General features: G+C 45.8%; 4 protein-coding genes and 2 non-coding genes across 17 annotated transcripts in view; all 6 read left to right on the forward strand.

Moving 5' to 3' along the window:
• The window catches only part of Inpp5d (inositol polyphosphate-5-phosphatase D), a 125,196-nt gene extending 119,762 nt beyond the window's left edge, over nucleotides 1-5,434 (forward strand). For all 9 annotated transcript variants that reach the window (XM_050123067.1, XM_050123074.1, XM_050123072.1 and 6 more), the window contains 2 exons: nucleotides 2,340-2,934; nucleotides 4,296-5,434. In XM_050123067.1, the coding sequence (XP_049979024.1) occupies nucleotides 2,340-2,934; nucleotides 4,296-4,298 (598 nt within the window). In that variant the 3' untranslated portion in view covers nucleotides 4,299-5,434. The remainder of the gene's footprint in view (nucleotides 1-2,339; nucleotides 2,935-4,295) is intronic.
• A 27,870-nt stretch (nucleotides 5,435-33,304) lies between these two features.
• Nucleotides 33,305-68,880, forward strand: Atg16l1 (autophagy related 16 like 1). Of its 3 annotated transcripts, none has more exons than XM_050123077.1 (18): nucleotides 33,305-33,588; nucleotides 38,083-38,176; nucleotides 42,938-43,043; nucleotides 43,684-43,757; nucleotides 44,471-44,722; nucleotides 47,156-47,221; nucleotides 49,456-49,542; nucleotides 50,126-50,182; nucleotides 51,072-51,174; nucleotides 54,894-54,999; nucleotides 56,368-56,438; nucleotides 58,315-58,386; nucleotides 63,078-63,198; nucleotides 63,504-63,609; nucleotides 65,562-65,711; nucleotides 65,798-65,845; nucleotides 66,875-66,976; nucleotides 67,681-68,880. In XM_050123077.1, exons 1-18 carry the CDS (start codon nucleotides 33,474-33,476, stop codon nucleotides 67,772-67,774), a joined length of 1,824 nt encoding a protein of 607 aa, XP_049979034.1. In that variant the 5' UTR covers nucleotides 33,305-33,473; the 3' UTR covers nucleotides 67,775-68,880. The 3 variants fall into 3 exon arrangements, with proteins under 3 accessions (XP_049979034.1, XP_049979035.1, XP_049979036.1); XM_050123079.1 differs by lacking the exon at nucleotides 33,305-33,588 and adding an exon at nucleotides 37,597-37,615; XM_050123078.1 differs by lacking the exon at nucleotides 50,126-50,182.
• Nucleotides 52,265-52,536, forward strand: LOC126489123 (small Cajal body-specific RNA 6). Its single transcript, XR_007588862.1, has one exon. It is a non-coding gene; the product is annotated as a small Cajal body-specific RNA 6 (non-coding RNA).
• Nucleotides 61,723-61,986, forward strand: LOC126489122 (small Cajal body-specific RNA 6). Its single transcript, XR_007588861.1, has one exon. It is a non-coding gene; the product is annotated as a small Cajal body-specific RNA 6 (non-coding RNA).
• An 11,828-nt stretch (nucleotides 68,881-80,708) lies between the features above and the next one.
• On the forward strand, nucleotides 80,709-117,862 carry Sag (S-antigen visual arrestin). Its single transcript, XM_050123081.1, has 15 exons — nucleotides 80,709-80,774; nucleotides 85,791-85,851; nucleotides 89,056-89,100; nucleotides 90,764-90,957; nucleotides 93,596-93,655; nucleotides 96,754-96,830; nucleotides 98,123-98,258; nucleotides 99,378-99,462; nucleotides 104,188-104,260; nucleotides 107,384-107,521; nucleotides 109,834-109,911; nucleotides 111,408-111,431; nucleotides 114,578-114,633; nucleotides 116,711-116,720; nucleotides 117,637-117,862. Exons 1-15 carry the CDS (start codon nucleotides 80,709-80,711, stop codon nucleotides 117,743-117,745), a joined length of 1,212 nt encoding a protein of 403 aa, XP_049979038.1. The 3' UTR covers nucleotides 117,746-117,862.
• A 6,665-nt stretch (nucleotides 117,863-124,527) lies between these two features.
• Dgkd (diacylglycerol kinase delta) overlaps nucleotides 124,528-137,021 on the forward strand; it is a 98,646-nt gene continuing 86,152 nt past the window's right edge. For both annotated transcript variants that reach the window (XM_050123065.1, XM_050123066.1), the window contains exon 1: nucleotides 124,528-124,701. In XM_050123065.1, the coding sequence (XP_049979022.1) occupies nucleotides 124,549-124,701 (153 nt within the window). In that variant the 5' untranslated portion in view covers nucleotides 124,528-124,548. The remainder of the gene's footprint in view (nucleotides 124,702-137,021) is intronic.

The following is a 137,021-nucleotide window of genomic DNA, read 5'->3' on the forward strand; positions in this document are numbered from 1 at the left end:
GAGAACATGTTCCCTCCAACCCTGGGTGGCAGCATCCTTCAGGGCCCCATAGGATGAGGTTCTAAGCTCACCTCTCACCAAGGAGAGAATTAAAAGCAAAAAACGCTTGAAGGCCCCATACCTGCTGCTCCAAGTACCCAGCTCAGCCTGAATAAAGGCAGTGGGGTACTCCAGGGTCCTCCCACCACACCTGCAAGGCTAGGGGACAATGGCCACCCATCCCAGGTAGACCCAGGCTTCCCCAATGTTAGCACTTAAGTCCCATCTCCTGGGAAACACTCCTGGCAAAGGAGGCTGGCTGCTGTCCAAGGTCAAGGCTGCGTGATGAGAAAGATGCCTCTGTTGGGACCCTGGCCGACATCCAGAGTCTGCTGCATGAGAACAGACTGTCCCCTGGTTCTCAGTTACCTGTACTCAGGAGACTAAAACTCTTAACTCTAATCTGTTCTTGCTAACCTCCCCCTAAGGATGGCAGAAGTACCCTGAGCACCCTGCTGGAGGAAACACATTTTAAGCTCCATCTCATTGGCTCTGTCTCCTCTCCTGCCCCCTCAGTGTCTATAGCTGAATAATCAGGTGCCAAACCTTGTGGGGTTTTTCTTAGTACACACACACACACACACACACACACACACATTGTGTATAGGTGTTTTACCTGCTTCAGTCTACCACATGTAGTGCCTTCAGAAGCCAGAAGAGGACACTGAATATTTGAAAACTGCACATACAGTTGTGAGCCACTATGTAGATGCTGGAATTCGAACAGGGTTCTTAACCACTGAGCTGTCTCTCCAGCCCCTGGCCTTGTGTTCTCGCTTTCTATCCAGCATTCTGTTTCATCTGTGAGCAGGTTGCCCCTCCCCCACCTCTTCCGAGACCTACCCATAGTAGAGGTCTTGCTTAGAGGGTCCAGGACTGGTTCAAAACAGGGTTAGAGACAAGGGCTGGCTTTTGTCTTCTGTCAAGGTCTCAGCGTTTCTGGGTATGTAGTGATGTCTAGTTTTTCCAAAACGTAAAATGTGGGCTGCTGAGTTGGCTCAGTGGGTAAGGTGCTTGCCACCAAGCCTGACAGCCTGAGTTCAACCCCTGGGATCGATGGAGTGGGAGAGGAGAGTTGTCCTCTATAAGCTGTCCTCTGACCTCCACACATGTGCCTGGCTTTCTCTTTTTTGTTTTTTGTTGTTGTTATTGTTTTGTTTTTTGTTTTCATTTTTTTTCCTGTCTAGAACTCCAACCTGTGGAATGGTGCCGCCCACAATGGTCAAGTTTTCCCCCATAATTATCATGATAATCTCCTAGAGGCTGTCTCCCAGGACCTTCTAGACCTTATCAAGTTGACAACTGAGATTGTCACAGAAACCAGGCTTCCCAGAGCCTCTCAGAGAGAAAGCTTATGCCCCTGGGAAGAATACTAAGACTATTCCCTGGGCCCAGGATTTGTTTTGTGGGGCACGGCAGCTCTGCTTTGTCACAGCAGGGTCATGCATGGTGGCTTCTTACATGTCACCCTTTCTACAAAATATCTCCAGGGATAGCCCACTTGTTCACAGATGCTGGGGTTCAAAGGAAATTAAGGATGCCTCTGAGAACATGGAAAAACTTGAAATATCATAGTACCGTCCTCTCTCCCTGTCCCATTCCCCCAACACACACTTCTCTCTCCTTTCTCTCTCTCTCTCTCTCTCTCTCTCTCTCTCTCTCTCTCTCTCTCTCTCTCTCTCAGATAGGGTCTCTCTATTATGTACCTCTGGATGTGTTAGAACTCACCATGTAGATCAGGCTGGCCTCAAACTCACAGAGATCTGCCTGCCTCTGCCTCCCGGGTGCTGGGGTTAGAGTGCTGGGGTTAGAGGCGTGTGTCACTGCCACACCCAGCTCCACCCATCTCTTGTTTATGTATAAATTTTAAAAAGTTGTCATCAGTTGTGGTGACACATGCAAGTAAAATATGCTGAAGGGGTGGAGGCAGGAGGACCGTGAGGCTACTACCCTGGACTACTTTTAGCCTAGCACGGTATTACATGTCTGCAATCTCAATGTTTGGCAGATAAAGAATCAGGTGGATCTCTGAGTTCTACGTCAGCCAGAGATACATAGTGAGACTCTGTGGGTTTTGTTTGTTTTTTTTTAATTAAGGTTAAGTTCAAGTAAAATTATTCCCTGGAAAAATGAACAATTTGGTGGCATTTGGTATAGTACATATTATATCATCACTACTATATTCGGTTCCAGAACATGTTTATATTCCCTAAATGAAAGCCCAGAGGCATGAAGCATCTACTTCCCAGGTCCTGACTGATCGTGCTTCCTCCCCATTCTTCTCTTCCCCATGGTTCTAGATCTGGTGACCTGGGCAAAGTAGAGGCTCTGTTACAGGAAGACCTCCAGCTGACGAAGCCAGAGATGTTTGAGAACCCACTGTACGGGTCCGTGAGTTCCTTCCCTAAGGTGGTGCCCAGGAAAGAGCAGGAGTCCCCCAAGATGCTGCGGAAGGAGCCCCCACCCTGTCCAGACCCAGGAATCTCATCACCCAGCATCCTACTCCCCAAAGTTCAAGAGGTGGAGGGTGTCAAGGGGACAAGCAAGCAGGTCCCCGTGCCTGTCTTTGGCCCCACACCCCGGATGCGATCCTTTACCTGTTCCTCCTCTGCTGAGGGAAAAGTGCCCAGTGGGGACAAGAACCAAGGGAAGCCCAAGACCTCAGCCAGTACCCAAGCCCCGGTGCCAGCCAAGAGGCCTATCAAGCCTTCCAGGTCTGAAATGAGCCAACAGACGACTCCCATCCCAGCTCCACGGCCACCCCTGCCAGTCAAGAGCCCTGCGGTCCTGCAGCTACAGCATTCCAAAAGCCGAGACTACCGCGACAACACGGAACTCCCCCACCATGGCAAGCACCGCCACGAGGAGGGGCTGCTTGGCAGGACTGCCATGCAGGTGTGTTGAGCCATATGTACATGTGTGCATACATGTGTCCGTGTGTGTGTCCGTGTGTGTGTCCTGAGAAGTGCTCTATGAGAAAGGGCTGAACTTGGGGTTTGAACCTGGCACCACTGTGGGTGTCCCTGATTGGTCCTAAATAATTCTTCTTTTTCTTTTTTTGTTTTTGTTTTTCGAGACGGTTTCTCTGTAGCTTTGAAGCCTGTCCTGGAACTTGCTCTGTAGACCAGGCTGGCCTCGAACTCACAGAGATCCTCCTGTCTCTGCCTCCCAAATACTGGGATTAAAGGCATGTCCCACCACCACCACCTCCCTGCAAATAATTCTTGAGAGGGACAGAGAAGGAGCTATGGATAAACCCCTAGCCCTGTAAAGTAAGGGAATCTGGGTCATTTATATTTTAGTTTTATCATCCTTAATATATGCACTTAAAACATTCCTGGTATTTTAGAAACTTAAATATTTATCCCCTTCCAATAGAGTGTATTTATTCTAGAACAAAACTAAAAAAGATTAAAAACACAGTTGAGACTGGACATGGTCGTACACCCCTATAATCCCAGCACCCTGAAAGTCTAAGGCAGGAGGATCGGGTGTCCAAGGTCAGCCTGGGCTATATGGCAAGACGCTATCTTAAGAACACATGGCAGCAGTCGGGGAACAGAGGTTGTAGCTCAGTAGTAGCATACACATGAAGCCTCCCTGAAGCTTTCTCCTGAATCCCCAGTACCACAGGAGAAAGGAACAGACTCTACAACCAGACTGCTGGCTGTTCTGTTATTGTATTATAATAATAATTGTTGTTTGAGACAGGATTTCTCTGTGTGGTCCTACCTGTCCTAGAACTTGCTATGTTGACCTGGCTGGCCTTGAACAAGATCCACTTGCCTTGCCTCCTGAATGCCAGGATTAATGGCTTTTACCAACACACCTGGCCCATTATTGTACTTTATTGCAGTACTGAGAGCCAAACTCAGGGTCTTATACGTTAGACAAAAGCCCTGTGTCCACTTTAAATCCCAAGTCTCCACTGCCCAGCTCTATGCCTTCTTAATCTGTCAAAAGAGGATACTAATGGTATCTGCTGTATAGATTTACAGGGAGAAATAGATTATGCCATATGCTGTTACTTTATGTTATCATTTTTATAGTTATCACTCATGTTTCATGTATTATATATAACACGTATCTATTTCATATATAGTCTATGCATATGGCATGTGAATTAGCGTCTAAGGCACTGAGGAGTGTGTCCTAAGTGTACTTTCATGTCAGCCTGATCTAGCTCACAGCACTAGGGGTCAAGTGTGGCCCGGAGATAGCAAGGCCCTGATAGCCCTTCTGTTCTCATCCTACAGTGAAGTCTTGGTGAGCTGCTGGTGATGGGAGCCTGGAGAATCAGCACAAAGCAGGTCGAAGCCTCTCTCAGGATGCCTCTCCCAGGACCTCCTGCTAGCTCCTCTTGCCCAGCTTCGAGTCCAAGGCTGTGTATTTTTCAGGAAAGGGCCTCACTTTTCTGTGGTCCCAAGAGTGTGCTGGCTGCAACGCTGGGCACAGATGCTGAAGCTGGATGGAAAACACTTAACCGCATGGACAGCAGACAGCCGCACCTGGGTCCTTCTTCCAGTCGTTGTTTTAAAGAAAGGAACTGAGACTCTCATCTGGGTGAAGATATAAATAATAATAATATTAATAATAATAATGGTCAGGTGCCATGTGCTGTGTTAAGTGCTCCACGGACATTTGTCAGGCTGGCCTCCAGAGCCGAGGTTCCAGTCACCCTGAACCCTGGGCCCGGACCCAAATGGTAGGTCCTGAGAAGTTTAAACAAAGCATTAAGAAAGCCAACAACCCCTAGAATGAGCCAGACTCCACTGCAGGGACCTGAAGACTCTGCATAGCTAACTTAAGGGTACAAGGAGCCCAGCCCTGTCCAACTTCAGAGATGCAAGCTGCTTTAGCTAAGGCTGGGGTCCTGTTAGTCCCAGACCAGATCTGCCTGGTTTCTGTTAGTTTTTCAGTCTGCCAGAGTCGGAGGTCAGCTCCAACTCACCAATGAAGAGATCCGGCCTCAACCTAAGCCAGCCATGGCAGACTCTTGCTGAGTCTATGGCTCAGTCCCCACTCTGCCACTATAGGTAGGCAGCTACCGCCATACCCTAGGTTGAGCCAAGCACACCCCTCCCCATATCCCCACAGCACTTCTGATGTACTGAGAAAGAATCTCTACCACTGTGCCCAATGGCTGAGCTCTTCAGCCTGCTGTCAGGGAAAGTGAGCCTTGGTCCCAGGCTCTCCTAACAGTTCAGCCTCTTCCCAAGTCGTGTGACTCTTCCTTGGTTACATCAGGAGAATAGGTTGGTGATGTCTTTTCTTGTCTTGCTTTTTAATATATCAGGATTAATGTAAGAAACCAGATCCAGAGTGTGCAGAAAAGCAAGTATATCCCCTATGTTTCCCAGTCTGCGTGACCAATAAATTGTGCCTTTATAACGAGGTTCTTGACTGTGTGGCATCTTCCTGATACCCAAGGCCACAATTCTTGCCTGTGCTGTAACTACTGCAGAGACTTTGGAGCAGGAGGAGGCAATTGAGGGTTCCTGATGGCTAGAAAGTTGGTATCCTCACCATGGAGACAATCTGAAGTTGGACGTGGACATAAATGAGGGTAGACATTAGAACTGCTTTTATACATATAGCTGCAGCCGCCCAACTTCCACAAGTGGCCTCTGACACTGGCTGACCATCAGCCCACAAGTTCTTCCCAACTGTTACCAGCGTTATTATTTCAGAGACAATAGGCCCATTCAAACCATCCCTAGGATTTGGATTCACAGATTAGGGAATAGCCTTTGGCCAGAGAACCAGAATGGATACTACTTGGTACCACTTGCAAGGTGCCCTGGCTCATGTCACCATTTCTTTCATTTTGAGATATTCAGCATCTCTCCTGCTCACAGACCCCAGGCCTGGGCTCTTAATAGAGCTCCAGGGAGCAGCATCCTTGGGAGGCACTGAGCAAACCGTTCACTGCCTGCTTTCATGGTCCTGGTGAACTGGTAGAGCCAAGGCTAAGAATATTCCAGAATAGCTCCTTACCTCTACTTCGGCAAATGTCTCGCTACAGATTCATTACTTGGTCCCCACAAAGAACTTTACCCCCATCTCCAGGTTCCAGCATTCGGACCCAGTAGATGAGTAAACCAAGCCCCCCACCCCAGCATTCTGACCCAGTAGACCAAGAGACACGACTGGAGATACCTTGATATTCTAGAGGGAGGACACGGGAAGTGCAGGGATGCTCCACCCAGCTCATTTTTCCTGGGAATCCACCCTGGGTCGTACTCCCTTGTGACCCCAGAGCTGAGGGCCAGTACCCTATTGCCTTTGGCCCATGGGACGCCTTCTGTTACTATAATGGGCTTGGCTTGCTATGTGGGATGCCTGTAGCTGCCCATCCATGCTGTAGCAAATGGCTCCTTCCCGTAGATGTCCAGGCCGCAGCAAGGTAGGACCTATATCTACTTCCTGTCCCTTCAGTCTGAGCTCTAGTCACCTGTGCAGACTCTAGCCCCCTCTTCCTCTTCTGCCACTGTCCAGCACAACTGTCTTAAGAACCTAGCTTTGCATGTTAGCTGGGGCCCCCTGATGCTCAAAACTGGAAACACCGCAACTGAATTTTCACTCTTGTCCTCCCAGCCCTCCTCAGCCCTGTGTACACCCATGAGCTCCCTGTCCACCTTCTACGGGCTCTGGGCCACCACTGTCCCCCAGAACCCACTCGAGCTGCTTCATTTGCTAGCAATTCTGCCCTACCCCCACCCTCCAACGCTCAGTTCGCCCTTCTGTGGCAGAGGAATGGAAAGCCAGATATTGGCCCCTGTCTCCTCGGTTTTCTTCACTGAACTAACAGTGAACAAGTTTCACTCACAAACTGCCCCACCCCTAAGATGACCCATCACCCCTAAAATCTTAGCTCAACAGTCAGTTTGTCTTTCAAGAAGCAAATCTGCTCTTCTTCGCATGGCTATATGGAGTTGGCCAAAGCCCAGATTTCCTGTTACCATAATAATGGTCTCTGGCATGAATGTATCTGCCTCTAACCAACATGCACCAGATTCTGAGGGTGGCTGCTGCCCTGCCAGGCCTCCTGTGGGTCTAGATGGGCAGCCACTTCACTCCTCCTCCATCCAGCATTTCTGTGGCTTTCCTATGGCTTTCTTAGCAGCGATAAGAGGGAAACGGGTGAGTCACTGAGAAAAGCTCTCTCCCACAGATACCTTCCCTAACCCCAGCCTACCAGGTCTGTCTTTGCTTGTCCTTAAAATAGCTCCTTTCTGCAAACTAATTTCCATGGAGACCCAGCTTTGGAAAGACCCAGAAGCTTTCTATGAGGCAGTTAGCTCACTGACAGCCTTTACTCCAACAGAGAGACCCTTTATGATGCAAATATCTGGTCTCACCCTCCCATTTACCCTCCAAGGTCCCATTCTGGAAAAACCTCTGCTCCGCTTTGCACAATGGCATGTGGAGTCCCGGTACTGGTCCTGCTGTGACTGGTGACTGCTCCAAGCCTATCATTTCTCTCTGCCTCACAGATGACCTACCCACTGGTCCTGCATTCAAGTGATCTTAGACTTGATATGTATAGTTCTTTCATCATCCATTCAATCCCAGTTGTGCTGGGCCTGAGGAGACCATGGGGCAGTCCATGGCCATGGCTGTGGGTCAGACAGAATGGAGTTTAAATAGCTTAGTTTGTGTTTCCTGAGAATAGTCTTAAGCAAGTCCTACAACCTGAGCTGGATCCCCAGAACTCATGTAAAAAGCTGGAAGCATAACCTGCAATGGTGGCACATGCCTATAATCCCAGTACTCAGGAGGCAGAAGCAGGTGGGTCTCTGAGTTCCAGGACAGCCGGGGCTACACAGGGAAACCCTGTCTCAAAAAAATAAAAACAAAACAAAAACAACAACAAGAAACTGGATGAAGTTAAACATCTGTAATCCCAGCACTACTACTGAGAGGCAGAAGAAAGACACAGGAGAACTGCCTAGAAACTCATGGGCCAGAGAGCGGAATGTTTGCATCATAGCAGCAGAAACAAGCCATGCCTCAACTAAGTCGAAGATGAGAAGCAACTCCCAAAAGTTGTCCACTCACCTCCATACATGCTCTGTGACATGCATATGTCCATAACCACATATACATACATGCAACACACATGTACACACAAGAGCACTCAATTATGCACACACACACAAGAAGAAGAGGAGGGGCCAGAGGAAGTAATTACAGTTGTCTGGGCTGCCAGTTTGAGGCCAGGAAATCTGTACTTGCCTCATTGGTTTGGGTTCAGACAGTAGAGCAGATTCAAGGGCAAGGAGGCATTCAGTAGAAGGCTGAGACCTGAGGCAAGAAAGGAAAGAATGCCCTCATGAGTAGGTGACCGCTAGGGACAGTTGGGCTTGTCTGGTGGACATCAGGATGGGGCAGATACCTATTACCCCACTCAGAGTCATGTGAATTGGTGCCTCTGGGAGTTGATTAACCCTCGGCTCTCCTGGTCTAAGCAGAAAGCTACTCCAAAAGCCAGGCAAGAGCCCTCCAGCCTGAAGGGCAGCACATGGGAAACCCATGTGTGGTATGTGTGAGGCACCCGTGTTTCTGCTCCAGAGGACGGGGTTTCAGTACTAAACCTGCCCACAGAACACTGGCCCCTCCTGCTTCTATACTGTGTATCTACAAGCTGAGATTTCTGGATGCTCAGACATACATCTCTGAAGAGGGCCACTCCCTTTGGATATGTTCTGTCTCTTGAGAAAAGCCAGCATGGAAGACCCAGAAAAGAGCTGGATGGGAAGAGGTGCACAGGCCCTAAGGTATCACAGAGAGCGGTGAGTGAGAAGATGGAATGGGTGGCAGGAGGTGGTGGGGCCGGAAGTCCTACAGGAACCAGTGTCCAGTTGTGCAGAGAGCCATAGGATCTGTGCGGTCATGAGAGAGGCCCATTACTAGAGGAGCTCTAAACCAGGATGCTGGTTGGCAGCCGAAAGAGGGAAGAGGGTATCTGTGAGAGGGAATTGTAGGAAGTAGTGACAGGAAAGAAGAGGGGAGACCACGGGACTGGAGAGATGGCTCAGCAGTTAAGATCACTGACTGTTCTTCCAGAAGTCCTGAGTTCAATTCCCAGCAAGCACATGGTGGCTCACAACCACCTGTAATGAGATCTGGTGCCCTCTTCTGACCTACAGGCAGGATACTGTATAAATAAATAAATCTTTAAAAAAAGAAAAGAGAAAAAAAGAAGAGGGGAGACCACAGGAACCTACACAAGTGTCTTCTCACCCTGTCCCTGGCACGTGACCTGGGACAGGCATCCTGGGACCTTTGCTAAAGCTTCTGGGAAGAGCACAGACATAGTGGCCCAAACAGCTCTACACTACAGGGCTCCGTGGTCAAAAGGTCAGCAAGTTTAGCAAACAATGGTATAAGAAGCCAATTCAATTTGATAATCTAAACAATGAACAATTTTTAGTGAAAGTATCTCACTGAAGTGTAGGTTTGTGGTTTTCTGTCTGGATTTTGATAGAGATCTTGTATTTTTCCTCAGTAACCTTGCCCTGGTCCCTCTTACCTGAGGACTCACCTCCTGAAGTTGGGGATGAGGGGGTGCCATGCTTTCAAAGCTGGAATGAGGTACTACCACCTTGAATCCATAAGACATAAAGTCCAAAGCAAGCAAAGAGAGAGAATAGTAAATCAAATCCATCACAGATTGAGCTCCAGGAAAAAGGAAATATTAAGAAGTCAACCCCCCCCCAAAAAAGAAGTCAACCCAGAATTCTCCAGAGACAAAGGTGAAGTAAAAACATTTTTATAAGAAAATAGATTCGTTGCTATCAGATCAACCATCAAAAATGGTACAGGAGCCAGGTGTGATGGCACATGACTTTAAGTCTAGCACTTAAAAAGCAGAGGCAGTTGGATCTCTATAGAGTTCAAGTCAGGCTGGTCTACATTGCTAGTTCTAGGACAACCAGGGCTACATAGAGAGACATGTCACATTAAAAACAAAACAAGAGGAACATGGGCCTTAGGATACGACAATGGGTGGAAACTCAGACAGGAATGAAGAACGCTGAAAAAGGGAAGAGATGGACAGATAGAAATAACTTCTTACACCAGAAAATGGAAGGATCTCCCTTGCTCTTGGATTCGGAAGATCAACATAGTAAAAATGGCAATTCTACCAAAAGCAATCTATAGATTCAATGCAATCCCCATCAAAATCCCATCAAAATTCTTCACAGATCTGGAGAAGACAATAATCAACTTTATATGGAAAAACAAAAAACCCAGGATAGCCAAAACAATCTTATACAATAAAGGATCGCCTGGGGGCATTACCATCCCTGACTTCAAACTCTATCACAGAGCTACAGTATTGAAAACAGCTTGGTATTGGCATAAACACAGAGAAGTCAACCAATGGAATCGTATAGAAGACCCGGACTTTAACCCACAAACCTATGAACACCTGATTTTTGATAAAGGAGCTAAAAGTATACAATGGAAAAAAGAGAGCATCTTCAACAAATTGTGTTGGCAAAACTGGATGTCAATCTGTAGAAGAATGAAAATAGATCCATATCTATCACCATGCACAAAACTCAAGTCCAAATGGATTAGAGACCTCAATATCAGTCTGAACACACTGAACCTGATAGAAGAGAAAGTGGGAAGTACTCTACAACACATGGGCACAGGAGACCACTTCCTACGTATAACCCCAGCAGCACAGACATTAAGGGCATCATTGAATAAATGGGACCTCCTGAGACTGAGAAGCTTCTGTAAAGCAAAGGACACTGTCACTAAGACAAAAAGGCAACCCACTGACTGGGAGAAGATCTTCACCAACCCCGCAACTGACAAAGGTCTGATCTCCAAAATATATAAAGAACTCAAGAAACTAGACCGTAAAAGGCTAATCAACCCAATTATGAAATGGGGCACTGAGCTGAACAGAGATCTCTCAACAGAAGTTCAAATGGCCAAAAGACACTTAAGGTCATGCTCAACTTCCTTAGCGATCAGGGAAATGCAAATCAAGACAACTTTAAGATACCATCTTTCACCTGTCAGAATGGCTAAAATAAAAAACACCAACGATAGCCTTTGCTGGAGAGGTTGTAGAGAAAGGGGTACACTCATCCATTGCTGGTGGAAATGCAAACTTGTGCAACCACTTTGGAAAGCAGTGTGGCAGTTTCTCAGGAAATTCGGGATCAACCTACCCCTGGACCCAGCAATACTACTCTTGGGAATATACCCAAGAGATGCACTATCATACAACAAAAGTATATGCTCAACTATGTTCATAGCAGCATTGTTTGTAATAGCCAGAACCTGGAAACAACCTAGATGCCCTTCAATGGAAGAATGGATGAAGAAAGTATGAAATATATACATATTAGAGTACTACTCAGCAGTAAAAATCAATGACTTCTTGAATTTTGCATGCAAATGGACGGAAATAGAAAACACTATTCTGAGTGAGGTAAGCCAGACCCAAAAAGAGGAACATGGGATGTACTCACTCATATTTGGTTTCTAGCCATAAATAAAGGACATTGAGCCTATAATTGGTGATCCTAGAGAAGCTAAATAAGAAGGTGAACCCAAAGAAAAACATAGGCATCCTCCTGAATATTAACCTTCATCAGGCGATGAAAGGAAACAGAGACAGAGACCCACATTGAAGCACCGGACTGAAATCTCAAGGTCCAAATCAGGAGCAGAAGGAACTTAGGACCACGAGGGGTGCACCCACACACTGAGACAATGGGGATGTTCTATAAGGAACTCACCAAGGCCAGCTGGCCTGGGTCTGAAAAAGCATGGGATAAAACCGGACTCACTGAACATAGCGGACATTGAGGACTACTGAGAACTCAAGATCAATGGCAATGGGTTTTTGATCCTACAACACGTACTGGCTTTGTGGGAGTCTAGGCAGTTTGGGTGCTCACCTTACTAGACCTGGATGGAGGTGGGTGGTCCTTGGACTTCCCACAGGGCAAGGAACCCTGATTGCTCTTTGGGCTGACAAGGGTGGGGGACTTGATTGGGGGAGGGAGAGAGAAATGGGAGGCGGTGGCAGGGAGGAGGCAGAAATCTTTAATAAATAAATAAATAAATAAAAGAAATAACTTTTTCTCAGAATTTCCCTCAAATATGATGAGATTGAGCAACCATTGCACAGGATTTATAACGCAGACTCAATACTTCAATAGCCATAGGGTGAAGGACAAGGAGGGTCATGAATGGAGTTAGAGAATTGGGATGGTAACTCTTCATGGCCAACCGGACTCCATTTAGAATTCCCTAGAATTTACCTGTGAGGTGTTCCCAGAGAGGTTTAACTGAAGAGGGAAGTCCTATGTGGAATATGGGAGGTACCATCCCCTAGGCTGGAGTCCTGGACCGAATGAAAACACAGGAAAGAAGAGAGATGAGTCCTCACACTCCTTTCTCCCCGCTTCCTGACTGTGGAGGCAATGTCATCTGTGTCACCCCACACTCCTGCCACTGCACCTCCCCAATATGGTGGACAGTGACCCTCAAAACACGAGCCAACATAAGCCTTCTTTCAAGGTGCTTTTGTCAGACTCATCATCCCAGCAAGAGAAAAGGAACTAAGTTTATGTGTCTCTCATAGAGTAAGACAATACTCACTGTGAATAGGCTGTGGTGTATATTTTTGTCTCTAGGGCAACCACTTAGAAGTGGGGGTTCTTGAGCTGGTGGCAAAGCTCCGTGGTAGAGTACTCACTCACATGTGGGTTCAGTGATGAGACGTGGGGGCCCTTGAGGCATTGTACTTCTGCTAGTTTTCAATTTCACCTCCACAGCTCTTCCCTAACTCTGGTCTTCTGACCCTTTTCTGCCACATGCCAGACCCTGTCCATTTCCTTTGCTCCCCATATGCCACCAGCAGGAAGCCACATTGTAGAGCAGACTTCACTGAGGGTTTTGGGCAAGGAGTGATGGCTAGATCCCAAATGACACAGCCAACTATGTACAAACAACTGCCACCCGACCAGAAATCTTGCTCCAGCCCCCTGCCCTGCATCCCCAATCTACCCAAAGCCATCCTTGCCATATGTTAGGGCTGTCATTTCACAACTGCTATGGTCCTTAAGTGGTCCTGTTACAAGAAGACAGCACTCTCTCTCTGTAAAACTGTCGCTACCAGCTTTTAAACCCAGTTTTTCTCCCTCCTGGTTATAGATACACTATTAAGCTATCTCTTGGCCCCATTTGCAATTAAACAGATCAACAGAGCTCAGATCCAAAGAAGCAACATCCACTTATCCAGGCTTCGAACCCATTCAGAGACTTAAAGGCATCAATCCACCCCTTTCTTGTGATTATTCTTACTAATGTCTACTCCTTGCCATCCCAATAAGATTTTGGGTCAAAATATTACATTCTTAACTTTCCACAGGAGAAATCTTTCCACTGTCTCCAAATCCCCTCCCTGGTGCTGACATGCAAGGTACCTGCAGGCCATTTCCGAAGATGCAAATCTGGCTATACAGCTTTCGTTGCAGTCATCTGGTGCCGCTAATAAACTTCCCACAGCTTGGTAGTTTTTAATAATAATTCATTTTGCTCATCCTATTCAGCTTCACTCTCCTCTGGGAGAGTGGGACTGCAGACACTAGCATGGTCAGATCACTATCTACAAGATACCAAAATCTCGCGGGATGATGATGATGTCTGTCAGCTGAGACCTGGGGTGACCTGGGTTGTGACTACAGCACTGAGGAATCATTTCCCCATAGGACTTTCTTTCTCACTATGTAGCTGCAGGAAAGGGGAAGAGAGAAGGGAAGAGAGAGAGGGAAAGAAGAAGAGGGAAAAGCAGCAGGCAGAATTGAAGACCCAGCCATGGATGCTAAGGCACTTGGAGATAACAGGGCACAAAGCCCTTGCTTTTCTTGCATCTGATGGGTATGTGTTACCCAGTTAGCTGAAGTTCAGGAAGATCTACAGTACTAATGGAAATCAAAACCTCCAGGGAGGCAGAAAAGATATGGGTTGAAGTTACGTCGGCCTCTCTTCTTCTATCCTCTTACCCCTCTCTGATTCTCCTCATTGTTCATAGACAGAATTAAGAGGGCTAGGGAGTCTGGTTGGTGAGAGCGCCCTTGAGAGCTAGCCTGCAACCCAGAGCTCATTGAGAAGTGCAGAGAATTCACAGAGGGGAAGAGTTTTGTAAGCGGAGAAAAGCAAACACAACCTGTTACAAAGATGAGTAAGACCATCTTTGACTACAACTCTCAAACCATACATCTATTGAGAGGGAGGGGGTGGAGAGGACAAGTGTCCAAACAGTTGAGGGAAATAGACATTGCCAGCCATTGGCATGACAGTCACTTGTAATTACATGAGCTAACAAAGCAGAATTCCTGGCATGCCTCACCCCCGAATCGCTTAGAATTGGCTTAGAAAGCAGAATGGTTTTTATAACAGATTTTTCTAATTATGTTTTGCTTATGTTAATACGAAGATTTTATTCCTCAAGTAAATACCACCTGATCACAAAGCAGCCAGGCCCGAAAGTACACTGAACGCCAGGTGGAAGCCAGGCTGTGGTTTCACAATTCGCTGCCTTGCGAAGGTTCGCATTTGTTCTGTGTGGGCTGATCTCTCCAGCTCATCTGTGAAGCGCTGAGGGCAGCTACTCTATCTTCTGGGCTTCCTCTGAATTCCTTCAAAGTAACCACACTTAACTGGGTGTGGCAGCATGTGGCTGCTAGGAGGCTGAGGCAGGAGGATGCAAATTCAAGGCCTGCCTGGGCTACAACAGAGGAAGTTCAAAGGCAACCTGGGTAACCTAGTGAGACCCTGCATCAAAACAAAAAGGACTTAAAGGGGTCTAGTGCAGCTCTTGCTTGTATAAACTGGGTTAAATCCCAGTGCTAAGACAGATTACTCCAACTTGGCTTTACATAAAATTAACCTGTGGAAACTGTTTAAGTGCAGGTTTCTAGGCCCTGCCAGAATGATTGACAGATAGTTCAGATAGTTGATTGTCTTGGTCTAGGTGGTACCTGGGAAGCTGAATTTCAGCAATATTCTAGATCCTTCTGAGATACCTAGACATGTCACTTCACTGTATTTTTTAAAAGCTTCTCAAAGGATTAGGTGCACGATTCATACGTGAGGTAAAGCAAGTTCGCTGGTATAGCGAGGAAACGAAAGTCAGATATGGGATCAGATCCCCCTCGGTATTAACGAAGCATGCTTCCTTCTCCGACTGCCGTTTGTGAGAAGGGTAATAAATACATAAGCCTCAGAGTCCTGCATGGGAAGACTGGAGGAAATAATCCCTAAGTTAAAAAATCATAGCACTACAGAGTAGCTCTCAGTTTTGTGTCTAGAAGGTTCCAGAGGCTTTCTCTTGTGATTCGTGCCTTCAAAGCCTCATGGGGTCCACACCTGGAAGCACTGGCCTTATCTCAATGTGCCACTGAGCCACTTTGTAATTCTGTGTTTCAGAGTTCAGACTGTGTGTGTGCGTGCGTGCGTGCGTGCGTGCGTGCGTGTGTGTGTGTGTGTGTGTGTGTACTCGATCTCCTATGTGTCCACATGGGGAGGCAAGAGGTCAACTTTTGAGCGTCTTTCTCTACTTTCAATCCACTATATTTTTGGAGACAGGGTCTCTGCATCTGAACCTCACTGTTTCTGCTAGATTCAGTGGTCATTGAGCACAGGGGATCAGCCTGCTCCCCTCCCACCCCCAGCACTGGCGTTACAGGCACATGCTCACATCCAGCTCTCATATGTGTTCCGCAGATCCTAATTCACACTGCGTCACCAGTCCTCTCCCCACTGAACCAGCCCCCCAGCGAAGAGCACAGACCTTTGGGCTCCTCGGTCTCTTGTTTCCACTCATGCTGTCTTTATTCGTCCTACAGCATATGGACAGCGGGCTTGGCGTCCGCTCTCCCTTGCTGTTGGCACTGGCACCATTCAACAATATGGTGTTAACAAAAAATATTAAAACTAGCTGTCTTACATTTTTGGTTCTTGTTCATAATGTTGCATAATGAAGAGGAGAATCTTTCCCACAGTCCCAGTGGCGCAGAAACATTTAGAGATGACTCTAAATATAGCCTCCCAGATGACAGAGAGGTTGTTTTATGTCATTCTGTGATTTCTTTTTCACAGCATGTTCTATGTGCCAGAATAATAAAAAAAATTTTTTAATGAAGTCAGAATGCTATATTTAAAGGCACCTTTGCTTTTTGCTGGTTGCAAAACACATTTTGTTGCCATTTAGTTTGCTGTGCATCTTGGCATCGGGCTCTAAGCAATAACAAAACAAAAGGCAGAAAGCAGCAGCCCTGACCAAGTACACCAGCTCCTATCCTCCACCATGTCTCTCCCTCCTAGCCTGTTAGCTCTGGACTCCCAGTGACCGCATGTACAAAGAGTCGCAATGGTTCCTCTTAATTATCTGATTGGGCTTGGATATATGATAAGAGAAGACTGCAGGGCTCCAGTATTTTACACAGTGTATTACTAATCCCTGGTGACATAGTATAAGCTCCCAAGTAGCACCAGAACACTGGTTGTTAAGGAGAGTAAGTTGAAACTGCAAAAACTTCTAGCTCAGGTACAACTCTGTGGCAGCCTATTTGTGGCTATAAAACTTCGGTCACATCCGATACAGTTGCAACAAGCTTAGGAGTTCTGCATATGAATCAGGAAGGAACATGACTCAATCCATAAGACATAGATAGGTTCGGTTAATTCCCAGGAACGCAGCTTTGGGGAGATGCATATGGATAGTTTTCCTTAACTGGAAAGAGAAAATTCCATCTGAGAAGAAGAAACCTTTCAAACCTCTTTGTCGTCTGTGGTGAGGTAGGTGGTTTGTCAGGAAGTCAACATGGCCCTTCGCTGGGGGAATCTGGAGACTGCTGAACTGGGTCCCAGAGTGACTCGGGTCAAACTTTATGCAAAGAGCTGTGTGGGTGGGTGTGAACGCTTCCTGTGTCCGGCGTGCTTGCTTCCTGGGGAGGTGTGCTCAAGGCAAGGCTTCCTTGGTGTTTCTACAAGATCGTAGGGCTGAAGTTTTGGTCCTTGTAATTGTTAACATTATCAACTTGATTGTTAATAATATGGGCACACCTGTGAGGAATTATCTTTTTTTTAAGATTTATTTATTTATTACGTATACAACATTCCGCCTCCATGTATGCCCGCACGCCAGAGGAGGACGCCAGATCTCATTACAGATGGTTGTGAGCCACCATGTGGTTGCTGGGAATTGAACTCAGGACCTCTGGAAGAGCAGCCAGTGCTCTTAACCACTGAGCCATCTCTCAGGGCTTCCTCATGAGGGTTTGCTTCCATTCAGCTAATGGAAATGGGAAGACCCACCCTGAATGTGGTCAATACCATTCCCTGGGCACAAATCTAGTTTGAGGTAGACACATCATCATCTAAGCTCACCTGCAGCTTAGAAAGTCTCTCTGCTTTAGTCGGCGAGTGTGGCTTCTCTGGCCATGATCTCTGGGGCTGGAGAACCCACTCGGGAGTTGCTTTGCTCAAATAAACCTGTTGTACTTTTTCAATTCAGCCTGATCTGGCTGGCTTACAGTCGGTGGAGATGGTAAGGGGTAGGGGACAGAAGACCTATTAGTGCTCAGGTTGCTTTCTCCCTTTTAGGCTGTCCCAGAGATTGAGGCTAGAGAAGCTGACACTCCCCCACACCCCAGCAATGAGTGATGACGTGTCCACCACAGCTGGGTTTGTGTCCAAGTGTGGTCAAAAGCTGAGGGCTTTAGGTGGGGACTTGGACAGCTGGCAACTTCATTTTTTTGTCTGTTTGTGCATGCACATGCATATGCTTATATGTACACACAAGCACCACAACATGTGTGTAGAGATCAGAAGACAGCTCGTGGGGGCGGAGGTCAGTTCCTTCCTTCCGTTCCTTCTACGGGATCAAACTCGTCCTCAGGCTTAGTGGTGAATGTATTTACCCACCGAGCCATCTAACCAGTATCTGGAAAGACAAGCCATCTTCACCCCAGTCATCTCTCAGAATAAGTAGGTTCATCCCTATGCTGGAAAAAAAAGATCAGACTCTAAAAAAAATATGAAATGTTTATACCCAAAGGATCTAGTCTGCACAGTCATCAGCTACACTGTGGGGTCTCTGTGCACTCTCTCCAAAGTGCACGGGGAACTCAATTGGTAGCCTACACAGTGGTGGTCTCTTTCCTCCCTGAGAGAACCTCATTTTTGTTTGGATAGCACCCCAAAGCACAAACCCACAATTTGTTACTCTCACACCTCTGTAGCTGACCGGGCTCAGCTGAGTGCTCTTATCTGGAGATCTCATGAAGTTACAGGTGGTTGGCTGCTAGGGCTGGGTCATCCAAAGCTTCCTTCAGCTTCTTCATTTACAAATCCGAGACCTCAGCTGTCATGGCTGCAATTGAAGACCACTGACCAAGCATTCCTGTTCCCTCTTATCAGTTCCAGCATGAGTCTGTCTTGGGCTTCCTTATAGTCAGCTGTGTGGCAGATGGCTTCTTATAGGATGCACCAGCAGAATTCTAAGTCTTCTATCACGAAGCCCCAAAAGCTTTACAGTACCACATCTTGTCAGTGATCCAGCGGCAGTCCAGACAGTCCAGGAAGAAACCACCGGTTGCCACGGGGAGGAAGCAGTTCCTTTAGACCATTTGATTTTTTTTCTGGGCTGGAGGGGAAATTGGGCTCTCCATAAAGTGAATGTGGAGGACTAGGTACCATGGTAGGTTCCCTCTTCACCTCTAGGGAACCTACCTACCAGGTGAGGTCTGGGGTTGAACTCAGGTGGTCAAGCTTGGCAGGCACCTTTACCTGCTAAGTCGGCTTGACAGTTCAGAAATACATTTTATTATTATTGTTGTAGTTGTTATTATTGTTGTTAATTTTTTCATTTAGCTGGGCAGTAATTGTTAGAATTATGCCCGCCTGCCCTGTCACCTGGGTACCCTGTCCCTTTAAGAGATAAACTCTGCCCACTCCCAATCAGTATCCCCCACAGCTGTTTTCTGTCAGCTCTTCTTCTATAGATGCAGCTCTCTGCCTCCATCCTCCCTTCCTCTCCCCACTCTCTCTGTCCCTCTATTTCTTTCTCCCCCTCATAACCCCCCTACCCTCCCATACTCTCCCAATACCCACTAAATAAACTCTCCATAACCCAAGTTCTCTCTGCATGGTGTATCTGTCTGCCCCTTACCTGCCGTGGTCCTGCAAACGCTGTGGGATCCACCAAGGTCTCACTTTGCCATAAATCATAACAGTGGTGGCACACGCCTTTAATCCTAGTACTCAGGAGGCAGAGACAGGCGGGTCTCTGTGAGTTTAAGGCCAGCCTGGTCTACAGAGTGAATTCCAGGAAGGCTCCAAAGCTACAGAAAAACCTTGTCTCGAAAAATATTTTTTTCCTCTCCCTGTCCCCTCTCCCCACCTCCCGTCTACCCCATCCATCCTCAATTCCACGGAAGACAACAAAGCCTGGCATATCAAGTTGAGGCAGGACCAAGCTCCTCCCCTGATGGAGGAAGGTTAAATAAAGAAACTGCCTTGGCCCTGATAGGACATAAAATTAGGTAGGTGGAGTAAACAGAACAGAATGCTGGGAAGAAGGGGAGTGAACTGAGATGCCATGCCGGTGCTCCCCAGGGCAGACGCGATGAAGCTCCGACCCAGAATGGACGTAGGCTAGAATCTTCCTGGTAAGCGCACCTCGTGGTGCTACACACATTAATAGAAATGGGCCAAGTAGTGTTTATATGAATACAGTTTGTGTGTCGTTATTTTGGGGCATAAGCTAGCCAGGTGGCCGGGAGCCAGGTGGCCGGGAGCCAGGTGGCAGGAACGCAGCCCGCAACTCCTTCTACACTCCCCCTGCATCAAGGCTCCAGCATGGGGAAAAGGTTCCAAGAAGCCAGCTCATGCACCAGGCACAGGTCCTGATCCCATTGCTAGTAGCCCCACAAACAGACCAAGCTACACGACTATCATCCACATACAGAGCGTGACATGCAGTTTCCCACACTGTGATTCAGTCTCCTTCCTCCAGTGAGCTCCCTCTAGCTTAAGGCCCCACCAGCAGCTTCTTATCCAGACCATAAAGGCCACTTCTTCTTCTTTTCTTTTTTTCTTCTTCCTTTTTTAAAACCTGGCTTTTTGAGACAGGGTTTCTGACTCTGTAGCTCTGACTATCTTGAAACTCGCTTTGTAGACCAGGCTGGCCTTGAACTCACAGAGATCTGCCTGCCTCTGCCTCCTCAATTCTGGAATTAAAGTCATACGCCTGGCTTTCTTCTCCTTTCTAAACAGTTCCCTAAGTGAGGAAGTGGCTAGAATGGAGAATGATGGACAACCTTAACCTTCACAAGCTGGGATCACATTGGATCAAAGAGGTGAGGCCCTGGAAATTTAAGAAAATGGGAGGAGGGAGAGAGTGGGGAGAAAGGAGAGGGAGAAAAAGAAGGATGTATAGTTGAGAGGATATGGTTACTCCACCTAGCTGAGAGTGAACCAGGAGTTTATCTCCAAGGTCTAGGGCACAGTCAGGCCCTTGATGGAGGTCAAAGGTAGATTGCAAGGACCAGAGACTCCACTCCTTAGTCTCTACCTCAGTTCGGACTTTGTAAGGGCAGGGCTAGGCTGCTTGAGCCTGAAGGACAGTACAGTTAAATTTTTCCGCCATCCTTTTGTGCTTCCCCAGTGTTATGGTTTGGATGTCTCCCAGAACCCATGTGTTGGACCCTTTATCCCCAGTATAGCAGTGGGAAGAGGAAGCTGCCATTATTGAATGGGTTGATGCTGTTATTGAGGGAGTGGGCCCCTAGGAAGGGATGAGTCCCCTCTTCCCTCCCTCCCGCTGCTCTCCCTCCACATGGTTCCTTGGCTGTACTGTGGTGCGAGCACAAGACCCTTGGCAGACACTGTCCTTCCATCTTGGATGGTTCAGCCTGCAAAACCGTAAGCCAAATAATCTCTCTTCATTATTTACTTCCCCACCTCAAATGTTCTGTTAGAGAGGAATATGCTGGTACAACATGCCAGGCCGCCCTTCTGCCCTGAGCTGAACTGCCTGTGTTTTCAGGAAAACAAGGTCTGTATTTCCCTTTAGTTACTGGAGAAGCTACTTGTCCTATATACATTGATAAAATTAAGAAAGACGTAGAGAAAATTCAAAGGAATCTTTAGCTATGGGAAGGTTGACAAGAAATTAAGGAGTGTGCAGGGGCATAAAGTGTCTCTTACTGGGAAGAAGTTTGGGACCAAAGCAGACGAAGTGGTGTTGTAGAGTAGGGCTTTACTCAGCTCTCATCAGAGGCTTCTCCTGGCAGCTGATGCTACGAATGGATCCACAACTGAACACTGTACAGGGAGTGAGAGACTTTGGAGCGCCCTAAACAGATACCACTATCAAAGCCTCCCCTCAGGGCTCAGGAGTCTATGTAGAAGAAGAAGAGGAAAGATTCAAAAGCCAGGGTGGGGGATGACTCTAAGGAAACAGCATCTTCTGGACACAGCAGGGCTGACAGACACATGAACTCACAGAGATCTTTTGAAGGGAGGTTGCTTGTTGGTTCCCGGTTGCCCTGCTAGCTTAGACCCAAAATAATCTCACAGAAACTGTACTAATTAAATCACTGCTTGGCCCATTAGCTCTAGCTTCTTATTGGATAACTCTTACATATTAATTTAACCCATTTCTATTAATCTGTATATCACCATGAGGTTGTAGTCTACCAGCAAAATTTCAGCAAGTCTATCTCAGGCTGTGGCTCCATGGCATCTCCCTGAATCCACCCCTCTTTCTCCCAGCATTCAGCCTAGCTTTCCCTGCCTACCTAAATTCTGCCAAAGAATTGGGTCCAAAGCAGTTTCTTTATTCATTAATGGTAATCACAGCACACAGAGGGGACTCCCACATCAGAGGTCTTGGCAGCGCGAATGCACATGTGCCCAGGTTCAAACCAGACAAAATTCCAGCATGGAGCACAGGAAGTAGATCCACAGTTCTACCCCTAAACAAGAAGCCGTTTGCAATTAGATACTTGCTGGGAAAGAAACTATCAGTGTCGCAGGGAATATCAACCATACTTCACGGCAGGTCACATGCTCTGGAGTAGTTGGACAACACAAATGGACTCCGTGCTTTTTTATGTGCTTTTTGTGTTTTGTTTTATTTTGATATTGTTTCTCTTATTTGATTTTCTTTCTCTCTCTGTTAGTTTGACTTGATTTGGGGGGATTTTTTGAAAGAGAAAGAGCATGAAGTTGGGTAAGGAGGTGGGGAAGTCCTGGGAATAGTTAGAGAGGGGAAAGAATATGATTAAAATATATTGTATGAAAAAGACTGTTTTAATTTGAAAAAAAAATGTTTTTTTTCCAAAGACAGGATTTCTCTATGTAGCCCTGACTGTCCTAGAACTTGCTCTGCAGACCTGGCTGGCCTCGAACTCAGAGATCAGCCTGCCTTTGTCTCCTGAGTGCTGAGAGGGATTAAAGGCATGTGCCACCATACCCAGCTAAATTAAAATTTTAAAAAAAATGATCAGGACTGGGGACTGGAGAGATGGCTGGCTGTTCTATTTTCCTTTCTTCCTTCCTTTCTTTTTATTTTTTCTAGACAAGGTTTCTCTATGTAACAGCCCTGGCTGTCCTGGAACTCACTTTCTAAACCAGACTGACCTTGAATTCACAGAGATCTGCCTGCCTCTGCCTCCTGAGTACTGGAGTTAAAGGTGTGCACCACCACCAGCAGTTTGGCTGTTCCTCTAGAGAAGTTAGGTTCAATTCCCAGCACCCACATAGCAGCTCACAAGTGTCTGTAATGCCACCTCCAGGGGATCCTACATTCTACACAGACATATATGCAAACGCAGGCAAACCATCAATGCATATAAAATAGAAATAAATCATATTTTAAGGTTTTTTTTAATGGTAAGGACATGAGTCACACTGCCAGGTGGAGTAACCATCGTTGGCCTCAGCCCTGAGGGAATCTGTGTCCCTGGATGTCTCTTTGTACTTGGGTGTTGCTGCCAGATTTCATCCATGTGATAGGCACCAGAAACCATTTAAGGAAGGCAAACTTTATCTTCAGGTTGGGATTTCAGGCCTCGATGGCCCAGAGGTTGCAGCAGCGCTGTGATGCTCGCATCAAAGGGACAGGAAGCCAAGTGTGTACCTGTGCTGTCTGGCTTCCTCCTCCTCACAACCCTGCTCATTCCATCCAGGCTCCTGCTTATTGGACAGTGCCAACCATGTTCAGGGCAGGTCTTTATCCACTAGTCAGTTCTCTCTGGAAACCCTCATGGACACATTCTGGGTAGTTTTTTTTTTTTTTTTTTTTTTTTAATAATCTAGGCATCCCTCAATCCAGGCAAACTGACAGTCAAGGTGTGTGTAGGGGGCACAGAGGGTTTGCTGCTAGGGTATGTGTAGGCCCACATAGATACACAGTTATGGAAAGGCTAGAGGTCAACCTTGGCTGTCTCGTTTTATCACTGTCCACAGGTGATAAAATGAGACAGGGGCACTCAGTGAGCCTAGAGCTCACCCCATGGCAATTCTGGGTAGGCAACGAGCTTCAGGGTCCACTTGTCTGCCTTGTTCTTATGTTTTAGACACACATAGCCTACCCAGTCTTTTTTGCACAGACTCTGGGGTTGCGAGCTCTGATAGATCCTCAAGCTTCGGTGTCAGCACTCAACTGAGTGAGCTCCCCTGTCAGGAGTGAGCTACTGTCAGGAGTAGCTGCCTCGTTAGGCGTTCTAATTTGCAAGGCAGATCAACAAATTGCTGCTTCAACTTTGAATCTTATTCAAGACAAAATGTCAGCTTGACCGCTAAGCAAAGAACTGGATCTCAAGGCCTATGATAGCTCAGTATCCCTTTGTTAAATCTTTTGCTGCTGTACTTTCTGGCTCTGCCACATGAAAGTGCAGTGTTGGAGAGGCACCCTGCAGAGCTATAAATATCTCCTGACTCATTTGAACAGCCCGTTTTGAAATGGTGTCCCTTCATTCTCTGTTGAGGAAGAAAGAAAAAAAAATAGCTTCAACATATGGCAACAACAGTATTTTCTAATATTCTAAGTTATTCTCGTCTTTCTAATTATAACTTTTAGTTTACAATTAAAAAAATTCAATATCTCACCAGCAAATACTATCGTTTAAAACAGAATTGAACTTACTCAAAATTCATGTGATTGCAGCTCCAGAAACTCCCGAGTTTTGGACAGGGCTGACTGCTCGCACCGAGTACTAGAGAGAAGAAGAGCAGGTCCAGTCTTGGAAAGGACTTAGTGACTGCCCTGGTGTCTGCCTAGCCCTGGGCTTGCTTGCTGTCACAGTGGTAGGTGACAGATGAGAAGAACACTCCATGTAATCCAGACCGTGCGTGGAGCCCGGAAGGAGAAGGCTGTTTCTAAAGGAGAAAGAGAGCTGGGCAGCCCCAGCAGAAGATGTGCTCTGCAAGATCCTTCTGAGGACTCCCTGACCGCTCCAAATATGCCCTCAAGGAAGACGGGCTCACCTTCTCATTACACGGTTGTTAGGCACGGATACCTGTTGGTCCATCAAAGTCCTTTCCTGTGGATTAAGACTGGAGCTCAAAGATCAAGGTCTGTTAGGGAAGCCATTGATCCACCATGAGGATGGCTGGACTGGGTAACAAAAACAGTAGGACGGCAGGCAAAGGGGAAGGGAAGCAGCAAGCTGCAGACAAAAAAAAAATGCCAAGGGCCAAATATCCTGATGATTCTGAATCCAGAATCATCTCAGAGATTCCTGAGAGCTGGTCACATCCCTGCTTCATAGCACCCTGAATCTGGATGACTGTCTCTCATCATAGTAAGGTAGTCATATTGTGCATCTGTCTAACATTGGCAATGAGAAGCATGCCAGCACCTTAGACTAACTAACCCTAAACAAACAACACAGAACTTAGCTTAAAGTTAAACTGGTGAGGTTTTGCCTCAGTTTTCCTGGCTGTATCTGAGCTCTGTCACTTACCAAGCATCTCTGTATGTCTGTCTCGTCTCCCCATCTATAAAAATAATATATTAGTAGTTACAACATAACGTTGTGAGAAAAAAATAAGTTGATTCTTGGGCTGGAGAAATGGCTCAGAGGTTAAGAGCATTGCCTGCTCTTCCAAAGGTCATGAGTTCAATTCCCAGCAACCACATGGTGGCTCACAACCATCTGTAATGGGGTCTGGTGCCCTCTTCTGGCCTGCAGGCATACACACAGACAGGATATTGTATACATAATAATAAATAATTATTAAAAAAATAAGTTGATTCTTTAGAAAATAATGCCTGGTGTGTAAAAATCACCCAATAAAATTAACTGTTATTCACAGAAGGAGAAAGCAAGAGTGATTAAGAGAAATATAATATTCTTAAAGATTAAAGAAACAGATTCCCCTACCTGCTAAGAATCACAGTCCCAATGTGTTAGAAGGATCATGTGAAGGGGGCTGGGAAGATGGCTCACTGGTTAAAAGCACTTGCTGTTTTTGCAAAGGACCTGTGTTCAGTTCCCAGCACCCACATGGTGGCTCACAACTCTCAGTAACTTCTGTCCTAAGGAATCCAATGCTGTATTCTTACCTCTGAGGGCACCAGGCACATACCTGGAGCACATATATACATGCAAGCAAACCATTCAAACACATCAAATAAATAAATGTAAAAATTAAAGCCGCAGCTGCAACATGTGAAATCCTTCAGCCAGTATTTCAGATTCTAGGATGCAAACATACAGAAGAGATAACAAGGACCCCTCTGTAATGGATTAATTAAAAATGTAGCATTCCTGGTGGCTGCATATGCAGAAAGGCTGTAGGTCCCCGAGTAGTGGCAGCAGGCCATGTGGCAGCAGACAGCGAGCAGTGGGTCCCGAGAGCAGCCAGTCCCAGTCAGGGATGGCAGCAGCCACAAGGGGTCCCAGGCAGGGAGCCACGTGGTGGGTGAGAGACCTCCATGGAGCAGCCAGTCCCACGAGGAGAGACAGACAAATGGGCACTCCATGAGACCACGCCACAGGTCTCCGAAGGCGGCTGGTCTCAGGCAGGGAAACGTGTGGCAGTGGGAGAGAGACAGACTGATAGGCACACCGTGCAGAGTGAGGTTGGATGTTTATTTAGTGGGTTATGGAAGGGAAGAGGAAAAGGGGAGAAGAACAGAGAAGCAGAGAGAGAGGGTGGGTGAGAGAGACGGGGAGAGAGAGAGAGAGAGAGAGAGAGAGAGAGAGAGAGAGAGAGAGAGAGAGAGAGAAGGGGAAAGCAGAAGGTAAAAGGAAGAGACTCAGGCTGCTAGCAGGAAGGAAGATCTGCCTGCCTCAGGGGACAGGGGAGGGAATGGGAGGTGTAATGGTCTGTCCTGTCTCTTTAACAGACAAGCTAAGCCCACTTCCTCCCCTGTTTCTGCTGAGGCAGGCTGATCTTCAGCTTCCAGCCTGAGTTCCTTCCTTTTCCATCTCTCTCTCGAAGAGGCCTCTCCTCACTTCTCCCCTTCCCCTCTTCTGTCTTTCCCCTCCCTTCTCTCTCTCTCTCTCTCTCTCTCTCTCTCTCTCTCTGCTTCTCTGCTTTTCTCCCCTTCTCCCTACCCCTCTATAACCCACCAAATAGATACCCAACCTCACTCTGCATGGTGTGCCTATCCATCTATCTCTCCCACCACCTGGGACCAACCAACTTTGGAGATCTGGGGTGTGGGCTTGTGTGCTGTCCCTGCCTGGGACTGGCTGCTCTGGGGCCCCGCTGCCTACCCCCACTTAGGGACCTGCAGTGTTTCTGCCCTGGCAGTGGTGGGGATCTTACCGATCCTACCGAATTTTTAATTTTTCCATTGCAGGTGGGCTTGTCTCTTAAAGGGACAGGACAGATCATTACACCCCCTAAGGGGGCTGCATGTCACCAAGTGCTGATAATGCCATCTTGGCCAGTTTTTAGACATGCAATCTGCAAGGCATGGGTTATGCCTCAGTCATCCCAGAGTCTGAAGGTGGCTACATGAGGAGCGCAAATCCTAGGTCAGCCTGAGCTACAGACTGAGACTCTGTCTCAACAGCAACAACAAACAAGTATGCAGTCTGCCAAACAGAAATGTGGACATGAGAATCTTCACAATGAAAATATCTTGTGTTGTGCAAGCATCTGTGAAATCAGTAGCGCTAAAGACAACAAAAGCAAACAGAGGGAGTGAAAAAGCCAAGTGATGAATGCCAGTAAGGGAGTCCCGTTATTGACATGGAGGTGGAGTGGGAGGGGTTGTCCTGGTGTGTCTGAAACCCAGTGTAAGCTGGTTTCTTGGCAATCATTACGTTTCCCTAACACAAACTACGGGTAATACTGTAACACAGTTCCCTTCATTTGCTTCCATTTGGGGTGATATATTTTGAGATAGAATAGAAAAGAAACGGAAATAAAGCTGAAGAATTAAAAACACAGAGACTTCCAGACATGGTGGCACATATTTCTAATTCCAGCACTTAGGAGGCAGAGGCAGGCAGATCTCGAGGCCAGCCTGGTCAACATAGTGAGTTCCAAGAAACCCAGGGCTACATAAAGAAACCCTGTGTTGAAAAACCAAAATAAGTAAACAAACATAAATAAATAAAGGTGCATACCACCACTGCCTGGCAGGACTATGTTTTTTAGAAGAGAGAATTAAAAACAAAAGGGATAAAAGGGAACAGAAGAGAATGGAAGCTAGGAATTTCCTGCCATCACCTGTTACATCCCAGACATAATATAGAATCAGGTCTCCCTCTGGAGAGAGTTCTGGAGGCCAGCACCCACACCTGGGATGCCTTTGTCTCCCTGGAGCTGCTCATCCCTAAGCCTGACCCACACTGGGGCTGAACTGTTTTCATTTGCTTATTGAAAGACAAAGGGAATCAAGGTAACAGAAAGAGCAAGGAAAACAGCACCAGAGGATGCAGAACTCCTCCAGGTTGGAGCCCAGGCGACGGACCCACAGATAAGATCAGGCACCAGGGCCATCACCCTCCTAGCTCAACGGTCACTTCTAATTTCATCCAAAGCAGCTGTGGCTACTTGTGAGCATTCTTCCAGACTGGACCTTTTGGCATTCCCTCATAGGTCGAGGGGGAGGAGGAAATCCTCAGACCCTCACCAGAGTCTCAGGCATTCAATCCCTAGTGCACTCCCCTACCAGCTATATCCAGTTCTGCCCCAGATGCACATGGACTTGGGATACTTGTATACACAGAATGTATACAGGAGTAATTGGAGGGGATATTCATCTATGCAGCTATGGGGAAGAAGTCATTGTTTTGGTAATATAGCTGTTTTTGGGTCATCTACACTTCTGTAACTCCTCACCCATGCTCTGTAAGCAAACCCAATAAACTCAGAAGTTTATCAAGTTGGGTCTTGGTGGAACCATTACTATGGTCTGTCCTTGGTACCCTGTCTGGTGAGTAGCCGCTTGTTTGTGTCTGCCTAGGAAAAGTCACCCAGCAGAGGCTTAAGGTGAGAATCTTCTGTAAGGTCTCCACAGTAGAAACGACTCCACTGAAAATCCATTAGGCAGGCGAGCTTTGTCTTAGTGAAAGCAGACTTTCCACACAGTGCCTTGGTAAGCGATGCTCCTTCCACTCCTCTGAGCAAATTTGTGCTGATCATCATGCTGCTACAAGGGCTGGGAGATATTTCATGTTCTGCTTTACATCCATTCTGGGCAGTCAGAATCTATTTCACACATGCTGCTTTCCAGCAGAGCATGCTGAATCCTGTAGACACTTGTTATTTACCAGAACAGAAAAATTGCTTTAGATCTGTTATCAGCCACTGACAGCTTCATTTCCTGCTGATTTCCGTCACTAATCTCTGGTCCATTTGTTTCCCGAAGAGCCTGTAAATGCACTAAGGCCTCCCCATCACTTCCTGCTGGCTAACTGCGATGCCCTCCTTACTGGCTAATTTTCAGATGAATTACAGATTACTTAAATTTGTTCTCTAGCCCTATGTGGTGGTGAACGCCTTTAATCTCAGCACTCAGGAGGCAGAGGCAGTCTGATCTCTGTAAATTCCGACTGACTTGTTCAACATAGCAAGTTCTAGGACAGCAGAGCTCTACAGTGAGACCCTGTCTCTGAAGACGAAAGTAAAATAAAACGTAAGAACATCTGTTTGTTCAGAGGGTTCCAGTGAGCTGCAATGCCAGCCGGACCAGAGGCTAGCTAGATGAGCGAGTGGCATCCAAACACCTGCATCTGGACCCAGGTCTAACCAGGCTTCTTCAGGCAACTTACTTAATCTCTCTGTGCCTCAGAGTCCTCATCTGTAGATAAGGGTGATAATGCTAACCCTGGCTAATGGTAGCCAAGTCGTGCTATTGTGAGAAATAAGTGAATTATAATACGTGAGGTGCTCAGAAAAGGGCATAGCTCATAGCCCTACAGAAGTATTCCTGCGCATGTTAGCATCCACGGAGTTGGGCATGTTGCCTAACAGCTGGTTTCATCAATAACTACATGGTCATTCATCAAACTTTTTCTAGCACATATAGTACATATATAATGCCTACAAATTAGAAAATGCACAGAAGGCACTGTGGTGGTCTGAATAGGAATGCCCCCCACATGGATTCATATACTTGAATGTTTACTCAATAGAGAGTGTCAGTACTTGACAATGATTAGATGTGGCCTTGCTGGAGTAGGTTTGGCCTTATTGGAGGAAGTGTGTCACTGGAGGGTGGGCTTTGGGGTTTTAAATGCTCAAGCCAGCTCAAGTGTCTCTGTTCCTGCCGCCTGCAGATCCAGATGTAGAACTCTCAGCCCCTCCAGCACTACATCTGCCTGTATGCCATCATGCTCCCATGATAATGGGCTCCCCATGATAATGAAACTGTAAGCCAGCCCCATTTAAATGCTTTCCTCTCTAAGAGTTGTCATGGTTGGTGTCTTTTCACAGCAACAGAATAACCAAATGCTTGGAAAGGTTGAGATAGGGCCAGGAGTACGAGCCCAGCTTTAGCCACATAGTGAGGTGAGGCCAGCCTGGGATACATGAGACTGGGGGTGAGGGAAGACACCACATTGCAAGTGTGATGCTCTAAGATCATATCATTAATAGTTTTGTATTCTTCATTCACTAAACTGTGTTTGTTGGCCACCTACTACTTCAAAACTTTCCTGCCTTTGCTGGACAAGTAATAATATGCAAAAAAAAAAAATACACAGGGCTTTTGTCTCATACAACTTACAAGTGAGTGGGGGAAGTTAGGCCTCCATCAAGTAATGATAAACTCCAAATGTGATGAACGCCATGAAGAGATGTACGCTTGTAAGAGGGAGATATGACCTGGCTATTAAGAATGGTCCCCTGTGAAATCAGAAGGCAGGAGTGTGCCCAAAACTCTGCAGAGGGAAGGAGCATGGTACTAAAAGGAAGAATGGCTCAAGGCCATTCACGGTGTGCTAGCCAGAGCTGTGATTAGCAAAGAGGGTGGAGCAAGGCTTATTGCACTTAGTTTAGTGATTATCTTTTATTCAACAAGCATCTATAGTTGAGGAGTTAGGAATACTTCTTTTAAACAAATAAGATGAGCAGGGGGCTGGAGAGATGGCTCAGAGGTTAAGAGCATTGCCTGCTCTTCCAAAGGTCCTGAGTTCAATTCCCGGCAACCACATGGTGGCTCACAACCATCTGTAATGGGGTCTGGTGCCCTCTTCTGGCCTGCAGGCATACACACAGACAAAATATTGTATACATAATAAACAAATAAATACTTTTTAAAAAATAAGATGAGCAGTGACAATGAGTCTACAATAATTTAGCCAATCTGATAGGGTTGGGAAAACCATCTCTAACTTTACACTTTATTATTAGCAATGCTATGGCAAACATTTTTGTATATGGTCATGCATCAAAATATTATTTGGCACAACTCCACATGGCTGCTGGCTGGGCAAATTAGTAAAAAGATCAATACTTTTAATTATACCCTGTTGGAAAATTATCATGATTAGTTGTCAAGGTTTGCTGCTATGGTCTTTCACAGTTGACAAAACAGTTGCAGTTGGAGATATCTCTGGTGACTTTCAGGACCTGTTTCTTCATTTCTTTCCTGTAGGAGGAAATGGCTTCCATCTCTAATTCCCATGGGTCCTTTTAGTGCCTCCAGAGTGACCGCTAATGGAGTGTCCTTACTATAGTTCTAACTGTCCTCCTCCTCCATTTCATGTTTGTTCTGGTCCGAGGATTTCTTACCTGTCTCTGAAGGATCTTATTAGAAGATTCTCGGACATTTCTTCCCCTTTCTGTGACCTCCACTTTGTGTGATTCCATTATTTTTTAAATTACATTTTACTTATTATATGTGCACATGCATGTGTGTTGTGTATGTGTGTGTATGCACATGGGTGCCCCTGTGTGTGTGTGTCTGTGTGTATCTGTGTTAAAAAGAAAACTGGCAGGAGTCAATTATCTCCTTCTATTGTGTGGATTCTGAGAGTTGAACTCAGGTCATCAGACTTGGCAAGAGTTGCTTTTACCTAATAAGCCATTTTATTGGCCCATTACAACTTTACTAACATGTTAAAGGCAATGTATTCACTAGTCTGTTGGAGGCAATGACATCTAGACAATTCTATTTCGACCTAAGTTTTCTGTTCCATTGAGCTTGTCAACCAAAGCCATCTTTTCAAGGATCTGGACATCAGTTTCTCCCATTCAGATTCTACTAGTGTTCGATTGCCTTCGGAGGCTCCTAGGAGTCTAAGGATGGACTCAAACTCTGATTCACATTTATTTTTATTAATGTGTTTTCATCCATCCCCTTCTCTAGTGGTAGTGGTGTTGCTAAGATCAGTGGTTCTGGGCACAGGGGCACATGAATGTGTATAGTCTCAGCTACTCCAGAAACAGATACAACAATTTTGGGTAGAAAGCAACTTGAGGGAAGAATCGGGGAGAAGGGGATCCTAGAAGATATATTAATCCCCATTCCTAACTTTGTAAAGCTTGAGAAACTATCATAAAACCATGGCCCAAATTTCATAATAAAACTTCAGTTTTCTTTCTCATTTTGTTTGTTTTCCAAGACAGTGTTTTTCTATGTAGTCCTGATTGTCCTGGAAGTTGCTCTGTAGACCAGGATGGCTTCGAATTTGCAGAGATCCGCCTGTCTGCCTCCCAAATGCTGGGATTAAAGGCCTGTGTCACCACCATCTGCTAAATCTCAATCTTCATATCAGAGAACTAAGAGATTATTTCTGGGAGCTTGAACAGTCTCAAAAAGTAGCGAGATATGAACCAGCACAGTGTCAAGAGAGCTACAGCAGCAATTTGGTTGCTGTGTCTCCTGGTGAGCAGAATTCCCCACGTTCTTAAATGTCCTTAAGCCTGCATATATCTCTCCTAGCTAATCAAAAAACTAAGGCTCGTATGTATGTATGTATGTATGTATGTATGTATGTATGTATTCACAAAGGGTCTGCATTCCTCCAGATACCTTGTGGGCTTTCCTGGGAAAATCAGAATACCCTAAAAGTATGAACTAGTCCACCATAACTTGGGAGGGGAAAAGGGACGCCTTACTCCATATATGCTACCTACCTCCTTTTCATAAAAATGTCGATAAAATCCCCAACAGAGACATCCCACTCCTCTCTCTGTCTAGCGTGTTTGCTTCGCTAAACTTCTGCTTAAATTGTGTCTCTCAATTTTTATTTACTTTGATGGAATAGAAACCGAAACACACACACACAGTCAGTTGCCTGCCCTACACTACAGTAGATAGACATTGGGTAGGCCTTGGAGGGACGTATGTCTATTTAAAGATAGGCTTGTCACGCAGCTGAGACAGAAATTACATTGTATAGCTTTTCACAATCTCGTTAAGCACCGTTAGCGTTTCTATTTTACAGGTTAGGCAACGAAATGCTTCGGAAGGCTGTCGCTCAACTCACTCAACATTTCGCTACTAGGAGGGGTGTGGCCCCACTTCGGAGCTGAAATGAGAATAAAGAAGGTGGGCCAAGAGAAAACAAAAAATATAAAAGCAGCAAGGAGAATAGACATCGGAGGACAAAACGACCCCTTTCCTGTCTCCTTCCGCGCAGCCAGGGCGCCCCACAGCGGCAGCTTCTCATCACCGACACTTCCGGCTTCGAGTTTGCGTCATTTGAGAGCGTCCGGCGACGTCTCCGGCAGCGAGCTTGCGTGCGGTCTACGACGTCCGGCAGCGAGGCGGGTCTTCCGGTCCCCTGCTAAGTCATTTCCTTCAGGGACCGGAAGATCATCCCGGCTAGCCTCAGGGGTGCCCTGTGAGTGGAGGTGAGGTTCCGGCGGCCGGCCCCCGTGCGCCCGCCGCTCGCTGCACGCCGCAGCCTGCAGTCCCCAGTGTCGGCGCGGATCGGCGGCCTCGAGGCGCCGGGGCAGCGTTCGGCATGTCGTCGGGCCTCCGCGCCGCAGACTTTCCCCGCTGGAAGCGCCACATCGCGGAGGAACTGAGGCGCCGGGACCGGCTGCAGAGGCAGGCGTTCGAGGAGATCATCCTGCAGTGTGAGCCGCGCACGCGGGCCCGGGGCGGGGAGGAGAGCGGCGCGGCAGCGGGAACCCCAGGCCGAGCCCCGGCTCCGCCCGCGCGCATGGCGGCCTCGCGGGGACCTGGGGCCCCGCGCGCCCCGAGCCCTTTCAGTGTTTTCCTTCCTTCTTTGACTTAAACCTTAGGTGGGGTGGCGGAGAGTTCCTCTTCCACTTTCTTTCCGCAGGCATCGTTTGTGGTTGTGAATCTGGACATTCCACTCGGTGCTAATGCACATAAGTATTCAGGCTCCCGAAACATCCCGTCTTGGGGATCAAGTTCGAGACAGACATTGACTTTAAGCAGCATCTTGAGAGATTAACGTTCTCCTCTGAGTGCTGTGGGACCAGTGGCCTTTCATTTCTCTGGCTTCTCCACATTTTTTGTACACATTTTGGATCTTATGGTTTATCCGTTGGATCATAGCCTTTGGTATTATTGAAAGCCTTAGGTGAGAAAGAAGTGATTTTCTTCGCCGCTCTTCATGACTCTAAGGGTCAAAAGTATTTGTGTATGTGTGTGTTCCTAAGGCGGGTCTCACCAGCATTTTTGTGCTTCTTGTCTCCCCAGTTTTGCCAGTCTGACATTTGACCGAAGAAATTATCACTCTTCGGTCCTAAGGTCCTATCTGCTTTCTGAGTTAACCTGGGCAAAGCCTTCCTAAATTTTGCGGATAATGAGATTTGTAATAATACTACCGTTTGCATTCCAATTGAGATAACTCAGTAGTTTCAAAGCTTATCTGCCCATTAGAATCATCTGGGGATCTTTAAAAAAAATTTGAAAATCAAAAGCACTTCCAACTAGTTAAGCCAGTATAAATGGCGGAACATAATTAGTAATTTTTTTTTTCATCTGGGCATCTTTAAAAAAAATTTGAAAATCAAAAGCACTTCCAACTAGTTAAGCCAGTATAAATGGCGGAACATAATTAGTAATTTTTTTTTTCATCTGGGCATCTTTAAAAAAAATTTGAAAATCAAAAGCACTTCCAACTAGTTAAGCCAGTATAAATGGCGGAACATAATTAGTAATTTTTTTTTTTTTTGAGACAGGATTTCATCTGTAACTTTGGAGCCTGTCCTGGAACTAGATCTTGTAGACCAGGCTGGCCTCGAACTCACAGAGATCCGCATAATTACAAATTTTAATGCCTCCTAAAAGGTTTCGATTTGCACACAAATTTGAGCACTTTGTTAAATAACTGGCATGCATCATTTCATCTCAAGTTTTACGAAGCAGCCAGTTTAACGATGATTAAGTAGCATCTTTGAAGTTGCAGTGTGGATTAATGGTGGGGCTGGGATTCGGTCTTAGTTTTCAGACACTCACTTTTGCATTTGCTCTTGTTGGACTTCCAGAGAAATGGCTCCTCTCTTTCACTGCACTTAGCTGCTTTCAAAGGTGAGAAGAGAGGGGTGCTGTGTCTCTGCCGGGTTAATCCCTTGTACTCTGGGAGAGCAGTGGCTGTTTCTGTAGCACAGGAAGCCACTTCTTACTCAAAATGTGATTTCCTTTTCATGATTCAGTTCTTGCTTCTTTAGAAGTTTATTTTTTTAAAAAAAAAATAAAATAAAATAATATACTTAAGTCAAATTGCCTTGTAGGCCTCACTAGCTCCTTACTGATTTTTTTTTCCCCTTTTCTGGTTTGATGCATTTTTAAAATGGGGATAAAGATTTGCCCTGCCTGCTTCATAAAAATAGTATAGTGTATATAAGGAGTTTAAAAGCCATCTGTATGATAAAACTTAATAGTCAGGTGCAAATAATCTCAGACACAAATTGAACCATTTTTTAATTTCAAAACTGAATGAGTTGTTGGTAGGAGAGGGGAGACCTTCCAAACAATCAGATTTTGGTTGTGAGGCTAGCCTTTAACAACTAAGCCACCTGTGAAGGCAGTGGATATAATACAAAGCTATGATTTAGGAAGCTAGTCCTATTGTCCCACCCCTGTTACATAGTACTGTTTGTCAGTACTGATCCTATTCAAAGAATATCTTTAGTCAAACAAGTTAAGTAGTGGCTGCTTGGGGCCAGGAGAAGGGAAAACAATATGAGAGACCTGGAGCCGGTTGTACAGTCTGCCTTTGCTTGCTTTAACCCTTTATAGGCCAGGGCATTGGGCATATCTTTTCCAGTTTGACTATGACCTAGTTCATTCTAGCCTTCTCAAGCCAGATAATTCTGACCGGCACCTGTGTTTCCTGAACTTGAAGAAAAACATAGAAAGAGGCCTTGGTTACCTAGCCTTCCCTGTAGGAGAAAAGAACCTGCCTGCCTGCCTGCCTTCCTTCCTCCTTCCTTCCTTCCTTCCTTCCTTCCTTCCTTCCTTCCTTCCTTCCTTCCTTCTTTCCTTTAGTTTTTCAAGACAAGGTTTCTCTGTGTAATAGTCTTGGCTGTCTGGAACTCTCTATAGACCAGGCTGGCCTAGAACTCACAGAGATCCCCCCCCCTCCCCGCCTCTGCCTCCTGAGTGCTGGGATTAGAGGTGTGCGCCATCACTGCCCAGATAGGAGAAAAGAACCTTTGTGAAATAACCCTCTTATTTATATTCATTGTGTCCTTTAAAAGACCTACCTACCGTTATCACAGGGTGTCCATCTGTGGTGAAACTAAGTGATACCAGATTTTAAACTCCTCTTTTTGTCACACTAGTCAAGGGACCACTTCCTCCTAAAGTTCCTAATGTAGGAAAAAACTCATTGACTTCCATTTTCTTTTCTTCTTTTTTTTTTTTTAGATTTATTTATTAAGTATACAGTGGTCTGCCTGCATGCATGCCTGCAGGCCAGAAGAGGACACCCAGATCTCATTTCAGGTGGTTGTGAGCCACCATGTGGTTGCTGGGAATTGAACTCGGGACCTTTGGAAGAGCAGGCAGTGCTCTTAACCACTGAGTCATCTCTCCAGCCCTTGACTTCCATTTTCAAGAAGTGGGACCACCACCACACCTGGCTTTTGTTGTATTGATTTGTAACTACCCTCCTTCAAAGGTCTACCAAGTTCCCACAGTCAGTTTCTTGTTTTGCCTGATGAGGTTGGAACTCAGAAGGAGAGCTTTATGTTTCGAAACTGTCTCTTTGTAACCCACACGGCCTCCAACCCAGATCCTTTTTAAGCCTACAGAGTGCTGAGGTTAGAGGTGTTGCCCTGACTCAGAGCTGTCCTTTGATGTATTGACCTGTGTCTCCTGTTTATCCCCTACCACAAGAAATATTTTAATTTCAAATTACCAAGTGAGAAATCTTTTTCTTTCGGCACTACTGTGGCCTCAAGCCTAGAGACTGGCATGGTAGACTAGTACTCGACCACTGAACTACACCTCAGCGCATATGAACGAGAAAACTTTCTCCAACAGAAATGCAGTTGCTCCGAATTCTCTCCCTAGTCATCTCTTCAGATAACTAGGAAAAAATTAGATCCTGGGAAAGAGAATCTTAAACTTCATCTCGCCTCTCAGGTGTGTATTTTGCATGGCTCCACATTAAGACTGGCCTTACTTCCTTTCTGTTAATTTGCTTTCGTTATAAGACTGTAGACTGACCTTTTGTGGAGGGATTACCCCTGTTTTTGCCCCTTCAGAACCCTCTCGATCAGACCTTATTGAACTGTGCCTTTTGTCCCTGACTACATCTTTGAACCTGTCTGTTCTTTGAGTCTACTATTTACCATCTCACGGACAGAAGGAACTTCTTTTATTGCCACAGTCCTTCCACCAGTATTCTGAGATAAACCTCCATCCAATTGCCTGAGCAAGAAGCTTCACAGTGGACTTTGACGTCTTTTAATTCAGATTTTTTCATGTAGCTGCCTACTTTTACAGTCTTTTATTTCATCTTTGCCAGTAAGAAGTCTAAATATTTCACCTCACCCCTTTAATCCTAGCACTCGGGAGGCAGAGGCAGGTGGATCTCTGAGTTTGAAAACAGTCTGGTCTACAAAGCAAGTTCCAGGACAGCCAAAGCTACACCGGGAAACCCTATCTTGAAAAAACCAACAAGTAAATAAATAAAGTCTAAATAGTTCATCCTTCTTTTTCCTGTATTAGGTTCTAACCTTTCTTTCTAGCCCATTAGACTTTCTGCATTTCCCAGTACCCTGGTCTGAAAAATATACAATAAGGTTCCATAATACCTAGTGTTTCATTTTACTCTTATGATGGTACTTTGTTCCTACTCCTGAGGCAGAAAACAGTAACCTTGGAAATAAAAGCAGTTTTAGTTGTTTCCACGGGGGTCGCTTTTACAGCTGTGTGTCCACGGGCGCCTGTAGTTGGGCTTCACAAGCTTAGGCCGAGAAACCCAAGGAATTCCTAGACTGCGACAGCACGTGGCCAAGCCTGCGCAAACAATAGTTTGCCACATAATCATGATGCCATTTGCCCAGGACTCTGGTACTTTTTTGGTCCCAAGCTTTGTAAGTTTTATACATGGTGCAATAATAGCTTTTTTCTTTTTATATATATAGATACCAAGTTGCTGGAAAAGTCAGATCTTCATTCAGTATTGGCCCAGAAACTACAAGCTGAAAAGCATGACATACCAAATAGGCACGAGATAAGGTATTCTGAAACAAACTTATATTGTATATTTTATTTGAAATTTGTCTTACTGTTCTCTCTCATGTGTATTTATTTATTATGTTTGAGGCAAGGTCCCACACTACTAGCCCAGGCTGGTCTTGAGCATGTGGCCATCCTTCTTCAGCTTCCCTGGTGCTGGTCAGCACTTTCTAAAGCAAACACCTGTTTTCTAGCCTAGTTTTTCTCAATTCCTTCATATAAAAACTCCTAAAATCATGTAACTACAGTGGTTGTTCAGAAGGTACACACACACAGACCCACCCCCCACCCCCCACCCCCCGAAGCCTTATCAGTACAGTACCATCAGGTTGAGTGCTCACAGGGCCCTTGTTTCCATCTCTCTGCTAACTCACTGGGTTCTTCTTTGTGAATAATCAGAAACAAGGACTAGGTCTGGTATTGCACACCTGTAATTCCAGCACTTTGAAGGCAGAGGAAGGTGGATTTCTGAGTTCAAAACCAGACAGATATACATAGTAGGTCCCAGACTAACCAAGACATCATAGTGTGACCCAGCCTTTAAAAAAAAAGTTGAATAATCAGAAACAACTGGGTTCCTGAGTAGTCTTTCACAGCCTTGTTAAAACAGGATTAACTGGCAAATAAACACAGATTGCATTTTATTATAGTACTGATTTGTTTGATCCTTTTCAGCCTGGTGTTTTTGGCTTTAGCTTGTGAAATCAAATTAACAGGTTGCTACAGGCTTTTATTTTTCTTTCAAGAACTAGATTGGAAAAGTAGCAGTATTTGTTAATGGGAATGGTAAGTCCTGTTAAATAGCCATGTATGTTCATGTGGGATGTTTGGTTGTTTACTGGGCTTTATTGAAAAGCCATACTCCAGAACAAATGGGGTTCAGAGTCTTTCTGTCCTCTCCATATTGTTTATGTTTGCATAGTCAGTGGCTGTTATGGAAACAGTACCCATTATTAGTAATCAAACATTTATACTCTTTGTGTGTTGGCACCTAGCAATTGTTAAAAACAAGGTAGCTAACTTAAAAAACAAAACCAGAAATGATAGGTGTGGCCTACCATTTACTTCTGCCTATAAATGCATCTTCCACATGGCCTTCTGTCCATCTGGGAAGTGACAGGGTGGGGAAAATTCCAGAGAGTAGATGACTGCACAGCATGGGTCCTACCTGTGTGACCTGAAGAGGCTTCTCTAGTGTTTAAAATATTAGTTACAGTGATCTGGTTAATTATAGGAAATAACGCTTTTACCTTGTTCACCTAAATTCATTCAGTTAAAAGATGTATTTCTGGATGAGCACCTTGGCTTTTTGAGACAGGGTTTCTCTGTTAGCCCCAGCTCTCCTGGAACTCACTCTGAAGACCAGGCTGATCTCAAACTCGGAGATCCACCTGCCTCTGCCTTCTGAATGTTATGATTAAAAGTGTGTGACAGCGGGAGGGCCTGTCTGGTAAGCTCTTGGTGACTGTCTATTTTCTGTCACAAAAACTATGACCAAAAGCAACTTGGGGAGGAACAGGTTTATTTGGCTTATATACTGAGGGAAACTGGCATAGGTACTTAGGCAGAGGCCATGGAGGAACCCTCTTCCCCATGGCTCACTCCGCCTGTTTTTTCATACACCCCAGGACTGCCTGACCAGGGCTGGCACCACTCCTGGTGGGCTGGGCCCTCCCACATAAATCATTAATCGACACAACGCCCATAGGCCTGCCTGCAGGCCAATCTAATGGGGCTCTTTGGGTTGAGGTTTCCTCTTTTCTGATGGCCCTAGCTTGGGTCAAGTTGATGAAAACAATCAGTACAGTGACTATTCCTATATCATCAACAGATTGATTTGTTTGAGAGGGTATTGTAAATATAGAAGTTCTTTGTCTGAATTTTATTAGAGTATTGTTTTACTGGAAGTCTGTCTTTCCCACAAACATCCATAATGAGCCAGTCCTCCTGACTGACTTGTTTCCATTAACTTGTCCTTTCCAAAAGTTGTCTGGGGCTCCTTTTTCCCTTGAGTACCCTATCACCTTTCATTCGTGAACTATGACTAGAGTCTCAGTTTAGATTTGTGGCTGTAGTGTGTCCAGGCATTAGTGATGCAGAGATGAGAATTAAGAGTCCACTTTGTGGGGACAGAAGCTAAGCCAGAGACCTGCACGACGGGATGTCTGCTTAGAAATGTGTTGAGTGTTCACAGAAGGTATCAGTCCCTTTGTTTTGTTGTGAGTAGGAGGAAGTCGCTGGTCCCAGAGCAGGGGGGCAGCCTATCTCTTTTTGCCTTGTTCCTAGCAGTTCTGATGGGTGCTGTGTCTGTATGTCAGTCCCTGTCAGCCTAGTGTCCTCATCTGCAGTTAGGAAGTCCTCCCTGTTACTCTTTTCAACTCCTCCCAACCTTGTGTGAGGAATGACTTGATTTTCTTACTGCTTTCATTTCATGAGCCTGCCTTTTGAATGCCAGTTTGTAGGTTAGAAGGAATGAATTTGATGCTTTGCATTTAGAGAAAGATTTGGTGATATACTTTCTAATCACTCAAAGTCAGTAAGAATGATCTTATATAGGGGCTTGAGAGATAGTTCAGAGCACTGGCTACTTTTCTAGAGGACTGGGGTTCAATTCCCAGCACCCACGTGATGGCTCACAACCATTTATAATAAGACCTGATGCCCTCTTCTGGTATGTAGATTTACATACAGAGCACTCAGACATAAAGACATAAAATTTAAAAAGAATGGTTTTATATAGGGTGCTCTGTTTTTCTAACTGCTGCTGTCTACTTCTTGGAAGTATTTAGTTGCCTAAAGGGTGAGATGAATGATTATACTTAGGTATATAATAAAAGTTCAATTGTAAGTAGAGGTTTGAATTATGAGGTGTTACTAAACTGTTCTGAGACATGGCCTCTCTATTTAGCCCTGGCTGTCCTCAAACTCAGTGTGTAGACCAGGCTGGTCTTGAACTTGCAGAGGTCTTCTTGTATCTGCTGGGATTAAAGTCTCACACCACCACGCCCAGCTTATGCTACTCTTTGTCATCCTCCCTTCCCCGTTTCCATTGTAGCCTAAGGTCTTAAGGAGCAGGCTGTTGTTTCTTCGTGAAGCGTGGGTGTTCAGTCACTGTCTAGCCTTCCTTTTTTCCTATCACTTTTTCCAGATCAGAGTCATCCACTAATAGCATATCTGTAGCTCTTGCCAGGACCGTTCCCTTGAACCATAAATCTTCAGTTGTTGTTAGCCAAAATTCTAGTCCATTGTGGATGCTGGCCAAAAAAATAAAGAGCCAGATCCTGGGACACTGGTCTTTCCACTACTGGGAGCAAGGCTAGGTAGCCCTTGATAAAGTGTATAGTCACCACACCAGATCAGAACTATTGGCAGTTTTGTTTGCCCTTGAGCTTTGGAGAAGAGATCTTTGGGATTGGTAGGAATTCCTTGAGGAGAAATGGTTACTTTTGGATCTGTTTGGGTTTGAGTCCAGATATTTCTCTGAACAGGGGTAGTGGCCCTGGAGGTCTATGGTGACAGGACTTAGGTCTGGGTTTCCACACAGTTTGTTTTGCACGCAGCTGTTAACTGATTAACTTCCTTTCTTTCTGCCTGTGTAATTTAGAGCCTCTCAGTGGTTTTCATCACAGTGTTTCTGAGATAATATCAAATATCTGACAGAGTTCCCCAAACAAATTATTGTTGTGGTAGCCTGTACTCCTACAGTGTTGTGTACATCTGTGTACTGACCTTACCTGTGAGCTGTCAGTGAGGATGTCCAAAGCAGAATCCTTCTGTCCTAGCTAGACCTGTTCCTCCCCAGTCTTGCCGTTCAATTCATTAATGATAACCTGGCTTGCTGGTTGCTCAGGCTCAAAGCTCTGAGTCATCTTTGATTCCTGTCAGTCTATCATTCCCCACATCCAAGTACTGTAGGCACTCCTCCAAATGGCTTAGACTCTGAATGTCTCCACTGGCACCAGTGTGGTGTGAGCTCCCTTGTCTAGAGGGCTTTTCCAGTGTCTGTTAATTGGTCTCATTGTTTCTGCTCCTGTCCTAGCACCACTTCCCTGCCTAGACTAATAAAACCCTTCATCAGTGAGTGAATGCCACTCCACAGTCCTCAGGGGAGTGGAAGGCTCAGCATCATCTTACTTTCTGAGCCTTGGCTCTTCTTCCTCTCCACTGACACTGGTCTCCGGGTATATAGTGTGTTCCCCCTTCTACTCAGAGGATCCTTCTCCAAGTAGTGAGTGAGCACATGTCTTGCCCTTCATTTCTTTCTGGTCACCTCAGAGAAGCCCTGCTTCCTCATGCCAAATAGAATAGGGTTTTCCTTTCCTTGTTTGTACTTTCTTTGTAGCATGTAACTTCACACATTTACTTGTTTTTGCCCATTGGCTTTTTATTGATTGTCAGCTGCCTGAGGACAGAGCTCTGTGCCCCCTCTGCCTTTTTCATCAGAGCCAGCAGTACCTGGCACAGGGCTGGAATGCAGTAACAAGTGGGTGTGTTGACTGTTCACCTACATCTAATTCCAAAGCCCAGCCTTTGCTTCTGATCAACAGGTAGCTGTGGTTGGTTTACCACTTCCAGTCTCCTGCTTTCTATTCATAATGGTTCAAGATTTGCCACTGTTTCAGATGCCAAAATGGTTTGGTAGATTGGTAGATTTAAATTCTCGATAGTGCTCTGTTGCCTAGTGTGGAGGGTCTGGAGTCTGATACTTTTTCACTCTCCTTTTTTGCATGTTGCCTTCGTGTGGCTGGTGGTGATTTTCAGTCCTGGACACGATGGTGCGTGGAGTGACAGTCAGCTACAAGAAATGGCCCAGTTGAGGATCAAACACCAGGAAGAACTGACAGAACTGCATAAGAAACGTGGGGAGGTAAAGAAAGCCTTCTGCTCTTCACAGGACCCTCCTGACAGGCAGGAAGGCAGTCCTGAAGCATTTCAGTAATTTGGTCTAATTTGATATTACAAACTCTCCATGAGGCAAGGTGAGGGGGTCAATGGGATAGGACAAAACAAAGGAAACCATCAGTCAGCACGAGGTCTTTTAGCAAGAAGTGAGCCAAAGCCAGACCACTGCTCTAACAGCAGCATATGAGAAATAGTAGGGAAGTCTTCAAGAGCAAAAGGTTTATTCTGTGATCCCGTAAAGGCCTTCCTGATGCATCAGCTTTTGAGTGTGAACCCTCAAATATCAGTCACGGAAGTTGAGTGCATTACCCTAGTTTCTGATCTTACTTGAGATAAGTCGAGATGAGAAAATACCTTTTCTGTGTTCAGCTGAGTCAGTCACAAGGTGGAGGCTATCCTCTGCTCAAACGTCCCAGCCTAGATTGTCAGTAAGAGGCAGCAGACAGCCCCAAAGGCTACCTGCTCTGCAACCATCTCCCTTTTCCTTTTTAACCACCCAACAGCACTTCTTCTTTCTTAAAAATGAAGGAAATGGTAACCCACTTTGTAGCTTGTGGTTGAGATTCAACCGTCTCTTATTTATGAGAGTATTCTTTCTCTCCCAGTTAGCCCAGTTGGTGATTGACCTGAATAACCAAATGCAGCAGAAGGACAGGGAGATGCAGGTGAATGAAGCAAAGTAAGTAGAGACTGTCTCTTGGGGGGTCTGACCGTTGGGTTACACGTTGTTTTCGCTGTACGGTTGTGGGCAGAACTGGTGGCAAGCAGTGGCCACGCTGCTTTCCACAAGAATTTTATTTCATTGCTTGCAACCTGAGCTTCTTTTCTGAGTGAAGCAAGGGCAGTCCCCTTTACTCATAGGTGCTGGACATCTGCTAAGGAAGTAATGGTGGCCCTTGCAAGTGAATGTTCCAGAAGCATTCTCGGTTCTACATGGTCACTGAGTGTGGTCACTGGTGTCTTCCACTAGAGGCGGGGCTACGGTGTCCAAGCATGTGTCTGTTAGGATGGTGGAAGGTACATTTGTGATTGTTAGCTGGCAAGAATTCTGGCAGACGGGAAACACAATCAGACCTTGTACCTTAGAGCTGTGGAGAGGTCCTTACAAGGCCTTACCACTTGGGAAGTGCCTAGAGCTTCCCCTTCTTTAAGGCCTTTTTTTCAGGGGGCAGGGGAGCTACTGTTATTGGCTGTTTGTGGTCAGTAGGAACTTCATCCTGGGTGTTTACTAATAGAACTATTCTGTACACCAAGGAGCTGAATGGACCAGGTATGGTGGCCAGTGTTCCTGCTGCTGCTTGCTCCAGCCCACCTAGGTGGCACTTGGCTAGGTGCTCTCGCTGAGGTACAGGACTCTGATGAGAGAAACCTCTTCTAAAATTGTTCTTTCAGAATTGCAGAGTGTTTACAGACCATCTCTAACCTGGAGACAGAATGCCAGGACCTGCGCACCAAACTGCAGGACCTGGAGCTAGCCAACCAGACCCTGAAGGATGAGTATGATGCCCTGCAGATTACTTTCACTGCTCTAGAGGAGAAACTGAGGAAAACTACTGAGGAGAACCAGGAGCTGGTCACCAGGTGGATGGCTGAGAAGGCCCAGGAAGCAAATCGCCTCAATGCAGAAAATGAGAAGGACTCCAGGTGTGGTATTTAGCTTTAGTTAGTGTGCTCTGAGGTTGGTGGAGCAGAACTGGTTCTTTGAAAAGAAAAGCATGCCTGGAGTTGTTGATGTGGTGGTGGTAGAAGAGACATTGGACGAATTAGAAATGCAGAGTCAGAGAAATCTGCATTTGCAGCTGAGCAGAAGGATATACTATTTGGAACACACTGTTCAAGTGGTATATCCTTGTTGCATGTCTCCCAGTTTCATGAAGCTGTTCAGGCGTATACAAAAACTTTGATTCTGCTAGTATGTAAGAAGACTGTAGTTTCCCGTGGTGGCGCACACCTTTTTAATCTTAGAACTCAGGAGGCAGAGGCAGGCAGATCTGGGTTTGAGGCCACCCTGGTCTACAAGAACTAGTTCCAAGACAGGCTCCAAAGCTACATAGAAACCCTGTTATGAAAAAAAAAAACTAGTTTAACCTCAGGAATGCAAAATTTTGATTTCTAAACCAAATTTATTGCTAATATTTTTAATACAGTAAAATCTAGGTAGGGTTTATGCTGGGAGTTAAAAGATGGGTCACTGGGGTATCAGTGACAGCACTCTGAATAAGGAATTTTGTAACCATTCAGTTAATACTGTTCTGCTAAAGTTGTCTTAAGACCCCATAAATCCAGACAACAGCAGCAACAAAGCTTTTGAAATGAGCACCTGTCTGACAACAATTATTAATTCTGTGATTAGTAGGGAAACCTCCCACCCTACTATTATTAGGAACTTGCATGTATATGACACAACATGAAGGAATTTAACACACACATGAGTGCTCACATAGTTACTGGTGGTATATTCATGGTCAGGGTCCACTATTACCCCACATACTTTAGTTCAGACAGCAACACTACACTTTAAAAACTCTTATCTGTCGCTCAGTCTGGAAGGGATTTCAGTTCATCCACAATGGGGTTAGGGGAGAGTGCTAAGGACTGATGGTAGTGTTTACCCTGCCGTGTTCTGTGCTCACTCAGTGGGAAAATGAGGTAGAAAACAAGTGAGTGCTGATTATTTCATGAAGAGTTCCTAAATAGAAATATTAGCAAACTTTGTGGTCAGAAAATCGAACACAGTAATTAGGAGTGGCAGTAAAATGTTAGATTTCTTAATATGGGAACAGTGGATTAAGAAATGCTTTTCTGTCGTTGCTGTGTGTCTCTTAAGTATGTGCTCACACAGGGCAGGGAAGGGAAAGCACAGTGCACAGGTGGAAGGTGGAGGACACCTTTGTGGGATCAGTTCTCCCCTTCATGTGGGCTCCAGGAAATCAAATGCAGATCATCAGACTTGCACATCAATCACTTTAATCCATTGGGCCAGAAAAGATCTTTATTTTAAAAGTGATCTTAATGCAGTCATTAGGAGAGATGGGTCTGACAAGCAGCTATCTGACAAGTGGCTATCATCAGTAAAGATGCCAGAAAGGTTTGTTAGGAGACTAGTGTGTTCTGGAAGCACATGGCACCACCTCTAGGAGGACTGCTTAGAATCTGATAACTTTCCCACTTGCTGGGCCTCATCCCAGCCACGGAAGTAAGGAATCTTGTTCACAAATGTCCAATCAGGGTGGCATGTTATTCATAGTGAAAAAATTAGGTCCTTACATTTAAGTCGTGACATAGCACACAGACAGTGGAATTTTATGAAGACATTTAAGATTGTATATTTTAGGTTTTTTGTTTGTTTGTTTTTAGAAGTTTAACGTTAGTGTATTTTATATTCATATTACACGCACATTATAAACAATGATAGCCATTGTTTTCTTCTTATTTTTGTGCTGTGGCTGGATTAGTAGGTAGTTCATTGCAGAGAATTAAGTCATAACCATAACTAACTCTGGAATTATGAAGCACCTTTTGTCCTAGGCAGCCGTGGGTCCCTGCAGGCTGGTTTTCTTGTGTGTGTGAGAGAGTGCATTTGCCACAGATGGCTCCCACAGGGATCTAACTCAGGTCATCAGGCTTGGTGGCACATACCTTTTCATTGGCTCTGGAGCCTTTCTATAATGGGAAATCTCATCAGTATTTGGGTGTCTTTGGCCATATTATTTTTTTGTGGAGAGGGACAGGAGAGGAGGCAAGCTCAAGGAGGCTCTTGGATGTTCTGCTCTGTGACTCTGCCTTATTCCTTTGACTTAGACTTGCTCACTGAACCTAAAATTAGGCCGGCTGAGCACAGCCCCAGTGATTCTCCTGTCTCTACTCCCACTGGGGTTACAGGCCTGTAGCCATGCTGGGCCTTCAGTGTAGGTGCTGGGATCTGAACTCAGGTCCTTCTGCCTGTGGCAGTAGCTTTCTTACTCACTGAGCCGTCTCTGCAGTCCTGCACCTGAAGTCACATTTCAGAACCAGAAGTTTGCTGAGATGGAAACCTGGTGCTATGTTTTGGTTTGTTCATTTTGTTTCTGCAAACAGGAGGCGGCAAGCACGGCTGCAGAAGGAGCTTGCAGAGGCAGCAAAGGAACCCTTGCCTGTTGAACAGTAAGTACAGAGAAGTTAATCTAAACTGTGCTCTTAATGATTTGTTTTATGGTTTTATTTCTTTAAAAGCTAAAATAGTTTTATTACGGGAAGGTACTGGGGATAGAAGCTGCAGTCCCAGCCCAAGTTAAAAAATGAAAGGCACAAAATAATCCATTATCACCACTGGACAGTAAGATGCGCACAACCACTTCTGTTACTTTGACGCCGGTGGCGTTCCATTGTAATTAGAAATAGTATACTGAAATGGCCTTTGACCATATTTCAAATCAGTTACTTGAGATGAATTTTTTAAAATAATACTGTGTTGACCTAAGATTTCAGATACATCACCAGGTTACTTTCCCAGAAGTTTTTCTTGTTGACAGTAACCAGCTGATGACTAACTTCTCTCACACAGAGCCACCTTACTATTTCCTGTAAGACTCTTGGGTCACTGGCCTTCCTCACGAAGGTCTCGTCATGTAATCTGGGCTGTGGTTTCAGTTTTACTATCTGGGTCTGTGACCTTATGGAAGTTTATCCAATTTTTGAGGTATTAGTGAGGTCAGAAATCTCTTTGCAAAAAGAAATTAGATCCAGTCAGCCCTCCGTGCTCCACCTGCTAATGAAAATGAAGTGCCTGGTATTGGTAGTCCCGTGGTAAGTGGTGGGATTTCAGTAACAGTCCTCTCTGCTCTGATTCAGGATGGGTTTCCTGCTGGGCTATGTTCGCTCCAGAATTAGGACCTACTGTTACTTAAGTGTGCATTGATTCCCGGGGCTGAGAGAGGCTCAGCAGCTTTTAAAGCACTCGTTGCCCTTGCTGAGGACCTGGTTCAGTTCCCAGCACTCACATGGTGGCTCACAGCCATCTGTATATCTCCAGTTCCACGGGATCCAGTGCCCTCTTCTGACCTCCCAGGTACCCAGCATGATACATTCATCCATGCAATCCAAATACTCACACACAAATACATTTTTAAGTGGAGAGGAGCGGTTTAAATTGAACCCATTCACCTTCCCCTAAAGGAAAGGAGAGTTATGCTAAATTTTTACTCTAGGAGAGAATATGAAATGTGTGTATCTCCTGACCTCAATGGAGAAAACTGGTCTTGATGCCTTTTTTTTTTCAAACCTACAAAGTAGTAGATAAGTAGGTGGCCTAAAAATGAGATTTGGTTCCTTTAAAAAGGAAAAAAAAAAAGGAAGTACCACGTGTCTGCCTCATTTGCTAGTGTAACCAGGTGGCATGATTAAGAAGGATCCAGCATCCTTCCCAGGATTCCACATGGGAAGCTGTGCTGAAATGTAAACCTGAGAGAGCTTGCTATAGAGATTCTCCCAATCTATCTACTCCACAGGAATGTAACAGTCTAGGTCAGAGATACTTACATTTCTAGAACGGGGAGGCAAGACCTGGTATTTTCTGGGGTATGGCCCTTACACATTTCCAGTCACTTTAGAACCATGAGACTCTGTCACGGAGTATCACTGTAGGCTCAGTTCATATTGTTCCTCTTGCTATTTTTCTCCTGTGACTCTCAAACTCTAGGTCTGGGAAGGCCAGCCAAGTAGAAAATCAGGCATAGTCTTGTTCTCCTTATTCTCACCATACCCCTACCAAGAGTATAAAGCAGTTAAATGTAATCCCAGAGCAAATAAGGGAAAATAAATTTACTTAGTCATGGTTTTACTTGCTTGATGTAACAGGTTCTTAAGTATATATGCTCATAATCTAGATAATCATAGAAAAGGGAAAAAAATCCTGTTTTCAAAATCTTAAGAATCCAAACAGTGGGCGGTGAGCTCTTAATATTTTAAGGTGTTTTTTCCCATGAAGATTGCAGCACAGCAAATCATTAAGACCAAAATTGTGACTTGCCTTCTTCACAGTCGGGGAAGACTTGGCCTGTAAGAATGTGTAGAAAGGAAACCAGAGGGGCCTGCATCCGCTGGCATGAACAACAAAAGGAGCATATTCCGAATTCAGATGATAGCACAGGAAGTGTGCAGACCCTCCAGCCATTAGAAGCACATGTGTTTAGGTTTTGTTTTTGGGAAATTATTCTTGGTTGGCTTTATTGGTTTTGAATAGGTAAAATGGCTTATGTTTCTCAAACATGATGTAGTTCCCTTTTCTCCTTCACCATCACTTTGCAGCCAAGACTCAGGAAGAGTTCATCTCTACAATGTGGTACTGGCCCTTGCAGAGCTCCTGTTCAGGACAATGACAGACTCTCATTTCTTTCCAGGGATGATGACATTGAAGTCATTGTGGATGAGACCTCAGATCACACTGAAGAGACCTCTCCTGTGCGAGCCATCAGCAGAGCAGCTACGTGAGTGGACCGGCTGGGTGGGAAAAAGGCGAGCTCTAGCTTTAGTGTGACTGCCAAATGACAGGAAAACCTAAATTAGATGTACCCAGAGTCCCCAAGCCTCTTCTACCACACAGAGAGGAGAGTGGGAGGAAGGCGGACGGGTGGCCTGGCATTTCTGACACAAACAGGTGCACCAGCCTCCCGAAAGATGGGTGAACCGTTAAATTTCATTATTCACTGCAATCATTCAGATCTTAGGACACAAGGATATATATTGTAGGGTTTTTTGTTTTTGTTTTGTTTTTTTAATTTGCTAAAGTAGGGCTGAAAGAATGGATGGAATTTTAACACCCTGAAGTTTTTGGTGAATTAGACAGATCCCTTGTCAGGGATTTTCTTAGGGAACCTTGTTTCTTTTAAGACTGTAGACTGGGTTTTCCCTCTGCCTTCTATTTCCTGGTGGTTCAGATGCTGTATTGAGTTTGTCTTGGCTGGGATTTGGGAATGGAAAGTGTATTCCCAGGTACTTGTTTTTAGGGGCTGTTTTGATTTGGGGGCAAAATGTTTCTAAGGTTTAAACCTATCCTCCCCTCCTCTTTAGTAAGCGACTCTCGCAGCCTGCTGGAGGCCTTCTGGATTCTATCACTAATATCTTTGGGTAGGTTAGAAGTCTTTCACCTTTCCTTTTAAAAATGTGTGAATATACCTAAGCATATGTATGTGATGTATTATTTTTAATATACACCAGAATTTCAGCAGTGCCAAGAACGTGGATGCCTTAATTCAGCTTGTCATTAGCTTCTTTCTCTTTTCTGCAACTTCCTTTCTCTTTATCTTGCTGTGAGCTGATCTATGGCCTTTCCCTTTAGTCTGTCCGAATCTCCCCTTTTGGGACATCATTCTTCTTCTGATGCTGCCAGGTGAAAATATTACCCTCTCTCAGCCCAGCATGTGAGTGTGGGTTATTGATAATCGTGCTGACCACGCTGCGCTGCCTGCAATCATCGATGTCCACACGCTAACCAGGGCGCTTTGCATGTTCCTTGGAATGAATGCTGGAGCCCTTGAGCTGTGCAGTCAGGTTGAGCTCTCTGCAGTCATCATGCTCTTGACGCCATTTCTCTTAGCATGCATTTGACTGTGCCTTGACCACAGTTATAAAAGCTGAGGGTTGTTGTACTAGACATGGAATTCAGCTTAAAAGAGTGTGTCAGAGTGTCGGAGGTTTGCCTCCAAGCCAGCTACTATGTTAGATTGAAAATGTTTCCCCAACATTTACTGACAGGGCAAGCAACTTTGGTTCAAGATTGTGTCAGTGTTGGGTTTTGAAGCCCATGAATTAGCAAACAGAAAAGTAAGGTGTGTGCTAACTCCTGACATATGAGTAAGATGATATGAATTCTGGATTTTGGAGGGTCTAGAAAGACAACAGCTATTAACACAGCACACTGCTTAAGTAGGGTTGTTCTTGAGGTATATTTAGCAGTTTGGTAGACACTAATCCTAAACAGTCCTGTATAATGTCTGCTTTTTCTGTTGTTCCTTAGGAGACGCTCTGTCTCTTCCATCCCAGCCCCTCAGGATAATGTGGACACTCATCCTGCTTCTGGTAAAGATGTGAGAGTCCCAACTACTGCCATGTATGTCTTTGTAAGTATGCCTTGTACCCAGACCCCTCTGAGCCTGGGATAGTAGCAGGATCTGGAACTAAAGGGTCCTTGGGTCTGCATCTAGACTTTCCACTGTTGACTTAGACCAGCTGACTTTGTGACCTATGGGGAATTAAGGTATGTTGTGTTTAGCTTTCAGCATACAGAATTTGTTAAAGACATCCTGTGTACCCTGGGACCGACTGAAAGGATTGGTGCCTTGAGCAATGAAGCAAGAGAAACCAGTGTAATTTGTGCAGTTGTTTTTAACTGGTTAGATGCAGCTTAAGGTGAAATTCCTGATGGAGACTTGTGTCTTTCAGAGGTACTAGAGCAATGGCTCAGATTAAAATGTGGGGAGCTAGAAAGAAGACTCGGTGGCTAAGAAAACTAACTATTCTCCCTGAAGACCTGAGTTTGGTTTCTAGCACCCACGTGGCAGCTTATATCTTTCTGTAATTTGTTCCATGGGGCCCAATGCTCTTCTGGTGCCCACATCACCAGTCATATGCATGGTGCACAAACATTCATGCAGACAAAACACCCAAGCATACACATATAAAACTCAAAAATAATAAGAGCAGGTGTGTTGGTCTTCTAAATCAAATTTTATCTGGATAACTTCCAACCACTCAGAGCTTGTTATTCCACAGTAATACCTGTGATTCTAAGTTGAGTTCTGGCAGTAGCAATTAATCTTAGTTTCAGTTGAGCCATAGAACGGAAGAAATTGGTCTAACCTGAGGAAGTGTGGTCTACCTTGCTCATAGCTTTCTGAAGTGGGGAGGCAGAGAGGCATCATGACTCGCAGTGCCCTGGAGTTGGTTAGGTGGTTTGGGAGGGACATGTGGCTCAAACAACCTACTTCGGTTAGTGCCGTAGAAATGGCGTGGCACCTGGGTGATAGAGCTTTCAGTTGGGCACATTCAGGCGATCATCATTGGCAGGCAGGCAAGCAGGCAGGCAGGCATTGCTATTCAGTGAGCTGACTGAGCCTCAGGGGTTGAGAATGAGCCCTCTTTGGAGGAGGAGTTGGGCAGGGCAACGGCACCCACTCCCGTGATTCCATATTGGGCTGAGCACCTTCCAGAGGTCAATGATGATTGGTAAAAGGTCTGATTGCACTAAATGTCACAGCTCCTTCCTTGCACTCTACTCCCAGCAGCCCCTTTTTCCCCCCTAGCACATTGAGGTCGTGCGTGGGAGAGTGGGGCAGCTGATAATTTAGGATTCTGTCAGTGTGTGTTCCAAGAGTGAGTGGTTCACAGCTGACTGCTGTCCAACAGAACCCATCATACAGGAGTCTTGATGAGTGGCAGGATGGATGTGATAGTGCATGATCTCAAGTTTTCAATCTGAGACCTCTGGAACAAACGGTTCTTAAAAAGGAGAATTGCATGAGGTGAAAAGCCCATCACCTACTGGATTTCCACCAGCTGGACATGAGGGAAAAGTGCTGATTATGTCCCAGGCAGTTAGGGAGATGCTGGCTCCCCAGACTTTGCTGGACTTGAAGCAAGACCTAGATATCAGCTTTGTTCATAAGTAGTTCTCTGTCTACTGTCGTGTTGAGGGAGAGCATAGCAACACCATCTCTTACTCTTTTCTTCCATTTTACATGGGATGATTTTACATGTTCTTACTCTGAACATGAATGCTCATCCATACTAATCTTTGTGTTTTTGGGGTTTTTTTTTTGTTTGTTTGTTTTTTTGTTTTTTTGTTTTTTTTTTTTTTTTTCGAGACAGGGTTTCTCTGTGGTTTTAGAGCCTGTTCTGGAACTAGCTCTCGTAGACCAGGCTGGTCTCGAACTCACAGAGATCCGCCTGCCTCTGCCTCCCAAGTGCTGGGATTAAAGGCGTGCGCCACCACTGCCCGGCCCATACTAATCTTTGATGTGGGAAGTCCTTCTGTATATGGTTTTTACTGGTTTACCTTTTACTGGTCAATGCATAAAGCCGTTTTGACTAGTGGCTTAGCAGAATAAAGCCAGGCAGGAAGTACAAATGGATATATAGAGAGAGTAGGCGAAGTCAGAGAGATGCCATGTAGCTGCTGAAGGAGAAAGACACCAGAATCTTCCCAGCAAGCCACAACACCATGGTGATGCACAGACTAATAGAAATGGGTTAATTTAAGATGTAAGAGCTAGCTAGAAATACGCCTGAGCCATTGACCAAACAGTGTTGTAATTAATATAATTTCTGTGTGATTATTTGAGTCAGGATGGCTGGGAAATGTAAGTGCAGTCTCCATCTACAAATTTAGAATTTCCTGTGGAAAGGCCAGGCACAGTGGCACACGTTTTTAAGCCTGGCATTCAGGAAGCAGAAGCTGGCAAGTCTATGAGTTAAGGGTCAGCTTGATCCAGAAAGGAATTTGCCTACAAAGAACTTTTAATTCTTTCAAAATAACACTTTTATTGATAGTTTATTCAGTTTTCAAAAACAGTTTGAGTCATAAAAATATTTCTGATTAAAAACCCAAACTGAAGCTACGGAAGTTAAACACTTAATGAACATCACACTGTTAATGAACTGGTGCCATGTTTCCAGAGTGAACTACACAAACTTACAGTATTAGGACTGGCCAAGAAAACTTTTCTTAGTGGGTGAGAGCACTTGCTGCAATCTTGAGGGCCTGTGTTCATATCCATAGAATCCATCTAAAAGCTGAATGGCTTTGTCCCTGTAACCACAATACTGAGGAGTGGAGAACAGAGAATTGCAGGATCTTGCTGACTGCCAGCCTAGCTTCTAGTTCAGTAAAAAGTCTTGTCTCAGGGTGTTAAAGCAGAACAGTAGACCCCATACACAACTGCACATATACCCCCCCCCCCACAGAATCCTTCTTTAGTGTTGTATGTTACTAAGTACATAGCATTTAATATTAGTAATAGGAGAAAATCTAGTGTCTGTCACAGAAGAGGCAGTTCGGAGACTGGAGAGATGTCTCAGCAGTTACATGTCCTTTGCTGCTTTTCTAGGGTACTTGAATTTGGTTCCCAGCTCCTTGCATCAGTCTGACAGCTCATGACCACCTGTCACTTCAAGGGATCTGATGCCTTCTTCTGGTTCCCACAAGCACCCACACACATACACAAACATAAATAAAAATAGATGTTAAAGAAAATAGCAATTCATTTCTCCATATACTTTTAAGGTAGGAAAATTAAAGTCAGATTATGATTATGATTCTTAGGAATAAGATAATGCAAAGGCAAACTTTATGCAATATACATTAATTTTGAGTACTTTTGTGGGGGTGCATCATTTATTTACTGTCTGGCTTTGAACTTCTGGCAGTCTGTCTGCCTTATGAGGGCTGGGATTCTAGGTGTGTGTCACCATACCTGGCTTACTCTGAATACTTTTTGTTTAAGTGAGCACAAGCCAAACATGGTAGCAGACTCCTGTAACCCTTAGCTCAAGAGGCTAAGGCAAGAGGATTACAAGTGTAGTTCAGGTTGGCCTGGACTACTACACAGTGAGATAGTACAGTATCCAAATGAATGGATTTATGCTACTGCAGCTGTTAACAATAAAATGAACAAGAATCTTAGGAGATTTTGGGTGTGGAGTTTACTCAGAGTTCATAGTTGAATCCAGCTCTTTTGGAGATTGTTTGGCCTATGGTTAGGCAGTTGGAGTATATATGTGTGCCTTAGGCTCCTGGGGGGATGATAATTATTGGGCTTTGAAACAAGGTACTGTCTTGCAGGATGCACATGATGGGGAAGTCAATGCAGTGCAGTTCAGTCCAGGTTCCCGGTTACTGGCCACTGGAGGCATGGACCGGAGGGTTAAACTTTGGGAAGCATTCGGAGGTAAGAGCCCATTATGTATGTCCTTATAAGGAAGCTCTGGTGGCATCTGAGTATATTTTAATTTGTTTAATATATGAGTAGTAGAGTCAGGGCTAATTGAGAGCACATGACTTGAAATTCATGCTCTTTGTTTTTGAGACAGTCTCACTGTATTTGCAGGCTAGCCTGGAACTCATGGTTCTCCTGCTATGGCTTCTCTGTGGCAAAATCCCATGCTCTTATTGTTAAAGACTTCTCTAGGCTCTAGAGCGGAGAGAAAGGTGTGGGTTACTGCTTTTGATGTTTGAGCAAGAGTAGTTAGTGAAACCTTTGATTGCTGGAAAGCATTGTGCCTGTCTTCCCTGAATTGCCGTTAGCAGAAAAGTGACTCAGATAAACCCCTTAGTCTGCTGAAACTGTGAGAATGGGAAGTTTTGTTCAGAGACTTAGGTTAGGAAGATGGAAAAACTGAAGTTGTGAGAAGCTAGAGCTCAACCGTAAGGAAATACTGGCAGATGCGCTTATAAAGATTGTAGCTCAGCAGTAGAGTACTTGCCTAACTGCTGACCAAACAACAGCAGAGTTTCACTTTCTTTGATCACTAAAACACCTCTGAGGAGATTAGAAGGGTGGAAGTGGAGCTGGAGACGTGGTGAAGGATGAGTATGTGCAGGAGGAAGGAGTTCACTGTAGGCTGTCTGAATTGATAGGACTATGGAGTCCAACAGGTTTTCAGGCCATAATGAAATGAAGATTTCCAAAACAGGAATTACAAAAATTTGGTGGTTAGTTTCACCGAGAACTAATGGAAAGACCTGCATGTGCTCCAAAGGATAACTTGGGAACATGCATATGACATTGCTGAATCTCCATTGTTTCGGGGCTCAGATTGCAGCAGAATGCCCTGTTTTCTGTTTATCTTGTCTGATTCTGCAGAACTGCAGGAAAGCTCCTGTTCACTGTCATTATTGACTTGCCTTGTATTTCACTGCCCCCCCTTTTTGATTTTTTTTATTGATATTTATTGAGCTCTACATTTTTCTCTGCTCCCCTGCCTGCCTCTCCATTCCCCCTTCAACCCTCCTCCAAGATCCCCATGCTCCCAATTTACTCAGGAGATCTTGTCTTTTTCTACTTTCTACTTCCTGTGTAGATTAGATCTATGTGAGTCTCTTTTAGTGTCCTCATTGTTGTCTTAAGTTCTCTGGGATTGTGGTTTGTAAACTGGCTTTCTTTGCTTTATGTTTAAAAACTATATATGATAATTGTCTTTCTGTGTCTGGGTTACCTCATTCAAAATAATGTTTTCTAGCTCCATCCATTTTCCTTCACTGCCCCTTTTTAATGTATTTAATGTAACTCTTAAATTTTTTATTTTACTTCATGCAGATAAATGTGAATTCAAGGGTTCCTTGACTGGCAGTAATGCGGGAATTACAAGCATTGAATTTGATAGTGCTGTAAGTACCTAATTTTAGATTGTTGTTTGGTTCGTTGGTTGTTTTTTAAAACAGGGTCTCTACATAGTCCTGGCTGTCCTAGAATTCATTATATAGACCAGACTTGCCTGCCTCTGCCTCCAAAGTGTGACCACCATGCTTGAACAATTTTTATTTTTTTGAAAAATAATTTGAGGTATTTGATTTTTTGAAATTAAAAACAAACATGGGAACATGGGAAGCAGAGTCAGGTGCATCTTCCTGAGTTTGGGGCCAACCTGGTCAGGATAACTAAGACTACACAGAGAAAGACTGTCTTAAAAAAAAAAAAAAGGAAAAAAACAAAACCACAAGACTTCCTGTTCTCTGCAATTTGAAATCTAGTTCACACTGGGGAGGGTTAGGAGTAGATTAGAGATCGACCAACTCTCGCCACTCTGATCTGTTTCAGAGCCCTATTGCTTTGTTTGCATACATGTCCCTTGGGGTCAGGATGGTGTCTTCCCAAGGAATTTCCCTCTAAAAGACCCAGGCCAGCAAGGTGGCTCAACAGGTAAAGGCACTTTCTGTCAAGCCTGACAATTTGTTAGATCCTGGGACCTCTATGGTGGAAATAGAGAACTTACTCCTGAAATGTTTTCTCTGACCTACACGCACTGACATACGCACACTAAAACAAACAAATATATGTTTCTGATTTGCTTTGGTGTTTTTTTTTGTTTTGTTTTGTTTTGTTTTGTTTTTTTGTTTTGTTTTTTGAGACAGGATTTCTCTGTGTAGCCCTGACTGTCTTGGAACTCACTCTGTAGACTAGGCTGGCCTTGAACTCACAGAGATCCACCTGCCTCTGCCTCCTGAGTGTTGGGTTTAAAGACACGTGCCTCCGCTGCCTAGCTTAAATTTTTTAAGAGAATGGCAAGAAAGCATTGAATTGTGGGTCATGGTATTAAGGTAACATAATACCTCTGGGGTGGCTTAGGAAACAAAGCCATTTGAGGCAGACCTTGAGGTCATGTGCAAAGGGTAGACATTACAATACAGGCATTGCTGACAGAGGAAACAGAGTGAAGAGCTGAAACAGGACTGGTCCAGTAGCTGGTGAGTAATGGTAGCATCCCTATTGCTCACCAGTGCTCACTGATGTGATGAGTCTTTCTCTTGTTTGCTGATAGCCTTATCTCAAAGGATGGGCACTGGGTAGGAGTGAATCATCTTCATGCCTCAAGCAATGGTGCCTTGATGTTGGGGGAAAATTAGGAAATAGGAGTGGTTAGTTGTGTGGGGGTCAGAATATACATGATGTCAAAATGTTAAATAACCACAAAGCCATTCTGAGAGTCCTGAGAGGTTTCTTGGCAACTTTGGAGATCAAACCCAGGTACCCGGACATGCTGTACAAGTGCCTTACTATTGAGCGAAATCTTGGTTCCTGAGAGGTTTGGAAAAACAAATTCAGAATAAAGAGGCGGTGTCTGAAATGGCCCACAAAAGCCCTGTAGGACTGAAGCAGGGGAACTCCAGAGGAAGGAACAAAACTAATGTGGAAGATGGACACTCTAGGTAGGAGATGAGTTGGGAGGCTTTCTGGTTTGCTCAGTATTGTAAGGAAGTCCTGTTTATTATTAAGACATTGGTGAAGGGAAAAGTGGGTGGGTGAGGCTGAGCTCTTCTTTGAGCCTGAGATGTCTGCTATACTCATGTAAGGTCAAGTGAACCTGGGAAGAAGGACTTAGCTTAAAGATGAGGTGGGGGTAGTTGCCAGCTCATTGGCAATGTAGGTTGGTCTAGCTTAGAAGTGAAGTTGAAAGCATCTAAATTACTTCTTGGACCTGCTGACTGGGGAATTTGTACTATATGAACTGAATTTTGCTCAGAGTTTTTTTTTTTATTCTTGTAGGGAGCTTACCTCTTAGCAGCTTCAAATGATTTTGCAAGTCGAATCTGGACTGTGGATGATTATCGATTAAGGGTAAGACCCAGTTTGAGAAAGCTAGCATAATCTTCCAATTACATGTGTCGATCAATGTATGGAATACAAAAAAAATTGACGCATGTTTATAAATATAAAATTTGTTTTGTTTTTTGAGGCAGGCTTTTTCTATGTAGCTCTAGCTTGGAACTCTCTATAGACCAGGCTGGCCTCTGCCTCCTGAGTGTTGGAATTAAAGGCGTGTGCACCACTGTCCAGCTTGATATTAAATTCATGCTCTATTCTGGGAAAATATGTCTCTCCTTTGCACCCTTTCAGCATGTTTGCTACCAGACCCTCACATTTCTGTGATAGTCTCAGGAGTTTTGTGATCTGAAGAACCAGGTATATTTCTTATTCTATTTTAGTTTAAGTTGTCAAAATATGACACCAGCATGTGAATTGAGATGGGTTTATCTGTCTAATAGCACTGACTGTCCTTGAACTAGCTTTGTAGACCAGGCTGGCCTTGAACATAGAGCTATGCCTGTCTCTGCCTCCTGAGTGCTGGGATTAAAGGCATGTGCCTCCACACCTGGTTTATCAATTGTGGTTCATAAGAGCCCTAAGCCCCAAAAGTTACCTCATAGTTGGAAATAGGATTATGGAAATACATGGATGTGCTTAGGGTAGAGCTTAACCAGGTGGTAAAACTAGGAAACAGGAGCTTCCTCTTGAAGGAATCTGCATTTGAGCCCAGTGTGATACCCAGGACAGCGGTCAGAACTTGGCGCTTCTAGAGTTGGGTAATGGAGAGAAGTTCTCACATGAACTTGTGGAAGGAGACACAGAAGGCACTTGGCATTGGTGGGGCATTTTAAGTTTGACATAGTTGCGTTTGTGTCAGCTCACACAAAGAATGGCACTGTGTTTAAATGAATGTGCGAGCTCTACAGACATCTTTACAGTTATCTTGGTGGTCTGATTGAACGCTACAGAGATGAAGCTAGAAGATTCTTTAGAAGCAAACTAACTTAGCACTTTAGCTTTTCATTTTCCTGGAAGAACTTTGTAGGCAGGACCTGTAATAATTCATGGTTCTCCGTTGAAGGAGAATGGAGGTGGAGGCCTCTTGTTTGTTCCTACCTGCTCAGACCACGAAATCATCACACAGAAACTGTATTAAGTAAATCACTGCTTGGCCAATCACTTACGCATATTTCTGGCTTACTCTTATATCTTAAATTAACCCGTTTCTGTTAATCTGTGTATTGCCGGGTAAGATTCCAATGCTTCTGTCTCTGGTGGAAGCTACATGGCTTCTCTTTTGACTGTGCTTACTTCTCCCTATATATCTCTTCCAGCCTGGCTAAATTCTGTTAAGCTATTGGCCTAAAGCAGCTTCTTTATTAACCAATAAAAGCAACACAAGGACTTCTCACACCAGGAGAAGTCAGTTCTGAATGTGCAAAACATGAGCCCAAAATACAGCAGATACATGCTGTGAGTGGTGAAGAGTCAGCCTTGTGTTTTCTGAAGGACTGCTGCAGCTCATGTCTGCGCATGCTCCACTCCCCATTTCCAGTGGATGCTTCACAGCTTTGCCTTCTAAACGTGGGAAAGGCGCCTGCCGGTGCTGCTGAATGCGCAATGACAGACCCTCTGGTCAGCTGTCGTTTGTTTGAACTATTCATCTTTTGGGGCTTTTGTTTTGTTTTTTAGTTGTGTGTGTGTACCTGTATCTACGTGGGTATGTCTATGGAGCCTAGAAGTTGTGAGCCACCAGTGCACAAAGGCATTCACACATACACCTTTATTTTTTAAATTGGAATTTTCCTACATAACCTTGACGGGCGTGGAACTTGTATGACCCAGGTTGTACTCTACTTTGCAGCAATCCTCCTGCCCCTTCCTCCTTGGTGATTTGGCACTATGCCCAGCTCTGTTCATTTTTTGTTGGGCATTTAAGATTGAGTGAATTCTTCAAAGAGTTAGTTTGCTTAAAGAGAAAGCATTTCTTTGTGTTGGATGCAGTGCCAAGTTATGCCTGTTTTATATATGTCTTTTTAATTATCTGGGAACTCAGATGAGGGAGGTAGATGAGACAGGTTCAGATAGGCAGTAAACGGTCACACAGTTAAATATTATGGTTAGAATTTGAATTGAGACCTATGCTTCTAGGCTGAGATGAAATAGTGCTAGCCAACTGTGGAAGTTGGATCTGCAGGTTTCTTTATACTGGGCCCTGGGAGGAAAAAAGAAGCTTTTGAAGCACGTGACAGAGGGTAGTGTTTTTGTCATTGGTAAAGGAAATTTATAGATAGGTGGGGATCATCCTCCTGAAGTATGGCGAGGAGACTGGAGAAATAGACCTAGAAGATGAAGATCAGAGTCAGGATTGTTTCCAGCTCACTGAGCTGCAGCACAGAGGCCCAGTCACTGGGCCACACATGTGGATGAGTTCAGTAATGGTGACATCATTACTTGGGTTGCAGCATCATTTGATAGACTAGCTTTGATAGCTTTGAGAGCTGTGGCCTGCTTGTAGCTCTGTCTTGTCCCTAGGTAGATGGAAGATGTGGAGGCCTTTTTTTCTATGACTTTTCTGTTTTTGAAGAACTCAGGCAGCTCCTACTAGGTTTAGGAAATGAGAAAACTGTTAGCGTTTATCCTGTGGGGTAAGGAGGTACGTGTGCTGTGGCATTTGTGTAGAGGTAGAGAACTTGTAGGAGTAAGTTCTTTCTACCGTATGGAGCCTATGCTGATCTTCTTACTGGACCAGAGCATTCTTTTCTTTATTAGAAACAAAATATTAATGAACCTTTTGAAATTGGGGGCGGAGGGATGACACTTATAAAAAATGATTCTAGTCAGGTGTGGTTGTACATATTTTTAATCCAGTACAGTCTGGTTGATGTAGTGAACAGCCAAGGTTACATGGTGAGCCCCTGTCTTTATTTAAAAAAAAAAAAAAAATGACCCCTGGGAAGCCAGAGATAGCAAATACAGTGCTTAACCATATAATCCTGATGATTTGAGTTTGATCCCTGGGACCTTGTAAAGGAAGGCGAGAACTGTTTCCACTTGGTATTTATATACATAATTAATAATAACAATAATAAAGAGAGCCCCAGGAGTTGAATCCCAAAGTACTCTTGCAAAGAAAGACCAGTGTTTCATTCACAACTAGCCGTAGCATCAGCCGTAGGGGATCCAGTGTCTCAACCCCCGGAAATTGCAATGGTGTGCACAAAGAAAAGCAAACCTTTAAAAATAATTAAAAATAAAAAGCCAGGCATGTTAGCACATGCTGTTAATCCCAGCACTCAGAAAGTAGCCTTGTCTACATAGTAAGCCCTTGTCTCAAAAGCAAAAACGAACTCTACCTTGAAAAGAGGTCAATGATGAATAGTAAAAGGTCTGACTTCCGAGGTCGCCTACCAGCATCCTCCATCCCCAGCTGCTGCCTCTTACCCATCATGCTCTAGTGGTGCTGTATTGGGAATACCAGTAGCTGACAAGCAGTGATGTCTCCATTCTGTGTTCCCTGACAAGCTCAGAGAAGGCACTGGTTGGCATCCAACACCTTAGTCTCAAAGGGATTTGATTGTTGGGAGTTCTGGTGTCCTTGGCTATGATCTGACGTTTTAAGCTGAGACCTCTTATTTTAAATGCCCCACAGCTTCTAATTGTGTGTATGGAATTCTGGTGTTTATTTTTGTGAATTATGCCTGCAGTGGATCTGTCTGTTCTCACTTTAAGTGAGAACGCTTTCAGTGGTACTGAATAAACTCTTCCTGTCTTTGATAATTTGAGCCAGACTTGATGGTACACCTATTAATCCCACCCAGTACTAGAGGAATGGAGGCCAGAGGTTGTAAAAGCATCCTCTGTTTGCTTTCTGTTTCCTCTCTTTTATATATTTCAAGGAGTTATGGAGTTTGGTGCTGTGATTAGGTGGGGTTTGTATTTATCCCCTCCCCCTTCCAGTGCTGGATCTAGAGCCTCATATGTGCTAGACAAGTGTTCTGCCGCTGCCCTAGGTTTACCCAGGCAGATTGTGCGTCTACAGATTCCAGCAGTCCAAGTTCTGTGAATACGTATGCAACACCATACTGCCTTTCTCTTCGTGAACTTGATCCCTGTGTTATTCAGCTTTCTGTCACTGTTGTGAGAGACCTAAGTAAGACAGGACACATGCCTGGCATCAACATCTCAAACTCAGGCTTTAGAAGTTTAGCCCATGGTTGCTTGGGCCTATGGTGGCACAGTACATTGTGTGACTAAGGAACCTGTTTGCCTTGTGAGAATTAAAGAGCAAAACAGGAAGCATCCAGGGGCCCCCAGTCTTTTGGAGAAGTGTGTGCTCAATGTGTTATCTTCCCTCCCCCTGGACCACAGACTGTAGAGACCAGGCCTCAGCAAATCAGTTCTTTGGGGCTGTTCAAGATCACACCAAAGCAATGCCTCATCTCTAGGCAGCACCAGAAATCATTTCTAGAAGATTCTGAAAGCTACTCAGGTCACAAATGTGGCTGCCTAGTTGAAAGTGCTTCAGATGAAGCATGCAGCTTCTTTGAGACTGAGTCGGTAAAGCTATTCTCCATATGCCGTATTTCTTTACCCTTTTTTTCTAATTTCTTTGAGGGTGTCTGGTGGGATCTCAGAGCCTTTTGGGACTGGCTCTGGAGCTTCTCTGGGAGGGCAGCATGTCATTCCAAAGCTCACCCTAGCTGTGTCCTCTCTCCTAGCACACACTCACAGGCCACAGTGGGAAAGTGCTCTCTGCCAAGTTCCTGCTGGACAATGCTCGGATAGTCTCAGGAAGTCACGACCGGACCCTCAAACTCTGGGATCTACGCAGCAAAGTCTGTGAGGAAATTCAGTCTCAGTCTCTCTCTCTCTCTCTCTCTCTCTCTCTCTCTCTCTCTCTCTCTCTCTCTGTATATAGATGTTAGTAGTGAGGTGATGCTCCCACATCCAAGCTTGCATTTTGTGTAATCAGTCTGAACCCCAGGTTTATTTCAGTCTGAGGGATACTGGAGTAGTAAGGGTTGTTTTTGCTTGGTGTCATTTCAGTTTGTAGTTTGGGGGCTCAGTAGTCAAGAGTGTAAACGATATTGTATATGTATATAGCCACATGGTTGCCTTTGTGATGATGATTGGTTTTCTTTCAGGCATAAAGACAGTGTTTGCAGGATCCAGCTGCAATGACATTGTTTGCACTGAGCAATGTGTAATGAGTGGACATTTTGACAAGAAAATTCGTTTCTGGGATATACGGTATGACGCCCAAGAGCTTAGTGGGGGGAGTACATATAAAGATCTGTGAGCATGCTTTGTTTTTTGGGGGCGGGGGGGGGGGGGTGTTCTCATACTCCAGGGCTGGCAGAGCTCCAGGACACCTGGGTCTAAGCTGTGCTATTTTTCTTTATACAAAATAGTCTTCTGGATCCAGCCATCATTTATTGTACATACACTATGTACTAGATGCTCTGCCAGCTGTGAGATAAGCAGAGATGAGAAGATTTCTACCTTTAGGCAAATTAAGATGAAATTTAATTTCTGTCTTCTGTGAAGACAACACAGGCAGTGAACATTTTGCTGTAGTGGAGACAGGCTTTTTTCCCATGGTCATGGGAATTAATCTGGAGAAGCAAATGGACTTTATATGACAGAAAACCATCGAAAAGCATGCCCAGCTAGAACAGTCTGGTGTGGTTAGCATGTAGCAAGCAGAGGGCGTACGCCAATGAGATAGTGAGGTGAGTGGGGAATCAGATGTCCACTGGCTTTATAAGCCACTCCGAATGTCTTGATGTTTGAATTGTGGCTGATAACGAAAAAAGTGATGACTGACTCTGTAAAAGTCTGCTCAGTGATTTGTTCATCTTCAGAGAGTAGGTTAGGGCACATTGAAAGCTAAGTGTTGATAAGGGCCTGAATTCATGGCAGAATGGCATAGGCAGGGGCATGCTGGGAGGTTCCTGTTGCTGGGCAAGGTGAGGAGGAGGAGGAGGAGGTCTATCAGGACCAAAAGAGGTCCAGTGAATGGAAGCAGGAAGATGGTGGTGGCTGATAATTGGATGGGAGAGGGAGAGGGAGGCAGGCCACAGTTCAAGTAGGGGGCTCGTGAGTGTGGAGAAAGGGGTAAGAATGTACAGCTCTGGATGGACTTGGAAATGCGAGTACCCTCAAGGATACTGTGAAGCTTGTGACTCCCTAGACCCTACCTCAAGCTCTATTTTTAATCCTTTTTTCCCTCCAAACCTGAAGTTCAAACTTAAAACATGGAATTTTAAAATTTCACCAGACATTGCAAGTCTCCTGGCTAATGGCAAGACAAACTCCTGCTCAGTTTAGACAGCAAATCAGTTTATTGAACACTTTCAACAAAACCTTTGGGAGTGTCCCCATTGGGTCCTGTCTACTGGTGCCTGTTAGCTTACTTCTGTGGGTTGAATATGTAGGAGAATTTGGGGAAGCAGCAGCAGAGGATACACAGTAACATTTGTGCCCTGGGCTCATCCAGTCCCATGTCTGAAGTAGCCACGGTGAAACTTCCTGAGCATGACAGGGCCTGTGGGCTCTGCAGATCCACCAAAGCAGCTTGTCCGCCAGCCTTGTGTCAGAGCTAAAAGTCACACCCTTGAAACTTCCTGAGCATGACAGGGCCTGTGGGCTCTGCAGATCCACCAAAGCAGCTTGTCCGCCAGCCTTGTGTCAGAGCTAAAAGTCACACCCTTGAAACTTCCTGAGCATGACAGGGCCTGTGGGCTCTGCAGATCCACCAAAGCAGCTTGTCCGCCAGCCTTGTGTCAGAGCTAAAAGTCACACCCTTGAAATTGTCCTGGTCTGCGGCTTAGAGCCGAGGAGTGGTAGGACAATGTTTATCATGTGCACGAGGCCTCAGATTCGGTCCACAGAAACAGTAAGAAAAAGCAATACTCCAGTTTGCTCTTGCCTATCAGGAGTTGTGCTTGGTAATTGTCCTGCTATACTAAAAACAGGCACAAAAATTCCTGACCAACTCCACAGTTCTAGGACCCAGCATTCCTGTAGGCTCTTTTGTTGGGAGAGTTGTGTAAGCAGTGGTGAGGTCAGGGACATGCTTACTGCCCCTGAAGACTGTTGGATCTAGCTGGCTGGCAGCATTTTTTGCTCAGTGACATAACATCCTAGTCAAGGTGGATGTGGCCCACTGGCCTTAGTCTCAGGCTTCTCTCTCCTTTTAGATCAGAGAGTGTGGTCCGAGAAATGGAACTTTTGGGGAAGATCACTGCTCTGGACTTAAACCCCGAGAGAACTGAGCTCCTGAGCTGTTCCCGTGATGACCTGCTGAAAGTCATTGACCTCCGGACAAATACTGTCAAGCAGACGTTCAGGTACTGGCCCTGGGCCCTGGGCCTGCCGTGTCCTGCTTCTGTCCTGCTGGGTGAGTGCTGGTTGAACTGTCTGCTTTTTGTTTCAGTGCACCTGGCTTCAAATGTGGCTCTGACTGGACCCGAGTTGTCTTCAGGTTAGTAGCCGTTACCTACCTCCTGCTTGGTTTATCTCAGGTTTAACCTGGACACTTTCCTTTAAGGGAAATGATCCTTAAAGTACTTAAAGGGGAGTGGTTTCCTTTAAGGGAAGTAAATGCCTCTCAGAGCTTTCAGGAGTGGATCTGGGGGCCACTGGGGATCCCGCTAGAACCCTTTTTTTTTTTTTTTTATGGTGTTCCTTCTGTGATTGGGAGCATGGTTGACTGGTGATTGGTTCTGAGTGAGCTGCCACATTTCCCTTTCCACCTACCCACTTCCCAGACTTGGCACAGTTTCAGGGAACACTGGAAAGGCTTGACCTCCCTGGGGTGGAACAGTACAGTCTGTTTGGGGGTGACACTCCAAGGTGATCCAGTGTCCCTCTTCTTGTTCTGCCTTTTGTGTGCCATACTTTCCTCAAGTGCATTCTGGCTCTCATCATAGGGAAAAGTGTATTTCATGTGGTGTGTGTGGTTCATTAGCTTATGTACACATGCAGAGACCAGAGGAAGATATCTTGTGTCCTGCTCTACTATTTCACCCTGTTCCCTCCAGTTTTTCACTGAACCTAGAGTAAAGCTGACTGTCTACAAGCCCCAGAAATCCTTCTCTTCCCACAACAGTTCAGGGGTTTTGGAGATTCAAACTTGGATCCTCATGTTACAGCAAACACTCTGGACACATTAGGCCATCTTCCCAGCCTGTGTCTCAGCATCTCATGGTTTCTCCTGCCTCCCCTTACTAAACCATGCAACAAGTTTGTTCGTGGGCAGAAACTGTAAGCTATTCAGAGGTTAGCTTTAGGCTTCCCTGTGTGTTGCTTGAGTCTGATAGGGAGGGAGGGAGGGTCAGACGGACAAAAAAACCTCAAGATACAACATGGCACTGCTCTTCAGCAGCCAGATGGCTGAAAACCAAAGGGCACACATTTGCTGCCATCTCCTGACTAGCACCTGACCTTCGTCTGTGAGCACAGGAGTGAAGTCAAAACTCTGCAGCTTTTGCTCTCTCGTTGTCTTCTCTAGCCCTGATGGCGGTTATGTGACAGCAGGCTCAGCCGAGGGGTCTCTGTATGTCTGGAGTGTGCTCACAGGGAAAGTGGAGAAGGTTCTTTCAAAACAGCACAGGTAAGATGAACCCCATCAGTGCGTGTACTTGGGCCCACATCTCAAGTGGAGCCGTGGTTTCATCCCTGGGGTTATGAGTATTCGGTTGGGTGTGAACCTCTGAGCTTCTTGATTCTTGAGGGCAGTTCGCTCTCATTTGCGGGGCTGGCTGACCAAGGTTAGTGGGGCCAGGCTTCACCACTCAACAGTATAGCAGACCACAGTGACTGAGATGCAGCATGTGGAACTATTGATTGGTGGCCACTGGGAAAAGGGTCAGAGTAGCTCCTTACTTCATCCTTTCCTACTCCATCCCTTCTCCCTTTCTCCTTGGCTCTAACATTTGTCAGTAATTCCACCGATTCCAAACAGATTTTTACTCCTCTCTTATCTTCTACCAGATTAGTAGCTCCTGGGCTTCTTGCTACTTACTCTGTAACCAAAGCTACCTGCCAACTAGAACATGGGCCCCACATTCCTGTGGGTTGGTGGCCCCTGCTGATGACCTTTCAGGGTTTGCAGCTTTGTAGTCTGTTGTTCCCCTGCTTCTGTCAGTGCTGTTCTTGGGGTTGCTGAAGGAGACATCTTTCTAGTCCAGTGCTGCATGCTGGAATAGTGCAGCTTTCTTAGCCTAAGTTCCCGCTGTGGGTGGGTGTGCCAGTATTTTCCGCATGCCTGGGCCTGGTGTCTGGCTGACCGAAATCTCTTCTGCTCCATCCTTAAAGCTCCTCCATAAATGCGGTGGCCTGGGCGCCCTCAGGCTTGCATGTTGTCAGCGTGGACAAAGGAAGCAAAGCTGTGTTGTGGGCACAACCTTGATGCACCCCCTCAGGAGCAGCGCGGGACCCCCACAGCATCCTGTCTTGGAGGGTGATGTGTCCTCCCAGAGAAGAGCTGGAACCATGTGGCGCCGTGGCTTTCCTGAGAACTTTGACTTAAGGTCTCGAGTGGCCTAGAAGAACCAACACTGAACCACACTGACTCTGCAAATGCCTGGCAGAGGCTCGGGTTCTCGTCTGCGTTTGGGTGGGAAACACTACTAACTCTGACCTTCCATACCTCATGGGGAGCACAGGGTCCCTGCTGGGTCTCCCCACTGGACACAGTGCCAAGGACAGCCCCACACACTGGGCATTGGGTCCCCTGTGCTTTTCCTGTCTTTCCAAAGTCTGTTGTGGCCTGATGCATGGCCCCTTTCTGGGGTCGCTTACCCAGGGGACTCACTGAAGGCATTGGGTCAGTGGAAACCAAATGCAGGGCCTGTCCTCATGTGACAAAGGATAGATGGAGCTGTTTGTTTGCAGGGCTGGTGGTGAGACCACATCTCAGCTGGCCTTCAGAATGCCTGGCTCCCTTCCTGCCAACATTTCCACATAGTTTTGTGTGTATGCGTGTGTCAGAGAGAGTGAGCACACAGGATGGAAAGGACTTGTGCCAACCTTTCCCTGTCAGGTATAGATTTGCAGCAGAGGGTGGATGAGTGCTCACCTGCACGTTTTTGCTGAAGTCGGAAGTGGTGAGTCCAGCCACTGCCTGTGCCTGCAGTGACCTTAGTGTTCGGTACAAGAAGCCGGTGTAGGAGCTGACGACGATGAAGACTAGGAAAGCACATGTCTGTTGCTCCTCTGCACACGGTCTGAGCTCTGTCTGTGGCTGAGGCACCGTGTGTTTGTCACATTTACTTTGCACTTTATTTCTGGCCTCCACACTGGTTCTCTGGACAGGAGGGGTGCTAGAGCTAGGAAAGAGGGACACACAGTCTTTCTCCGACATCTTCCCTGCTTGCAGCTTACCCCTTGGTTTGCTGCCAGAGAGCTTGTGCTGATGGAAGTTGAAGTTCGCTGGCCAGGGCACATCTTTTATTTATTTAATTATGTGTCCCAACAGAACTTGATTGTAAATAAAGATAAAAATTGTGTTATATACTTTTCAAACTCCTTGCATCTTGTTTGTTTTTGTTTCTTCTTTTATTTCCTTAAGAAGGGGGAAAGGAACTGATTTTTTGATACTTAGTCCTTTTGGAGGTAAGGACTTGGTTTGTGTGTAACCTGGACCAGATTTAAACTCTGAGATCCTCTTGCCTCCCAATGGATGGGATAAGAAGGTTATACAACTTTGTCCAGATAACAGTGTTTTCCTGGTGTTTTGGTCATTTTTATCATGTCACCCCCATAAATTTCTACTCCTGTGAACACCAGCACTCCAGCTTTGTGTCCTGTGCAAGTCTGCATACTGGGAAAGTGTCGCGGATCCCACCCCACCTGGGTGTTGCCGTGGACTGGCATCCTGCCGCCACTGCAGGAGAAGAATAAGTTGGGGGCACAGAAATTGTGTTTACTGTTCACCAGCCTTGGGGGAGGGGGGCTCGGCCAAACATCAGCTGTCCTTGAAAGGGAGGGAGAGTGTCACATGAGCATCACAGTCACTTCAGGTCACCCTGGCTTTGAACTTGAAGCAGAACTGCTCTTGACTTAATTCACCCCCTCCCCAGTATCTCTGGTCCCTTTTTACTGCCAGCTCTGAGCAGTAAGAGTGTCTTGTTCACCCGAGGTCTGCACCTTCCTCTGCCTCCAGGTGGAGTCCTTGCACCAGGGTGGGTTTCTAGTCTTTACATGATGTGGTTTTGCTTTCAGGTGTTTTTCATGCAGCCTCCAGAGAGAGCAGACTGACTTCCTATGACCTGTTCAGTCTGTATGTTACTTGAGGATATTTTTAACTAGCAGGTTTATATTCACCAGGTCATTTCCCAGTGCAGTATATGCAAATCAGGTTAGAGGCTTGATTCTACAGTATGCTCTGGGTACACTGCTCCCTTCACACACACACCCATAGGGTCTCACCTTGTAGCCATGACTGGCCTGGAACTCACAGAGGTCCTCCTACCTCTGGAGTGCTGGGATTAAAGGGATGTACCACCATTTCTGACACCTTTTTTTCTGCTTTATAGCATACGTCCTAGACACTGGGGAATGAGATTTTGTGGACATTGTAGTAAATGCATGAGGGAGAGGACCAGGGCAGCCCAGTTCCCAAGGATCGTTTCCCTGGGAAACAAGATTGCCATGATTCAAGGCGCACAGAACAGCCGTCTGTCCGCCTAGCTGGGGTTTGGTCAGTCTCGCATTTTGAAGCATGAAGTTTACATTCCAGCCTGTGTGGAACAGATTTGAGTAGCGTTGACATGCCAGACTTTTTACTTCTGCTTTCTTTAACCACCATTTCAGTTTCCATCAGGTGTCCCGAGGAGTAATAGGATGAGTTTAGTTCTCAAATTTAGTCATCTGAATATATTTGATTTTATTTTAGAACTGGGAGGAAATTTCACAGCTGAGTTCTGACCGCTGCTACTCTAGGTCCATGGGAGGAGGGGCATGCAAAATGAGTTAGCTATGATGTCATCTAGATCCTATTTCAGTAAATGTCATACAGTAGATTCCAATTTTCATCCATCAGCTTAAATCTCACATGAAATGAAGGACCCCCAAACTTGAGTAGGTTTCTATAGAAGTGCCTGGGTATGTGTGCCAGCGAAAGGCCACACTGATCTGTTGGCTGCCTTGCTACAGCAGACTGCTGCTCTGACCTCACACAGTGTTTTAAAGTCAACAGTTTTGTGATAGTGTCTAGATTTACACTGTATAGCCACCTACACATAATGCTAACCAACAAAGGCGCTCGTTGTCTTTCAAGGTAAGATCTCTAAGTAGGGACTTTCCTTCCAGAGGCCCTGAGTTCAATTCCCAGCAACCACATGGTGGCTCACAGCCATCTGTAATGAGATCTGGTGCCCTCTTCTGGCAAATTGGCACACATGCAGCCAGAACATTACATGCATAATAAATAAATAAGATCTCTAAGTAACAGATCAATCCAAAGAAAAATGGACACTTTCTTCTTGAGTGGAGACCACTGCAGAAAATCACAACTAGTTAAAACAGTTGTGGGCTTCCCAGTCCCAGTGGATACCTCTAGAAAACACACCCCAGGGAGTGTTGCTGAAGAGGGGCAACCAGAGGAGCTTGCTGTGATACTGTTTCTTAGTAACATCAAAAGCTATACCCCTAAACTCTCACCAGTATGACCACCCAAATGTGAAAAGCAGAAGACACCAGCAAACACCAGGTAACGGGAGCAAAAGCTCAAGAGGCCTCAGCCCTACACAGCGCTAGGCAGCTGAGTTAGTTAGGCTGGGAGTGGGAGAGGGAGTGGGAGAGGTGGTCCTCCCAGGAAGAGCACACCAGTTGGTGGTCCAGCTAGGAAAGGATGTGCAAGTAACATGACAGGTTTGCACAGATGTCAAGTTCACAGGCCCTGGACTCCCTGAGTGGGGGAAGGCCACAGACCTTTAGAAGTGGTTTCACTGTTCTGGAGACCCCATTGTCACTGGGGTTCAGTGGGCAGTACAGAGCCTACGGAAACACCCAGGCATATATCAGCCTCCAGTGGACGAGGAAAAGAGGAAAGCTGATGGAGTCCTGTCTAACCCATCATTAAAAATGATGATAATACTGATCATTTTTTCAAGAGACTTGACTACACATTCTACAGGTTTCTTTATACACACACACACATACACACACACACACACACACACACACCACAAAATGGTCAGGCAGTGATGTTACCTTATCCAAATGGAGAAGAAGTAACAGGGAGGCTGAAGAGCGTTCTCAGGGACACGAATTCATCAGGGAACTATGGAACCCAGGATTCCCATCTGGAGCTACCCACGTCCCACTGCACAAACCCGGGGCATCAGTAACATTGGATCCCAAGTGGTGAAGGGATTCCAGCGCCCTTGGGAAGTATGCAGCCTTATGCTCATCACAAAGAAACTTGCCTGTGGGAGAAAGATTAACCTGAAGCAATGGGAAGAAGTAGAAGGAACACCAGTTTCATACCAACACCCTTCCCACGACTAAGCTGTAGTGTCGCGTGCCTGTAAATCTAGTATTTGGAAGGTTGAGGCAGGAGATTCCAGAGTTCAAGACTACTCCAGACTGCATGATGAGATCAAAAGTGATTTCCCAACCTTGGAGACATTCAACAACTTAGTAATATTGCACAGGAGATCCAAATAAAGGCAGGGATGTGGACCAAGGGCTTGCTTTTGTCTGCAAAGTCTTACTACCTTGAGAGTTTGTGAACTACAATTAGGCTTAAATACTATTAGCTAGCCCTCTGCTCTATAGAGGATTCGCTAATGTAGGAGGCAGAGTGATAGCCTAAATTCTTTTTCCTTTTTGTTTTTGTGTTTTGAGACAGTTTCTCTGTGTAACAGCCCTGACTGAACGTTCTGGAACTAGCTATGTAGACCAGACTGGTCTAAAACGCACAGAGATCGCCTGCCTCTGCCTCCCAAGTGTTGGGATTAAAGACGTGTACCACCACCGCCTGAGCTTTAAATTTTCTTTAGTATTTTATTTTATGTGTTTGAGTGTTTTGCCTGTGTGCATGTCTGTACACCACTTAAATGCCTGGTACCTCTGAAGGCTAGAAAAGGGTGTCAGATCCCTGGAACTAGAGTTACATACAGCTGTGAACCTCTGTGTGGCCTGTGTGCTCTTAACCACTGACCCATCACTCAGCCCCAGGTGATGGCCTTTAAGAGCTCCTGTCCCCTGACACTCTTCAGAAATGGCAGCTACTTCAGACGTCATGGTGTTCGTTCCATAAACCTTAGCAATAAGGCCATGCCATTTTCACTTGTTTGATGATTAGCACAGTGCCTGTTTTCCTCCAGCGAGTGCCCTTAGGACAGCAAGCTAACTGCAAAGTCCATAAGCCTCTTGGCTGTCTGTCCCCATAGCGCTACCCCTCCCCCATGAACCCTGACTGCCCTTAGTGTTTAGAATTGAAACACAAGGCTTGGAGCGTCATCTCCCCGTGGGTGACTCCAGAAAACGGTGTCCTATATGAACAGGATTTCCTGAACTGGGAAGTCAGGCCAGTCAACTTTAAGAAGAAATCTAGAGGGAAGGTTCAAAGGGCTGTCTGTGTGTGTGTACACCTATGGAGAGGGTGTTAGATACCCTGAAGCTGGAGTTAAAAGTAGTTGTGAGCAAAGGTGTGCATGTGTACACCCGTGGAGGGTATTAGATCCCCTGGAAATGGAATTGCTTGTGAGACACCCAGTGCGGATAGTTTCTCTGATAGAGTAGCAAGTGCTTTAACTTTGAGCCATTCCAGAGCCTCCCCTCGCTTTTTTCTTTTTCTCAGGTGTATCCCAGATTGTCCTTGAATTTAAGATCCTCCTGCTTCAGCCTCCAGCATTCTGGGATTAATAATGAGGCACCTATAAGCAAGGACTTATCCCTGAGCGCCACCAGACTCCGCTTGTTTTACAGGGTGGATGTTTCTGTCCTTATGCTCAGGAACCATCTTCAGTAATGTTTATGGGCTAGGTCTTGCATGCGCACACAGCAAGCGTTGCTGGTCTTGCCCACTGGGTGAGGTTTATTGTGCTGCTTCCAACTGTTCCCTGGACTCTGCTGTTTCACAGTGCAGTTCTGGAATGCACAGCTAAAGACAGGCAGATCTGCCCTTGCCCGGGGCTGGGCGGTCTGTGTAAGGCTTGACAGAAGTAGGTGCTAGTATCCCTAGGCATTACACCGAGAGTAGACAAGTCACGCTGGTTCTAAAGCCTGTCCTTTTTTTTTTTTTTTTTTTTTTAGCTTTTCGAGACAGGGTTTCTCTGTGGTTTTGGAGCCTGTCCTGGAACTAGCTCTTGTAGACCAGGCTGGTCTCGAACTCACATAGATCCGCCTGCCTCTGCCTCCCGAGTGCTGGAATTAAAGGCATGCGCCACCACCGCCCGGCTAAGCCTGTCCTTTAGAAAGAGGAGTCACAGTGAAATGTTGAGAACCTCGAAATCAGAATAAGAGAGTCCTGTGTCTGGAATACTTGGTTTTTAGGAACAAAAATGCCCTTTCTGTCACTTATTTCTCCATCAAGAAGAGAAAAATCACAGACCAGATATTAAAATAGACATTTCCAAACCAAGATGGTGCCGAAAATGAAGAAGGAAGCTCCTCCCCCTCCTAAAGCCAAAAGTCAAGGCCTTGAAAGGCAAGAAGGCAATGCTGAAAGGTGCCCACAGTCTTAAAAAGATCTGCATGTTCCCTACCTTGTGGTGACCCAAAACCCTGTGGCTCCAGAGACAGTCCAAATACCCTCCAAAAGCATGCCCAGGAAAAACAAGCTTGACCACTATGCCATCAATGAATTGCCCCCTGACCACCAAGTCAACCATGAAGAAAATAGAAGAAGACAACACGCATGTGTTCATGTGGATGTCAAGGTCAATGAACACCAGATCAAACAGGCTGTAATGAAACTATGGCATGATGTGGCCAAAGTGTACACCCTACTAAGGCCTGATGATGAGAAGAAGACGTGTGTTCAGTTAGCTCCTGATTATGACACTCTGGATGTTGCCAGCCAAACTGGAATCATCTAAACTGAGTCCACCTGGCTTATTCGAAATACTTTTTTTTGCATCATAAAAAAAACCCAACATTTCTACATAGAAGTGTGTACAGGTTTCTCTAGTGCGTATGGATCCAAGGCTTCTGGCTAGATCCCCAGTGAGCACACACACATGCTTGCATGCATGTATGCACACGCACAAAGTTATAGTAGGTCAGTGACTAAGATGTGCTCATCTATACCCTTCTGTGGTCTGGTACCCATGAAGCAATGGAAGGATACAGGATTTCATGAGCAAACAACATGCAGTCAGGCAGGGCCAGAGACTCCTGACCACTTTTCTTCCCTTTGAGTTTGTGGGGCTTTTTGATTTTTGGGTTTTTAGCTTTAATTATCCATTGCTGTGTGTATACATGGTGTGTGGACATGGGTATGCACACGTGACAGTCTGTGTGGAAGTCAGAGGACAACTTTATGGAGTCAGCTCTCTCCTCCCGTTTCCATGTGGGTTCTGGGGATTGAACTCATGTCATTAGGATTTTGTGGCAAGTGTATGCCCACTCAATCATCTTGCTGGCTCTAGCTTTGGAGTAGAGTTATGTGAGGGGAGGTTAGTGTTTCACTAATTAGATCACACTGGCTTTGAACTTGTGGAAATCCTCCCATCAGCCTCTCAAGTGCTGGAGTTACAGACATGCATCATCATGGCTGGCATTATTTTATTATTATTTATTAATTAAGTTTATTCATTTATTTTACATCCTGACCAAAATTTCCCCTCCCTCCTCTCCTCCCATTCCCTTCACCAACCTCTTCCATGCCCCTCCCCAAATCCACTTCTTTGTCTTGTATTTGGAAAAAAAATAGATTTTTCAAAACTTTTGTTGTCTGAGTGTTTTGCCTGCATGTATGTATGTATTTTTATATTTTAAAGGGAGAAGTTAAGAGAATGTCCTGAGGGACTGCAGATGGCCCGGTGATTAAGAGCACTGGCTGCTCTTTCAGAGAACCTGGGTTCAATTCTCAGCACCCACATGGCAGTTCACAACTGTCTGTAACTCCAAGATCTGACACCCTCACACCAACATATATGCGGTCAAAACACCAATGCACATAAAATAAAAATAAACAACAAAAAAAGAGAGTCTCCTGGATTTATAGCCTATTTTTGTTGTTATTGGTTTTGCTTTTGAGACAGGTTCTTACTATGTAGATCAGGCTACCTCAGAGATCTGCCTGCCTTTGCCTTATGAGTGGTGGGATTAAATGTGTCACTATGCCTGACTTATAACCTATTTTAATGCTTATTTATTTATTTATTTATTTAATGTATCTGAATGTTTTGTGCATGGGTATGGTAGATGTGTACCATGTCCATGCCTGGTGTTGGTAGAGATCAGAAGAAAATGCCGGGGACTGTGAGCCCCCATGTGGGTACTCGGAACTGAACTCAAGTCATCTTAACTGCTGAGACATCTTTCTAGCCCCCATTTTTGGTTTCTAATAAGGATTCATACTTGTCCTCCTGCATGTGCCAAAACTCATGCAGCGTTGGGGAGCAGATTCTCCCCCTGCCCCATGGGATCCAGGGATTGAACTCAGGTCACCATCAGGTTTGCATAGCAAGCACCTCAACCCACTGAGATATCTGCTGGCCTCTATTCTAGCAATTCTCATCTCAGCCATTTTCACATTTCCCCAGTTCATCCAAAATGTCTGTGCACCCCACTTACGCAATTGAATATCCAATCCAGGGTCACACATTACACATGAATGTTGAGTCCTTAACTGCATTTTAATTGAACACGTCTCTCTTTTGATCATAAATAGGATCTAAAGACTTCATTGATTCGGGCTAATCCAAGGTGATACCTCATATGCAGTTGGAACAGAGATCCATATACATCACCTTGTACTAAAGGGGCTTCATTCCCTCACATCACCCGACTGCTTAAAGACCAATGACTAGTCCTAGAGTTTCAAGATGTAAGGTTTACTATCATTCAGGTATGGTGAAGCCGAAAGATGGGGATGTAACTCTACCATAAGGAAATTTGTCATTTGCATGCCACACTACGCAGAACCACACTGCGGAATGCTAAGGTTGACCAGGGAGTGAGAGGAAACCATGGCAATAATCTTTTTGCCGTTTCCATGGAAATGACAGGAAGACCAGCCACACAGGATCTGGAGAGCAGGAGATGTCTCTAGCTGTGATTAGGGCAGATCAGGGCCTGAAATATAACATCCTTGATAAAAGGGTTAGGGTCTGAGGAAGCATGAAGGTATAGGATTATACTGCTAGCCCTCCAGGTAAGACAGGAGGATCAGGAGTTCAAGGACAGCCCGAATTAGATGAGAGACCCCCTGTCAGAAAAATGAAGCCAGAGGGTGGGGGTTAGGAATATGTTCTGGGTTAGAAGCACTAGGAAGCCAGGATTTGTACTGTATCTCTCTAGAAGAAGAGCAATCTTTCCAGGGCCTGCCGTGTCCCAGCTGCAGAAACTAGTCAGGGTTGGTGGCGCACACCTATAATCCCAGTACTCGGGAGGCTAGAGCAGGAGGATTGCCATGAGTTCCAGGCCAGGGGGGAAAGAAAAAACCTAAAAAATAGGATTTACAATAGCATTTTGTTAGATAATGTTTTCTTTTATCATTCCTTCTACATTTGTTAGCTGGCATTCAGATGTTTAAAAAAAAAAAAGTTGGACCAGGTGGTGGTGGTGCACGCCTTTATTCCCAGCACTTGGTCAGGCAGAGGTAGGCAGAGCTCTGTGAGTTCAAGGCCAGCCTGGTCTACAGAGTGAGTTCCAGGACAGACTCCAAAGCTATACAGAGAAACTCTGTCTTGAAAAATAAAACAAACAAAAATGTCGGGACAAACTAGAGAGCTAGCTCAGTCGTTAGGAACACTGATTGCCTTTGCAGAGGATCCGGGTTTGATTCCCAGCATCCACGTGGAGGCTCACAACTGTAACTCTGGTTCTAGGGGATTCTGCGCCCTTTTCTGTTCTCTGAAAGTACATGTGATATACAGACATGCATCACAGCATACACATACACATAAAGAAATAATTTTTAAAAGACCATGTTGGGGCTAGAGACATGGCTTAGTAGTTAACTCATGGGAAGGACCTGGGTTCAGTTCTCAGGACTCAGGTAGAGGTTCACAACCATCTCTAATTCCAATCCTAGGGGACTGGGCACCCTCTTCAGGTCTAGGCAAGCAAGTACATGATGTGCATATATGCAGACAACACACTCATAACGAAAGTAAAAATACATCTCTGAAAACTTGTACCAGGTGTGGTGGTGCTCACTTGTAATTCCAGCACCAAGGAGGCAGAGGCAGATAGACTCTGAGTTCAAGGCCAGCCTCTTGAGAGTTCTAGACAGGCCAGAGTGATATAGTGAGACCTGTCTCAAAATGAGAAAAAAAATATTTGGACTCAAGCTTCTGAGATAGAAGGAGTATGAATTGTAAGCCAACCCAAGGGACATAAACATGATCCTATCTCAAATAATACAAATAACTATTTTGCACTTGGAAATGAAAAGATCTGTGAGTTTATAGGGGACAGGGAATGAACTAAAATGAAGCAGAGAGACAGATATATGAAAATCCTATCAGCGAATCCATCACCATGGTAACTACTTCACTGACTCATGGCTGTCACTGCTGCAGTCCAGGAACTTGACTTGCTCAGAGTAGGGAGTCCCAGGTACACCTTTGGTTGTGTGTGCTGGGGGCTGAGGAGGAGCAGCAGCAGCAACAAGACACGGGAAGGGGAGAGACAGGTTTACAGAAATCAAGGGAGGCCAGCAGATTGGACAGTGGCTGGTGGGCAGAATGTTGAGAAAGAAGGCAGGTACTATCCAGGAGGGCTTGAAAGCCACCAGACTGGGGGACAGATACTGACACCCCGGTATCACAACAAGCCTTCTGTTGCTACTGTTTTATTTCTAGAGTGAAACCCATTATATAGATGAGGTAGTGTCCAGAGCTTTCCAGATTTTCATTCCCTGAGGGTTTGGGGGAGTGTAGAGTCACACATCCATACACAAAGTGAGGGAAACGCCAAGTCATGGGCGCTCTGCCTTGCAGGTCGGAGTCTAATAAGGAAGAGAAGCCACTCATAAGGGAGAATGGTAGCTGTCCTGGTGCCTGGGAGGACGTCATTTGAGGACATGACATCTGATCAAACTTGGAAGGACCCAGGTAGAGGGCTCACGCATGTCTACATGCAAGAGTGACAGGAACTCCTCCCAGCAGGGGAATTGATGGGTCAGGGCTAAGACAGTCTACACTGGGTGTGGAGAAGGGTCTGGAAAGTAGAGATGAATGCCCATCAGATGTGGGCTCGTTACTGCCCAGAGGAGCCCGGGTAGTGTGTGAACCCATACTAGACATGTAAAGATGGAGAAAGACAGAGGCCAAATAGGACTCTTGATGTGGAGTGAATAAGAGGGACATGTGCAGCTCAGTGCAGCTCAGCCCCAGGTTGACCTTCCTCCTTGACCTTTTCCTTCACATAATCCCTTGATGCCTGCTGAGCTTAATCACGTCTGTCACTCGAACATCCCCCTTCCTGATGATGTTGAGGAGTAAAGAGATAAGCTGTCTATTTCCAGAACCCAAAGAGGTTTAGAATTAAAAATAAATAAATAGCTCTTAATTAGCTGTTCCTCCTGCTGTACCTTCCCCGGGCCAGCTGGATGGCTCGTGCGTCTTTGGGATCCTCTTGAAGTCTGGAGCTCCCAAGCTAATGCTGAGAACTGCTGAAATAGCCAATCTGCCACTGCACTAATCCACTCTCCTCCCTGCTCTTCAAATCTGATTTGGCTCTTAGACACTGAGACCTCAGTGCTGGTCATCCCCACAGAGCCCTACAAATTCCCCTACGTGGCAGGCAGGGGCCTCACCCTTGCCCTGTGGGGTCACCTGGAGGGACTTCACCAGTTGCCTCAGAGCAGAGGCTGACTGCTCACCATCCGGAAACGCGGGGACACTCTCCTGACCTCCCTGGCTATCCCAGCTGGTGACAAGTCACAAGGTAAGTGAGAGCCAAACCCAAGCATCCTCAGAAGCCTGGGGACCCAGGGAGCAACAAGGACAGACATGCTTCTGCAAGGCAAAATGCTGGGGGTTGTTACCTCTGGCTTCCATAGAACTTTGCTTGGAAAAGAAACTTGGAGGGCATTTCATCCTAGACCATGAGATGGCCTGACTATCTGCCAGACAGAGGAGAGGGAACAAATATGTTGGAACTGTGGGGTTCTCATACGCCCCTGACAACTGCATTTGGGGAGCAGTCCCGTTGGGGTGTGTTTCAGAGACATTTTCTGTATGCTTACCATAAGGCACAGAAAAGTGAGGTGTGGTGAACCACTCCTGTAATCCTGACACCAGGCAGGAGGATTGCCAGTTTGAGGCCAACCTGGCCCACATAATAAGACAAGAGGAGGAGGAGGGAGAAGAAGAAAAGAGAAGAAAGGGTCTATTCATGAGAAAGCTTTCTTTGTTTGAGACAGAGTCTTTCCTATGTAACCCTGGCTGCCCTGGAACTCGCTATGTAGACCAGGCTGGCCTCAGATTCTCTGCAACCTAGCTCTGTCTCTCGAGTGCTGAGATGATACATAGGTAGGAGTCACCACACCTGGCATGACAGCGTTTCAGATGTAACCCAACAAGAACATGACACTGATATTTAATCCAAAAAAGCAAAGCTTCATTAGAATCAAGCTGGTGAGGCTTACTGGAATATTTGAAGCTTACCAAGATATACACTGGGCCAGGCGTGATGGCACGTTCCTTTAATCCAAGCACTCCGGAGGCAGAGGGAGATGGATCTCTATGATTTTGAGGCCAGCCTGATCTACAGAGTGAGTTTCAGGCCAACCCTGGGCTATTCAGTGAGACTCAGTTTCAAGGGTGGAAGTACTGGTGCTGGAGAAATGGCTCAGAGGTTGTGAGTGCTTGCTGCTCTTCCAGAGGACGTGAGTTTGGCTCCCGGCACCCAGGTCGGGAGGTTACAGCTCTAGCTCCGAGGGATCCGACACCCTCTTCTGGTCTCTGTAGGCATTTGTACACATGTGGCACACATACACATAAATAAAAATGAAATAAATAAAAATTTTTAAGGCATGCCACAGTGAAGTCCAACCAATCAGCTGCTTTGATCAAACTGGAGCTCGTGCAAGGGAATATCCAAGGGAGGAAGACTCAGGAGTGGGCTTTACATCCAGAATGGTCTTAATTTTATGTTTGGGATCACTGTACTTTCCCAGCCCTCCAACCTGACATACATCCCAAGGGACAGACAACATGGCGGCCAACGTGAAGACCAATAAGTCCCACGTCATCTTCAAGAAGGTCTCTCGGGACAAGGCGGTAAGTGGCACCGAGGAGAGTGGAGATTATTGTGAGAGTGATAAGAAGCAGACACTTGTCAGGTACAACCATGATCAACATCCAACTACCTTGAGGCCTAGGGATCCTCTATGTCCATAGGCTGGGCGATCGGTGAGAGGACCAAGGGACACCAATGGATCCTGCAACTCACCATCTCTGGGTCCCATTGTTCCTTCCCAACCTTGTTAGCCTCCATTGCTAAGATGTGGAAATGTATGGCGTGTTACGGCCCAGGCCAGTTTGAAAGCACACTAAGGCGGGTGTATCTAGTGACTACCTGATGGACAATGCGGATCTGCCTTGATCTCCTAGCTGGTTTCCTTCTGGTGCCTCACCAAGGAATGGGGCTTTTCATGCACACCCTCCTCCTGCCTGTTCCTCTGTTGGCCAGAAGTGTTATCATTTTCATCAAGCCCTTGGGTTCTTTGTGGTGATCGCTTTGGTACCCTATATCTTTTCATTCCCCAACGCTTATCCCACGGTGTCTGTCTGGTCCTTTTCATCTGTACTTCTGACAGAGAAGGAACCGCTTTGTGCTAGTTTCCCTGGTCACTTACCATTTCCTCCTAATACCTAACAGATATCCATTGTTTATGGCCATACCACCTTGAAATGCACCTGGTCTTTAAACAGACATCATTTGAACCATGACATTTATTCCTTCCCTGCCACCCAGCCTCCTATGGTACCAGGGAATTAGGGCCTCATACATGCCAGGCCAGCACCCCACCACTGAGCTAAATATATCCCAGCTCTAATTTTACTTCTATTTTGAGGCAGAATCTCACGAAGTTTCCCAGGTTGACCTTGAACTTGGACCCCTCCACCCTTGGCCTCCTGAGAAACTAGAATTCCAGGCATGTGCTACCAGACCCTGCTTAGTCTTCTGATGGCCCAAGGGCCCAGTATGCCCTGTGTGCCCAGTCATAAGGTGCCTGGCCTCGGCAGCCATTTCTCTGTGATTCTCTCTTCTGTGTTAGCCGCAGGCTGGTGGTGAGCACCCCAGCTCATTTTGGTTCATGGTTTGAGGGCACAGTTCAACATAGTGGGGCTGGCCTGGGGCAGAAGCATGAGGCGGTTGATCCTTAGGCAGGAAGCCCAGAGAGATGAGTGACTCTTAGGGTTTCTCTTAAAGGTCAGGAAACCTTTCCCAGGACCTCTCCAGAAGACTTGCCCCTTGTATTCATTGGTTGGGCCTGAGTTACCGGCCGAGGCTAAGTCAATCACAAGCCAAAGCAATTAGACGTTCAGAAGTAGATCAGACCAACTAAGAAACATTTCCTGAGCTGGAACTAGCAGCACACACTTCTGATTTTAGCACTCGTGACGATCCCAAGTTCAAGGCCAGCAAGAGTGACACAGAAGGAGCTTGTCAAAGAGAAAGGAAGGCATGCAGACTGGCTAGCTGGCTGGCTGGAGAGATGGCTCAGCACTTAAAAACATTTGTTGCTTTTGCAGAGGACCTGGGTTTGGTTCCCAGCACCCACATAGTAAATAACAACTATTCATAACTCAGGCTCTAGGGGATCAGAGGCCCTCTTCTGGCTTCTGCAGGCACCAGCCACAACACAGTATATATACACACATACAGGACTACATAGTTAGACCCTGTCTCAAAAATAAAAGATGTCGGGGCTGGAGAGATGGCTCAGTGGTTAAGAGCATTGCCTGCTCTTCCAAAGGTCCTGAGTTCAATTCCCAGCAACCACATGGTGACTCACAACCATCTGTAATGAGGTCTGGTGCCCTCTTCTGGCCTGCAGACATACACACAGAAAGAATATTGTATACATAATAAATAAATAAATAAATAAATATAAAAAAAAATAAAAGATGTCTTCATATCTTGCATTTTAATAATGACTATCAACAACCCCCTTGGCCTCCATCTCCAGCTTTCTTTCTTCCAGCCAAAGGTTGGGAGAAGAGAAAAGCTCCTCCATCTATTCATCTTCGTCCTAGAGACTCTAAGGTTCTCTCTTCCCAACCATAAAGATCCGCCTGCCTGGCTTTCCCTTGCTAATCCTCCTTCCACTTAGGAAGATGCCAACAGGACCCAGAGCTCAGTGTTTGTGGAAGACAGGGCTAATCTCATCCTCCAGAGTTGTTTCGAGTTTGAACTGAACACAGTGTCTAGAGTGCCCTGTATCAGGACATCTTCCTGAGCTCCTCGGGCCTGAGTCCTAAAGTCCTTACTGCACTCAGCCTTCATCCTCACTCAGTGGCCACTGGCTACAAAGGAGGCTGCTGACTTCAGATACATGCTCTTCACCTTGGCATCTTTCCGTCTCTTTTGCCCAGAAAAAGCCATTCCTGCCTATCCTCTGGCCTCCTACCTGCGTTGTCTGCTCAGGTAGCGCCTCCTTCAAAGGGGAGCTTTCCCTTCTCCTTCCTGACCATACCCTTTGCCTGCCTTTTCCTCACCACTTACCTCAAACCTAACGGTAGAAACCTGGAGAGGTTTTTGTCCCCACAGACCAGTGGTATGGTGAGGCCTCCATAGCCCTGAAGCCAGATGGGGCACGTGCAGCGATGGGGTTGCATTCTTGAATGTCCGTGTGGCACCATAGGCTGGAAGGTGTTAGGCATGGTGACAGGGGCCCCTAAACTTCAGCACTTGAGAGACTGAGGCAGGAGGTTTGAAGCTAGCCTGGGCTACACAGTGTGTTCTAGGATAGCTTGTGCTACAGAGTGAGAAACACTATCTCAAAATAACACAGGGGCAGCCAGGGTATGCTGAGAGGCAAGGGACTTGGAGTGGCAAATTGTTCTCTTGAAGCCTGGCTGGGGCTTTCTCAACTAGAGATGTGGCTGAAGGGCCTTCTTCGCTGTGCAGGGAGTAGGAACAGATGGATTCAATAGGGCTGCCATGAGCCAAGGCCAAGTTGAGGGCAGAGGGGCCTGGAGCCCAGAGGTAAGGACCCTGTTGGTCAAGGAACTGGGTGCTATTCAACAGGAGGGAGGGAGCAGGAGCATCTATGAATTAGGAGGTACCCACATGGAGGGTTCCTGTAAGGACAGCAATGGGTGGCTTGGAGGGGAGTTTGTGCCCCTGGATAAAACCCAACGTCTACTACGACTTCATCCCATCCAGTCTGGATTGGGCCTGTAGAACTGAGCTCAGGTACTTCCTGGGCTGAAGGAACGGGGAGGGAAGCCAACAGGGCCACGTGCCAGGAACTGTGACCATGCGTAGAAGACCATGCCAGCCATAGGCCAGGCAGGAGAGCAAGCCATAGTAAACACTAGCCTCCCCTCTTCTCTCTCTCTGCTTTTGGGTCAATTCTACACAGAAAGCAGGGGGCCAGGGAGTTCACTGGGTGAGTCAGCTGGGTTAGCCTCCAAATGGAACACTGGTCTAGAGAGTTACAGCACACATTACGATGCGTGTCCCTGCATCCTATGCCCGGCTCCCACCCTTCCCAGCCTGCTGAGGCCTGCAGAAACCACTGTGCACAGATTCACAAAGGTTTCTCACGGGATCTTCTCTGTGAACAGGGATCTAGAGGCATTGGCTTGATACAACCTCCAATGTCAGTCATACAACTGCACCCACCTGGGGACAAATGATACACGGTGGAGGGCAAAGTATAAGACACGATTTAATGTCAAAAATCATTTGGGTTGTTTGCAGAAATAAAAACGTGTACTTGCGAGGCCGACAGAAACAAAGGGCTAGCCAGGATGCATGATTTTAGTCATTGGTGTACTTAGCAACCTCTGACTGAATCTATGTACAAAGGCTGTAGTAAATATTGAGAAGGCTGAAAGGGGCACAGAACACTCTAGATCAGCAGTTCTCAACCTGTGGGTTGAGACCCCTTTGGGGGGGGTGTCGAACAAATCTTTCACAGGAGTCTCCTAAGACCCCTGGAAAACAGATATTTGCATTACAATTCATAACAGTAGCATAATTGCAATTATGAAGTAGCAACGAAAATAGTTTGTGGTTGAGGGGGTCACCACAAAATGAGGAACTCTGTTAAAGGGCCATAGCGTTAAGAAGGTTGAGAACCACTGTTCTAGGTTCTCACCTCAAGGCATCTGTGGTCTTCTGGTTGAGCAGTGGGCAGCAGAGAAGCAGCTCCCTGCTCTCCTACAGAATAGGAGGAGACTGGCTGCCAGGAGCGTGGATGGTGTCCCCACCACTCAGCTCTGCCACCTCCTTCCTCAGCGCGGGGTTGCCCATTTACCTGTGCAGAGCTTGCCCAAAGGGATTTCAGGCTCCTCTGGAATTTCTGCTTCTTTGCCTCGTCAAGAAAGTCTCTGAACAAGAAGACAAGGCCTTTTGGCACACAACTAGAAATAGAAAGCTGACCGTGTCCATAGGCATAACCTTCCACGAATGTACGGGTTTACTTGATTGCTTACAGACCTGGACTTGATGGGAAGGACAGAACGGAGTGGAAAGAGTTCCCACCATTCATATGGATGGGAATCATTCCTTGGAGCTGATATAGGGCTAGAAGACAGTACCCTTCACTTGAAATGAACCATCTTCACCCACAGCTGGGAAAGAAGGAAGTCACAGAGCAGCCATGGAGACAATTGGCTTCTCTATCGAAGACTAAGGGAAAGGGCTGAAGCTCCAGAGTGAAGCCCCAGGGTGGAGTGTTTGCAGCCCAGGGTGGAGTGTTTGTTTTGCATGTGTGCAGCCCCAGGGTGGAGTGTTTGCCTTGTGTGTGTGCACCCCAGGGTGGAGTGCTTGCCTTGCATCTGTGCACCCCAGGGTGAAGTACTTGCCTTGCCTGTGTGCAGCCCCAGGGTGGAGTACTTCCTTGCACATGTGCACCCCAGGGTGGAATGCTTGCCTTGTGTGTGTGCACCCCAGGGTGGAGTGCTTGCCTTGTGTGTGTGCGCACCCCAGGGTGGAGTGCTTGCCTTGCCTGTGTGTGGCCCCAGGTTTGATGCTCAGCACTGAATAAGAGGAAGAAAGAAACTGGGGAGGCTTTGGGGTTGTTGGCTTCTAAGTGAATGCCTTCATTCTTCCCAAAGGTGACTATCTACCTGGGGAAGAGAGACTATGTCGACCATGTCAGCCAAGTAGAGCCTGTAGGTAAGTTGAATTTGAAGGAAAATTTAATGCTGGTTTTCCTTTAAGTCATCAGACAATGACTAGTTTTTCATTAGGAAAAAAAAAAACAAAACAACAAAAAGGGGATTTCCAGCCAGGCCTGGTGGTTCAGTGGCATGGTGGTGCATGCCTTTAATCCCAGAGCTTAGGAGGCAGAGGCAGGTGGATCTCTGTGAAGTCAGCCTGGTCCACATAATGAGTTTCTGGAAAGCCAGGGCTACATAGAGAGACCTTATATCAAACAAACAAACAAAAACAAAAACAAAAAGATGGGTCTCAGGCTGGAGAGATGACTCAGAGGTTAAGAACACTTGCAGAGGACCAGAGTTCAGTTCCCAGCACTTACACGGCAGCTCGCAACCATATGTTACTCCTCTCTACTCTTCTTGCCTCTCTGCACAGTGCATGTAGGTGATATGCATGCATGCATACATACATACATACAGGTAAACACCCATAATATATATAAAATGAATTTCTAAAAAATAAAAAATTTCACCGATAATCTAATCAAGGAGATACAAATTTAAATGCCATCAAGTGACTGCCGGTTGACCAGAAACTATTTTTATAGTTATCTATCTGTTTGGGGAGAGCATATGTGTGGAGGTCAGAGGGCTAATTTGTATAGTCAGTTCTCTTGCACCTTTGTGTGGTTCCACAAATTGAACTCAGGTTTCCAGGAGTGTGCAGCAAGCATCTTCATCCACTAAGTCATCTTGCTGGCCCCTCACATTTAAAAAAAAAAATTAAAGGGCTGTTTTGTAGCTCAGCACCTGCCTAGTGCAAGACCTTGGGCTCAATCTTTAGTACTAAAGGAAAAAAATCACATCTCTGTTTCCTGACTCCACATGCAGTGTGGCCAGCTGCTTTAAGCTCCTGCCTCTGTATTTTACCCATCATGATTAGACTGTACCCCCAAACCGATGTGAAGGAAACACAGAAAGACTCAAAGGAGTCTGTAAGCAAGAGAAGATGTCTGAAGTAAATGGGTTGGAGCCAGAGACAACAGGATTTGTCCTAATCTTAAAACTTTAAGTGCTTGGGGGGGCTGGAGAGGTGGCTCAGAGGTTAAGAGCATTGGCTGCTCTTCCAGAGGTCCTGAGTTCAATTCCCAGCAACCACATGGTGGCTCACAACCATCTGTACTGAGATCTGGCGCCCTCCTCTGGCGTGTGGGCATACATCGAGGCAGAATATTGTATACATAATAAATAAATAAATCTTTTAAAAAAAAACTTTAAGTGCTTGGTCCTGAGGGAAGAGGTACCCGAAAACACTGTCATGATGCTGTCCATGATTCTGGGAGAATATGTGGCTAGACCAGTCATTTCTTATATCTCCAGGGCCACCTAGACTCTAGGAAATATCTAGGAATCCAACTATGTATAGAAAAAGAAACTGTTCCTATATGTGGTTTTCCTTACATAAAACCAATATATTTCAATTTTTCCTTTTTGTTTGTTTGTTTGATCAAAAGAACAGGCAGTGGCAATGTCAATAACAATGAGAATACCAAGGATCTGGCACACGTAGGCTGCTAGTGGGATTGTATAGTGCTGCAGCCACCAGGAAAGCAGTTGGCAGTTTCTTTAAGAACTAAATGTACACTTACTGTAAGACCCAACAATAGCACTCCTGGGTCTTTATTGAGAAGTAAAAACTGTGCCTACAAAACCTTGCTTGGACATGGTTGTCCACAGCAGCTGCAAACCAAAAAGAATGGAAGTCTCTCTTTAGTAGATGAGAAAGGTTAAACAAACTGTGGTATTGCTCTACCATAGATATATGGTATCTATCTATCTATCTATCTATCTATCTATCTATCTATCTATCTATCTATCTATCTTTATCTACACACACACACACACACACATGTGGTATATCCCTACCATGGATATATGGTTGGTTGATCTATCTATCTATCTATCTATCTATCTATCTATCTATCTATCATCTATCTATCTATCTATCTATCTATCTATCTATCTATCTCTACACACACACACACACACACATTCAATCATAAAAAACCAAGCAGCTGGTTGTTGTGGCATACACCTGTAATCCCAGCACTGGGGAAGCTGAAGGGGAAGGATCGAGAATCTGAGGTCAGCCTGGACTATAATAGGAGAGACCTTTTCTCAAAAAAAGAAAAGAAAAGAAGAAGAAATGTAAGATGTGTGAGCTATTGATACCTGCAACAACTTAGAGATCTCTAAACATTATGCCGGGTGACAAGAGCCATCTCAAAGGGCTGTGGACTTCATGGTTTCACTCATTCACAACATTCTCAAGATGACAAAGTTCTGCAGCCAGTGCTTGCCACTTCCACTGAGGATGGTGGAAGCAGGGATGGGTGACATGAGAGAGCCCAAAGGAGACCTTTACAATGCCAGGACAATTCTAAATGTACACTGTGGTGGTTGTTGTAACACAGAACCGTACACAACCATTGTGTGCTTGTCCGTGTCCTAATTCAACATGGTATATAAACCGTAAGCACAAGAGGCATACTGCAGCCCTCTGTACTGGCTTTTCACCTTCCTTTGGCTTGATAAGCATTTCATTGTCTATTAAACATTGAAAGAAGTATGGAGAAAATTGGCAGTTTTAAGCACTGAGGATAAACACGCCCTCAGTGGGTAAGGATGCTTGCTGCCAAGACTCACAGTCTGAATTTGATCCCCAGAACTACATTTTAAAAATTACTATTCTTATTCTTGTATGTATAAGTGTGAGGGCCTGCCTGTATGTATGTGCACCATATACATGCAGGAGCCCTTGGGGGATAGAAGAGGTGTTGGCTCCTCTGAAACTGGAGCTACAGACAGTTGTGTGTTGCCGTATGGGTGCTGGGGACCAAACCTGGGCCCTGTGCAAGAGCAGCAAGTGCTCGTAGCTGCTGAACCATCTCTCCAACCCCAAATAAAAAATTGCTGTTTTTTAAAAATAATAGAAAGCAAGCCAGTCTGGTGGATCAGGCCTGGAGCCAGGAGGATTACTTGTTTATGGTCATCCTTAGCTACCTACATAGCAAAGCCAACGCTAGCCAGAGCTACATGAGACCCTGCCTCCCCCTCCCACCTCCAAAATAAAAACAGAAGACACCATATTGTACACAGCTTTAAAGCCAGATGTCTGATTTTCTTGATCTCACTCTCGGTTTTCTCTCTTTTGGTCTAGATGGTGTTGTGTTGGTGGATCCCGAGCTGGTGAAGGGAAAGAAAGGTGAGCTGAGCCCCTTGCTTCTCCATCCTTCTGTCAGTAAAGGTTGTTGCTGTGGGTGGTAGGCTTTCATGTGGGCAGCCGTGCCTATTGAAGGCAGGGGAATAAAACCCAGAGTTTATTGTTCTGTGTCCTTGGGAAGTTCTGTGCTTCAGTATGACAGTGCCCTTGAGATCTCTGGCAGTTGTGTCGTGTGCGGCAAGCCATTTGTTCCTAATGACAGTCACAAAAACTGAATTAGAACAGATTCGAGCGAGGCTTATGATAATGTTGCTGACTCAATTCCATTCTAAATATGCCTTTGGAGTGGTTGCTACTGGCAACCACAGGCATTGTTCTAAACCTTGGGTGTACCCGCTAGAATATGTCAGGTGTGGGCTGGCAACAGCGCAGGGGTGGGGAGTGGGGAGCGAAGCAGGAATGGCAGACAATGGTTCTCCTCTGTTTCCTCACCTGCCTGGGTGCTCTCCATCTCTCTGGTTTGAACCCAATCGGTCCCTGCCCTTTACCACACAGGGATTTAGTTATCAGGGAAAACCACAGCTTAGTGGGTGCAAGCAGAAATCCAGACCTGCTGTGGACACCTCTCAAAAGTGCTCAAAGGAAGGATGAACAGCTGGTTAGTGGTTCGTCTGAGTCAGCGACTAGGGGGCAGCTGGCCTTAGAACTGACACAGAAAGAATTCTCAGGCCAAGAGAGAGGTCTCAAGGTATCACTTTTGATAAGCCTTACTATGGAGAACTGTGCACTTCCTGTCTTCAACTTCAGGTGAACTTTCACACACCGGGCACGGGCTGTCTTTAATCAGACAGAATTTTGGGAACCAGTGATTTAGAGAATGCTTCCTAGGCTTCTGAGCAATGTACAGAGACTATAAATGCAGCTTCTCAGGTTTGATTTTGTCTCCTTGCTTGGCCCGGACCTTTGGCTGTTCCCTCAGCCTCCATATGGCTCAGGCACATGTCTGTTTTGCTTTTGCTGTTTTCTCTGTCTGTCTCTCCAGACATCCTGGCCTCTCTAACCCAAACAAGCAAGTTAGCACCATTTTCAGACATCCAACTCCAGATACCCAAGCTGGTAGCCCAGGCAGAGGGAGGGTGGGAGATCGGAAACAGTAAGGACAGGTGGACTGCACATTTATTACGTTTGTCATTATGCAGTGTGTGGGTGTTTATGTGTCTCTGTGTATGTCTGTCTGTATGTGGTGGGCGCACAAGCACTAAGGTGCACCCGTAGAAGTCAGAGGACAACTTGGAGAGAGTTGGTTCCTTCCTGCCATTGTGTGGGTCCCAGAGATTGACATGGTTTGTCAGGCTGTGCAGCAGACACCTTTACTCAGTTAGCCATCTTGCCATCCCTGTCCCGAGATTACTATCAGCCTAGCAAAATAATGTGGTTGCCAGGGAGATGTCTTGCAATTCTGTGACGGTCCTGTCTAGGATAATGAACGCTAACCCTAGGAACAGGCTGCTTCTCCCAAAATGTGTCAGCCAGCTGCAAAGTATTCTTCTCCCAGACCCAGTTCCTTCCAGGCAGCAAAGCCTGGATCCCTGGGGTAGACAGAGTGGTGTGGTCGCTCTGCTGCGGGCTCAGCCCAGTGGAAGTGGCTGAGGTAATCCGGCCTGTGCAACAGACCAGGTCTAACCCGTGTGCGTCTTCTTCCCAGTGTATGTCACTCTGACTTGCGCCTTCCGCTATGGCCAGGAGGACATTGACGTGATTGGCCTGACCTTCCGCAGGGACCTGTACTTTTCTCGGGTCCAGGTATACCCTCCTGTTGGGGCCATGAGTGCCCCTACCCAACTCCAGGAGAGCCTGCTCAAGAAACTGGGAGACAACACCTACCCATTTCTGCTCACGGTGAGCTCTCTTTACCCTGCCTGCTCCCCTGGCCTGCCTCCTTCATCCCCAGTACCTCACAATGGGAATGGGGCAAAGCGAAGGGGCCAGAGGGAGGATTTCACATCTGTGGGTCTGTAAATTGCACCCTTGAAAGAAATTCTAGATTGCATGCTCTGTGATTGTCTGTTTTTAAGTCTTTGAAAATAGCCTCCCTGCCTCTGAAGGCACCATTTCAACCTGCCCTTTGGATATTTTCCTTCATCTGACCGCCTAATTAGATGAGTATGTGTTCTGTCTTCTCTCATTCTGCTATAAAAAGAAACTGGTAGCTGTGACCCCCAGCTGGCCCCAGGGAGTTCTAAGCAAGCAAGAGTGCCCTGTGGGACCTGAGGTCTTGATAGAGCAAGTGCCATCATTTACTCTTTTGCCCCAACTCTGCTCCCCTACATGGTGCTGGGAATTGAATCAGGGCCCTTACTCTGTCCCCTCACCTCTCCTGAGGCCCATGCATCACCCAGGGAAACCCAAGTCCTTGGCAAGAGCTGGGGATGGGGAAGCTTCTGTAGCCTTTTCTGTTTGCACGGTTACTATCTTAACCACTGAACCATCTCTCCAGCCCCTACACAGTTACTATCTTAGTGACACACACTCCTCCAAAGTTATAAAATTCTTTTTAAAAAGATTATTTAGCCAGGCATGGTGGTTCATACCTTTAATCCTAGCATTCAGGAAGTAGAGGCAGGCAGGTCTCTGAGTTTGAGGTCGGCCTACTCTACAGAGCATGTTCCAGGACTGCCAGGACTATACAGAGAAACCCTATCTTGAAAAAACCAACTCCACACCCCACCCCCCAAAAAAGTAAAGAAAGAAAGAAAATCAAAACAAATAAAGAAAATTATTTAGTCCTGGGTGCTTCTATGCACCTATGCTGAGAACCTGACGTGGCAAGTCAATGCATCTCAAAATCTATAAGAGGTGTTTTAGTACACGCCTTTAATCCCAGCATTCAAGAAAGCAGAGGCAGGAGGATCTCTGTGAGTTCAAGGCCAACCTGGTCTACATAATGGGTTCCAGGTCAACCAGAGCTACATAGAGAGACTCTGTCTCAAAAATACAAAAGACTCAGGCCAGATACAGTGGCACATATTTTCAATATCATCACTTGGAAGGCAGAGACAGGCAGATTGTTGAGTTTGTGGCCAGCCTGGGCTACATAACGAGTTCCAGGGTACACAGAGAAACCCTATCTCAACCCCAACCCCAAAATACAAAAAATAAAAAACAAACAAACAAAAAAAAACTTTAGCAATGTGATTTCTTTTATCTTTTTGAGACAGGTTCTCCTGGCTGTCCTGGAGCTTACTGTGTAGATATGGCTACACTCAAATTCAGATCTTCCTGCCTCTGCCTCCCAAATGCTGGGATTAAAAGCATGAGCCAACATGCCCAGCTATAAATGAGATGAGATCTTTAAGTACCGGAGGTGAGGTTAGCTGTTTTTGCAAAGGACCAGGGGTTGGTGTTCAGCATCAGAATGGCAACTTAAACTTGTCTATAACTCCAGTTTCAGAGGTTCCATTACCCTCTTTTGGCCTCCATGAACATCAGGCATACATGCAGTGTACTTACATATGTGCAGGCAAAACACTCATGAATATAACATTTAAAAATTAATAAGTCTTAGCCAGGTGGTGGTGGTGCCCGCCTTTAACCCCAGTACTCAGGAGGCAGAGACAGGTGGATCTCTGTAAGTTCGAGACCAGCCTTGTCTACAAGAGCTATTTCCAGGACAGACTCCAAAGCTACAGAGAAACCCTGTCTTGAAAAAACAAAACAAAACAAAACAAAAAGTAAGTCTTTTTAAAATGTGGTTTTTCAGCCATGAATAATGCCATATAATATGGAAGCAGAGGCAGGAGGATTGAAAATTCAAGGCCAGCATAGATTAATAAAGACCCTGTGCCCCCCCCAAAAGATATGATTCTAATCTGATCGTTCCCTTTCTTGCAATGTGACACATAGCATTAATTGGCTAAAACTGGACTAAAGGGTTTGAAAGTGTTTATTTATTGTTGTATTGTTTTGTTTGTTTATTTTGGTTTTTCAAGACCTGGTTTCTCTGTGTAACAGCTCTGACTGGAACTCACTTTGTAGACCAGGCTGGCCTTGAACTCACAGAGATCTGCCTGCCTCTGCCTCCTAAGTGCTGGGATTACAGGTGTGCGCCACCACTGCCCTGCTTGTGGTATTGTTTATAATGACAAAAAAAAATTTATGCATCATGTAAGTGTCCAACAAAGAGGAATGGCTACATGAAGTGTGTGCTGTCGAAGCTCTAAGCACTGTGGAGATGTGTATAAATGATGTGTAAAAATGGTTAGAAAGATCTCTGAATGGGACAAGGACTAGTGAAGTGAGCGAACCAGATAACTAGACACATTTGGTCGCAGTGAGCATGCATCCTGTGTACAACGTCATTTGTGTGTCTCCATGCATGCTGGAGACATCTGGAACTCGATCAGTGTCCTGGGTGTTAGGAGAGCAGGATCCACTCCTGGAGGTCCGGTTTGTCTTCTTGTGTCACTGGCGTGATGGTTTTCCACTGCACGTGGAATAACCCCTCTGAGTGAAATGGTGTGTATTTGTGTCTCTCCAGTTTCCTGACTACCTGCCCTGTTCAGTGATGTTGCAGCCGGCTCCACAAGACGTAGGGAAGGTGAGTTAAAGAAGAAACACCACAGGCTCATCCTCCTTCAATAGGTTTTTGAGTGTTTGTTTTTGAGGCGGGGTCTTATGTCGCGGAGACTGGCCACTGCCTTCCAATTGCTGGAATGATAGGCGTGAGTCACCACGCCAGACTTTCAATAGACCTTTCAAGTAGCTTTTTATCATGGAAAATTTCAAATACACACAAAGATAAAGAACCCGGCGCAAAGACTCTCCGTGACCCCACCACTCGTCTCCAACAATTATTAACCATGATCATTCTTATGAATAAGAAATTAGAACCTCCTGGGTCTCACATGTTAAAGAAAAGCCACAGGCAACAACAAAAGCACACAACTGCAGGATATATTAGCTGGCCACAGGCACTCTGGAAAGCCTCAGGCTGGTGTGAGGGAGGGACAACAGGTAACATTGAAAGTCCCCATCTTTATACCGAGAAAAGGGGAACGCCAGACTCTGCAGGGAGAGAGGCCCTGTCACTTGTGGCGGAGGGAACACGCTCAGGCTGTTCCTGCTGAATGAAAGAAGGGATGAAGGGTGGGAGCTGAGGTCAGGGTGGGAAGCACTGGAAGGCCAGGTCTTGAGGACTTGGGTTTGAGCTAGAATGACAGGGGAACCTGAACGACAGGCTCTGAGTCAGGCGTACAAAGGGTCAAGAATGGATCTGAGGTTGGTCAAGCACGTGCTGCAAAGGCAGAGGGAGGGAAAACAGTGTGACCAAGATGAACCATGGACTCCAGGCACAAAGGCAGGAACGATGAGAGAAGGGAATGGGTGCTGGATTGCCAGGGCTCCAAGACTGGCCAGCTGGCAGGCAGGTCTGTATCTGAGTATGGAGGACAGTAGACAGAGATTGACAATGACAAATGTGAGGACAGTGTTCCTCAGTGTGGCATCATCGCTCACTCAGGGTTCATAGGTCAGAAATGGAGTGAAAACAAAAGCAGGTGGGACAGAACGGCACAGAATAGAATGGAACTAAATGGAATGCGATGGATGCTCTCGGAACTGATTGCATGGCGCAAAGGTGAATGTCATGTCCTGAGAGTGGCTTCACACATATGTGTCTGTTTTATTGATCACACTATAAATATTACCTTTAAAACATTTGAGTGCCATCGTACCAAGCCTCATCAGATCCATCCGTGCTCTTTCAAAGAGGCTCCAAATCGTGATTCTTAGATGATCTTTCTGGAGTTTTACAACCCTGTGTAAGCCAGAGCCCCTTCCATCCCCTCTATTCTTAGAGGGGAGAGGCTGATAACTTGGTTGGGAGGCTTCTGAGCTGGGAACCTCCAGTATCCTCAAGCTGGGGACTTGGTTGCAGTTGGTAGGCTTGAGGGACACATAGGAGATTATTTTGTTTTGTTTTGATGTGGTTTTTTGAGACAGGGTTTGTCTGTAGCTTTGGAGCCTCTTCTGGAACTAGCTCTTGTAGACCAGGCTGGCCTCAAACTCACAGAGATCCACCTGCCTTTGCATCATGAGTGCTGGAATTAAAGGCGTGCACCACCACTGCCCAGCCACATAGGAGATTATTAAATATATACATACATATATAAAGATGTAATACATACGTATAACATTATATCTGAATATAACAATGCCATTTTATGTATCACAAATTACACGTTATAATCCTATAAATATTATGTAGTTTATTTGTTGTTATTATATTAATAAAATGAATATACTTTACACTATATAATGGTCACACAATATAATGCCTTAATACTATATAATAGTTAGCAGTATATAATATATAGATGGAAATTTTTAAGCACATGATATACTATTATGCTATTATTTAGTTTTACACAGCTACAGAGTGAGTGCTTCAACCTAGGGGATCCACAGAGCACAGGGAAGCCCATAGATATATGTGGCTTGTTAGGGACCAGCCCAGATTGGGATGGATGGTGGGATGGGTGGGTGACAGAGCAGGCTGCCTACACATTACCTGGCTGATGGAAGTGACACTTGTTTCTTTACAACCTGCAGTTAAAAGGTGCTGTGTGTCCCTTAGTCTCAGAACCTTTAGGTCTGTGGCTCGGCGGTCACCATTGACCTGTAGCATTGAAACATAAGAGACATCTTGCTGTCTCTGATTTTCTCTCTGGCCAGAAACCAGAATGTGCTGGGCCTCCATAGGGAACTGAGGACTGGAGATCACAGGCAAATGGCATTCACTCCATCCATATAAGCTTGAAAGTTCTCTTACCATCTTACCTAATTTTGAAGAGAAAAAAAAAATCAACCATTGTAAGCCATTGCTATGTGGCCAGAATTAGCTTTCGGGGAGTCAGAGTGCATCATGGCAGGACATTCACGGATACTGCTCCCAGCACATGAACATCTGTATCTGTCTCCACTGCTGGGGCTGGAGAGATGGCTCAGAGGCTAAGAGCACTGACTTCTCTTCCAGAGGTCCTGAGTTCAAGTCCCAGCAACCACATGGTGTCTCACAGCCATCTATAATGAGATCTGGTGCCCTCTTCTGGCATGCAAGCATACATGGAAGGAATGTTGTATACATAATAAATAAATAAATCTTTTAAAAAAGAAAGAAAAGAAAATGCCTCTGTAAGATCAGGTTGTTGGCAAGCTTGTAGAGCATTTTCTTAATTAGTGACTGATAGGGAAGAGCTCAACCCACTGCAAATGGTGCCATCCCTGGGCTGGTGGTCCTGGTTCTATGAGAAAGCAAGCCACAAGGAGCAGCACCCCTCCTTGACCTCTGCATCAGTTCCTGCCTTCAGGTTCCTGCCCTGTTTGAGTTCCTGTCCTAACTTCCTTCAGTGATGGACCGTGATGTGGAAGTATTAAGCCAAGTAAACCCATCCTCCCCAGCTTGCTCTTTTGGTCATGTTGCTTTATCACTGGGATCGTAACCTAACTAGGACACTCACCATCTGATGCCAATGTTGGATCCACTTATACATCTCCACTAGTCTTCATGGGACAACCCCAAGAAAGACACAGCTAAGGTGAAAAGCTAGGGCTTTCCGTCTGCCTGAGGGTGTGATCTTCTGTCCTGACTCCTGGGAAGGGAGGTGTTAACCACTCCCTGTCTCTTTTCTCCAACAGAGCTGTGGAGTCGACTTTGAGGTCAAAGCATTTGCCACAGACTCCCCAGATAGCGACGAGGACAAGATCCCCAAGAAGTAAGAGTCTTCTCGTGGGACCGGGGGTGGGTGGGTGGTATTGCGGTAGGGACACAAAACAGCCTCTCTTTATCCTGGTGTGACAGAACTCTCCTCCCCACAGGCTTCCTGTGGCTGGCGACACGGAGCCCCCCCAGGTCAGGGCAGATAAAGACTGAACTATCTGCCATTTATAAAAGGCTCGGAGGCAGTAACTAATAATACAGGCTGTGGAGGATAAAAGAGAATGACAGTGGGCTTAGCAACCTCAGGGACTCATGGGTCCCCCAAACCTGCCAGGTCATTTCCTTTATTCTCTTCCTTTAGTTTCTTTTTTCCCTCTTTTTAGTTTTTCTTTTCTTTTAAAGTGGTATCACTCTGTGGCCAAGACTGGCCTAGAACTCACAAGGGTGGTCCTTGTGCCTCAGCTTCCCCACCATTGGAACGCCAGGTATAAGATACCATGTCTATTTCTTTTTTATTTCTTAAAACATTTCTTTAAACTTATGATAAGATACATACACCATGAAGTTCATGATTCTAACACTTTTGTATGTATAACCCCATAACACTAAGTATATTCACAGTGTTTTTGACACCATTAGAATCTAACTCAAAACTTTTGAGTCATCCCAAACAGAATCTCCATCACCAATAAACATTCCTCCTACCAACCAGGTGCTCCATTTCCTTTTAATTTTTTTTTGAGAATTTCATACATATTTCCAGTGAACTCTAGTGATACGCACATCCACTTCCTTGCCTCCCAGCGCCTCCCCAACCTAACTTTGTGTCTCCTTTTGATTTGATAACTCACTTTCACTCCTAAGCCTCCTCCTATCCCATCCCTTTCCATAGTCTCCTCATACTCGGCACCCACATCTCACAGTGCTGCATGCTCTGTGCTGTGGCTCTGACCCATGACATTGTACATACTAGGCAAGCATTCTGCACTGGAGCTCTGTGCTGTGGCTCTCACCCACGCGTGACATTGTACATACTAGGCAAGCATTCTGCACCGGAGCTCTGTGCTTTTGATGCTTATGACAGTGACAATGTGTCAGTTACACAGTGCTCTAAAGCCTGGTCACATATCACCTGAAACCAAGATACATACTCTCCTGAGAAGAGGCTAGGCCGAGTCTGACAGGATGAAGGGGATCCTTGAGGGCATTGCAGGTTCAGCATTCAACTCCTGGAATTGTGGAGAAGGGATTAGAACAGCATCTGGCCCATTCTCCCGTGTCCTCTCGAAGGCCACTTTGAAGCGCTGGGAGTGTGGTGGATACCAACCAGGAACCTTTTCTCCTCAGGAGCTCTGTGCGGCTATTGATCCGGAAAGTACAGCATGCCCCTCCTGAGATGGGTCCCCAGCCCAGTTCTGAGGCTTCCTGGCAGTTCTTCATGTCTGACAAGCCCCTGCACCTCTCAGTTTCCCTCAGCAAAGAGGTAATCCACATTCCCATGGGCATTCAGGTCAGGGGTCGAGACCACATCCCTCTCACTGTGTGGGTGCATCACGAGTCACCTTCTTTCTGCCATAGCGGAACACAGATGTTTGCAAAGTACCAGCTTTATTCCTGTTACTTTGGCGCTAGTCACCATGAGCCACCATGGTTAACCTTTGCACTTGTTGGCTGTTCCTATAGACTGGGGGCTGTGCAGATTGGAAGCATACATCCCCTCCCATCCACTCTGGCCATTTTCCACTCCTGTCTCTAAGGCGACATTGCTCTCTGTACTACTTCAAATTGCTTACTTCCTTGGGAAATTCAGATCTCATAGAAACCTCACAGGGCAGCCCTGTCAAGAGTGATGTCATCAGTGAGGAGGATCATGGTAGTAGAAGGTGAAGAGCTGTTGGCCAAGGCCCTTGTGGTCCAAGGTCAGCAATACACAGGTTAGCCAGTACCACATGTAGTGTGTACATATGTGTGGGTGTGCCCACTCAGGGCTGGATAGCACAGGGTGTTGCCGGGTAAAGCTCCATCAGCCAGCTTTCTCAGTGACTCCTCTTCATTTCACACTTTCCATCCCCAAACAATGATGTCAAGGCAGGCACCTCAAAGAGCTAATCGCATCACATCCACAGTCAAGAACAGAGAGAAGAAAATGCATGCATGCTCACTGGCTTGCTTCCGTTCAACTTGATTCCTCCACTCTTACTACAGTTCAGGACCCCTGCCTAGAGCATGGTGCTGCCCACAGTGGGGCTGGCTCTGCCCACATGAGTTAACAATCAAGGTGGCTCCCCACAAACATGCCTACAGACCAACCCAATGTCAACAAGACTCTCTTCCCAGGTGGTGCTAGGTTATGTCAAGTTGGCAATTAGAGCTAGCCATTATGCCTCTCAACTTCCCTGGCCTTCTGCAGATGGGGCTGAACGTGTCCATACCCTTCTCTTGAGGAAATGTTGCTATCGTTTTAGGTTCTCTAATAGTGGGGGTATTCAGCCTTATTTACTAGAAAGAGATTAAGAAAATCTTGGTCTAGAGAGCCTTCTGAACCAAGATTCCACCCCACTGCACTCCGTTCTTCTCTTCTGACATCTCTCTCACTTTTCAGATCTATTTCCATGGGGAGCCCATCCCTGTGACTGTGACAGTGACCAACAACACAGAGAAGACTGTGAAGAAGATTAAAGTATTAGGTAGGACCTTCTACAGCTCTGCAACCTCAAGCTATTTCCTAGGGGCCACTCTGATAAGCCTCCCACCTCACCTTTAGTCCTTGGTCTGCCTACTGTTGCTGTTATCATTGACAATAGGACCTTAGGAAGAGAAGGACCTTGAAAGTCACCACATTCAGGCTATGGACACAGCTCAGTTGGTAGAGCATGCAGGAAACCCTAGGTTCAATCCCAGTGCCCCATAAACCAGGTGGTGCTTGCCTAAAATTTCAGCACTTGGGAGGTAGAGACAGAAAGATAGGAAGTTCGAGGTTGTCCTTGGTTAAATGTCTACATTAATGCCAGTCTGGTAGACACACCTAGATGTGTCTATTTTGAGCCTCTACCTCAAAACAACAAGTCATTACATTCACCATCATGGTCTCTTAGGCTGCCCTTTATCTTGGTACTTTGTCTCCTTCCCATCTTCCCATGATCATGCCTTCCCAGAGACACCCCTCTGAGCCAGGTCTCACTTGGGAAGTCCAGGGAGAAGCTTCTCTTTTTGTTTTGGTTTGTTTGTTTAATTCTTTATTTAGTGTGTGTGTGTGTGTGTGTGTGTGTGTGTGTGTGTGTGTGTGTGCCATGTGTATGCAGTGCCTGTGTAGTCCAGAAGAGGGCATAAGCTCCCCTGGGCCAGGTGGTCATTAGCTGCCATGTGAGCTTTGGGACTTGAACCTGGGTCCTCTAGAAGAACAACCTGCGCTCTTAACCACTGAGTCATTTCTCTAGCCCTGCTTCTTCTTTTTTTTTTTTTTTTTGACAAGTGATAGCTTTTGTTGATAAATATAGCAAGTGTCTCGAGCAAGGAATTAGATTTGAAAGCACTGGGCCTAATTTGTGGGCTCCTAGTATGTCACCCTGGAATCTCAGCTGGTACCCACAGTAGTGGCTCCTCGCCCACCTTTCCAGGCCTATAGGCACTGAGTAGAGGTCCCACATAGAAGTGCATAGTGAAGTGTGATGTCCACCTGGAATGACCATCTAGTGAGCATCAACTGTGTTGTGTACTGTAGTGGGGTGCCTCCCACGACTGCTCCTTTATATCATTTCCTCAACCCAGAGCCCATCCAAGTGCCAGTCTGAGAGCATCGTGGCACACCCCTGTAATCCCAGCACCCAGGAGATTCTGACAGAAGGATAATGAGTTTGAGGTCAGTCTGGGTGACATCCCTAGATTTTGTCTTAAAACATTAAAAATACAGAACAACAACAAAATGTGTAGGTCTCTTGTGGGCAAAACAAACCATGAAACACAATGGATTGATCTAGAAGAATAAATTCAGACGTCAACTTCCAAATAAAGCATTTGATGGCCACGATACGGTAGATTTACAATGTCAGAGTCATTAGCCATCTCAGGTCACCCAGGGCAAAGGATAGGAAATTTCAATGTTAAAATAGGCATTGTAGGGCTGGTGAGATGGCTCAATGGTTAAGAGCACTGACTGCTCCTCCAGAGGACCCAGGTTCAATTCCCAGCACTCACATGGCAGCTCGCAGCTGTCTGTAACTCCAGTTCCAGAGAATCTGACATTGTTATACCAATGTGCATGAAATAAAGTTAAATAAAGTTTTAAAAAAATAGGCATTGTAGCTGGGCTTAGCTAGCAAGAGGATCAGGAGTTCCGGGACAGCCGCAACTACATGCAGAGGCCATACATAAAGTCCCATTTTAAAAAAAGCTAGAGGTATCACTCAGTTTATGCTTGCTGGGTATAGGCAATGGTCCTGGGTTTAATCTTCAGTGTATACACACACACACACACACATACACACACACACACACAAATAGGGTTTGTCCTATGCTAACCATGGGTGGTTATACGGTCCAGTTATCTGCTGTGGTTTGTGTGCCCACAGAAAGCTCACATGTTTGAAACTTGGTCCTCACATTCATGCGTTAATGATATTTGCAGCTAAGACTGTGGGAAGTCACTAGGGTCAAATGAGGTTATGAGGAAGAACCTAGAGTGTCTTTGTAAGAAGTAAAGAGACTTAAATTGGCACACCTTCCCTGCCCCCACCATTTGAGGTCCCCTGCTATTATAATCAAACAGGAAGGCCCTTATCAGATGCTAGCACCATTTGGGTTTCCCAGGTTCTAGAGCCAGGGGCTAATTAAACCTCCATTGTTTTTAAGTAGTCTTGTCTGTGGTATTCAGCTATAACAGCAGAAAGTGGGCTGACATGTTCCTCTTTCCCTGAATGTCCATCAAAGATGAAGTTCAGATTATGTGCGTGTGTATTAGAGACTCTATATTTTCACTGCTAATATGAATATTAATTTAGCCTTGTTTTATGTTGGTTTAGTTCTCTGTAGGACTGACTTATTCAGCATATTGTATGTAGTGCCAATACTTTGGTCTATGTGGTAGAGTTTATCTGTCCATTCAGGCTGCTGTAGCAAAAAATACTATAAATCAGGTGGATCACATACATTGAGATGGAGGCCTCAAACTTGTAATCCTCTTGCCCCTGTCTCCCTAGTACTGGTATTCTCAGCTCTATGCCACTGTATCCAGCTAATAACAAACAGTCACTTCTGGTAGTTCTGGAGGCTGGAAAGTTCATGATCAAGGTGCTGTCTGTCAGATTGGCATGATGAGGACCTCATCCTCCAGCAAGCTCCTAGAACCTCCTCTATAAGGCCACTCATCCAGTTCAGGAGTGTACCATCCCCAGGACTGCATCACTTCCCCAAAGAGCCCTCCTCTTAATAATGTGTCCTGGGGTTAGTGGATGAGCTGGTAGAAGTGCTGTTTCCCAGCCTGATGATGTGAGTTTGATCTCTGGAATCCACAGGGTAGAAGGAGAGAACTGACCCTCCCACAAGTTGTCCTCTGACCTGCTAGACAAGTGCCTGGACATGGACATGACTCTCTCCAATTATGCAAATTTAAAAATAATGCCACTTTGGGGTTATAATTTCAATTTTGAAAGAACAGAGGCAAACTTTCAGAAACAGCAACAAAACTGACAGTGTATCATTGAATGTTTGTATTTAAAATCATTTCTCAGCAAGGTGTGGTGCAACATGCTCGCAGTGCTTGCACTTGGGAGCCTGAGGCAGTATTGGGAACTTTAGGCCTGCCTTCAGCACACAGTAAAACCATTTCCAAAATAAAAATAGCTTTCAAAGTTTATTGAATATTAGCAGCAAAACTAATGACCTTGAAAGAAGCTGTTGAATTTTCTGGAACAAGTTGTTAATAGCTTTTTATAAGTTGGGTACATGATGGGTACTTTAAATGGTTTCTTTCAGCTGAGTAGTGGTGGTGCATGCCTTTAATCCCAGGACTCAGGAGGTAGAGACAGGCTGATCTCTGTGAATTCAAGGCCAGCCTCATCTACAGAGCAAGTTCCAAAGACAGTCAGAGCAACTCGGAGAAACTCTGTCTTGAAAAATTAAAGCAACAGCAAACTTTTTTTTTAATTGATTTTGTTTTTCTTGTTGCAACAGGGTCTCGCATAGCTCAGGTTGCAACAGAGAGAGTCACTGAATTCTGATCCTCAGCCTTGCCCTTCCAAGTCTCTCGGGCATGAGCCATCAGTCTCAGCTGCAGGGTTATTGTGTTGTTTTCTGAGCCAAGGCCTTTCTTATCTGTCCTACTGTGTAGACTAGGCTAGCCTCAAGCTTGCAGAGTCCCTCTTGCCTCTACCTTCTGCATGCTGTGGTTTACAGGTACACACCATCATGTGTGTGCATGCATATATATGCAGGTAGAGACCAGAGGACAGTCTCAAGTCTGGGTCCTCAGCTATTACTCCTCCACACATACACTTTTTTGGGAACAAGGCTTCTTACTGGCCTAGAGCTCACTAAGAAGGCTAGGCTAGCTGGTCAGCAAGCCCTAGGGATTCATTCACCTGTGTCTGCCTCCCAAGTGCTGGGGTGTGTGTCTACTGGAGATCGAATGCAGATCTTTGTGCTTACAAAGCACAAGGCCATCTCCCCAGCCTATCTTTGTTTTATATTTATGTGTGTGTGTGAGATAGATAGATAGATAGATAGATAGATAGATAGATAGATAGATAGAGCCACAGCATATATGTATGGAGATCAGAGGACAACCTGTGTGAGTCAATTCTCTCCTTCCATCGTGTGGATTCCGGGAATTGAACTCATGACATCAGGTTTAGTGACAGCTCCCAGTGCCAGCCTGTCTTTTACTCTTCAGACCTGTCCTGTGCAATCATCATCCCCCTTTTCCTGGTGGGGAAACTGAGGCTTAGAGGAACAAAAGCATTTTCCCTACAGAGATGTGAGCCTAAGCAGTCAGGTTGCAGAGCCATCCTCCCTGTCCACCATATCACAGTGTGCATGGATCGTGCTTGCTTCTGGCAGGTTTCCGAAAACTTAAGGACTGGGAAGACAGTATTCCTTTTGTAAGGTGGAGGATGATGGAAAGGGGCTGGGTTTTAGGCAAGTACATGGTGAGTTTGGGGATGCTGGAGACACCATGCCTTTGGATAAGGACACCCGGTATAGATAGTAGGCTTGCAGGAGAGAAGGGGACTCCCGGGAGCCACATCCAAGAGCCTGGTGTTTTGGTCCCTGGTGTACACAGAGAGGGCCTGAAACAAGACCTTGAAAATTTGCAGCTTTTAAGCTGGGGGCTGAGAAAGCCAGAACTGGATTCAAACGGTCCTGTGCAAGGCACGAGAGGCTGCCCTGTTTACCTCCCTCCTGTCTTCCCTTTGCAGTGGAACAAGTAGCCAATGTGGTTCTCTACTCAAGTGATTATTACGTCAAGCCTGTGGCCGCGGAGGAAACACAGTAAGTAGCGGTTGTCTTTCCACTTCCTGGGCAGCCAGCCCACTTTGTCAACTTCCTCTTCTGAAGCAAGAACTAGGGTGCCCCACCAGACCCCCAGCCTTTGCTTTCTTCTCCTTTTCTCACATCAAGGCTACAAAACAAGTGACCAGCTAAGCTCTGTGTTTACTTTGCCTCTGGGGCCATCTCTTAGGCTGAGAGATCAGGCTTCATAAACAAGGACTCAGAGGGGAGAAATCTAGGAAGAAATATCACCACGGGAGCAGCAGGGACTCTGTGTATTCTTGGAATGTGTTGGCAGGAATGGGGTGCTCTTTCTTTACCCAGGTTTACCCAGAACTATCAGCCCAGGCTAGGGATATATATATTACACACATATATATGTATATATATATAATAGTTGGGGTTTAATAATATTTTTAGAATTGAGAAGATGGCTTAGTAGTTAAGAGCACATACTGTCTTAGAGAGAACCTAAGTGTTAGGTGGTTCACAAATGCCTATAACTTTAGCTCCAGGAAATCTGATACCTCTGGCCTCTGTGTCCCATCCACACATCTACACACAGTAAATTATATATAATATATATTATATATATATATATAGAGAGAGGGGGGGGGCGGTTCTCTATGTAATAGCCTTGGCTATCCTGGAACTCACTTTGTAGACCAGGCTGGCCTCAAACTCATAGAGATCCACCTGCTTCTGCCTCCTGAGTGCTGTGATTAAAGGCATGCACCACCACTGCCTGGCTAAAATAAATATTTTTTAAAAGACATTTTAATCTAGGTGTAAGTATAAAGGTCAAGATTAAATTAAGTTCTTAGCTTAGAAACAACACACGCACACACACACAAAACCCAAAAGCATAAGAGCATGGGCCTGAGCTTCTCACAAAAGAATCGCAGAAAGTGAGACCCGCCCAAGTGTGGGTAGGATTATCTAACAGTCATTGGTGACTATATTTTTTGATCATCTCATCAACTTGAAAGTCTTGTAGCAAGGACAACTGGACTAGAGAGCTTGGTCCATTCTGAGCTCATTGTGACTGATTTTCTTCCTTCAGCTGGACTCAGAACACACACAGAATTCCCCCCCCCCCCCCAGATCCTTAGTGTCGCCATGAGAGGCCTGCCAGGTGTTCTGCTTTGTGCTTGGAGGTCAGGTTCCTAACACACAGGCTGGGGAGAGAGGCTTGGCTATGCATCCCCACTTTAGCTAGCATGTTTTATACAGAAAATATTACCAGGGTGACAGGAAGCTTGAGTGAAAGGCGTTGGTATGGGTAGTAAGGAAAGAAAACCTGAGATCATATTAAAGAAAAACTGGTATCATAGTAAATATTAAAATCCAACTTCTCAGTAAGCTACTACTCAAAACAAGATAGCCTTGCATTTAAGTAGGTATATGGTGTTAAGAAAGACAAGAGTACCTCATAGCCAGGCTGGGTCTGTTCCACATTCAGTTCAAGGACTGGGGAGTCTTGGCCTTGACTGGCCTTTTGGCATAGTCCACAACTGTGGGGCTCATTGTCCTGATAGAGTTTTTTTTTGTAATATATGTATATATCTCATTTCCTGTTTCTCATTCAAAACTTTGTGTGCTTTTTGGACCAAATGATCCTCAGGAAAGTGAAACCTTTCTGAGATTTCCCTGAGGGCAGGAGGGGTCTAGAAATGGGGGCCGGATCACTTAGCTTTTTCACTGTTGAGGCAAATACCCAGGAAACAACCTGTCCGAGGGAATACCTGTTTCCATTCTCAGTTTCTGTCTATCACAGCAGGGGGAGGGAGGCAGAACAGAACAGCTCAGGAAGCAGAGCGAATGCGTGCACTAGCAGGGTTTCTCTCTTCTCTCCCTCTCTGCTCACGGCCAGGCTTCCGGCCCATGAGATGGTGGCATTTGTATTCACAGCGATCTTCCCCTCCGGGTTAGGTTCTCACAGACACATCCGGGGTTGTTCTTTCCAAATCTCCTAGGTCCTTCTCAAGAAAACCCCACTAAGACTAATCCTCACACTGGTCTCAACCTGGAGACCACTCAGAAGGCTGTAGCACCTTAGCCACTCTTCCAGACACACCCAGCCCCCAGGACTCTGGTGGGCAGGCATCCTCAAACCAGGTCAAACCTGACTTCAAAGACACTGCTGACAATGCAGTCTGGGATCCTAATGGCCCTGGGCACAGCTGTGGGCCTGGCATAGTCCTTCAGCAAATCCTACTACAGTAAAGGCTGTATCATTCTAGCCCCAGGAGCCCATTCCATGACAATCAGGCTGGAGAGAGAGTCCACTATGACCCAGGTGGGAGAATGTGGCCACCCCTAGATCAAGCAAAACATTGCAAAGGGCTTCCTGTACTCACCAGAGACAGGAGAAGCCGGAGCTGCTTTAGATTCCTCACGGGGAACAAACAGGGAAGTCCTTCCCGTGGGATGGCTGGGAACCCATTCAGGAAGTGGTCCTGATGCGGGCTTCCAGCCAACGTTTGCAGCCCCTCCCCCCTCACCTTCTGCCTTCAACCCAGGCCTGGTGCTTAGTATGTGTACTGGAGAATAAATATCCAGCCCAGACACCACTCTGGGACCCCCAGGAGTGCTGTGTCCCCAACCGAGTCCCGGAATTGTCCCTTGGTCCAGGGTTCCTTCTATTTATTAGATGTGGGAAACCCCCAGGCCTCTGAAGAAGCCGCAGTAAAGAAAGAGGCATGCTGCTTTGAACAGACAGCAGCACGATCTGCCTGGGTTTCAGGCCCACTATCAGTCACCCACTGGCTGTCCATCTGTGGACTGTTTTTGGCTACAGTGGTCCTGCATGAGCTTTTCTGTGGACACTAACCCAAAGGCTCTGCTGCTCACTGTGGGCTTCAGGAAGTCTCCACAGCAGACTGGCTAGAGTCTCGGACATTTAGGCTAGTTGGTCTTGTTTGTTTTGTTTTGTTTGAGACAGGATCTCTTTCTCTATCTGACCCAGAGCTAGCTATGTAGAACCGGGATGGCCTTGAATTCACAGAGATTCCCTTTACCTTGTAAGGGGCTTCTCCGAAAATGTTCATGGCAGGTAGGATCTTGAGGTGTTGATGGTGGCCACGGCACTCATAACCTCTTTATGTTTTTTTTTTTTTCAAGAGAAAAAGTGGGGCCAAACAGCACTTTGACCAAGACACTGGTGCTGGTGCCCCTGCTGGCTAACAACAGAGAGAGAAGAGGCATTGCGCTGGATGGGAAGATCAAACACGAGGACACAAACCTGGCCTCCAGCACCATGTGAGTCCTGTAGATGATGTGAACGGGCCATCAGTGCAGGCTGGAACTGGGCTGTCCCAGGGGTCACAGGTGGGCACATTAGCCTGACCCCAACCACATAGCCGCTGCCTGCCCTCTGGGTGGCCATGGTCAAGTTCCTTGAGCTCTCTGAGAACCTCAGTTTTCCTGTCTGTAAAATGGGAGTAATCACAGTGCCCATCTCACATACCGGTGATTGCAGACTAATTGGGACAGTGTATGTAAAGTGTGGTGCCTGACACTCAGAGTGTCCTGGAAATGTCAGTTACATCCTAAAGAATTGCTGGCCCATGTGGTACCCTGAACATATTATCTGAGTTACTGCATTTGGCTACTTTTATTCATTTATTTCCCTCTGGAAAGACTGGAAGGCCTACTGGTTACTGAGAGACACCAGATTTTCATGAAAAGAAGAGCTAACCTGCCTACTCTGTCTTGGAGAACCCCTAGCTGGATTTAGGCAAAAGATCTGGGGGGGGGGGGGCTCATGGTGAAGCTAGCTGCTAGCTGTCCTCCTAGGCTTGATTTGCTGGGATACTGTTGGCTGCTGAATGTTGAAGGTGTGAGGCAGGAACCGAGATCTAGGCTTGAGACCTTCTCACTTCCCTCACCCATAGGATGTGCTGGGGGCTCCCTCCTGGCTCTACTAGGCCCCCCTCAGAGGTGATGCCCTAAGAAAGAGGAAGTGTCCTGACTCATATGAATTTGTAGCTCACGTTCTGTGAGGCCAGTAGTGTGGACCGTGAACATTTGCCAGAATGAGGGTGGGAATTGAGGAATTGTCCGAGGATATTTTGCCAGCTGTCTATGTTAGATTCTAAAGTGTGTTCATGAAAGTCCAGGGAAAGAAAACTGATGCCCTAGATCAATTGAGGGGAGCAGTGATCTAATGCCAATGGCACGCACTTCTGCAAAGTCAGTCTTTTACAGGGTATGGGGTGGTTTCCAAACACACCTCTCCACACCTTCGTGAAGAAGCTGTACCTGAGCTTACCTTTTATACAATAGGCGGTTATCTCTCAGTAGAACCAGGATGAGAAACTTGTAGAGGGTCACTGGATGAGTTTACTGTTGATTGAGTCTGCTCTGCACTGGTGTTCCCGCTCAGGAGGAGCGGCCCTTGCAGTCCCAGGCATGTTCTGTTTCCCATGTTGGGCCTTCCATATGGCACAGGTCTTACGAGCCAATCCTATCAAGAATGTGGTCTCAGTTTGTGCCTCTGTCCTTCCACCAGACAGTGATGCTCTTTGGGGAGCGTTGTGGTCCTAGAGCACACGACCCAGCAGATGGCCTCTGGGACTGGCCCCAGACCCCAGGCCTGCCAACATAACTCCCCTCTGCCTCCTGCCTTCAGGGTTCTCCGCTGAGATTTTGTTGTGGTTCATAGCAGCTCAGCGAGATTTCATGGTGAATTTTCAACTCATAATTCCTGTTGTCAGACATCATAGAATGTGAAGTCTTCCATGTTGGGTCATAGGAGGTAATAAACTGTGACCAAATGCCCAGTGGGGACTTGATTGAGGGTAGGACTTCCATACACGCTCATAGAGCCTGGAGTCACCCTTCTCTTTCTCTCTGGTCACATCTCACACTTGTTCATCCACTCAAGTGAACTTTCCCTTGCTGTCTGCTGCCATGCTGGCTGCTGGGCACACAGAGCTTTCAGGTGCCATCTGGAGCAATCATGATCTTGTCATCAAGTTATAGGAGAGTGGGAGAGTGTCCCTGTGTCTGTACATGAGCAGAACACAGGACGGGGGGGGGGGGCAGTGCTACCTGACTGTGTCCAGGAAGGCTTTATAGCTGGAGGTATTAGGGTACAGGAGAAAAGGAGAAGGGCCTTCTGGGCAGGTTTGGAGTTGGCAAGGTTGGTGCGTAGGGACACCAGGGCATAGCTGAGTAGGATGTGGCAAAGGCACCTCACAGATTGCTTACAGAATCTGGAACCTGGATGGACTGATCTCTCGGGCTTCAGGGGAGGACTCAGCAGCTATGGAACAGTGGGCAGGGCAGGGAGAGGGAGGAAGCAGGAGGTCAGAAGCTGAGCCTTGAGAAGGAGAACAGGTGCTATGCCGTGTGTGTGTGTGTGCCTGTGTGCATGTGTGTGAACGCCATAGGGAAAAGATGCAGAAGACCCACTCCCCAGCCACACAAGTGTATAAAGACAAGTGGCCAATCTCTAAAATTCTCCAGTTCCAAGACAACATCTTCAGAATGGTGGCTCTGGCAGGAGAGTGATGCTTCCCACACTGGCTCTGCTCTGGTAATCCTTTTCCTTCTTTTTGATTGGGTAGCATCAAGGAGGGCATCGATCGGACAGTCATGGGTATCCTGGTGTCATACCAAATCAAGGTGAAGCTCACAGTGTCAGGGTAAGTGTTGGGTGCTCCATCTCCGCCTGGCCTGTTTTTCTCCGGAATGACCGGCAGGTATATAGCAAAGGAAGCCCGAGGCGCCTGCTGATGCCTATACAGAGTCCTGCGTGGTTCATGTTTGTCAGCCTCTGCAGTTTTGTTGGCGGCGACATATACTGGAAAAACAAACTGAAATGCATTTACTCTCAGTACCACTGAGCAGAAGTGGATGCGCATCGGCACACACAGTGGAAGCTGACGGGCAGGAATGACCGTAAATTGCCTTGCTTGGTTAAAAAAAAAAAAAAAAGAAAAGAATGACATCAGTTTAATTTTCAAATTTCAGGAAGACTCACAGCTGTCTAAAGAACTCTCTGTAAATCTTTATTTGGGGTCAGTGTGTGGCATGAGCCATCCTGGGAGGCTGAGGCAGGATTAAGAAGCATGGTCAGCCTGGGATACATAGTGAGACTCTAACTTTGTTTTTGTTTTATAAATTGGGGCTGGAGGTGCAGCTCAGTTGGCAGAGTGATTGCCTAACAGGCACAGCTCTGACTTTGATCTGGATAAACTGGACATGGTATCACAAGCCCATAATTCAGCTTCGCAAGCTCGAGATAGGAAGTTCAGAAATTCAAGGCCAGCCAGGGCTATGTCAAGAGACCCTGTCTCAAAACAAATAACAGCAGCAAAATGTTTCATGTATTGGGCACGAAGGCCTTTCACCTTGTTTATTCCCTAAACCAAAGTCTACTATCTCTTAGGCATCAGAAGCAAAGCAGGGATGGTTCAAAGTCCAGGGAACAAGGTGTAATGGTCATGTGCAAATCTGGTACCATCTTCTGAAGAGACAGGGAACACTCCCGCAAGCAACCCTGACACCAGTCTCTCGCAGATACTGAGGGACAGGGACAGCTGTAATTGTGCATTGCAGTGGCCTCTGTGGCTGAGAATTCTCTCTCTCTCTCTCTCTCTCTCTCTCTCTCTCTCTCTCTCTCTCAGTTTTCTGAGACAGGGTTTCTCTATGTAGCTTTGGAGCCTGTCCTGGAACTCACTCTGTAGATCAGGCTTATCCCAATGGGATTAAAGGTGTGCACCACCACTGCCTGGCTTTTTCTTAGAATTTTTATTTATTTTTTTAAGAATGATCCTCAATATAGAACCTAGAGAAAGGGTCTCACTTGCAGTCCCTCTGCCTCTGCTTCTGCCTCTACCTCTTATGAGGACTGAGGCCTCAGGTGTGCCCCGCCCCCACATGATGGCTGAAAATTCCTGGTTCTGTGCCTTATGCTCATTCTCAGTGAGCATAAATTTTTAAAGTAATTCTTTGGAGAAAGAGGGAAGCCCTCAGCAAGTTGCACTGAAGATGGGAGCTGGGAGATGCTAGGAGCCTGGAATCTGCTGGGGGGTGAGAGCTTCAGGTTGGGTGGGGCCTGTCCTGCCTTTGAACCCTGGGACCTGATGTCCTATCACATCTGGGGACTTACTGTGGCTGTTTGCTTTGTGCTTTCCAGCTTTCTAGGAGAACTCACATCCAGGTAAGCCTCATTGCCTCCTTCCTCTACTCAGCTCCCAGTGAACTGAGGAAAAGGAGCTTGTGGACAAACAGAAACTGGTAAAAAACTAGTTTCTGGGAAGTGGTTCTTAAAAAATGCTGTACATGATGCATGCTGACTTGGATATGTTGTAAGAGGTGTCTCCCAGCAGTCAAGAAACTGGAGATCGTAAGTAGGCCTGCACGTGGGCATGTACACACACACACACACACACACACACCTCAGAAAACTAACGTACTCCAGCCAATGGTCATTTGTGTGTGTGTAGGATGGGTGAGTGCAAGCCACATAGGATAAATTTTATCACTTTAATCATTTTTAAACATATGCTATGTATTTATATATATTTTAATAATATATATGTATTTACAGTATCATATAACAATCACCACTAGGTTTTTTTCTAAACCACTTTTAATATCTGTAAAAAAAACCTAGTGCTTATTAAGCCATCGCTCCTTTTCCCTCCCACACAGACCCTGGCAACCAGGGGTTGCTTTCTGTCTCTATAGACTCCCCTCTGCTGGGGCTGGGGATGTGGCTCAGTTGGCCAAGCATTTGCCCTGGGTTCAGTTCCCAGCCCTATATAAACCTGAGAATGATGTTATATACCTGTAATCTCGACATGGAGAAGAAGTAGAGGCATGGTCTCTCTCAGCTATATAGCTGATTTCTAGGCCAACCTGGGCTCCATGTCTCAAAAAAAAATTCTATATGTGGCCTTTGTGATTGGCTTCTTTACTTCATATGTTTTCAAGACTTAATTGTGTTGTAGCATCTACTACTGTACACCACTTTTCCTGACTTGGTAATATTCCATTGTGTGGCTATACCACATTTTGTTTATTCTCCTGCTGGTGGTATTTGTATAGGTAAAGGTATAGCTTGCACCTCAGAGAGAACGAGAGCGTGTTTACTCTGGAACTCAGTATGAGTGATGCTGAACCGGGAACACAGGTTGGGGTCTCCAGATACCACATTCTAACACGGTGACAGTGTTACAAAGATTTTTTTTCAGTAGCAAAAGAACAAAGAAAATCATAAATCAAGGTATTTTAAAAACTACATTGGTGGGAACATCAGTCGGGCAGGTTATAGTGAGGTGGGAAAATCTCTGCTATAGGCCTCCGGTGCTATCCTGGTGGCATCCTTAGATTTGGGGCTGGTGGAAGTTAGGGGTCTATTTGTACATCCCCCAAAAGTCACAGGATGTCAGATCAAACACAGGGGTAGACAATGAATGGCTATTAAGGACTAAGATAGACCATGATAAATTTGTCCTGAAAGCTGCAATGTTTCTACTCCCCCACGGTCATGAGATTTCTAAACAATCATTTGGCCTTGCAGAATTTTTAACAAAAAAAAAATGTGGCTTCCCCTCTCCCCCCGGAAATGTCACTTTTCTGCAGGCAACATGAGTTGTTTCTACCTCTTGACAAACACTAATGGTGACAGATGTCTTCTGAGCCATGAACAAAGAACAGGTTTAGCCATGTCTGAGACAAGCATTCACCTGACATGGTTCTTTGCCTCAGCTCTTGTCTACTTCCACGGCTGGGCTATGGGGCAGACTGACTGATTAGAATCTCTGTGATGTGGAGAGCTGGAACGTTGCAGGCCTGGAGTTGAATCATTCTGGGCTATCTTTTGTCCTCAATTGCCATTTTCTGCCCACCTTCAGATGTCATCTAGGCCTGGCCCGGGCCAGGGTCAGTGCTGGGTAGGCCTCAGGAGTCCCGGGATGCTTCTCATCCCCTCTCTCCACATCCCTTCCTGATTTCTCTGGATTTCCCTTTGGGGAATCCCTTCTTCTCAAATATACTCTAATGTTCCCCAAAACATTTCAGTATTAGCAATGTGGTGGGCCCTGCTCCTCTCTTTGGCAAGAGGTGGGTGTGCCCACCCTTGTACCGGCCTCAGAGAGAATTTTTAAATATTATTATGATTCTGAGGGATTATGGGATTTGTTTTCAGCCTTGAGGAAAAGTGTAAAAGAGAACTGTACACGTTCCAGCAGAGGTGGGTTAATTGTCTGTGTTAATTATTACTTCCCAGGATGATGTCCTGAAGTCAGAGTCTAGCTTTCCAGACCTTTCTGTCTGATAGCCATGCTCCTCCATAAGATGCATCCGTATAGTATAATTTGAATTCAGACCCTTAAAATTGCTCCAAGATCCTGTTAAGTGAGTAAAGAGGCCGCGCCATCTTGCCTCGTGCGACGGACGACAGATGGGGCCGTTTGCGTCATCACAAAAAGGAGGTGCCCTGTGCTTTCATGAAGTTAGTGAAAGGAACTTTTGCTCTGTGACTTCCTGGTGGGACATTAGTCTTCAGCAAAGGAATCACCGGTGATGAGGACCACGTCAGGTCCCTCAGCCACTTGCAGCCTCTGCCTGTTCCCGAAGGGCCAGGGCTGCAAGTGGAGGCTGTGACCACTGACACCCACAGCGGCAGCTCCTTGGGGGCACTGGGAATCAAAGCCATGACCTCTGGAAGACCAGTCCATGCTGGAAGACCAGTCCATGCTCTTAATTGCCGAGCCGTCTCTCCAAACCCTCATATAAAAACTTAAAATGTTTTCAAATGTGTCTTGCTGCACTGAATAGTTTTTTTTTTTTTAAGATTTCATTTATCTTTAGATGTGTGAACATGAGGGCATTTATCTGTGAAGTCCAGAAGTGGGTGCTGGATCCCCAGTACAAGACAGTTGTGAACTGCCTGATGTGGGGGCTGGGAACTGAATCCAGCAGCAGGTGTTCCTAGCCCCTGAGCCATCTCTCCAGCCCCAGGAATGGTTTTTATAATTGACCTTCCTGTAGGGTTTCATCTCTTCTCTTCCCAAGTGTTACATCACCAGTTAGGATACAGGGGACTAAAAACACTAGCAGGGGCCCCCAACCACGCCTGAGTGAAGTTCCTCATTCCACATTCCAGGAAATATATTTCAAATTCCTGCCTGACCACTTCCTGAAGGCTGTTTTGTTTCGAATGTCACTGAATGAATCTTCTGGAGAATCTCTGAGGCCCCGATTTTGTGTTGTGCCATCTGTAACTCTGTGTGTGTGTGTGTGTGTGTGTGTGTGTCTGCCTGTGTGTGCACTCACCAGCCTGTACTCTTCCTTTTTTAGTGAGGTGGCCACTGAAGTGCCATTTCGCCTCATGCACCCACAGCCCGAGGACTCAGGTCAGTCATCATTGTCCGAGACACCTCTTACCCGTTCATTCATCACGGGCAGACTTACTGCACATTTATGTATCTCTGGTGTTCCTTGTGTACCCCTCAGTGCATGGGTGTCCTCCATAGGGTAACCAGGTCAGCCTGGAAGGGAGAACTAGCTCACATACTGATTCCTGGGCCTGTCCACCGCCTGTCTGTGTGTGTAGAGGGTGTAGCTTTCCTACTCATTTCTAGTCTCTGTTGGGTATGAGTGGCCTCAGTTTTCTCAGGAACAATGTCACTGCAGCAGTCCTGCTGTCCCCAGACCTTGATTTAGATTTAGAGATGATGTAAGGGACAAACCCTCTGAAGAACCCAAGGCATTGCTTTATGTAGAAACGAAAGGCCCCTCATTTGGAAGTGTCAATACGCATTTAGAAGGTGATACATATTTTTGACAGCAGTGGCAGTGATGAGATTACAGAAAATACTAGAAAAGGTCTGCCTGGGTTCCCACCATCCCCGTTCATTTGACGATCCATCCACTGACACTTTTGTGCGGATGCTAAGTGAAGCAATCGCTGCACACATGTGTGAACACACTGAGACCCTCCCACTGTCCCTGCAAAGATGTGAATGGGATGACGTATGAGCTCGAGCTAGGAGGTTCTGAGACGAAAAGTTCAATGGAGGTAGGTGCACTGGTGTATGCCTGCCATCCCAGTGCTCAGGAGGCTGAGGCAGGAGGATCACAAGTCTGAGGCCAGCCTAGACTATAATGACAAGACAGTTAAAAAACAATGTCTCAAAGTGTCTTTGCCAAATATTTTAGACTTAAGCCCTCAGTACATTTTGCCAAAACCTTCCCACTGAGGGGAAATACAGTCTAAGTCTTACATTTTTGTTCATTTATATTTGTCTCATTAAAATGCTATTTTAAACATTTATTTGAGACTAATCAGGATGGCAGTCCAGGAAAACATAGATTCAAGAAGTCTTGGAAATGTGCTCCTCGATACTTTTTCCCTTCCTTGCTTCTTCCCTCCCTCCTTTCTTCCCTCCTTCTCTTCATTTTTCTTTCCTCCTCCTTTTTCTCTTTTTTTCCTCCTAGGGATGAACTCAACATCTCATACATGTTAGGCAGGCGTTCTAATATTGAGCCTTATCCCCAGGTGCCAAAAGAACCCCCTCCTTTTTTTTTAAATGGTGTCCTGGTTCCCTTCAAAAATATTGAAAATACAGTCTCCTGATGCCACAGTTATGCTGGGTAGTTTTCTGGATCGAATTTTCTTTTTTGTTTTGTTTTTGTGAGACAGGGTTTCTCTGTGTAACCCTAGCAGTCCTGGAATTCACTCTGTAAATCAGGCTGGCCTTGAACTCACAGAGATCCTCCTGCCTCTGCTTTCTAAGTGCTGGCATTAAAGGTAGGTACCACCACCTGGCTATTTTCTGGAACTTTCAGCATAGGTGACTTACTTTGGAAGAAGTGGAGTTAGTCTTCCTTCGCTTAGAGTATTTTTACAGTCTGGTCATTATAGACCTTACATTAGCCAACTCATAATTTTAGGATGAAACAATGATCTTTTGTGCTTAAGATTTCAGAGAGTTGGGACTGGAGAGATGGCTCAAAACCCTAATGTCAGGGTTGCTGTCCTTGTGGTCTACCTATCCAGCCTCAAGATTCCTTTATTCAACAGAATAAAATTCTAGGGTATCTCATGCCAGGAGAAGTTTTATTTTATTTTAAAATTTTATTGTGATGAGGGTTGAATCTAAGGCCTAGAAGGTCCAGGCAAGTGCCTTCTTTTATTATTTTGAGAAAGAGTCATGGTGGCACAGGTTTGTCATTTCAGCCATCAAGGGGTCAAACAGGAGCAATGTTAGCTCAGTTAGCCTAGCAACTTAGTGGGAACCCATCTTTGAAAAAGAAGAAAAAGTTGAAAAAGGGCTGGGAGACTGGAAGTTCAAGTTCATCCTCAGCCATATCATGAGTTTGAGATTAACCCAGGATACATAAAGCCTCATTAAAAATAATAACTGATCTTCATCTCTCTCTCTCTCTCTTTCTCCCCTCTTCCTCCTCCCCTTTGTTCTTGTCCTACAGCAAAGGAGAGGTAAGCAATTTGAATGTTGCTCTGAGTTTTCCTGTGTTCTGTGACTCCCTGTTCCCCACAAATCCCTCTCAGAATGTCTGTGCAGAGTCCCTGTGTCCTGCTTGTGAGAGCTTCAGATGTGTGCTCACATAGCTATGCTGTCTTTCGTTCTGTAGGTTCTCACACTTTTCCTCTTGCTTGTGTTTGTTAAAGAGCTTTTAAAGCACAGTCTTAGCTAGGGGTGATGATTACCTTCAAGCCAGGAACCTGGGAGGCTGAGGCAGGAGATCACTTCAAGTTCAAGGCCAGCCTGGTCTATAGAGTGGGACTCTGTCACAAAAATAAAACAAAAGCCTAAAATCCCTGAAGAAAAAGGCATGATCCCTGTCCCATCCTGGAAATGACATGGTCCTTGTTAATCCTGGGGATGACATGGTCCCTGTTCTATCCTGGGGATGACATCATCCCTGTTCTATCCTGAGAATGACATGGTCCCCATCCATCCTGGGAATGACATGGTCCCTGTCCCATCCTGGAAATGACATGGTCCTTGTTAATCCTAGGGATGATATGGTCCCTGTTCTATCCTGGGGATGACATGGTCCCTGTTCTATCCCAGGGATGACATCATCCCTGTTTTATCCTGAGAATGACATGGTCCCCATCCATCCTGGGGATGACATGGTCCCTATCCCATTGTGGGGGTGACATGGTCTCTGTCCTATCCTGGGGTTGACATGGTCCTTGTTAATCCTGGGAATGACATGGTCCTTGTCCCATCCTGGGAGTGACGCGGTCCATGTTCTGTCCTGGGAAACACATTCATCTTGAATTTGTTCCTTTATTGCAGAAAGATCAGTGGTCTTGCTTCATTCAGAATTTTATCTTCAGCTTCAGAGAGTAAGCACAGACTAACACGTTGTCTGTTTTCTTATAGTGTTCAGGATGAAAACCTGGTTTTTGAGGAGTTTGCTCGCCAAAACCTGAAAGATGTTGGAGAAAACACAGAAAAGAAGAAAGATGAGGAGGCGGGCCAGGATGAGTGAAGAGTTAGCCTAGATGCCTGGGAATGGCTTATAGAGCTGGGTGTCTTGAGCGAAGTCCCCAGTAACCTTTCAGAGTTACACTAGACATGAAAGCATGCGTGTTCTCCCAGAATAAAGTCTGTGGACCCTCTGATCACGAGTCAGGCTGGTTGACTGGGGCACTGGGCTGTTGTCAGTGACAAAGAAACCAATGCCTTTAGGGTCTCTGGAGCTTGGGAGTGAGGGGCAGCATCTAGAAGAAAAGACAGCCTTTCACAGAGTGGCTCAGTGCCACTATGTCCTTCCAGTGGAACTTTGGGGTGTCCAGGGCTTTCGAGCCCTGTTTCTCTGGACACATATAGAGTGATGAGTAAGTTTGGTTTTCTCACTAATCCTGACTTCAGAGCCCCTTTTGAGGCTCCTCAGGGAGCAGAAAACAAGTATAGACAAAATAGTCTAGACAAAAGTATAGTCTGGAAAAAAGTATAGTCTAGAAAAAAAGTATAGTCTAGAAAAAAGTATAGCCTAGGAAAAGTATAGTCTAGAAAAAAGTAAAGACAAAATAGTCTAGAAAAAAGTATAGTCTAGGAAAAAGTATAGACAAAATAGTATAGACAAAAGAGCAGAAATCAAGTATAGACAAAAATACCCTTATGATTCCACTTTGGGGTCCAGTCCCTGCTTGAACTTTTCCGTTGCTGGTCAAGTTTCTACTGGATGGAAACAACCAAACCAGACTTGGTTAATAAAAGGGGGCAGAATAGAAAAGAAGGCCCCTGGAGTGTCCAGAAAACTGGACCAAACTGAGGAAGAACCTGAGCTCTCATGCCCCAGTGTGGCAAAAGCTGTCCTGGGAGCTCAGCAAAGAAGCTGGGGCTGCAGTCCCCCAGGCCATCTCAGCACCCAGCCTCTGCTGTCTGGGTCCTGGATTGCACTTCTGGGGAAGGAGAATCTAACCCAGCTTTGGCTTGGTGACCAACATCTCATGGCCAGCAGTGGGCAGAGCCCAGGCCTGGGGAAAAGGGTTTATCAAGACAGATGGACCTCATGATCATACTGTTATTACAGAGAGGGGAAACGGGAAATGCTTGGGGTCAGAGATGGAGGACAAGGCACAACAGGGGCTCTTCCAGGCCCTTCCAATCAGAAGGTTATGCCTGACTGTGGTATCCAACAACCTGTGTTGTACCAAACAATTCTCTTGGAAGCCATGGGGGTGCTGTGTGTATCCGGGTTAGGGGGAGATAGGATGGATGTGTGGCTCTCATCTATGTTTAGGAAGTAGAGAAGAGGAGTCTGGAGATTTCTGTACGGTTCAGCCTATTCACTAATAGCAATGTGTGTGTGTGTGTGTGTGTGTGTGTGTAACTAATTGCTTTTCTATCGTTCTGACACAATACCTGACAGATATAACGGAAGGGAGGAAGGCTTTATTTTGGCTTGTAGTGTGAGGAGATAGAGAGTTCATTGTGATTTGGAGAGCATGAGGAAGCTGGTCCTATTGCATCTGTGATCAAGAGAGATGAACACCGGTGCTCAGCTTGTGTTCTCTCCCTCCTTTTTTTTTTTTTTTTTTCCAGGATAAATCCCATGTCCTTAGAGATGCCTTCATAGAGATATCAGAGGTGTTTCCTAGGTGATTCTAAAAGTCCCTCAAGTTGACAATAAAGGTTAACCTTCACAGGGTATACTCCTGGGACTGGGTTTCTGATGCCAAGAGCAGCTATAGAGAACTGAGGTTCTCTGTGCACAAAGGTGTCAACATCTGGATTTCAGGCTGGCATGTGCCATGATGCTTGGGATTTGCCCAACTATGCCTCCACATCCAATGCATGGGGCCCCACACAGACAATGCAAGGCTTGGACCTGTGTACTGACTTTGAGGTCCCCTGGTACTGGCAGAGATGAGGACTCATTTCTGAAGCTAAGAAAATGATAATGTAAGTAGAAACTTGCTGGTTAGAGGAGCAGACACAGACTATCTTTTCTTTCTCCCAATCTAGGGAAAGAGCTTAGATACCATTGCATACTGCCGTATTGGTGCTCAGACAAAGGGATAGCATGGTTTTGGGGGAGCCCACACTGTGCTTCCTCGTGGTCTCATCCCCCTGCTTTTTGACCAGGCACAGTCTGCAGTGGTTGGCTCCTGGTGGGTGGAACTCCCTGCCAGTCAAGGAGGCTGGGACTCTGCCTAGTAGCTTCTGGTGAGAGAACCATCCTGTTGGTTCCTGCATTGCTTGACCCCAGGACATCCTAAGTCAGAGTGGACATTAATAGGCCCGACCTTTGGACCAGTGTGGCTGAGAGAGCCAGGAGGGAAAGGCCAAAGCGTGAGCCCTGGAGACCAGAGGTCAGAACAGTCCTTGCCCTCCAAGTTATTTTGGTGCTAAAACATCCAAAACAGGCCTCCAGGTGCTGATTTGTTTATACTGCAGCTGCAGAGGGAGTGGGGGCAGGAAACAAGCAGCCAGCTGCTCCAGCAAGCCTGGTGTGTGTGTGTGTGTGTGTGTGTGTGTGTGTGTGTGTGTGTGTGTAGTAGTGGCTCAGCTCAGCCTATACATATGTGTTCTTTGCTGACATGTAGAACCCTTAGGAGATGGGAAGTTTGAGTGCAGGTTAAATGTGTGGCCCAGACTTTGGCCCAGAACTTTGGGGGCAGACAGGTGCATTTGGGACAAAGTTGATAGAAGAACTTATGGCATGTGCCTTTACCTATCATATCATTTGACCAGCCCTAAGATATGCTGTTTTTCTGTTTATTTGTTTTTTTAATCTCTTCCCTCTTTCCATCGAAAGGGTCCTGGGAATCAAAGTCAGGTTGTCAGGCTTAGCAGCAAGTGCCTTGACCCACTGAGCTCTCTCCCCAGCCTAGTGGAAGAACTTGGGATAAAGTGCTGCCTCCAGCAACCAAAGGGCTGGAGAAGCATGAATTCCTGCCATTATTGAGTGCCTGCCTTAGGCCAGGCATTTCACACAAGATCCAGTTGCCTCAACAGTTGGTTCCACAAATGGTTCCATTTGTTAGGTTAGAAACTCAGTTCAGAGAGATTAGATAGAAGAGTTTGGCAGGCCAGAGAGGGGAGCAGGGTATTTATGACTAAACAATGGCTGCCCTTTTGTTCTTTGAACATTTTGCTGACACAATTGCCATTGACGTGCAGTTGTAAGATATGATAGAGCCCTCATTGGGCTGCTGCTTTACCCAGTGGTCTCCTTTTGGAAAGCTATAGTAGTACAAGATTGCAGGCACATGATTACCTTGGTAGAGTCCCCCTTTCTGGCTTGGATCTCCCCAATCTTCCCTCTTCTCCTGTGTGAATCTACTTCTCTGCGATCTTTTTTTCACATGCAAACTCTTCTGGGGGGGCTGTAGGTTTTCCTGTTCTTTTGACATGTTCTATTGCCTGCCTTCCCATCCATTTCACAGGCCAGATAGTTAAGAGGTCCCAGGGTGGGGTGGGGGCATGTAGGGGTGGAAGTCACGCACATTTAGAAGTTTGCGTGCGGTGAGGTGTTCTTATGGTTGTCGCAAATGTCCTGGGTTCCAGAGAGTCTCTCTGTCAGACTCGGGGAGAAGCTGTCCCGCTAATGGAGAAGGAGGCATCCCAAGCTTTCAGGCGGTTGGTTCTTTCTGACATGATTGGTCCTCTTCCTTGCATGTCACAGAGATGGATGAAGCTGGATGTGAGGTGTGCTATTACTGCCACCTTTGTATGCCCTCCAGGTGGGGTAAACTCCGGGCGCAGTGCATCATTAGACATGATTCACCGTGTGACTCACGCAGGGAAAGAGGCACCAGAGGGAATGCGCTCTTCCTAGCCAGCCGCCTTGGGGGAGTTGATGGCTCAGCCCTTGCTGAGATCTCCAAGGGAACCACCACATTGTACATTTACCAGGGAACAAAAGGGCTTCTTCGCATGTCAAAAAAGAAAATCATGTCCAAGTTAGGTTTCTCTGCCTCCTGAGTACAATGTAATTCTTTCCAAGTCTAACACCCTTCTTCTAAGCACATGTTTTATTTCAAACAGTTTTAGATGTATGAAAAGTGAGCACAGAAGGACCCACACTGTTTCCCGTTATTAATATCTTACATCAGTGCAGTACAGCGGCTCTACCAAGTGAATTGGCATTGATACATTCTTATTAAGCTAAACACATATTTTGTTCAGATTTCCTTACCCAATGGCCCTTTCCTGTTCCAAGCTCATGTCTGGGATCCACGTGACATACAGTCATCTTGTTTCCTTAGGCTCTTTGGCTGTGGCAATTTCCAGGGCCTTTTCCCAATTGCAGCTATCTATCCGACCCTATTTCTCCCTGCCAACTGCTGCTCTCATGTTCTTACCCATGGCTTTGATTTCAAGAAATCAAGAACTCTGGAGCCCGGATATACCCAAACCCATTTCTTCCTTAGATTTTGAGGCTCTTGCTGATGATGCTGCCATCCCCAGACCCCCCCCCCCATGGAAGGGCATCTAGATTCCCACTCCACTTTTGCACTGTGAGCAGTTGGTCATCTTCCTCCTTCTGCTTTGTCCCCCGCCCATCATCCCCATCTCTAAGACTACCACCTTGAAGCTGGCCCAGTCAGCTTTGAGTGGTTACAAGCCCTTTCTAATCCATGGGACAGTTCTCTATCTAGGTGCAGGAGTGCTTTGCTTCCCTTCCCCTCTCCATCATTCTCCTTCTATTCGGAGTAGGATCTTGTTAATAGTTGAGGATGACTTCCGACTTGTGATCGTCCTGCCCCAGCTTTCTTGAGTGCTGGGATTGTAGCAATGTGCTTGGCATTGTGACCTCATCTTAATGTCATTTCCTTTTCTTAAAAAAAAACACTTTTTACGTTTAAAAAATTTATTTAGTGGCATGAATAGGTGTGTGTGTACCATGGCACATGTGTTGAGGTCAGAGGAGTTTTTTTTTTTTTTCTTCTTTCTGCCACATGTGTTTTAGGGATTGAGCTCAAGTCGTCATTCTGACAGTGAACACCCTTCCTTGCCGTCTCACTGTCCCCACAGTTACCTTTTAAAGACCCACTCTACAAATACTGTCACAGTCACATTCTTGAGACTTGAGGGCCTTGAGGTCAAGACTTCAGTACTGAATTATGGCGAGCTTCCTTCAGCCCCATATCTGTCTTTCTGTCCGTGTTCTTCCTATGATAGGAACGTCCTCCAGGCCTTGGCTTCCTGGGAGACCAGCCCCAGACTTGGGAATCAGTTGGTCTGAGTTCATATCCTGCCTCCTTGGCATACTTAGGGTGTGATGCTTGAGCCTCCCCACTGGTGCTGTGGGGTGTGGCTGAGGGCTGTGTCTCATTCAGCAGGGACAGGAGCTCTATATTTGGGAATTATCACTCTCAAGTGCAGTCGAGGTTGAACTGTGATGCAAGGACACCCACTCTGGTGACTGTTGAAGCCACATGTGGCTCCTGAGGGCTGTCAATGCGATGAGTGCCACCGAGGAACTCATTTTTTTTTCTTAGTTAATTGGAGTTTTTATTTTTGGTTCTTTTTTAAAATGTCATTCTAGAGCTTAGGCGGGTCATGAACTCCCTAGTGCTAGTTAGTTGGGATTTAAATATAAGTAGTTGCATGTAGCTAGTGGCTACAGCATAGGGTAGAGTGTCCCGGTTCACCCAGGGGTCCCAGGTCTTTTCTACAACATTCCTGCATTGGGCCTGGTCATCCTCTGCGCTGGCCATGAGAGTCCTGGCTTCATCTTTGTGGCAGATGGCATCCTGTGGCTCCTGGCGGTGTTTGACTTATATTGCCTCTCGCAAAAGTGGTCCAGCATGGGGAGGGCCAGAGCCTCCTGCTGGTGGGCAGGACAGAGGTACCCGGTCTCTAGCAAGAGCCTTCTGAAAGGGTGAGGAGATGGCTAGGCAGACCCCACTGACTTACCCCTTCCAGCCAGGCACAGTAGAAGGGTAGCACATTCTCCTATATGGCACTGAATCCTTTTCCATTTCAGTGTGCTTCAAACAGCCCAAACTCAAGTGACTCCTTCTCCTCCTCTTTTGCCCCAGTGTAGAGTTCATTCTGATCACATCGGCCTTCCTTTAGTGCCCCATCACTCCCTTATGAATCTCAGTTCCCTTTTCTATCTCTCAGCCCCACCCAGTAATTCAGGGTGGCTATTTGCCTCAAAACTTCAAAGCCTGGATCATAGCTCCCAGCTTTGTGACCCAGCCAGGACCAGCTTAACTCTCCGCTTCTGCTCCCTTCTCCCCTAGCTACTTGCTGCCCTCAGGCCTCAGCAGAAAAGACCAGTTCCCCTAATCTGGTCCTCAAAGCCTCATTTGACCCCACAAGCTCTCCGGGTTTTTATCTTAATGCCATTTTCTTTCCTCTAAGCCACAGCACAGATCTGGCCTCCACCTAGAACATAGTTCCCTGGTTAGGGAGAAGCCCAGTTTACTTTCTCCATCTCTCCTTTACAGTGGCCTTAACAGAAGTTCTGTCTTCTCTCCCTCCCGGTGGATGTGTATGCACGCATCCACTCTGCAAACTGTTTCACCAACATAGTACAGCGGCCTCCTAGAGGTCACTTACTCGGGAGTGAAAAAAGCAAAGTGTATTTAGAAAGAAGAAACAGAAATGTATTCCAAGAAGAAAACGACAGACGACAGAAGAAGGAAAGAGATGGTTCAGTCACAAACAACCACGACTGGACAAGCCTGCGTCTGCGCCCACTGCCTATGGGGGCGCGGTGGGGTGGGGCGCCGGCTTCTAGGCCCCGCCCCACTTCAGGCCCCGCCCCGGGCGCTTGGCCCATCCCATCCCCGCCCCGCCCCCCCGTGGCGCGCGCGCTGGCCGGGCAGCATGGCGGCGGCGGCGGGCGCCCCTCCGCCGGGTCCGCCTCATCCTCCGCCGCCGCCGCCTGAGGAGTCGTCCGACAGCGAACCCGAGGCTGAGCCCGGCTCCCCACAGAAGCTTATCCGTAAGGTGTCCACGTCGGGCCAGATCCGGCAGAAGGTGAGCCCGCGGCGTCAGCCGGGCGCGCGCCCCTCACGCCGCGGTCCCTGCCGAGGCCCGTGACCGTGTGCGAGCGGCCGCCCAGGCCCAGCCCGGCCGAGGTCCCGCGATCACTGCCGCCGGGCCGAGCGCGCGGCCGCCTAACGGGCCGCGGGGACCGGCCCGCGGGGACGGGGCTGCGGGGACTGGGCGCAGGTGGGCGCCGCCGCTGAGGAGACTGAGGCCCGGCGTGCTGCTGGGTCGCTCCGGGGACCACAGGCGCCCTCTCCCCGAGGCCCGGGGGGGGGGGTCTGTACGTCTGAGAACCGGGCTCTGCTTCCCGTACTCACCTGTTTTGGCCTTACCCTCCAGTGCCCACCCGGCTGCGGGGTCCTCAACCCCCCCCCCCCCAGGTCCCGAAAGGGCAGGGATGCGCGTGTAGTGGCCGCTTCCCCCTCCCTCCTTGGGAAAGCCGGGGACTCCTCAGCCGCCGCTGGGCATAGAAGTCTCCGCGGAGAACTCCAGCCTCTCGGGATGCAGTGCCGAGAGACGCATGCCTTTTTGTTTTCTTTCCCGAAGAATAAAGTTGCACCCTTTGCTTTCCCTTCCTTGTCCCTCTTGAAAGCCGCGTATGGTTTCTTGCCGAGGTGAGCCCTCCTGGTTGGAAGGGCTTCCTCAGGCAGGTGGCTCTGGACAGGTGGCAGAGAGCAGGTTGCCACCGTGGGGCATCCCTGGCAGTTCCGGCTGGCACGGGCTTGCTCATCCTGCTGCAGTGCGCTTTTCCTCCGCGGGCCAGTTAGTTTACTGGGAGAGCCATTTCTTGCTTTATCATCTGTCAGCCTCCGTTACTTGCGAATGGGGGTGGGGGTGGGGCGCATTTAGTTGCTGCCGCGTTACCCTGTTGTGTGAGGTGCCCCAGTCATTCTGCACGTGGGATCGAACACCTGTGCTATTCTAACTATAACACGAACAGCCCCGGTGATGATAGAGCAATTGTATGTAACGAGATTCTCCGGTTTCTCTTGGGTTAGCTTTGGGTACTTGGGCTAATTTGTTTAGAGTTGGTGGGAACTAGTATTCCTCATTGTGCCCTAATGGGTTAGGAACTGAAGTGGAGCAGTTAAGTGACTTGCCCAGGGTGGCAGAAGTAGTAAAACACGGGTCTGGGTTTGAACCTTGAATAGGATCTTACTGATGGGAAGCAATTTCTTCATCTAAGGGTTACTTGTCAGGGAGAGGACCCCTATTCTTGTTATGTTATAATATAGTAGTTGCTGTGGAAAATTTGAACGTTGCACCTGAAAGTTTGGGCACACCTGGAAATGGTCAGTGGCTCAGGTTGAGTGGAAGAGGCAGGAAAGATCATCCAGGGCCAGGTGTGAAGGCCATTCTAGGCCTGGGAGTAATGAGCGGATGTACCCCAGGAACATGTTTAGGGAGCCCTGATACCAATAGGAATGCCCTTTCCTAGTGCTTGGACCTTAAGATAGGTACTGGTGTGAGGCAGATCAGATCCTGTGATTGAATAAAGTGATGGAATGAAGGCCAAGATCATGGTGGAGAGGATGGACTCCTCTGAGCTTTATTGGTCAGGATTTTACTTCCTCAGGATGAAAACAAAAGCTGCTTTACCAGCTGTTCTGGTTGGTGGGGGGAGTGGTGGTTATTGTGTTAAAAATACATCCCGAGGACTTGTGTTCAGAATACGTTCACATCTGCTGTACAGATAGCTCAGGGCTGATTTTCCTTCTGGGTTGCTAGAGCTTGTCAGGATGTGGGAATTGTGAGGTTTACAGTGTGTGCAATAACTCCCTTTTGTAGCAGAGATGCCATTCACAATTTTTTTTTTTTTGTATATGTGTGTGGTACCTAGTGCAAGCTTCCAAATGATGTGCTCAGAACCCTCTCTCACTGTTTGACCAGAGGGGTTCAGTTCAGGGGAGCCGTGACACAGGTGCTAGAGAACAGAGAGTGAAAGCTATATAGTCAGTGAGGCAATTGGGAGAAGAAGTAACATTCAGGAAGTCACTGCTACCACAGTGGAGGGACAAAGGTCTAAGGGAGGAGACCACAGAGGCAGTGGGTCTCCTCTAGAAACTGGAATTGTGGAGTCTCACCTGACAGAGCTCAGGGAGGATAGAGCTGTCACTACACGTATACTAACCTCCTTCTGCCTGGGCATCCTGCCTGTAAAGGTCACCTCCTCTGCAATTTGAAACACATCAGAAGAACCAGAGATGGATCGGAGGACCAGCTGGCCCCGAATCAGAGCTGTATGTATGACAGGCTTTCCAAACATTAGTCTACTGCAGCCTCTAGCCATCTGCATTTAGGGGAAAATTGGTAGTGGTCTTCAGATTTTAGTGTAAACTGTTAACTCCCTGGTGCTGGGTGGAGGACTGACTGGGGCCTTAGAATGTGTATTTTTAGCAGGTTTCTAAAGTCATTGATACTGCTGTCCAGGAAGTATGCTTTGAGAAGCAAGACCCTAGGGCAGTCCTGCAGAGAAAGAAGCCTTACCAATCTCCTCATACATCTCCTGGTCATAACGAGTTTTGAACGTTTTCCTCTAAGCTTCTCCTGAAAATTTGACGTGTGTAGATTTGGGATGACTATTTATGACATGTTTGATTGATTTCGTTTGTTTGAATTCTTTGCATTTGAATCTGCCCCTAGAAAACACATGACTTCTTTTGTGTTTTCTGAGCACAATACACAATAATGACTCCAGGACCACATAGCTAGGGTGGAAAGAGAAAACAGGTAATTAATGCATTGAGCAGTGAGCTTATAAGCACTTGGGAGCATATTTTGAAATTTGAGTAAATAATAGCTTTTTTACTATTTTAGCTATTATTTAAGATAGAATTTTGTTATGTTTTTAAAAAGTTAACTTTTTTAAAAATTTGAATATAGGAATGTTTGATATCTTCTTTCTTTTCTTTTTTGAGCTAGGGTTTCTCTTTGTAGCCTTGGCTGTCCTGGAACTCGGTTTGTAGACTAAGTTGGCCTCAAACTCAGATATTTGCCTTCCTCTGCCTCCAAGTGCTGGGATTAAAGGCATAAACACCCCAAAGAAATGTTTATGTTTCTGATTTCAAGTATAAAGCTTTTTTTTTCCTTTGTGAAATGAAAGTTAGTAGAAATTAAGTAAAAGGTTCAAGTTTTATTTCTTATTTTACTGTTTGAAGGGACAGGGTCTCAGGTAGACCAGGCTAGCCTTAAACTCTCTCTGTCATTGAGGATGACCTTGAACTTCTGTCCTTTTGTCCTACCTCATTGTCACACGCCTACCACTCTTAGTTTTGCAGTTCTGGAAATTGAATTTAGGGCCTCAGTGCTAGATAAGCTGCCTACCAACTGAGCTCTATATCCCCAGTCCTCAAGTTTAAAAGACTTGAAAAACTCAGGTTTATGAAACAACTGTGGCTGGGAAGGTGGGTAGAATGCTCACCTACAGGTGAAAGCCCTGTACCAAATAAACCAGGTGTGGTGGGGCATGCCTGAATCCTAGTCATTGGAGATGGGAGCTGGAGAATCAGGAGTTTAGGGTCATCCTTGGAAACCAGCCTGGAGTACAGGACTCTGTTTTAAAAAAGGGGTCGGGGGTGGGGAAGATAACTCACTTGTCATTTGATTTACTCATGTAAGTATGGATCAGCTGAGTGTAATGGCACATGTCTGTAATCCCATGTGCTCTGGAGGTTGAGGCAGAAGGGGCTATGTTAACAAGATCCCGTCTTAAGAAACAAAAGAAAGACTGTATAGTTGGGTGGCTGTTAGTATATTCACAGTTGTGCAACTGTCACCACAGCCAATTTTAGAACATTTTCATCACCCACCCGTTTCCTCTCAGCTCTCCTAACCCTAGGCAACTACTCATGTTCTTGCTGTCTCTGTGCTTCTCCATTCTGCTTATTTTTTAGAACTAGACTCATTTAGTATGTTTTCTTTTGTGTTTTGTTTCATTCAGCTATTTAATTTTTTTTTAAAGTTAGCATATAAAGTGATGGGCTTTATTAGGGTACTCATACATATCATTGTACTTATATTCAGTGTATTTTCAGGATTCCTCCAAGTTATAGTATGTGTCAGTACTATATCTGTTTACTACTTAATATTCCACAATAAAAATATGCTTCATCTTATACACTTATAAATGAATGGATAGTAAGGTTACTTCTGCTTTTTGACCTTTCAGAAACACCCCTCTGAACATTTGCATGCATGTCCTTTTGTTTTGTGCAGACATGCCCTCATTTCTTGTGGGTATATACCTAGGAGTAGAATTTTTGGGCCATATGGAAACACTGTTTAACCTTTTGAGGAACTGCTTTGAGGAACTTCTGGGATGTCTTAGAGTGGTTGCACCATTTTACATTTTCAAGTGTGTGTGGGGAGGAGGCTCCAGGTCTCTCCATCCTTAGTCATGCTTACCTTTTGTTTATTATAGCTGTTCTAGTAGGTGTGAAGTAGTGTAAGATTTTTTTCTTTCATTTTTTTTCCTGTGCTAGAGATGAAGCCAGGGCCTCATGTGGGCTAGGCAAGTGCTGTATCATTGAGTGACTGACGCTTCTGGCCCTATAAATGTTCAAATCTTCCACAGCATTTACTATATAATAATGTCACATGTACTGGAGTCATCTCTCCACTAGACCAGCAACCCCAAGAAGGAAAAATCCTCCCATCAGTTCAAACTCAGAAAACAATAGCTGCTATACAAAGCTGTTCAGGTTAGTCTTAGTAAGGTCTTCAGGTCTTGACATGTCAAGTGTTGTGCCAGGCACTTGCTACCCTCTTGATCAGCATTAACTTTCAGAGAGGTAAGCCAGGAGTCCAGTCAGAGGTAAGTCAGAAGTCGAGCTATAAAGTTAATCAGAAGAGATGATGTTAATGAGGCCACAGTGCTTTGAAAAGAGATCAGGGTGAGACTAACTTGAACACAGGGAGAGCTGCCTACATCTGCTTGAGCCACATTGGTGAGTGCAATGCTAAGTTGCAGTGCCGGATGTAAGATACTGGTTAGACTCTGAGGAGGAGCAGGGTGCTTGATAAATGTGAATGTGACATTTGTATTTCATTTGTCTTTGGAATTAGTACTGGGGTCTGTAGTAGGTATAGTGTTTCCCCAAAATACGATCTAGCCCAACCTCAGATATGATCTTATTGAGTCTTTGCAGTTAGCTAAAGATCTTGAATTTAGGATGAACTTTGATGTCTGGTATCTTAATAAGAGGAACTTTGGATCCAAAGACCCAGAGGAAGAAGTCATGTATAAATAGCTAGCTACTGGTGCTAGCAAGATGGCTCAGCAAATAAGGCATTTGCCTCGTAAGCCCAGAAGCCTGTTTGATCCCTAGAACCCACCTAAAGGTTGAAGCAAAGCGCTAACTCCACAGGATTGTCCTCTGTCTTCCACACATGCACTGTAGCATGCAACCCCCTCCACTACACACATAAATAAATAATGGGAGGAAAAACCCAGCTGGATACTGTCACTGTCACAGCCACAAACTCAACAGTGTCGTGGGAACTAGAGGAGTCATGCTTGGAATCTCCGCTGGAACCAGCAGAGGAGGGTGGCTCTGCTGAACCCTGCATTTCAGACCTAGACTCCAGCACTGTGACAATAAATATTCCATGTTCAGCCTTGCAGGATGTGGGGCTTGGTTCCAGAGGTCCAGGATATTAGACACAGGGTATACTGGGGCTGACACCGAAGGGGCTGGAAGTCTGAGTTCTGTTGTGGAGTGCCTCCGGAAGGCTGAAGTGTCAGATTTGAGTAAAAGGCAGGAGTCCTGTATGGACTTCTCCATTTAAGTTCAGACTCTCAAAAACCACTTCTGAGGAATGTTATGAAGTAGAAGTAACACCATGGAAGGGCTGAAGGCTTGTTTGAAATTGTATAGTCCCATGAAGTCAAAGCTATGCTAGAATGCCAGGGACTGAGATTCCTCAGAGAAGCACCTCCAGGATGCAGGATGTTGTATGTTGTGGCTGTCAGGTTTTTTTTTTTTGGTTTTGGTTTTGGTTTTTCAAGACAGGATTTCTCTGTAGCTTTGGAGCCTGTCCTGGAACTAACTCTTGTAGACCAGGCTAGCCTCGAACTCACAGAGATCTGCTGCTTGCCTCTGCCTCCCAAGTGCTGGATTAAAGGTGTGTGCACCACCACTGCCTGGTGTGCCTGTCAGGTTTTTTTTTTTTTTTTTTTTTTTTTTTTTTTTTTTTTTTTTTTTTTTTTTTTTTTTTTTTTTTTTTTTGCCTGTCAGTTTTTAAACTTATAATAAAAAGGTGACACACAGGAGGCAGGGCTTTTGAGATAAGCCAGCAGCCAGCCAGCTGTAGAGGCAGATCAGGGAGTCAGGGCTTGAGAGACACTGGCTAGAAGGATAACTCAGCAGTTAAGAACACATTCTTTTTCTGGAGAAGACTCAAGTTCAGTTCCTAGCACTTATGTTAGACACCATCAACTGCCTGTAAGTCCAGCTCCAAGAATTGCAGGCACCTGCATTCATGGTGCACACTTTTAATTCCAGCACTCAGGAGGCAGAGGCAGGTGCACCTCTGAGTTCAAGGTCAGCTTGGTCTATAGATTCAACTCCAGGATATCCAGGAATACACAGAGAAACCCTGTCTTGAAAAACCAAAACAACAACAATAACAACAACAAAACACCAAAATAAAACCAAACAAAAAACTCTAAACCCAAACCAACAGATGGCCAACTATCAAGACAGATGGACATTGCCTTTAAAATTTGTTATAGACATTGCCTTTATACTTATGTTCAAGCAGATAAAGGACCATTAGAATTTTCAGACAATCTGAAATTATACCCAACAGTCAAATGAAGGTTCTAAGACTAAAGATTGTTATAAACAAAACTAAGTAGTCAGTGGAGGAGACCTAAGAACTGCACCTAAGAAACTGCAGTGGCCCAGAACATAGCTCCAAAGGAAGCAGCTACAAGGAAACTTGAGGACAAGAAGAATGTAAAATCTGGTGATGGGTGAGATGACTAAGAGGGTAAAGGGACTTGCCACTAAATCCAGTGCCCTGAGTTCAATCCCCAAGCTCACTCCGTGAAAGAACCAATTCCAGAAAGTTGTCCTCTGACCACCTCATGTATACCACAGCTCAAGCATCCCCCTGTCCAAATAAATAGATAAATGTAATATTTTAAAAAGGAAACATCTGAAGAGGGCAGATGAGAAGGTCTGACTTGTGTTTGACTGTCATGAGAGGAGACAGAGACTTGAACAGAAAAAGGACTTGAAAGGGTAACTGTTGAGACTATCCTGCAGCCAATAGAAGACACTGTCCACAAGAAAAGCACACACACTAGGGCATCCCATATACAATGGTAAAGTTATAGTGAACAGAAAGATAGCCATCAGAGAGTGAGTGTCAGGTTAATAACAGTGCTTCCCCCCCCCCCCCCAAGACAGGGTTTCTTTGTAGCTTTGGAGCCTGTCCTGGACCTAGGTCTTGTAGACCGGGCTGACCTCAGATTCACAGAGATCCACCTGCCTCTGCCTCCTGGGTGCTGGGATTAAAGGCTTGCGCCACTACGGCCCAGCAATAGCAGTGTTATTAACAGAAACCACAGGACCCAGAAGTCAGTTGAAATTTAAGTCCTGGGAGAAGCTGAACCCAAGGATTCTTTATGGCGCAAAACCATTCCCCAACAGTGAGCTGTCCCCAATGATGCGAACCCAAACAAACAGTGTTTCTGTAAAGAACATGTCTAATGGAAAATGACCTCAAGTGAAAGGTTCAAATTGTTAGAAGGAATGAATAACAATGTGTACAATATACAGGGTGTTTGTGTGAAAAAGACCAGGTGGTTATTGACTGTGGATAGTAACTTTGTCTTTGGGTTTAAAACATGTATAGATTAAATACAATAATGTCATGAAAGAAAGGTAAACAGTAAAGCTGTTTTAAAAAGCTATTTAATGTTAAACTAGTTAAGGATATGAGTCCTAATCTGTGTAGTAGCTCTAAAATAGCTGTGGACTGTGTGATGCTATAAATCAAGGACCTCGGGAAACTGAATGGAAAAAAAAGAGAGAGGAAAAAAAAAGGAAAGGATATAATTGCTCCTAAGTATGGTAGAGAAGAAAGATTATTGTAGATAAAAGGGAGAGCATAGGTAGAGACAGGGACATCTGAGAGAGTCCGCAGTGGACATGACCAGACTGAGCTGGGCCCTGTGGAGAGAGAGGGAGTGGAAGGGAGAGGAGAAAGAAGGGAACAAAGTATAGCAGTCTGGAGGCCAAAGATACAAAAGGGGTGGGTAATCAAAATGTCTAGATTACATAGGGAAGAGCCTCTGGGGAAAGGGCAGCCCAGCCTCTGGACTGTAGAATTCAGGATAGAGGATGGTGTATGCCAGCCATACTCTGTAACAGGTAGGGACTGCGGGTTGCTGGGGGAATCTGGAGGCCCACTTTAATTTGTTAAATAGGCATTTTAGCCAATTTTGCTGTGTTTGAAATTTAACAGAAATGATGTAATAAACTCTAGAGAAGAAGGCAAGAAAAGAGACAAAAATGGATGCTCAACAAGTGAGACAAAAAGGAAGCAAACAGTAAGGATTCTAAAGTCTTAGTGTAGCCATAAGCTTACGTTGGCTTAAGTTAGGGGAATGTAGCACAGAAGTAGAGTACGTACTCATTTGCCTAGCATGCATGAAGTCCTGGGTTTTAGTCCAGCACCATATAAATGTAAGTGGATTTAAGTTCTAGCTAAGAGAGAGTATGTAAACTAAACTTACCTAAGCTATTTAAAATGACACATTTAAAATGCAGATGTAAGAGATTAAAAATAAAGCAATGGGGAAAGTAATGCAAAGACTAACCAAAAGAAAATTGATGTATTAGTTTTAATATCCAATAAAGTAGGCCAAGGCCAAAGTTATATATAAAGGTATAATACTGATAAATGAGCTTATAAAAGATTTCAGGTTCAATAATTAAAAACTTGTAAGAAACTTGTAAGTATGTAATAATACCACCTCAAGCTATGTAAAAGAAAATCTAACACAAGTATAACAGGAATCTCAAATGTCCACAGTCTGGCAGCACACAACCCTTAGCATTCCTAGGAGAGAGAGAGGTGGGAGGGTCAGAAGTTTAAGGTCACCCTCAGCTGTCCTCTCTGCTGCAAGTTTGAGGCTAGCCTGGGATACTTGAGACCTTGTTACAAAACAAAACAAAGCAATACCCTCTTCCTCCCTTAAGTCACAGCAGGATTTACTTTTTTTGAGGCAGTGTCTTGTTACAAGGCCCTTGTTGGCCTCAAATTCACAGCAGTCTTCCTGCCTCGATCTCCTGAGTGCTGGGATTACAGGTGTGCATCACCATACACAGCTTCATAGTGGAGCAATTTAATGTATGTGTCTCAGGTGGTGTTAGGACAAAGCAGAATGTAAGGAAACTGTAAAGAAAAAGAATGTAAGGATGTAGCAGAACCCAACAATATGACAACCACAGAATTTAATTCTCAAATGTATAGACACATTTGCCAGAATTCCTCATGTCCTGATTACAAGGCAAGTTTCAGCAATGTTCACAGGAATGCAACTGTACAGAATATGTTTTCTGATAACAGAGGAATTAAATAAGACAAAGAAAATCCCAAGAGTGCATTTGGAGATTTAGGAGTCTATTTCTAAGTAATTTGTGGGCCAAAGAAAGCTAGAAATACTTTTTGAGTTGAATGATAGCAAAAAATATGTATGTATCTCTAATTCCAGCACTTAGGAGGCTGAGGATAAGTGTGAGGACAGGTGGGGCTACAGGCTAAAACCCTTCCTCTTAAATAAAAGCCCCAAACACTGACAACCAAACAACCAAACAATAAACAACAACCAGCCAGTCAAACAAGTCAACCAAACAGCCAACAAGCAAACAACAACCAGCTACCAACTAACCTCCAACCAACCACCAACCAACTAACCACCAACCAACCAACAACCAGCCACACAACTAACTCCCCAGCTACCAACCAACAACCAACTACCAACTTAACAGCCAACAAGCAACCAACCAACCACCAACCAACTAACCAACAACTAACGAACTACCAACCACCCACCCAATTACCAACGAACCAACAACCAACCAACCAATTATCCAACCAATCAACAGCCAACAAAAAAACCCAGATCAACTGAACCAACCAACCAGCCAAACAAAGCAAGCACAACATCCAGTAGGATGTAGTTGGAGTCACATCTAGAGAAAATTCCCACCAATTACTGTAGGCACTAGAAAAGAAGACATGTTGGAAAGGCATGAAATTCAAAGACAACATACTGAATCCAAAGAAAATAGAATACTTTGTTTAAAAAAGAAGAGTATGTACAAGTACTGTGGCAGGGGGGAACTCAGGAAATCAGCTAAAAGCAGTTATAGGTACAGGTGAAAGGAGGCTGGAGAGCTGTGTTCATTAAGAGGTAAGAAGTCTGTTAATAGGATCCAAATTGATAACATGGCTCTGGTTGTGGTTACTTGATAAGATGCTCCCAGTCCCCACAGGTAGGGATGATGGCAGCCTGTACCAGGGTGGATACAATTAGCTGGGTTTGAGAGCATCTTAAGAGAGGACTCTGTTGGAAGAGGTTGATGGCTCTCATGAGGCAATGAGGCCCTTTTCTAAGGCAGATGCCATAAGTGAATATGGACCAACTTGGGGGTTTTGTTTTGATCATCCCCACCCCTGTGTGTTATACTGGATTAAACTTTTTCCTCCTTTCCACCCTGCCCCAAATCGCCCTGTAGCAGCTATGGGGATGGTTTATCCCAGCCTAGAGACAGGTGAGGGTGACAGTGGATTAGGATGTTCAGAGACAGGAGGGAGGGCAGGGAAGAGATGTGGGGAGAGAAGAAGAGGAGCTTCAGTGAAGGCTAGAAAAGGTGAGTGACTTGGTTTCAGCAGAAGAGTGGTCTGCAGGCCATCCCAGAAAACCTCAGCAGGTACCTCATAAACACACCATAGCTTTTCCTCTATTACAGCAGGTCTTTGTACCTAAAACATACTAACACAATACACTAACATCACATATAGAGATAATTTTTACATTTCCCTGACCGAATCCAAGTGCCTTTTTGGCTTCCCTCATAGGACAGGTACTAGTTAGTATATGTATTGAGCTGATTATCTTGGCTCTAGTTTCTTAAGCAAGAACAGCTCCCTCCCTCCCTTTCTCCCCACCATGACAGTAAATGCTTAAGAGGTAAGGGCAACTGTCTTGTAAGATCTCTGTCTGATTGTTTCCTTATGGGTCTTTTCTCATTGTTCTTTTATCCTATGTTTCCTGTAACCTGGAAGTGAGAGGTCTCAGAGACTCCTTAAGATTCAGGCTGGTGTTTGGAGAAACTCTGAACTCTGTAATGCATTCCACAGAAGCTGTCCTGGCATCTTGTCCCTCTTAACTATCATCATTAGATGTTTTTATAGACACATGGGGTTCTTTTCAGTTAGTAAGTTATCTGAGTGGTGCTTCCTAGGCATTGTGCAAACATCTCTTTTCCAGCTTTTACACATACTTTTTAGCCTTTAAGTATAATACTTGTCTGAGTGTAGAAAATGGAGAATCCTTGAATCATCTGTTCTGCCACTTATTCTCTCTCTGTGTGTGTAGTTTTGTTTATTTTCTTTCTTTTTTTTTTGTTTGTTTTTTTTTGAGACAGAGATTTTCTGTGTAGTCCTGGCTGTTTTTGAACTCATTCTGTAGAGCAGGCTGGCCTTGAACTCAGAGATCCACCTGCCTCTGCCTTCTGAGTGCTGGGATTAAAGGTGTGTGTGCCACCACCACCTGACATTATGTTGTTGCCTATGTTGTCACTATGTATACAGTCCAGGCTGGCCTGAAATTAAGATCCTTTTGCCTTAGTCTCCCAAATGCTGGGAGTATAGGCATGTGACACAACATCTACCAAGTCATGATTTTTGTTTTAATTTTTTATTATTTTTGATTTTGAGATAGGGTCTAACTGTATATCTCTGGCGGGCCTGGAATTCACTACATACATAGATCAGGCTGACTTTGAATCCACAGTAATATGCCTGCCTCTGTCTCCTAAGAACTGAGATCAAAGGCGGGTGTCACCATACCTAGCTATTCTTAATCAAAGTTTTTACTTAATATTTTATGTGTATTTGTGTATTTACTTGTACATATAAACTACAAGAGAACTTTGGGCAGTTGGTACTCTCCTTTCTACTATAAGTTCCAGGGATGAGCATTTTAACCCACTGAACCATGTTGTTGACCTGACAGTTGATTATTATTATTATTATTATTATTATTATTATTATTATTATTATTTTAA

Source organism: Alexandromys fortis, unplaced genomic scaffold (assembly GCF_014885135.2).
Source record: "Alexandromys fortis isolate MF-2015 unplaced genomic scaffold, M_Fortis_MF-2015_v1.1 scaffold_213, whole genome shotgun sequence".
NCBI lineage: Eukaryota > Metazoa > Chordata > Mammalia > Rodentia > Cricetidae > Alexandromys > Alexandromys fortis.

What these genes read in the sequence shown, in the direction of transcription:
- Atg16l1 (XM_050123077.1), top strand. Translation starts at nt 33,474, where the DNA reads ATGTCGTCGGGCCTCCGCGCCGCAGACTTTCCCCGCTGGAAGCGCCAC. An exon ending in ATGCAGGTGAATGAAGCAAA is followed by an intron (nt 43,758 to 44,470) that starts GTAAGTAGAGAC and finishes TTGTTCTTTCAG; the next exon opens with AATTGCAGAGTGTTTACAGA. An exon ending in CTACTGCCATGTATGTCTTT is followed by an intron (nt 51,175 to 54,893) that starts GTAAGTATGCCT and finishes ACTGTCTTGCAG; the next exon opens with GATGCACATGATGGGGAAGT.
- Sag (XM_050123081.1), top strand. Translation starts at nt 80,709, where the DNA reads ATGGCGGCCAACGTGAAGACCAATAAGTCCCACGTCATCTTCAAGAAG. An exon ending in GAGGACAAGATCCCCAAGAA is followed by an intron (nt 96,831 to 98,122) that starts GTAAGAGTCTTC and finishes TTTTCTCCTCAG; the next exon opens with GAGCTCTGTGCGGCTATTGA. An exon ending in GAAGAAGATTAAAGTATTAG is followed by an intron (nt 99,463 to 104,187) that starts GTAGGACCTTCT and finishes TTCCCTTTGCAG; the next exon opens with TGGAACAAGTAGCCAATGTG.